The 141,961-nt window shown below is 46.9% G+C and overlaps 4 protein-coding genes and 1 non-coding gene across 15 annotated transcripts; 2 read left to right on the top strand and 3 right to left on the bottom strand.

Annotated features, from left to right (window-relative positions):
- Positions 1 to 41,908: 41,908 nt before the first annotated feature.
- Tcf7 (transcription factor 7) lies at positions 41,909 to 71,825 on the top strand. The gene is made up of 10 exons (NM_001427430.1): positions 41,909 to 42,351; positions 42,500 to 42,566; positions 43,015 to 43,139; positions 62,498 to 62,609; positions 63,622 to 63,712; positions 66,273 to 66,392; positions 67,136 to 67,298; positions 67,407 to 67,514; positions 67,936 to 67,984; positions 70,159 to 71,825. The coding sequence occupies exons 1-10, from the start codon at positions 42,100 to 42,102 to the stop codon at positions 70,236 to 70,238; spliced, it is 1,167 nt and encodes a 388-aa protein (NP_001414359.1). The 5' UTR covers positions 41,909 to 42,099; the 3' UTR covers positions 70,239 to 71,825.
- A 6,534-nt stretch (positions 71,826 to 78,359) lies between these two features.
- Positions 78,360 to 97,518, bottom strand: Skp1 (S-phase kinase-associated protein 1). Of its 7 annotated transcripts, XM_063268591.1 has the most exons (8): positions 96,808 to 96,901; positions 94,187 to 94,247; positions 93,198 to 93,632; positions 88,136 to 88,232; positions 82,241 to 82,314; positions 81,126 to 81,269; positions 79,897 to 80,037; positions 78,361 to 79,034 (listed from the first exon to the last, which is right to left on the bottom strand). In XM_063268591.1, the coding sequence occupies exons 4-8, from the start codon at positions 88,230 to 88,232 to the stop codon at positions 78,999 to 79,001; spliced, it is 492 nt and encodes a 163-aa protein (XP_063124661.1). In that variant the 5' UTR covers positions 93,198 to 93,632; positions 94,187 to 94,247; positions 96,808 to 96,901; the 3' UTR covers positions 78,361 to 78,998. The 7 variants fall into 7 exon arrangements, with proteins under 7 accessions (NP_001007609.1, XP_063124661.1, XP_063124660.1 ...); XM_063268590.1 differs by lacking the exon at positions 94,187 to 94,247 and having other exon boundaries at positions 96,808 to 96,916; NM_001007608.2 differs by lacking the exons at positions 94,187 to 94,247; positions 96,808 to 96,901 and having other exon boundaries at positions 78,360 to 79,034; positions 93,198 to 93,280.
- Positions 86,835 to 86,970, top strand: LOC120095419 (small nucleolar RNA SNORA42/SNORA80 family). Its single transcript, XR_005490891.1, has one exon. It is a non-coding gene; the product is annotated as a small nucleolar RNA SNORA42/SNORA80 family (small nucleolar RNA).
- Positions 97,066 to 108,126, bottom strand: LOC120095320 (protein FAM162A-like). Its single transcript, XM_063270098.1, has one exon. The coding sequence runs from the start codon at positions 105,150 to 105,152 to the stop codon at positions 104,652 to 104,654; it is 501 nt and encodes a 166-aa protein (XP_063126168.1). The 5' UTR covers positions 105,153 to 108,126; the 3' UTR covers positions 97,066 to 104,651.
- Positions 108,127 to 117,398: 9,272 nt separating this feature from the next.
- On the bottom strand, positions 117,399 to 139,654 carry Ppp2ca (protein phosphatase 2 catalytic subunit alpha). 5 transcript variants are annotated; one of them, XM_063268417.1, is made up of 8 exons: positions 136,853 to 139,654; positions 125,912 to 125,985; positions 124,677 to 124,886; positions 122,405 to 122,578; positions 121,799 to 121,888; positions 121,241 to 121,402; positions 119,717 to 119,835; positions 117,399 to 118,234 (listed from the first exon to the last, which is right to left on the bottom strand). In XM_063268417.1, the coding sequence occupies exons 2-8, from the start codon at positions 125,960 to 125,962 to the stop codon at positions 118,162 to 118,164; spliced, it is 879 nt and encodes a 292-aa protein (XP_063124487.1). In that variant the 5' UTR covers positions 125,963 to 125,985; positions 136,853 to 139,654; the 3' UTR covers positions 117,399 to 118,161. The 5 variants fall into 5 exon arrangements, with proteins under 5 accessions (XP_063124487.1, NP_058735.1, XP_063124488.1 ...); NM_017039.2 differs by lacking the exon at positions 125,912 to 125,985 and having other exon boundaries at positions 136,853 to 137,151; XM_063268418.1 differs by lacking the exons at positions 125,912 to 125,985; positions 136,853 to 139,654 and adding an exon at positions 136,229 to 136,628.
- Positions 139,655 to 141,961: the final 2,307 nt, after the last annotated feature.

Genomic DNA, 141,961 nt, shown 5'->3' with positions numbered 1-141,961 from the left:
TTAAATACAGGTTCTTGTGTACCCAAGGAATATCTTGGTCTATGTTAGCTTCTAAGCACTGGGTTACAGGTTTGTAACACCACACCTGCCCCGTGTGTGTGTGTGTGTGTGTGTGTGTGTGTGTGTGTGTGTGTGTGTGCCTGTGTGTGTGTGTGCCTGTGCATTTGTTTTTTGAGATAGGGTCTTATATTTTCTGGACTAACCTCATTCACACACTACACACTCATTCACACACACACTACACACTCATTCACACACACACTCATTCACACACAAACTCATTCACACACTACACACTCATTCACACACACTCATTCACACACTACAAACTCATTCACACACACTACACACTCATTCACACACAAACTATACACTCATTCACACACACTCATTCGCGCGCGCACACACACACACACACACACACACACACACACACACAGTCACATATACTAAACCTTAAGCCTCTATGCTTAATTGGTACATTCTTCTCAAATTCCAAAGCACATTTAGAAGAAAATAAACTTTCATGGGACGTGTATGGGAGGGGGAGAGAGAGAGAGAGACAGAGAGATTGATTTAGAGCAAATTTTAGTTAGTTCCTGTGCCCCTGGGAACCCCAAGTCTCCCCACATACAGCCTCCCCCACCACCAGGTTTCACTTGCTTTCAGATGAAAGTAAAAAAGTGAATGGTTAAAAAAAAATCAGAAATCTATAATGACTTACAGTAATAAACTGCCACGTTCAAACTTCAAAGGGTGACAAGGGCTTCGGAATGAAGGGGATTTTGTGTGTGTGTGTGTGTGTGTGTGTGTGTGTAGTGAGTGTTTGAAGTGTTTGAATGTAGGGGAGATGACCCATGCCTCATTACTTATCTCCCATTGGCCATCCCCTAAAAGCCAGGGTTAGTAATCATGGGAGTGACGGCACAGGGTGGAGGGTCCCTGCCACAGCCACGGCCTTTTCAGAGGAAGCTGCATTAAGACAGTGTTCTAACACCTGGAGTGTTAGAGTGTCCTGAGCAGCCAGGGCAAAGTGACAGACACAGGGGCTCTGGGTCTTGCTGGGGGTTGAGCTACTCGCTGTTCCCTAACACTTCTTTCAAAGCACCACCTCTGAAGACACAGGCTGGAGGGAAACCTTGGGACAGGAGAAGTGGGGGAGAGGGGAAAAACCCCCAAGTGCCGGGGGCACAAAGGTCCTGTGCCCACAGTTCAATAGGGAAACCAGGAATGTTAAAGGCACAGGGACCTCTTCACAGTGGAGGAGATAAAATACCTGTTGTCCCACCCAGAGGGTAGAGAGTAGATTTTGTTCATGACCTGGTAACCTTTTTTTTAACTATGTAGATCTTACCCACCTTTTGCTCTGCGGAGGCAGACCCTCCCCACCTTTTGCTATACAGGCAGACCTCACCCAATCCGCCAGAATGGTTATCCCAGACTCTTCCCTCCCTTGGACCATTACCTATCCTTAGGGGAGATGTCACGTGTACTCTATGGCCTACTGACCCCTATGTTTTCTTGGTCAGAGACCACCTTAGACTAGCCTTTTGGCTATAGAACCAACCTCGTGACTGCCTGTACTTAGCAAAGGAGTTTCTAAGCTGTGGCATCCTAAACTTAATTGTGTGCCTGGATTAGAAAGATTGCTGCATGGAAACCTTTTCCTAAGATGTGGTGTTTTAAGTTATGCCACCTGAACTTCGACTCCCTGAAGCACGATCCAGCTGGACAAAGTTTTCATTCTTCTCTCTCCTAGAAGCTCGCTTCCCCGTCTGACGCCTGCAGGGACCCCCTCATCTAAGCTGGAATCTGGTTGAAGCATTTGCTAGCAGAAGATCAAGAAATGCAGCCCAATTAACCATGGCCTGAGGTCTCCCTTCCCAGCCAGGAACCTGAAGTTTTCTAGGAATCTCACCAGAAACCCCATTATGGGAAAGGATCCGAACTGCCTTGCATGGCCCTAGTGATTCCTAGTTTTACCTTATCAGATGGGAAACACATCCAGGTACCTCCAGGGCCACCTCAGGTACCTCATATCAAAAAACAACGAGGAGGGTGGTGGTTCTTACCAGCATTTGAGATGTAACCCTGGAGCTACCAAAAGGGTACATAGGCCTCATGCTACAAAGAATGAACTTTTTATTTTCTCCTGGACTCATGCTGGGTATTTCTGATTTACTCCCTACTTCCTAAGAAGCGCGCACGCGCACACACACACACACACACACACACACATGGTATGTCTTAACTTTCTTCTTACTGCCCCTCCTCTTCAGGCTTAAGCCTATACTAAAATACCTCTAGGCCAGTGAGATAGCTCAGGGGTAGAGGCACTTGCCACCAAGCCTGTTAGCCTGAGTTCAAACCTCACTACCTACCTCATGGAAAGGGAGGACCAAGCCCAGCAGGCTGTCCTCTGCCCTCTGTACAGACGCTGTGGTACAAGTACCCACACGTCTGCATAGAATAAAATAAAAATTTTGTTTTGTTTGAAACAGGGTTTCTTTGTCTAGTCTTGGCTGCCCTGGAACTCACTCTGTAGACCAGACTGTCCTGGAACTTATACTGTAGACCAGGCTGGCCCAGAGTTAGAACTCACAAAGACCCACCTGCCTCTGCCTCCCGAGTGCTGGAATTAAAGGCATCACCACCGCCAGGCAAATACATGTTTTCTAAAAGTCATTAAAGATGTATTTAAGAAAGTTGCCAACTGTCCAGGCCTGTAAAGTTTTTTGGTTTTTTTTTTTTTTTGTTGTTGTTTTGTTTTGTTTTTTTCAGCATCAAAGGCACAAACCCAGGTTTGGCTTGTCTCAAGGTCCCTAAAAGTCCAGGGGAACTTTTCTGGCTACTGGGGGCAGCAGTGTGAAACTGTGTCGCTGCCCTCACACTAACAGGGCATCTGGGTGTGGTCAGTACCAGGGAAGCTAGGAATGCCTGGATGTGGTCATGCCCTACAGAGTGGCACAGACTTGTGGGCATAGCCTGAGAGAATCTGGTCAGGAGGCTCTACGGCATGCCCACTCCCTATTTTTTACTCTATGGCTCCCCCTATGTCCCTCAAACTGGAAGAACTCAGCCATGGAAGGATGGACTGTCAGGAGCCAACCTTCTACAGAATGCAGATCCTAGCTCATCGGACCTCTGACAGCCTAGGAGCCTGTTTCAAAGAATAGAATAGGAAAATATATTACAGTGTTCTGGGTACCATTCAAACTCAGAAGTAGTGTGGCTCTGCAGGGAAAGGTGCTGGTGGTTGCCCTGACCTGCATTTAGTTTTTAGGACCTACACAGTAGAGAGAGAGAAACAATTCCACACATTGTCCTCTGACCTACACACATATGCTATAGCATGTATGCAAGTGTCTTTGTTTCTTTCTTTTTTTAAGATTTATTTATTTAACATACATGAGTACGATGCAACTGTCTTCAGACACACCAGAAGAGGGCATTGGATCCCATTACAGATGGTTGTGAGCCACCATGTGGTTGCTGGGATTTGAACTCAGAACCTCTGGAAGAGCAGTCAGTGCTCTTAACCACTGAGCCATCTCTCCAGCCCCTCTATGTTTATTTCTTAGCAATGTGCTATTCATACATCAAAAGTCTGAGCAGGGATTTCACTGGAAACCGCTCCTTGCACCTCGACTTGCCAAGTTCCGGTCCATTTGAGGACTTTGGCCCTTCACAGACCTCCCCACTCCTTGAGAGGAGATCCTTGTGTGTTGGTATGGTCCCCCTTCTCAGTCCCCAGAAGGAAGCAAACATGCCTACCCCGTGACACTCAAAGCAGGAATCTGCAGGGAAGTCCCTAGCTCTCCTCCCTGGGGTTGGGTTCACAAAGAACAAAAAGCGCCTGGTGGGTGTCACCAACCCATTGCCCTGCAAGGAACTGTCTGCCACTCTCAAGGTGCCGGCTCTGGGGCGGGAGCTGGGAGGGGCTGGGGTGGGGGGAGCGATTGTAGAACGGAAGACAAATCAGAAGCTGCTGTACCTGGGGCAGGGGTCACTTCAAAGTTCCCTGTTGTAAATGAAGATGACCGGCTAGGACTCCGCGGAGGGGTGACCCTGTTCTACCCCACCCTACTCAGGCTCAGCCCCTTACGGGTCAGATCCGCAGACCCAGCGCTCCAACTAATGGGCACTTTCCGTCTGAGATTCTAGCAAGGAAGGCCGAGGCCCGTTCCACCCAGACCAAAAGTAACACCTGAAGCTTTTCCACCGAGCAGAATTCCCCTGAGCTCCGCAGTCCCCTATTGGGTTAGAGGAGAGTCTTGAAAGAAATGAGAAGTCAGGTTTTGAGTCACAAAGGATTAAAAACTTCTGCCATTCCCACCCCCACCCTAGTTACAGTATTACTGCAGAGTTGGAGGGGAGGCTGGGTGAGAGGTGTCTGGTGGGATCCTGGACACTGTCCCCTGCCTTCCCTCTGGTGTGTGTGAACAGGGCTCGGGCTCCAGCGGGCTCGGGCTCCAGCGGGCTCGTCAAATGCTCACAGATCCATGGCACCCTATCCCTCTCTGGAAGGGGAATCCCGGGCTCTTCTCCCTTGAGGCTAAACTGTCTCAAGTTAACTGCATACAGAAGTGTTTCTAGGGGTGGGACCCAGCCCTCTCTACTGTGGGGTAGAGAGGACCTCAGATACCTAAGTGGCTGGCCCTTGTAACCCCCCACTCCCAGGGGTCAGCTGCTGAGCCCATTTTGCAGACACCTTCTAAAATCTTTCTTCACTCACCCAGCAAGTGCTAGATGTCTGTAACATATGCTGGGATCACACACCCTCGGGATATCAGCCAGGACTGCAGACAGGAGTAGACAGGACTTCAGATGTCACCCAAGGCCAGCATACCACTGCCTCAGCAGCAGCATAGCATTGTAGCACCATGACTGGACCTGAGCTGTATCCCACAGATGCGGGGTCTTGAGCAGCTCTCTTCTCTTCTTATTTGTGTCAGCCTCCCATGGGATACTTGTGATAGAGAGAGAAGCCAGCAGTCCAGAGGGAGCCTCCTTCTGAAGATCAGGTCGCCTATGTTCATGGAGCAATGGGCAAGGGCTCAGGGGAGCAGTAGGCTGTCACGGCTCTTTGGCAAAGGTGTAAGGCAAATAAATGCACCCTAGGTCTGACTCTCAGCCCACAACTAGATCACCCTCAGGCTAGTGATAAGCAGTTTGCACTGGGGCAGATGTAACTTCTTTTTTTTTTTTTTTTTTTTTTTTTTTTGGTTCTTTTTTTCAGAGCTGGGGACCGAACCCAGGGCCTTGCGCTTCCTAGGTAAGCGCTCTACCACTGAGCTAAATCCCCAGCCCCGCAGACGTAACTTCTAAAAGTCACCAGGAAGACCTAGGAAGGCAAAGGTTCCTTTTGGATGGCCTTTAAATGCAAGGGTCCAGAATCCCAGGTCTTCTCATTCTGTGTGAGCTCTTTTTTTTTTTTTTTTTCTTTTCTTTTCTTTTTTTTCGGAGCTGGGGACCGAACCCAGGGCCTTGCGCTTGCTAGGCAAGTGCTCTACCACTTAGCTAAATCCCCAACCCCACTGTGTGAACTCTTGCAGCCATATGAAAAACAAAGAGGGCTTTCTAGCCCTGAAGCCCCAAATCCTAAGAAGACCCCCATGGGGAGGGAGGGAGTTGTTGCTGTTTTCTCATCCTCCTTCTCCTCCTTCCCTGCCTCCTGTCTCTCTGAGATGACATTTTTCAAAATGAACTCTCTCTCTCTGTCTCTCTCTCTGTCTTTCTCTCTGTCTCTCTCTCTGTCTCTCTCTCTCTGTCTCTGTCTCTGTCTCTCTCTCTCTCTCTCTCTCTCTCTCTCTCTCTGCCTGTCGGTGTGTCTCTCTGTCTCTGCCTCTCTCAGTATCTCTATCTTGTCTCTCTGTGTCTCTCTGTCTCTTTGTCTCCATGTTTCTCTGTCTGTCTCTGCTTCTCTCTGTCTCTTCCTTCCTTTCTTTCTTGTACTAGGGATTAAACTCAGGACGTTACCCGTGTTGGGTAAGCACTCTACCACTGAACGACATCACCTTCCTTTTGTTTTATATTGAGACAAGGTCTCAGTACTTTGCCCAGGTTAGCCTTGATCTCACGCTGTAGCCAGGCAGAACTCGATTGGGGAGTCCCGATTGGGGGAGTCAATCAAGACCAATCAGCCTGCTTGGCTGCAATCATTTATTTACTCGTTGCTGATGACTGTGCAGAATTCCAAGTGTGCACCCACTCCCTCACTGTTGAAAATGTACATGGCGTTTTGGATTACCACTAGCACAAACACTGTTCTACCCAAAGTTCTTGTACTTAACTCAGCCTACTTTACTAATGGTCGGCTGCTCTGTGGAGCAATGGACTCTCCATCAGAGAAGGCCTTCGAGTGAGAGACAAAATAATGTCTCTGGAGTTTGGGAATGCTCAAACTTTGCTGTGCATGAGAACCGCCTGGAGGGCTTTTAAAGCTGTAGATGCTGAACCAGACGTGACGTTTCTGGTTCAGGAGATGACGGTGGGATTAGGGTTTGCACTGAAGCTTGTTGCCGGGTAGTGATGCCGGCCTCACACTCACTCAGTAGCCAGGGATTCTCTTGAACTCCTTCCTCGTCCTGCTTCTACCTCCCAAGGGCTAGGATCACAGACCTGTGACACCAAACCTGATGCTAATTCAGTTTTATTCATTTGCTTATTTATTATCTGTCTTTCTATCCATCCATCTGTCTCTCTGTCTGTCTGTCTTCTATTTGAGACAGGGTCTCACTATGTAGCCCTGACTAGCCTGGAGCTCATTGTGCTGTACAGAGATTCACTGGCTTTTGCCTCCTGAGAGGTGGGTTTAAAGGCGTGCACCACCACATCTGGAGGATCAGGTTGTTTTGAATGAATGCTTGGATTCTACTCTGTAACTCAGTCTGACCTTAAACTTGTGATCCTCCTGCCTTAGTTTCCTGAGTGCTGAGATTACTGAAATGTGCTATCATGCCCTACTTTGCAGCTTGCTTTAGGAAAATTCTGTGATATTAAATTTAGGGAGCAAGGCCAAAGTCCCTTCTGGCCTTCTGGGGGAATTCCTCTGGGCATTCATTGAGAATCTTAATGTCCTTTCCTGGTATTAACTGGAGATCTGACTTCAGCCAAGTCTTGGGACATCTCCCCTCCCCCTCAGACCACCCACCTTCCATTGTCCCTTGGCTCTGAAGAAAGTACCACATACCCTACCATCACTGTGCCAGCATGAGGGCGTAAGGGGGAGGCCAAAGGGAGACCTAGTTTTTCTCTGTGCCTCAGTCCCCTCACACAATGAATGACTGCCATGTAGGGTTGTAATATTAACTGGGGGAATACATGCAAAACTCTGAACACAACGACTCGCAGCTGTTCTTTTCTTTTGGTACAGGGGTTTGCTATGTTGCTTAGGCTAGTCTTGAACCCCCAATCCTCTTGCCTCAGTCAGCCTCTTGGGAGTTGTGTTGACAACAGTGTGGCCAGACTGACTGTCGGTTCTGATGTCACAATGATGACCGCAGGTATAGTTCTGGGTATAGCACAGCACAGCAGAGAGTCCACAAGTCTCAGTGTAGAGAAGACAGGCCCCACGCCCACCCGAGGGACCAAGCAGTCTCTGTTCTCACGAGGAAGTGCCGTGAAGGCGGAGGCTATACGGGGTGAGCCCCCAATAAGTTGGTCGGGAAAGGAGATACATTTCAGTTGGCAGAGAGTTTGCTCACTAAGCACGAAAGCCATGGGTTAGGGCCCAAACCTACGCAATACCAAGCAGGGTAGAGTGTGCCTGCAGCCCCATAACTGGGGACGTGACACCAGGAACAGGAGGTCATCTTGACAAGGTAATGAGTTTGAGGCGGTTTGGGATACCCAGGACCCTGTCTGCAGAGGGAGGAGGAGTTTGTGGGTTTGAAGTCTCTGCTCTTCAGTCTCAGGCAGGGCGAGGTTTGCTTTTCACTCATTTTCCCCTTTGCCCAGGATGGAAGACTTTTCCATTAAGAAAATAAAGCTTTGGGGTTGGGGATTTAGCTCAGTGGTAGAGCGCTTGCCTAGCAAGCACAAGGCCCTGGGTTCGGTCCCCAGCTCCAGAAAAAAAAAAAAAAAAAGAAAAGAAAAGAAAGCTTTAAGGTGAATGTCTAGGGTCTTAAAAGAAAGGTTTCAAGTAATTTACAAGGCACTATAATACACAATAAATTCTACGAAACCATCCCTTCAGCCCTCCCTCAGGAACCCATGTTATGTTTCCACAGAGGCCCACATGTGGCTAAGAGCAGGCAGGCTGGGGTACGGAGAGACCTCGTTTTAGGGGAGCACACACTGGGTGTCTGTCTAGGCCCGGGAGCAGAGCAGGTCGTAACCCAGGAACATGCAAAGGGTTTGGTTTGTCTGAAGACACGCAACTTCAGTGTGGATGGATGGAACATGTATGTTTTACAGGGGCCACTATTGTACTTGGCCAGAGTCCGCCTTCACTGGCGAAGCAATTGATGATCTGGGCTACCCTCTGGGCCTTCGCCCAGCCTTCCCAGAAGAAGTGGTTCTGCTGAGGCATTTGCCAGAAAGACCCCAAAGCACGCCGATACCCTCAAACATTCACCCCCAGAAGCCCACGCCATCAGGGAGCCCCAAAGCTGAACAGAAAGAGAACACAAGCTGTCATCAACACAGGAAAAAACCAGGCTTCCTGTTTGAACTCGGGCAGGTACTGGAAGCTGTGAGTAATGCTGGGGCGGCTTGCGGTGGGGGCTTCTCACAGTGGCTGCGAAGCCTGACTTCCAATCGCTTGCAGGGGATGCGGGGCCCAGTGGGTGTGTAGCAGGATCGCTGCATCCACATAGGCAGGCCACGGGGCAGGCGACATCAAAGCCAGCTGAGCTGTGGTCTCTCAAAGGCTGTTCATTGTGGTCAGTCGCCCTCGATAAGAAGTAGCATCAGAGACGGAGGGCATCTGAAGTCACAGTCCCCACTGGCCTTCCTTCACATTAAAAAAAAAAAAAAAGCCATTGCTAGGTCCTTGGAAACTGGTGGTGTCCTCTTTTGCCCAACTTGAGGTCAAGGGTTCCACTTGCATGTTTGCATAGGCTTCCTGAGGGACCACGGGCAGGGACTCCTTCCTGTCCTCTCCTCTCCCAGTTTCAGACCCATGAATGAAAAGTGTCCCATAGAAACTTCTAGGCCTCAGGCCTCAGGAGAGGTTAGACTCCCCAGTGTCAGGCACCAGCAGCTGACACTTAACTGTGGCCCTAGCCTGTACACACAGGGTGAGCTAATGTCTTTACCCCCATTTATTTATATATATAATTTAAAGACGATGTTTATTTTCTTTTTTCTTTCTTTCTCGGTTTCCCTTTTTCTTTCTTCTTTTTTCTTTCTTTCTTTCTTTTTATTTATTTATTTATTTATTTATTTATTATTTATTTATTTTTGGTTTTGGTTTTGGTTTTTCAAGACAGGGTTTCTCTGTGTATTCCTGGCTATCCTGGAATTCACTCTGTAGACCAGGTTGGCCTTGGACTCAGAGATCCGCCTGCCTCTGCCTCCTGAGTGCTGGAATTGAAGGCGTGTGCCAGCACAGCCCCACAAAGACAAATTTTCCTTAAAAAGAAACACTTTTAAATTTCATTTCTATCACCCTTGTGTGTATGTATATATGCCATGTATGTGTGTATATGATGTATGTGTGTGTGTGTGTGTGTGTGTGTGTGTGTGTGTGTGTGTGTGTTGAGCATTTGCCATGTGTGTATGTATACGATGTGTATGTCGGGGAGGTTGAAGGCAAGCTCATGCCATGGTATATTTGTAGACATCAGAAGACAACTTTTTTTTTAATTTCCGGAGCTGGGGATCGAACCCAGGGCCTTGTGCTTGCTAGGCAAGCGCTCTACCGCTGGGCCAAATCCCCATCCTCCAGAGGACAACTTTTGGTCATCAGTTCTCTCGTTCCACCTTGTGGTTCCAGAACACTAACCCAGGTTATCAGGCGCAGTGACAAACTTTTTGACTCAAGAAGAGAAAAGGCCTCTTGTATCCCAGGATGCCCTTGAATTTGACTGTCAAGATTTCTCTTGAACTTCTGACCCTGCTGCCTCTGTAAAGCCTTGGGCTTTGAAAGTGAGATCATAGCCAGATGTGCTGGAACACGTCTGCAGTCTCAACACTCTGAGACAGAGGCAGGGGGATGCCAAAAGCTCCAGATCGTGTAGCCAGGCTCCAAAGGGAGAGACAGGTGTGTGTGTTCTGGGTGTGTTAAATCATAAAATTCGTAAGATTCAGATTCTGGGCTCCAGAGCTGGGGTGTGGCAGAGCTCTCCTTCTATGCAGCTCAAAGCCTGAAATTCTAATCCCAGCTCAGAAGGTTAAGTCAAATCTCTGGGGTCATGAAGTTGCCAGAGACCAAAGTAAGATTTTTTTTCCTTTGTGGTACTTTGTGTTTCCCACTTGTGAGACCACCCCATAAGATACGGGTCCATAGCTCCCTGTATATCTGCCCAGGCCTAGACACTGACCAGCTTATCACTTTTTGTTCCCCTGCTAGCCACTTGACCTCTCTGTGCCTCCATTTTTCCATCTGTGAAATGGGAGTATGAAAACTTGGCACAACTGCCTGCTTCCTCACAGCTCTGTGGCAGAGATCAAACCAGTTGCTGAAAGATGTAAAAAAAAAAAATTTAGAAACCTAAATGTTATATTTATGCAAATCCTGGCAATTCATAGAATCACAGACTTCATCACTTGGCAGTGCCACTCACATCTAAAGAGTTCTTACTATGAAACCTGCGTTTTCCTGATGAAGAACTCGTTGCCCAGAGAAGCAAAGTAACTCACCTAAAGTCATACAGTTGGAAAGAGACAGTTTAAGACTTGGTTTCTCTGATCCAAACTGGCTCTCACCCCTCAACCTCACAGAATCAGATCCTTGGGGTTCAGGGGCACAAGACAAAGCTAAAAATGAGGGCTGCTTAGGAGTTCGGCGTAGTGCTTGCCTATTGTGAACAACGCTCTGACTGGATTCCACTCCAGAACATCATAAAGCAGGCCCACACCTGTAATCCTAGCACTTGGGAAGTGGACCCAGGAGGATTAGGAATAAAAGATGACCCTAGCTATACAGGAAGTCCTAGGCTAGCCTGGGCTACATGAGACTCTAAAACAGGAATAAGGAAAGAAAATGGGGCTAGAGAGAGAGAGATGGCTCAATGGTTAAGAGTACTGGCTGCAGTCGACACCTCTGTCTCCTGCGCAGGATACGTGTCGGCCTGGAGATCTCCGTAATAGATCTCTGTAATAAACCTCGCCTTTGCTTATTTAAAAAAAAAAAAAAAAGAGTACTGGCTGCTCTTGCAGAGGATGGGGGTTCAGTTCCCTGCGCCCACATGATGGCTCACGATAGCCTATAACTCCAGTTCCAGGCGGTCCAATGCCCTCCTCTGGCCTCTGTGGGCACTGAACACACACGGTACATAGACATGCATGTAGTCGAAACGTCCATAACATAAAATAATACAATAAAGAAATTAAAGAAAAGCAAGCATAAACCATTATGACAAGAGCCAACAGAGTTTGTCTTAAGACACCGAGGAAGTCACTGGTCCCAGTGAAGAGCTCAGAAGTCTCTGCCTTGTCTCTGCAGACAGTAAGAATCATTGCCAAGAAACCCTCCCTTGGTCTCAGCATTCTCTCAGTGGTTGCAGCTTACGGTGGCCTGGAACTGAAGGTCTTCCTGCTCCAGCATCTAAATTTGGGGAGCCCAGAAGTGGCCCTCTATGCCTGGGCAGAATGCAAATACTTATGAGCCTGACCCACAGGAGCCAGTGAATCCAGAGCCAGCACCAACTCCTAAGACATTCAGATAGCCCAGTTCCTAAGGGACACTGGGCACCTCCTAACATAAGCCTCATAGGGTTTGCTTGCTTGCTTGTTTGTTTGTTTGTTTAAGATATTGGCCTGCAATGGTAGCCCAGGCTAACCCAGAACTCAAACCTTATCCCTCACCTGGTGGAGTGCTGGGATTACAAACCGCACGTGACTGTCAGTCTTTCTATTTAAGCAGAACAGACAGCTCTGACATTTTGTTGTTGTTGTTGCTGTTTTCTTCTCCTCCTTCTCCTTTGCCTTCTTCTTCTCCTTCTTCTTCTGGATCTTATGTAGACCAGGCTGGTTTCCAATTCTGTAGCCAAGGATGACCTTGAACTATTGATCTAGATTTTAAGCATACATTGCCAGTGTCCGGTTTGTGTAAATTTAAGATCCCAGCCCTCTCCACTTTCCTTTTCTCCTTCCTTCCTTCCTTCCTTCCTTCCTTCCTTCCTTCCTTCCTTCCTCTCATACACACCAGGCAAGCCTCTCACTCCCTATGAAGCCAAGGCTACTTTGAACCACTGATCCTTTGCCTCTCTATCCTCCAAGTACTGGGATTACAGGCATATGTCACTATTAATAATTTATGCAGTGCCCTGGGCTTTGTACATGCTAGGCAAACTTTCTGTCAACTAATCTAAGTTCCTCAATTCTCATTCTCTCATTCTCTCTCTCTCTCTCTCTCCCTCCCTCCCTCCCTCCCTCCCTCTCTGCAAATCTCCCAAGCGGGCAGCGAGCATTTCACAGACTCAGCACATTCTTCCCTCTCATGAGCTCAGGTGTCTGATTTTTTCCCTTGTGACGCTCCTAGTGGTGAGCCGGAGGTACAGTGAGCGGTTTTGAAGGCAGGTTCCTTATCTCTAAGCGTTATCTAAGCATCAAAGCCCACTTGAAGAAAAAAGCAGTTTCAACATCAAACTTGAAGGTTTGACTGTTAAAAGGAAGAGCCGGGACAAAGCGACCACAGCTTTTATCGCACGTTTATGAAGGTGGCGTGTGGTGGGAATACTACGCCTCAGGTCTGCTGCTGAGAATGCTCGGTGGCCTTTGAACAAAAAACAAAAACGGTGGATGGAAACTGCCGGTAATTGTCTTTACCTATGGTTTCAGAGGGCGCACACACCGGGCCTTGCGGTTGCGGGCGCTATTTCTTGCTGGGGTTCGCGTCCCCTGCCCTGCTTGGCACCCAGTGGAACAGATCAGGCCTCAGATCTGTGCACCTGTGGTTCCAGCAAGGAGGCAAGTGGATTACCACGAGATAGGGCAACAATGGAAAGTTTTCTCACCTGAAAGGTCTGGGGGAGCGGGAGGGGGAGTGCTGTGTGCCCCGGGGAGACTCGTATGCCCCAGAAAAATAAGAAGCCCGAGGAAGCCAGTCCCCTCCCACCCAGGAGCCCCCTTGGCCCACACTGTTGATTTTCTTTGTCATAGGTTTCTTCTATTGCAGGAGATGCCCTGGTTTCTGAAGAAAATAAAGAGAGCAAATGGAACTTTGAAGTTCAGAGATCCCCCCCCCAAAAAAAAAGTTCATGGGGTTCGGGATATACCTCAGTTGTAGAGTGCTTGCCTAGCATGCACAGAAGTCCTGGGTTCAATTCCCAGCACCATATAAACGGTGTGGTGGTTCATTCCTTTAATCCCAGCATTTGGGAGGTGGAGGCAGGAGGATCAGAACCTCAAGGTATCCTATTTAGTGATTTCAGCCTGGGCTACATGAGACCCCCCTCCCTTCCCATCTCAAAGAACATGTTTATGTTCTAGAGATAATGTTCTACATCACAGCAAAAGGCCTCTGTCGTGTCTCTAAGAGTCAGCTAACATTGCCCAGGCAGACCTACTACCAGAGGATGCCAGGTGGTGACACACAGGTTCATTTGCTCTCACTAGGGGCAGTGGCAGCTGGGAGAAACCTGTCAAAATGGCCAAAGAACTCCTGACTCCAGAGGAAAATCATGGAGTCTTTCTGAACAAGAGACTCAGCCCCCAAGTCTAGGAGGAGGCCTTCCCCAGGTCCCTGTGCCACACTAAGTCCGGAGTGTCAAGGACTACTGAAAAGGCCCCTAAACTTCAGGCCCTGTGACCTGATCAGCCTGAAGCCAAACTGCCTTAGTCCATCTTCTGTTGCTAAAACAAAATACCCAAGCTGGGATAATCGCTAAAGAATGAAGGTTTATCTGACTCAGGAGCATAGTGGCAGCCTCTGGTGAGGGTCTTCTGGTTGCTCTATAACCTGACTGACTGTGTAAGGCCATCAGAATGACCCTACTCTCACACTAAAACCTTTCTCACATTCCTGATCAGTTCCCAAAGTCCCCATAGCTAAATGCCATCCACGAGTGTCTGGGAGGACTGGGTTGGCAAGCTTTTGAGGAGTACACATTCAGACCTCAGCACAAGCCTAGACCTGAGCCGGCTGGGCAGAGGGCTGACCACAGGTGTGGAAGAAGGGACAAAGAAAACCTGGTAGAAGGACTAAGGGGACAAGAAGGAAGCCAGAAGAAAGCCAACAGGAGCCAGGCTGTTATTCAATGCCCATGTTGTAGGTTCCCAAATATTTTAAGTTTGATTTTTCTTTTTTGCAGTGTTAGAGTTGAAGGGCTTTATCTCTTCCGGATTCCAAATAAGAGCTCTGCCGCTAAGCTCCATCCGACTGTATTCTATCCATTTAGAGAATACATATGCTCACATAGAATCTATATCTATACATACTCATATAATCTCTAACTGTATTCTATATGCTTACAGAATATTTATACTCACATAGAATCTATATCTATAATCTCTAACTGTATTCTATCCATTTAGAGAATACATATACTCAAGGGGTTGGGGATTTAGCTCAGTGGTAGAGCGCTTGCCTAGCAAGCGCAAGGCCCTGGGTTCGGTTCTCAGCTCCAGACAGAGATGGTTTCAGAAGGCATCACCGGTCAAAATGCAGAGAGATCAACTGGCCATGAGGTACCTGACCCCTGTTGATACAGCACAACCCCTCCCCCTGAGGCTCAGGAGCCATGGAGGAAGAGGGGGAGGAGAGATTTTAAAAGCCAGGAGCCCAGGACTGTTGCTGTGAGACAGTCTGTTCTGCGTGGGATGGGGGGAGGGAGACAAAGCAGAGGGGTTATGGAGGAGGGGATCTGGGAAGAGCTGGGAGGAGGAAGGTGGCAAATTTAATCAAGCAACGTTGCATGAAATGTTCCACGAGTTAATAAAAACATTATATTATTTAAAAACAAGACCCTAGCAAACAAACAAATGAGCTAACAGAAAGCAAGATCATTCCTGGGAATGCCCAGTCCCACGGGTGACTCTCATTCAAGATCGCCGGTATGACCACATTCTTTTATTTGTAATTATTTAATTTTAATTTCTGTACATTGTGTTGCCCGCATGTGTGTCTGTGCCAGGGCTTCAGACTGTTGTGAGCTACCATGTGGTTGCTGGGAATTGAACTTGGGTCCTCTGGAAGAACTGCTAGTGCTCTTATCCACTGAGCCATCTCTCCAGCCCCCGTGACAACGTTCTTAAAAGTTATTTTATTTACACTAAAAGGTGAATGTGTGTGTGTGTGTGTGTGTGTGTGTGTGTGTGTGTGTGCGCGCATGCTGTCCCAACCATTGTACATTGGCTTACTTAGCGTTTTTTGTTTGTTTATTTTGTTGCAAGACAGTTTCACGTAGCTCAGGCTGACCTCATATATGGCCGAAGATTGCCCGGCCTCTCCTTCCTGAGTCCTCAGATTCCCAGTGCTGGGAACTCAAACCCAGGGATCCCAGCATTCTAGGCAAGCACTACTAACAGCGCTACATCCCTTGCCCTGGCATTGAACTTCGTGTTCCTACACTAGACTGACTTTAAATTCACTACGTAGCCCAGACTGGCCTCAACTCACTGCAATCCTCCTGCCTCAGCTCCCTTAATGCTAGGATTGCAGATCTGAGCCAGCAGACATAACTGACCTTAAGTCCCTTCATTTTCAGCACAGCTGGCTCCCTGGCCTACCTCAGTGTATCTATTCTTGGGTTTCAAGAGAACGGGGATATAGAGTCCTCTAGCCCTGCCCCCAGCCAGGGGCCCCAGGCCTCCCACAGACTTTAAGGTTTGACCACATTCTACTTTCTCTAGGAAGCTGCTCTGTGGAGACCGATGAGAACACAGAACAGAGTGCGCCCAACGACCTCTGCAGAGCTTTGAGCCTGGCATTCAGAGGTTTGCAAGTGGCTCACCCCAGCCTTAGTGCCGGTTGCTAGTCAAGGAGAACGCACAGAGCTGCTCTGCCATTTCCACAAACCACTAGGCACTGGGATGGGAGGACAAGGAACCAATGCATGTCCCAAACGAGAAACAGGTGGCTTCCTGGGAGCATATCCTAATGTGGTCTCCGCTTGGTCTCCCCCTCTCCAATGTGGTTCCCATTTGCATGAGGTTGAGTCCTAAGAGCCTGTAGCCCAGATGCAAAATGATATAAATTACAGTTGGCCACTCCAGCCTGCTTGCTTGGGATTGTGGCATAAACATTAAGGCAAAGAAAGGCATACTGATTATAAGGGAGAGACACTGAAGAGAGCTAGGAAGGGCTGGGTAGCATCCCCCCTCCCAGGTCCCACCCCCCCCAAACTGTCTTTGTCTCTGCTCCTTTTTGCATGAAGGGAGCGGGCAGCTCAATTCTCCGAGGTAGGCACTTTTAAGGACAAGGCATCTTAACGAACAAGGAGGATCTGAAGCATTCATCCTCAAAGCTCGCCCATTCTGTGAACATGAGCGCCGTTTTCCACCATTCCCGTCCTCCAGCCAAGCTGGGTCCTGCTCTGAGGTTTCTCAGACCCCAAGAGCTATTCTGATCCTTCATGGAATGAATATTCCTGGGCGTTTGGTTTAGCAACTCCTGGATCTTGGCATCTCTCCTCTTATAGACCACACCAATTAGCCCTGATTACAGAGTGAATGTATAGTTCTCCTTGGCCACTGCATGCAGATTCCGGTCTTCAGAAGGTGTGGATATGCACATGCCGAAGGTGTAGCAGAAGACGAAGGTGGAGGTCGGCCAAGCTTCTGATGCTCTCAGTAGGATTCGGTGGAGCACGGTGAGACCCCAGCCCTGCAGAGTTCGTCCTAAGAACAATCTCAAGACCAGCCTGGGCTACTCGATAGGGTGGGGCTTGAAGCCCCCATCCCTCAACCCAAAACAATACTGGCCTAAGTAGGTACTCTGACCTTTAGGGAAAGTGGATGCTTCTCCCACCCTCAGCCTCCCAGCTCCATCCAGCCTGTGTCAGGAAACCCTTTCCCAAGAACCCTCAGCTCAAGATGGCAGCCTTGGGGGTGGGGAGCACCTCCAGCCGCATCCCTTCACCAGCAGGCAGCCTGGGGCAAAACATCCTACACCACAGAGAATGTCTAAAAATATGATGTTTTTTGTCAGAGAACCACCTACTTCCTTCAGGCTTTGATCTTCACACAGGCCCTTTTACTGACAATAACAGTCTGAAGCTGCCATCTTCCTTTGGGGGTTTCATGTCCAAGAATTTGAATCCCTAGCAGGGCATGGCAGTCCCTGGACCTTTTGCACATGCTCAGTTGGTGACAGCTGAGTAAGGAGGTCTGGGGTCAGGGACAGAGGCTGACAGAGGCACAGGACTTTATGCAAGTTTACAGGATCCCACCATCTAAAAACCAGGACAGTGGGTTGGGGATTTAGCTCAGTGGTAGAGTGCTTGCCTAGCAAGCGCAAGGCCCTGGGTTTGGTCCCCCGCTCCAAAAAAAAAAAAAAAAAAAAAAAAAAAAACCAGGACAGTTAGTGATAGAAATGTCAGCACTCAAATAAGGAGGTCAAAAAATGGAAGATTGGGGGGCCTGGAGAGATTAAGCCCCCATTAATTAATTAATTGGTTAAGAGCACTGACTGCTCTTCCAGAGGTCCTGAGTTCAATTCCCAGCAACCACATGGTGGCTCACAACCATCTGTAATGGGATCTGATGCCCTCTTCTGGCATGCAGGTGTACATGCAGAGAGGGCACTCATAGGTTAAATAAATAAATAAATAAATAAATAAATAAATAAATAGTTTTTAAAATGGAGGATTAATTGCCACGAGTTCTGTCTCAATGTAGCCAGCTGGCTTCACACTTGCTGTGTAGCTGAGATCTGCCATTGCCCCTTGAACTCCTGATCCTTCTGCTTCTACCACCCAAATGCAGTAACAAAAGGATCCTAGCCACCTACTGACCAGCCAATCTGATGGTTCTCCAGGATTTGCCAAAAGTCCTGCAAACACCTGCAGCAAAAGCCCCCTTTAAGGTCGTGCATCGTCATCTTTGCAGGGGCACAGAGGTGAGTATGGGTTCATGACCCTGAGGCAGGAATGTACTAGCCACATGCTCCAGGCGGAACGTGCGTGGCTCCCTGGCTTGTAGTGAGCTGTAGGCACTGGGGTACACCTTGTGATCCTCTAGGGCTGGATACAAAAGGCACCCCACTGCAAATGTCCTGCAGGAAGCCCTCAGCCTTCTGGGGTGTGAGTCAAATCTATGTATGTAAGGCTCACATGTGAGTGGTACCCAAGGGATGTCAGCAATGGTAGTCCTGCAGGTGTGTTTAGCATGTCCACATTAAGATAGGCCTGCCAGGCATGGTACTGCACACCTTTAATCCCAACACTCAGGGGTTCCTGAATTTGAGACCAGGTTGGGATTGTATAATGAGAACCTGGAGAGGTTTGGAGGAGGAGAAGGAGGAGGAATTAAGAAAGGGGAAAGAGAAAGAGGGGATAGGGAGAGGAAGGAGGGGAGGAGGAAAAGGAGGAACAGACACAGACACACACGCGCGCACAGACACAGACACACACGCGCACACACACACACACACACACACACACACACACACACACACCATGAGCATTGTTGGCACAGTGGCACAGTAACGGCTTCACCCACTGAGCTATCTCTCAGCTTCTTGTTTCTATTTTGCTGGGGTATGGGGAGTGTTTGTTTTTGAGATTAGGTCTCTTGTAGCTCCCACCTGGCCTTGAACCCCTATTCCTCCTGCTCCAGCCCCACCAAGCTCTGGGATCACAGGCACATAATGCCCATGGTTAGTTCAGGCATGTTACCCCTAAAAACTCAGAAGTCTAACAACCCAAAGGAAAATGGGTGAGTGTCATAGAGAGCTAAGAGAAGAAGAATTAAAAATGAGCTCTTGGGGCTGGAGAGATGGCTCAGTGGTTAAGAGCACTGACTGCTCTTCCAGAGGTCCTGAGTTCAATTCCCAGCAACCACAGGGTGGCTCACAACCGTCCGTAATGGGATCTGATCTCCTCTTCTGGTGTGTCTGAAGACAGCTACAATGTACTCATATACATAAAATAATTCTTTTTTTTAAAAATGGCCTCTCAGTTCTCTGGTAGAACAGAAAGCAGATACAGTGGGATATGCCTCTCCTATCAGAAGGCCATCATCCCATTTGGTAACCTGTGGTGAACCACATGGCTGTGAGCTGGGAGCACCCCTTTGGAGGCAAAGTTCTTATCACAATGGCAGGCCAAACGCTCTTCCTGTTTAGGCAAGATTTTTACAGCTAGGGATTAGCCACAGATAGACTTGCCTACGTGTGAAGTACGCCCAGCACGGATTACTGCTACAAGTGTCAGAAATACCTGGATGGTGTTCAAAAGAGGGGCAACTCATTTAAACATAGTTCATCACACAAGGAATACTATGGCACCACTAAAGCAGGGCAGCGGGCTGCAGAGATGGCTCAGCGGTTAAGAGCGCTGACTGCTCCTCCAGAGGTCCTGAGTTCAATTCCCAGCAACCACATGGTGGCTCACAGCCATCTATAACGAGATCTGATGCCCTCTTCTGGTGTGTCTGAAGACAGCTCCAGTGTACTCAGATACATATAATAATAAATCTTAAAAACAAGAAAACAGAAAAACACCAAAAGGCGTTTTGAGGAGGTCTTGGTAGGAGGCAGGGAGGGTTAGGAGTGTGAGCAGAATGTAATATATATATATATATATATATAAAATTGTCAAGGCCAGGCATGGTGGTACATACCTTTCAGTCTAGCCAGCAGAGGAACATGGTGAGAAGTGAACCCCTGTCTCAAAATATAAATAAATAATTAATATAAATAAATAATTAATTAAGATAAAAACGAACTTGTCAACAACCTCTTTGAAAGGTGAGGTGGATGGCCATGGAGGACAACGCTCAGGGTTGACCTCTGACCACTACATGCATGTACATATGCACATGTTCATCCTTGCCCCACCCCCTCCATCTATAGGCACCTACCTACCCTCACCCCCATCCCCACCTGGTCCCAAAGATTCATAATGCCAAGACTGAGGCACTGTGACAAAAAATAGGAAGCCTCAGCTCTAACACAAACACTGCTGTTGTAGAATATTTGACCACATATCTGAACCCCAAGATTGTGTTCTTTACTGGAAAACCCTGTTTCTAGTTGTGGCGTGGCTCAGCCCTGGCACACACCTTTAATCCAAGAGTTTTCTGTTTATTGTCAACAGGATTCAATAAAGTCAACCACAGGCCAAAGAGGCAGAGCAAGCAACCAGATGACAGGAAGTGAACACAGGAAAAAAACCACAGAGAGTGAGAGGAAGTCAGGATACACAGGAAGCAGAAAGGAGAGACGTTCGGTTTGAGAGGTTTTTGAGTCTGTTTGGAGAAGGAGACCTTCCTTTCGAGACATCAGCTGTGGAGGAAGGTCAGCTGGGGGCTTTCTCTGCCTCTCTGAGCCAGCAGGCTTTTACCCCAGCATCTGGTTCCCGAGTCTTCAATGGCAAAATCGAATGTTTGATACTTTGTTAAAAAAACAACACCCAGGGATTCCAAGAGGTGGTTTGGTCTGGTCTGTGGCCTGATGGCTATCCTCTCTCCCCTCCACGTCTTCAGATAGACTGTGGGGGCTCCCTGCAGGGACACCAAAGACGTCCCAAGGCTGGCAGCCTTTTCCCAGTGAGCTGTAGGTTTTCAGGCTTTTGGCTCACAACAGAAGCTCCTGGACCAGACCAAATCCGCATTTCCAACAGCAACTCCAGCTTCTCTGCTTCTGCAAAACACATCACTGTGCAACAAGACAGCAGCGATACCTGAGAGTCCTGACCCAAGACCCTCAGGACCCTTCAGGTGAGGTCACTGAAGCCCCCAAGGCCTCAAACATCCCTATCCCCAGCCCAACATTTTGATCATGGCATCTTATTTTCTCTTGGAAACCCAGGCTGGATTGATTAACAAATACATCTTATTAGTTAACCTCAGAATTTGGTTTGGAAAAAACCTCACAATGAAAGAAAAAGTCCACACTAAATAACGGCTCTAATTAAAAGTACGACTAGAAAACAAAAAGTCCCAGCAGAGTTCATTAGCCTGAGACTCAGCCCTGTGGCAGCTCACCGTGGGTCCTGGGGAAAGAGGTTTTTCAGATCAAACCATCAGCAACTTCACCCAGGCCTGCAACATCCCAGGACTCTCTTAATGAACCCTCAGATTCTTGGCCTCTTCTTCATGGAATTGAAGTGAAGGCTCACACAGGTTTATAAAAGTAGCTTTATTCAAAGTACATTGCTGGTAGAGATCAGAGACACACCCGGGAGGATTGACAGCAAGCACCAGAGGAATGGATCAGGGGCTAAGAATGCACACAGCTCTTGTAGAGGACCCAAGTTCAGTTCCCAACAACTGGAAGCTCCAGCTCTAAGAAATCCAGTGTCTCCTCCGGCCTCTCAGACACCTGCATTCATGTGTAGAAACACACGCATAATTAAAAATAAAAATAAGGGCTGGAGAGGTGGCTCAGTGGTTAAGAGCACCGACTGCTCTTCCAAAGGTCCTGAGTTCAAATCCCAGCAACCACATGGTGGCTCACAACCACCCGTAATGGAATCCGATGCCCTCTTCTGGTGTGTCTGAAGACAGCTACAGTGTACTCATATACAAAATAAATAAATAAATCTTTTAAAAAAAATAAATAAATGTTTTTTTGTTTTTTTTAAAGATTTATTTATTTTATTTATATATTAGTACACTGTATAAGTGTACTAATATATATACGAAGAGACACTGTATAAGTGTCTCTTCAGACACTTCAGAAGAGAGCATCCCATTACAGATGGTTGTGAGCCACCATGTGGTTGCTGGGAATTGAACTCAGGACCTCTGGAAGAGCAGTCAGTGCTCTTAACCACTGAGCCATCTCTCCAGCCCAAAATAAATGTTTTTGAGAGTAAATTTTTTTTCTTTCATGAGTATTTTGTGTGTGGGGATGTATGTCACACGAGTGCCTGGTGCCCGTGGAGGGCAGAAAAGGACATCAGATCCCCCAGAACTAGAGCTACAGATGGTCATGAGCTGTGTGGGTGCTAGGAACGGAGCCTGGGTCCTCTGCAAGAGCAACCAGCGTTCTTAACTGCTAAGTCCTCTATTCGATGCCCCAAAATAGTTTTTAAAAGATTGACGCCAGGCCACAGGAGTGAGGATACTCGGGTTCTGATCATTGTTTGGGGTGGACTTCCTTTATGGGGTTCTAAAGAAGACTTTTGGTTGCTAGGGTCATAGTTTGGATGGGGTTCTATTTTGATTGACAGATTAACCATTTCTCTACTGTGCATTATCCTTCCCATAATGCATCTGACTTTTTTTTCTTTCTCTTTTCTTTCTTTTTCCTTCCCCCGGGGGGGGTATTATTTGAGACAGGGGTCTCACTATGTAGCCCTGGCCTCACTATGTAGGCCTTACTGTCCTGGAACTTACTGTGTAGACCAGGCTGGCCTTGAACTCACAGAGATCTGCCTGTCTTCGCCTCCTTCATGCTGGGACTAAAGGTGTGCACCACCACCACCCAGCTAATGCATCTGATTTTAATCACATGCACACTCAGTTCTGCATATGTGTAAGAGGATAATAGGGAATTCTCCCCTAAAAGTTTGCTTTGAGGAGAATTTGCACACACACTCAAAACCAACCTGTGGGTGAATAGAATCTGAGTCTGAAAATTGTTAAGACAGAGCTTGACTGAGGTGGAACAAGAGAGGCTCCAGTTTTTCTCTATCTTTCCTAGGGCAGCTTTATATAAAATTGTTACAGTTTTATTGCAAAGATTAAAAACAAATCCAGGAGCTGTGAGGATCAGAACTGTGAAATTTCTTCTTGCAAGGCAGCTCCTCCTATTGTCAGGCACTGGCCTTCACCAGACTGAGAATCCTAGAGAAATGTTAATTCTTCGAGGCCTATTGCTTCAATGGTCTGACAGCCAAAAGGAGGGAAGGACACAAGTCTCCCTCCTCCCTTCCTCCCCCTTGCTCACAATCCCTCCTGCTCCCTCTCTGCTCCTCTATCATCAGGGTCCCATGTAGCCCAGGCTGGCCTTGAACTCACTATACAACAAAAGACAACTTTGTACTTCCAGTCCTCGATAGAGGAATCAAGCCCAGGTCCTCTATAGAGCACTCAGTGCTCTTAACTCCTGAGCCATCTCTCCAGTCCCCAGAAAATACTCTTTATTCTGTTTTTGTTTGTTTCATGGTGTGTGTGTGTGTGTGTGTGTGTGTGTGTGTGTGTGTGTGTGAGAGAGAGAGAGAGAGAGAGAGAGAGAACAACCTTTGAGAGCCAATTCCTTCTACGCAGGTTCTCAGGCTCCATGGCAGGTGAGTTGTTTTCACCCCGAGCCATCTCATTGGCTTGAGAGGGAGATAGTCTAATGGGTATCACAGCCATCCTCCTGCCTTTGTTTCCCTGAGTGCTGGGATCACAGACATGAGCCAGCAGGCCTCACTGTTTGCTTTTGATAAGGGCTGGGGGTGAGGATAGTATATCAGCTCATGTAGACTGATCCCCATGTCTGGGCCCAACCTCCTGAAGGCTGAGACTGTTCCAGGCATTTGGGTCACAGAAATGTGTCACACAGTGGGGCACATGCCTGTAATGCATTTATTACATACACATTACATACACATACACATTACACATACATACACATTACATATGCACATGCATATGCATTTGCATATATATTACATATACATACACATTATACAATACACACATGTACATTACATATACATACACATACACACTACATACACATGCACATATACATATTACTACTAGGGCTTCAGAATGGGTCTCTGCCATAAGACCACAAACACATATTACCATTGGTCATGGTGGCAGGGACGAGGGCAGGGGACACAGCTCATGTTATCATTCACAGTCCTTAACCATCTGTAGACCTAACTCAGTACAGCTGGATGCTGACAACACAGGAAAGAATTTCAGGATAGCCAGTATGAGAGCAGGAGCTGATTACAATAGAAAGAGTCCTCCAAGAAAACAAAACAAGGGCTGGAGAGATGGCTTAGCGGTTAAGAGCTCCGACTGCTCTTCCAGAGGTCCTGAGTTCAAATCCCAGCAACCCCATGGTGGCTCACAGCCATCTGTAATGAGGTCTGGTGTGCCTGAAGACAGCTATAGTGTATTCGTATACATTAAATAAATAAATAAATCTTTAAAAAAAAAAAAGATTTAGCTCAGTGGTAGAGCGCTTACCTAGCAAGCGCAAGGCCCTGGGTTTGGTCCCAGCTTGGGGGGGGGGGGGGAGAAAACAAAACAAACAAAAAAGAAAACGCCCCCAAGGATGGGTGTGGGCTTCTCCTGGGAGTCACAAGGAGGTAACTCGGCATTAATAAATTAAATTAATTTGCCTTTTGTGTGGGTGTATGTGGGGGGGTTACATATTACGTCTCAAAGGATTGCTAAGAAATTTAGCTTTTTATTTTCTCCCTTCTCTCTTTTTGATTAAGTGAGATTGCAGGGTAGCTCTGGAGCCGGGAAGACAATCTGATAAAATAAAACCAGGAGCCAGTAGGGTTACACTAGGGGGTCAGTTCCTGTCTCTTTATGTTAAGGGTGTTCCTGGTCAGAGTCCTGGAAAACCAGATCCCAGCTGGGCAGGGAGAAGAGCCGCAAGCCAAGGCTGCTGTGCTAAGACATAAATAAATAAAGAAAAGAAAAGAAAAAGAAAAAGAAAAAGAAAAAGAAAAAGAAAAAAGAAAAAGAAAAAGAAAAAGAAAAAGAAAAAAATTAAAGACCCAGGATCCTTAATAACGAGAGGCTTCAACAGGACCCTGAGAGGCAGAACCCCTTTCTTCCCCGTGTTCCCAGACTTTTCCTTGTCTTTCAAGCTTGCTCACCATGACCAAGCCAGCTGGGAAAATTTTTAAATTATTAATTATTTTTTCACAATTTCATATATGCGTACAATGAACTTCCTGTATTTCTTTTGTTTACCTAACCTTCACACGGAGGCCCTCAGGGTGTACTAAGGGTGCCGGCTCAGCAGTGACCAGAGCCAGGTCTCCAGGAGACTCTTAGGTGCCCCCCAAGCCAGAGAGGCACCTCATTCTCCCAAGTCCTCTAGGGCAGGCACCCTTTCTTCCCCAACATTTGCATCCGATTTGCATGTGACCCAAAGGCTGGAAAATTCCCCCTGCCACTGGCTTTGCCCTCAAAACGACAGCACCGCGGAGTAGACAGGGCATCCTGCCCTTTATCTAGAAGCAGGCTCTGTGCAGCCTGGGACCCAGCCTCCTCCTACCTCGAGGTGGCAGCTGCGGCGAAGGTGGCAGCAGCAGTAGTCACAGGCAGAGCAAAACAAGATACTTTTATGCGTGACTCACACCAGAGGACCAGAAGCAAAACTACAGTATGAAAACCAGAGCTAGCTGAGTCCGGGGCGGGTGGGGAGGAAAGTGATGGGGAATCCCCTCCAACTCAAGCTACTTCACTCCCCGATGAAACACCCGAGCCATGGCCCGAGTGCTCTAGAACCTTCCAAGAATGTGCGGGCCTCCAGTCTTCTGTGATGGGCAGGCACTATATTTCTTCACGGCTACTTCCTGGCCTGGCCCTTTGAGTCTCTGAACCTAAGTCTTAGAAAGCACACCCAAACAGGGAACCAGGCAGCTGGAGATTCACGCCAAGGGTAGGGCCCGGATGGACAAGCTGCTAACTCCAGGCTCAAGGGCTGTACCACACTCCCGTTTTTCTCAGCCTGGTTTCCTCTTCCTAATCCATCCCGTGAGCAATCCCACATGCTTCCAATGAAGTCCTATTTTGCCCAGGACCACCAGAGCTGACATCTCCAGCCTTGAAGCAATAATTTCAGAAACACGCACCCCAGGGTGGCAGGCTGCCCCGAAGCTCTTGATGAAGGCTGTTTTTGGCTCCTGACACGCCCTTGGGTTTTCTGCCCTGACAGGCGTGGCTTCAAAAGCTACTCTAGCCAGCCTCCACCTTGACCCTGAGCACTTCCTCCCTCTGAGCCCCTTAGTCCCCTCACCTGTAAAAAGAAACTGTTAATTATGCTCGAACGGCTGAGGTAAAGCATACATGAGATAAGGAGAGACCTACTGTATGGGGGCGGGCCCAGCACACCTGGGTTCCCTTAGCTGTCGTATTTCTTCTCAATTATACGTATTTTCTGTGAACTCTGCCCTTGGCTTGTCCTGTCCCGTTGTTCTTACCTGGCTACTGGAAGCGAGAGGAGCGTGGTACACCATTGCTGTCCCGGAAGGCAGCGAATCACTGTCACCTCCTCTTCAAATTGAGAAACTAAGGCCCAGAGATGGGCTTCCAAACCAACTCCCTGGGTTCAAATCCCACCACCAGAATTTAGAAGCTGTGTGACTTTGGGCATAATTATCTGTTTCAGATCTGTTTCACATCAAGTCTGTTGATCTGAAAGAGACTCCTGCCTTAAGCTGATTTCGAAGAATGTGATCATGGCTTTGTGGCCATACAAGAAAAAATGTTTTAATTACATTAGTGTGGTGTGGTGTGGTGTGTTCTCTCTCTACCAGGGATCAAATCCAGGCCATCAGTTTTAGTACCAAGAATCTTTATCAGCTAAGTCATCTCGATGGGCCAAGAAATTATCTATATTCTTTTCTCTCTCTCTCTCTCTCTCCCTCTCTCTCTCTCTCTCTCTCTCTCTCACATTCTTTCTTTTAAGATTTATTTATTTTATATATGTGAGTGCACAGACACACCAAAAGAGGACATCAGATCCCATGACAGATGGTTGTAAGCTACCATGTGGTTGCTGGGAATTGAACTCAGGACCTCTGGAAGAGCAGTCAGTGCTCTTAACTGCAGAGCCATCTCTCCAGCCCCCCCCCCCTTTTTTGGTTTTTCTTTTTTTTTTTCTTTTTTCTTTCTTTCTTTCTTTTTTTTTTTTTTTTTTTTTTTCCGGAGCTGGGGACCGAACCCAGGGCCTTGCGCTTGCTAGGCAAGTGCTCTACTGCTGAGCTAAATCCCCAACCCCTTTTTTTGGTTTTTCAAGACAGGGATTTTCTGTGTAACAGCCTTAGCTGTCCTAGAACTTGCTGTAGACTGTGGACCTTGAACTCACAGAAATTCACCTGCCTCTGCCTCACGAGTGGCAGGATTAAAGGCATGAGCCACTGCCAGCTGAAAATACCTACATTCTTTTTTTTTTAAGATTTATTTATTTTTATCTGAGTACACTGTAGCTGTCAGACACACAAGAAGAGGACATCGTATCCCATGTGGTTGCTGGGAATTGAACTCAGGACCTCTCGAAGAGCAGTCAGTGCTCTTAACCTCTGAGCCATCTCTCCAGCCCAATACCTATATTCTTAGGTCAGGCCACTGCCTGTGATCTCAGCACTCAAGAGCTATGTAGAGGTAGGAAGATCAGAAGTTCAAGGTCATTCTCAGCTGCACAGCCAGTTCAAGGCTAATCTGGGCCAGATGAGACTGTTTTAAAGAAAAAAAAAAAAAACCAAAATAATAAAAGTTCAGGGAAGGCCCTGGGTTCGGTCCCCAGCTCCGAAAAAAAAAAGAACCAAAATAAATAAATAAATAAATAAATAAATAAAAGTTCAGGGATACATATTTCAACAACTGAGAGTGAAATGACCTAGCCAGGGTAGTGGCCCACACCTGGAATCCCAGCACTTGTAGGAAGAGGAAGAGTTCAAGGTTGTCCTTAATTACACTATGAATTTGAGGCTAGCCTGAGCTACATACGATCCTGTCTCAAAACATGAAAATCGGAGTTCCTTCCTGAGGGAGGAATTTCACTGAGTGTCAAAGGGTATTGGTGTTCAGTAAATTGGTGTGAACTCTGTCACTGTCGAGGCTGGCATTGTCCTACCAACCCAAGAAGCTGAGTCAGGGCAGAACCAGGGCTACTCTCAGAGACACCTGCACCAAGCCTTGCTGGAGTTCTTGTCAGCTGTGTTACCGACAGTTGAGAAACCGCCAGAGCTCTGACGTAGCCTATAACTTGTCTTGGGCCCTGTGATAACAATTCCATTACAAAAGATTCTTGTGGAATCTGATAGGTCTGACCACTAGGCCTGCTTCAGAGCCCCAATGAACACAATTGCCACAGCCCCTGATACCCTGTATGAGACAGAGTTCCTCAGAATGCAGAGGGAGCCACTATTGGAAAGGAAAGGGGAATGGGTTCTCCTTGGAGGGACCCAGCTTTCGAACAGCAGGATTTGTTTCAAGCTACTGCAGGGCAGAGATCGGCCTCTTCCGGAGCCAACCACCAGGGGGCGCCTATGCACAGCCCCTGCTGCCCGCGTTGAATCACCGCCTCCACATGCAGAGAGCAGGGGGCTATTGAACAGCCACTGGGTAAGGCTAGCCCAGGGCAGTGAATAAGTGGACTGCTTCGTAATGCAAGCGGCTCAGCCCCACTACCCACGGCTGAAGGTTTGATTTTCACCTGCATTTGAGTTTTTTTGATGTATGATGTGCATATGTCAAATGTGCCTGTGCCTGTGTAGGACAGAAGTGGGTGTCCCATCTACTGGAACAGAAGTTATAGGCAAGTGCCTTTACACACTGAAACAAAACCCTAGTTCATGCAATTTTTATTTTAGATTTGTATTATATTATTATTATCATTATGATTATTAATTTGTTTTTCAAGACAGGGTTTCTCTGTGTAGTCCTGGAACTCACTTTGTAGACCAGGCTACTCTTACTCACAGAGATCCACCTGCCTCTGCCTCCCAAGTGCTAGGATTAAAACCATGTGCCACCACTGCCTGGCTCATGCATTTTTTAAAAAAATAATAGCGTTAAATCGCTTCGGGATTTTTTTGTTCCAAAAGCAATGATGCTTTTTACATGAAATGATGTTTTTCATTTGCTTGTATTATATTCAAATTTATATAAGACTTCCTTAGAGCTAGGCATAGTAGCTAACATCTACAATCCCACTTTTAGGGGGGGCAGAGGCAGAAGTATTGTTGAGCGTTTGAGGCCAGTCTGGACGACATATCTATCAAGTTACAGTCAGTTTAGGCTAAAGAGTGAGACCCTGTCTGTCTTTTCTTCTTTCTTTCTTTTTTTAAAGAATTTATTTATTTTATGTGAGTACACTATTACTCTCTCCAGACACACCAGAAGAGGGCATTGTATCCCATTACTGATGGCTGTGAGCCACCATGTGGTTGCTGGGAATTGAATTCAGGACCTCTGGAAGAGCAGTCTGTGCTCTTAACCACTGAGCAATCTCTCCAGCCCCGAGACACTGTCTTAACATGTATCTTAGTCAGGGTTTCTATTCCTGCACAAAACATCATGACCAAGAAGCAAGTTGGGGAGGAAAGGGTTTATTCAGCTTACACTTCCACATTGCTGTTCATCACCAAAGGAAGTCAGGACTGGAACTCAAGCAGGCCAGGAAGCAAGAGCTGATGCAGAGGCCATGGAGGGATGTTACTTACTGACTTGCTCCCCCTGGCTTACTCAGCTTGCTCTCTTCTAGAGCCCAGGAATACAAGCTCAGGGGATGCCACTGCCCACAATGGTCTGGGTCCTACCCTCTTGATCACTAATTGAGAAGATGCCTTACAGCTGGGTCTCATGGAGGCATCTCCTCAACTGAGGCTCCTTTCTCTGTGATAACTTCAGCTTGTGTCAAGTTGACACACAAAGCCAGCCAGTACAGCATGGTATCTATATTCATGGGTAACAGGATAGAAGAAATCTCAATATCTATGGGCCTCAGTTTCTTCTGGACACACACATGTTCACCAAGTCTGCTCTCTGTCTCAGCTTCTCTTAGGTCTAGCAGTCTTTCTCTTCTGTGTTCAGAGTGTCCCTTCAACATGTACTCCGCAGAACCCCTTACTCCCTGTCCCCACACGTTCCCTGGTCACACTGGTCCTGGCTGTTCTCAAACCCCTTTGAGACCCGCCTGGCATCTCTCACATCCATACAGTGATGCCCCCTAGCTTCCTGTTCTGTGTGTCTGGGAAGCCTGGGGGACAAGTAGGCCCTGCTAACCCTTCCACTGAGCTCCCAACCAGCCTGAAAGCTTGTGCCTGGGGCAACTTTGGGACTTTCTGTGGGTGCAAAGGAAAGGTCTTGTGGGGAACGCAGAGGCTCTGTGGGTTAGCCTCACGTAAGAGTCTCAGCAGCCAAAGGGGCTGAGGGCTCCCCACCCCCACCCCCCGTAGCCTGCACCTCTTCCTTAAAGCCCACAGGGGCGGAGCCACTCACCCAGGCAGGGGTACTTGGGGGTCCTCAGAACAGGCCCAGCAAAGAGCAGGCAGCATTTCTCTGACTGCAGGGCAGATGAAAGAGTTGGGGTTACTCTCTGGATGGTCTTCAATCCTGGTTCTGCCTTCCCAAAATCCAACTGCCAACTATGAGGGCCAGGGTCAGGACTGAGGGCCGTTCTGAATCCAAACGGACAATCACAACCCCGCTGGAGCCCCATGGGCTGCAGATCTCAGAAAGCAGGGTTTCAGCCACAAAGCCAGTACCACAATGAATCAGGAGTTACAGAGGGGATCATCTCTCATTTCTTCTCTGCCATGTACCCAAGAAGGAAAGAGACTTGTCTGTAGTCAACGGGCTTCTGAGCCAGATGCTTCCCAGTCATGGCAGCAGCCTTAGGTGGGCGGAAAGTTGGAGGGAAGGAGAATGAGTGAGAATGAGTGGGTCACTCTACAAGGAGTTTATAGCTGGCAAAGGAATCCCCGGGGACTGGGGCTGTGGCTCAGCTGGCTGAGCAGTTGTCTGGCATGCACAGAACCCTGGGTTTGCTCTGTAGCACCACATAGACAGAATGATATCCCAGTGCTTGGGGGAGGGGGAGGCAGGAGGATCTGAAGTTCAAAGTCATCCTTAGCTAGGAAGTTCCAAGCTAGCCTGGGCTACATGAGACCCTATCTCAATAAAACAAAAACAAAAACAAACAAACCTTCCACCCCTCAGATCAGAAAGGCATCATCTTTCCCAGAGGCTCTCAGAGCTGAAGATATTGTGGGGACCCCCTCAGGCCAACTGGAATGAAGGACAGGAAGACGGGGGTCCAAATGGGGCTACTTTTAAACCAGCCCCTACTACCTTTTGCTTCACAAGAGTGAATAGGAAAAGTCATAAGGAGAGGACAGAGACTCCAAAGCCATAAAAAAAAAAAGAGACAAGCTTGACCCTGAGGGGAATCCCTTTGTCACTAATAACAGAGTAGTGAACAAGAGCTTCAATGACGCTGAGGAAAACCGCAGTGTCAGCAGAGGCCACCAGTGACCCCAGGTAGAGGAGTTACTTTCACCGTGAGAGCTGCCGGCACCCTGAGCACCCAGCCACCACCCTGCTTCCAGACAGATCCACCCAGAGATCGGTAGCACGAGCAGGGGACCCCCAACTATGTGAGGGAGAGGTTGGATGACTTTGGGGGACAATGGTTGGACCTGTCAAACCCACATCCCTTGTGAGAACTAGGAAGGAACTAGACCAGTCTAGTCCTGGTATCTGGAGGAAGCTATAGAGAGCTGGTCTGGTTAACAAGTGGCCATGGGCCCACCGAGGCACCCTGTCCCACCAGATAACCTAGGGGCTACGGCTCGGCATCCATCACTTTCTCCACAGCATCTGGGAGAAACATCTGGGAGCCCCTGATGTGTTGAAGGAGACCAGGGAGCCTTTACCTGGAGGCTTCTGTTACCCTCTAGCCTTCTTATACTAGGAAAGAAAGCTGTCTTCGGGCTGCAGAGTTAGAATCAACTCGGAGCACAAGGACCTCGGTTGAGCTGCGTGGCTTGGGTGACTCACTTCCGTCTTCTGAGCAACCAATTTCCTCAGTCTGTAAAATGGGCTGAGACCTCTCAGGTTGCAGTACACCGGAGATAACAGACAGGAAGGCACTGGTAAACAGTGAAGTGCTGGCCATGTGTCTGGCGGCATCCTTGGGCCCAGCTAGTACACACTGTGCAACCATCCTCTGCCAGTGAAGGAGCTCGAAACGGTTTGAGCAGTCCAGTGTTGGGAGACACTAAGTAGGAGACCAGGGTTTCTAGCTCTCAGGGCTTCTCTTTCCAGATTGTTTATGGTGGCCCAGCTCCTTGTGCAAACGTCACCTCCCAGGGACACACAGTCAGCTCCTCCTCTGACCTTGGGACTGTCCAGCCCAGAAACCCCCTACTTTCTGGTCCCTAAGGGGAGATTGCTCAGCAGGAGTGAAATTTGTAATCCAGTCTCCAGCCAGCAAGTTCTCCAACCCAAGGGGATGACTGGCATATTGTCACCCATTATGGGGGGACAGCTCCACTCTTTTGAAGGGCAGCAAAGCCAACAGTTTTAGAACTGAACACTTTCACCTTGGACAAGGCACTGGATCCTGATCTTCCTAGATCCAGTTTTTTTCTAAGAATGGTCCTTCCACCTTAAGGTTGTCGTGAAGACTAAACGAGATAATTGGTGTAAGACCCCCTCATATAGTCCTGGGTAGAGGTGAGCTGTCTAGTTAATTTTTATCTGTTTATTTAATGTGACACTATGCTTAAAAAAACAATAACTTTAACAAATTTATTTGCTTATTCATTTTTTATTACCTTTTTTTTTTTGGAGTGCACGCTGAAGATCAGACTATACGGGAGTTGTCATGTCTCTCCTTCGACCGTGATCTCCTTCGACCCTGAGTCCTAGGGATTAAATTAGTGGCAAGCGCCTTAAACCAATCTGTTGGCCCTTTACTGTTATTATTATTGGTGGTGGTGATGTGTGTGTGTGAGAGAGAGGGAGAGGGAGAGGGAGAGGGAGAGGGAGAGGGAGAGGGAGAGGGAGAGGGAGAGGGAGAGAGAGAGAGAGAGAGAGAGAGAGAGAGAGAGAGAGAGATGCTTCAGGACAGTTTTATGGCCTTAGTTCTCTCGTTCCTTTATGTGGGTTCTGGGGATCCAACTCAGGTTGCCAGGTTTGCAGGACAAATCCTTTTACCCACCAAGCTATCGCACCAGCTGTGCTAACTCCTTTAATCCCCACAAGAACGCTTGTAAGAGACAGGCAGTGTGATCACACCATCCACAAGCCCAGAGTAGTTAAGGGCCTCTCCCAAGGCAATGGCAAAGCCAGAGTTAAGACAGTGGCTCTCTCTTCTGCTTCTCAGCTTTCTCCCTCCCATCCCCGGCTTCGGCTTCGGCTTCGGCTTCGGAACAAACTGAAGTGGAAGAGGGGGATTCTACCTCGACATCTTTGCTCTCTCTCACCCTGGTAGGGTACTGGGGCACAAAGCTGGCAGCCTCCAACGCTACACCAGACCAAACTGCCTCTCCCCCAAAGATGCCATTGTTGGCTAAGACCCCTTGAGATGGATCAATTGTAGGACCCATCCAGAAAGCAACCCCAAACACCCATTTGGAACCAGTAACCCTTATATCTGGCCAGGTGTCTGCCCAGGCTCCTGGGATGAAAGCAGAGCGGAGTTACCTGGGAAATAGAGGGGACTGCCCTTGGGGAGGGGCAGGAGGAGATTGGGGGAGGGCAAAGCTTCCGGGGCTGCAGAGCCCTGCTACTGCTCCCACGCCTCTGCAGACAGAGAACTCAGCTGAGCTGGGCTGCCATGGTCCATCAGCTCTGACTGGTTGGTATGCTTCCTTGGGTCCAGATGAAATCTCTTGAGTAATTTCCTCCCATTAGTCCCGTCTGTGCCCTCGGGGCCAGCGCTCCTGCAGCCTGCAGACATCTGGAGACCGGACTTTTGGCTGGAGGAAGCTCCAGGCACTCAGAATGTTCTGGATGCTTCTGTTACCCCTCTAACCTCGTCTCCACCCACTGCGGCTACTTGCCCAGTCAGTGCCGCCACCTCAAGGGACTCTCCCCCAACCCCCGCCTCAGTTTATCCCTGATGGCTCTGACCGCTGAGAGTGATTGCCAATGGCCACTACTTATGCAAGCACCTGCCCTGAACCAGGCACCAGAGCAATGCCTCCATGGCGAACCCACCCTATCCCCTCAGCTCTGAGAGACAAGCATAATTCCTCATCCCCACTTAAGAAGGTTCCAGAAGATCTTGCCCACAATGCACACAAATCAGAGCTCTTACAGAAAACAGCTAGGGGTTTTGAAGTTTATTAGGGTTGTTTTGTTTTGTTTTTAAGCATTTTTGATGATTTTATAGTGTGTGTGTGTGTGTGTGTGTGTGTGTGTGTGTGCGCGCGTGCGCGCGCGCGCGCCTGGGAAAACAAGAGGATATTGAACACCCTGTGGATGTTGGGAATCAAATTCAGATCCTCTGCAAGAGCAATAAATGCTCTTAATCACTGGGCTGTCTCTTCAATTTTGTTTTGTTTGTTTGTTTGTTTGTTTTTGTTTGTTTGGTTTTTTTTTTGAGACAGGAGCTCATGTGCTTCCAGGCTGACCTCAAAATATATAGTAGAGGAGGACCTTAAATGATCATCCCGTCTCCACCTCTCAAGTAATAAGACTACAGACATGTACCGCCATGGGGATCAAATCTGAGCTTTCTGCATGCCAGGTGAACACCCACTCTACCAACTGAGCTACGTCTTCAACACTTTTCAGTCTTTTCCCCCTTTCTCTTTTGAGACAGGGTCTTGCTCTAAAGCCTAAAACTGTCCTTGGGCTTCCTGTATAGACCAGACTGGCCTTAAACTCAACACTTTCCCACTCCCACCTTCTCTGTAATGAGTCACAGACCTGTGTCTCCACTGGGCCAGGCCAGTGTCCAGCTCTTGATCACCAAGAGGCGGACAGGGGACTCACAGGGACCCAACCAAGAGCCTGGGATGACCTGCCTGGCTTCAGCGCTCAGGGTCATGGGAGCCCTGAAGAGAGGAAGGAGTTCTCTGGACCTGCAAAGGTAGGAGGAATAGGGAAAGACTGTCTGTGGCCTTAAAAATACAAAGGCCTCTCAGACACCATAGAGATCGATACGAACTACCAACTGGAGTGCTAGCACAGCACACCAGGAGCTCGGGAACGATGCCAGACCTTTGTGCAACGGCTACATCCTCTGGTGGCGAGCATGTATTAACCACCAAACTATTCAGGGTCCTGTTTACACTCAGAAAAGGAACAGATGAGAGTCCACTAGAGGCAGTGAGGTGGCCCAGCCAGCAAAGACGCTTACTCTCCATACCTGGTGATTGGAATTCAACCCCGGAGACCCAGAGAATGTGAAAGAATCAATTCCACAGAGTTGTTCTCTGACCCCTGAGTATGCGTCATAGCATGCACATGTGCACACGAAATGTCGATGACGACGACGATGATGGTGATGACGATGGTGGTGGTGATGATGATGATGGTGATGATGGTGGTGATGGTGGTGGTGATGATGATGGTGGTGGTGATGATGGTGGTGGTGGTGATGATGGTGGTGATGATGGTGGTGATGGTGGTGGTGATGATGATGGTGGTGGTGATGATGGTGGTGGTGGTGATGATGATGGTGGTGATGATGGTGGTGGTGGTAATGATGGTGGTGGTGGAATTTATGCATAGGTCTCCATATTTGAACAGTAGCACCTTCTCTCTTTGGAATTTAGACTCTCTCTCTCTCTCTCTCTCTCTCTCTCTCTCTCTCTCTCTCTCACACACACACACACACACACAATAACTAAACAAATGCAGCAATAATATTAAACAAAAAGCAAGCAAGCAAATGAAAACCAGCCACAGAAGCCAGGGAGATGGCTCAGTGGGCAAAAGTGCTTACCAGGCATGCCAGATGACCTGAGTTCAAATCCTGGGACACATGTAAAGAAGCCAGACATGGTGGCACACATCTTTAATTCCAGGACTCCTATGGGGCAATAGGGAGAGAGACAGGAGAATAAGTGGAAAGTTCCAAGGCTAGCCACCCTGGAGTATAGCACAATGCCAGAAATGACAAATTCTACCTTGATAAACAGAATGGAAGGAGAAAACCAAAAGATGAACAATTGTCCTATCACTGCACAGCGTGGTACCTCCCCTGGTATAAATAATAAAAGAATAATGATCTAGGGGGTGGGGTGCTGGCTAGTTTTATGACAACTCGACACAGGCTACAGTTATCTGAAAGGAGAGAGACTCAGTTGAGAAAAGTCCTCCGTAATGTCTGGCTGTAGTTAATTGGTGATTGATGGGGGTTGGGGGACAGCCCACTGTGGGCAGCGCCATCCCTAGGCTTGTGGTCCTGGATTCTATAAGAAAGCAGGCTGAGCAGGCCATGGGAAACAAGCCAGTAAGCTGCATCCCTCTGTGGCCTCTGCATCAGTTCCCGCTCCAGGTTCCAGACCTTCTTGAGTTCCTGTGCTGACTTCCTTTGATGATGGACTATAATATGGTCTGATGTGTAAGCTGAATAAACCTTTTCCTCTCTAACTTGCATTTGGTTATGGTGTTTCATTGCAGCAATAGAAACCCTAACCATGACTGGTGGGACTTCAGAACAATCCATAGAGTGCTTGTCCAGTGAGCATGAAGTCCTGAGCTCGCTCACAGCACCACATAAATGAGTTGTGCTGGTGCAGGTCTATAATCCTGTATTCAGGAAGAGTGGGGATGAAGATCTTCTTTCTTTGGCCACCTAGGAAGAAGAAGAAGAGGAAGAAGAAGAAGAGGAAGAGGAAGAGGAAGAGGGAGGAGGAGGGGGGGGAGAGAGAGAGAGAGAGAGAGAGAGAGAGAGAGAGAGAAAGATAGATAGATCTAAATCTGGAATGATGGGTTGGGGATTTAGCTCAGTGGTAGAGCACTTGCCTACCAAGCGCAAGGCCCTGGGTTCGGTCCCCAGCTCCGAAAAAAAAAAAAAAAAAAAAAAGGAAAAAAAATCTGGAATGATGGTTCACACCTACAACCTAGCCTTTGGGAGGCTAAAGTAGGAAGGATTCAAGCTTCTGGTCAGCCTGGGCTTTATTGTAAGTTCCAAGTCAGTGTCAGTTCAAAAGGAGAGCACTGTCCACATCAAACAGACAGACCAACTGACAAATGTCTAATGATTTCTCTTGCCTCATGAGACATTCCCAACTCCAGGGACTTGGGCAGCCCAAACCAGTATTGAGATGGATACGTATGTCTTGAAGTTGCTGGCAGCTCTGACACCCAGGCAGGAGCTTGGATAATTCTGGGTCTGGAGAACACAGAGGAATTACTGGACTTTGCTTGTCAAGTCCCCAATACAGTGGGGACCCAGGCACAGGGCTGGTCCTATTCAGTTCTGGGGTGACCAGTGTACATCCCAGACCATTCCTTTTGGTAAGTGAATTTCAGGTTCATCCATGAGGAATCCAGTATGGGATTTGGCCTGTGGGAAGTAGTGGTAAGAGGACCTCGGAACCTGTAGGACAAACTCCTTAATTCCCCTATAGTAGGTAAAGTTCCTGAGGGTTTCATTAGTACAAATTACATAGCCAAAATAGCTTTATTGTTTAGGTTTTTGTTTTGTCTTGTTTTTCAAGATAGGGTTTCTCTGTTAGCCCTGGCTGTCCTGAAACTGGCTCTGTAGACCAGGCTGGCATCAAACTCCCAGAAATCTACTTGCCTCTGTCCCCCGAGTGCTGGAATTAAAAGTGTATGCCACTACCACCCGGCTGCTTTTTGAGCTTTTTACAAACAGGGCCTTGTCAGGTTTCCTGTCCTATACTTAAACTTGCTATGAAGCTCATGCTAGTACTGAACTAGCCATCCTCCTGCCTCAGCCTCTCAAGTGCAGGGGTTATAGCATGTTTTATCAAGCCAGCTTTCTTCTTCTTCCATTGTTTAAGGCAAAATCTCTCATGTCCCACACCAATCGCCTAGCCAAAGATGACCCTAAATGTAAACACACACACACACACACACACACACACACACACACACACACTCACAGAGAGAGAGAGAGAGAGAGAGAGAGAGAGAGAGAGAGAGAGAGCGCACATAGCTTCCAGAGAGTTTCTAGGAATAAACCTCAGTCTGCCTCGGGGATTGTGTCCAGCTTTGTGTGCGGAGAGAGTTCATTCACAGAGAGGAAACCTGCCCAGAGCCTGCAGCCACCCTTCAGGCAGGCCTGGCAAGTCTTGACAGGATGGCAAGTGGGCTGGCAGGCCAAAAGAGGGCTGCTCTCTGCTTGCTCCTGAATCTCTCTCTGCTGTAATTTACTCAATCCATCTGGGGCTCCTTTGAGCCATTTTCTGGAAATGCCACATTTCAAGGATCTCCCTGTTAGAAAAGGTCAGAGAGTTCACGAGGGCCTTTCATGTTAAAGGAACTTGAAAGGGAAGGAGAGGAAATGTGTATTTTCAGCCTTAGCTATGATTAAGTGGGCTCAGGCCATGAGAACAGTCAGATGATTTACATGGCATTACATGAAGAGCCAATTAGCCTAACAACTTCCGAAAAATACGGAGCTCAAGAGTACCCATTTATTAGGGTGCTGGAATGTGCCAGGATTTGTGCTGGGTTCTTTACTGGGAGACAGTGACTCACCCAGTCTTACGCTGGCATAAGGGAGAAGCAGGCCCAGATCGACAGCCATTCCACCCAAGAGGATGCTGAAGGTGAGGCCAGTGACCTGCCCTCGCTCCCACAGGGGGAAACCTCTGGAGCTTCCTTTCTCTAAGGGCAAAGCCTAGAGGGCTCTGTTTACCGCAGCCTGTCGAGGGGCGTCAAGTTCACCTGGCTCATTTGCATAATAATGCACCTACCACCCGTGGCGGAAGACCGGATCTCCCCTAAGTCTGGCCTGGTCCTCCAACTCTCTGGGAACTTCCAGGGGAGTAGCCACCAAAAGGACTTGGCCACTGGAATACATCATTCTGAAAGATCTTACCCCTTTGAGACGGGATCCTATGTAGTGAGCCCTTCCTGTCGGTGACTGTGATCCTCCTGTCTATATGCAGAGAGCTATGAGCTGCCACCCTCAGTTTACGTGGGATCAAGCCCAGTGCTTTGCGCATGCCAGACAGGCATTCTGTCAACTGAGCTACACCCCCAGCCCTCCAGTCCTCCATAACCCCTCCATGAAAGAAGAATCACACACCCCCCCATCAGGTTTAGTAATGTTTACTACTGATAGCTGGTTCCTCAGTACTTTGTCAAGTCCCTTCCCAGCACTCAGCAAGCAGAGGCAGGCGGATCTCTGAGTTTGAGGCCAGCATGGTCTACAGAAAAAGTTCCAGGGCAGCCAGGCTTGCACAGAAGAAACCCTGTCTTGATGGCGTGGGTCGGGGTTGGGGGAAGCCTCTCAGGCGTCTGACTGGGATGTGAGTGTGGCAGTTAGGTATTGGGTCTGGGGATGGACCAAGAGAAGTTGGAAGCTCAGCTCTGCACCCTCATTTTGAAGCTGTGACACCTTGGGTGATTCACACAACCTCTCTGAGCTTTAGTTTCCTCATTAGTAAAGTGGGGACAATTGTCCCCATATCGCGGAGTTTAGTAACAATTAAATGAGATGATGTGTGAAGCTCCTAAGGATGCTGACATGCTGTGAAGTCATCTGTCCAGTGATGGTCACAGAATTGGTGCTGTCTGGGCTTCTGCTGGGAAATACCTGCCCATTCATTTACTTGTTTATTTATTTATTTTTATTTTTCTTCAGATAGAATCTCACAATGTAGCCCAAGCTAGGTTAGCTCTCCAAATCCCGGGGACTTTTTTTTTTTTTATACCTCCGGATAAAATCCATCCCCACCTCTCTCCTACTCCCCACCCCTAAACCTTGATGACCACTCCAGGTCTCTCGACTCCCCCGTATGCCTGCACTCCTGCCCACCATTTTGTGTTGAGTGCACAGCAGCCGCTACCCAGTGAGTCTTTATACTCAGTGTGGATGTGGAGGCGGAGACTCAGCCCTTCTACCCCTGCCCTCCCCTTCCTCAAGCTCCTTTTCTCCCCTCTTGCCTCCCCCTCACTGCTCATCCCAATGGGGTGAGGCCTGGAGCCAGGATGCCTGGGGCAGTGGTTCCCAGGAGTGGAGGATTTCACAGCTCATCCAAAGAAACTGGAGGGTGGGAGAGCGAACAAATCAGGAAAATGTAAATTTCTTTTTGCCAAATAAGGGCATATAGAAAATCTCTTTTCACTATCGTTTGAGGATAGGCTATTTCTACACCAATAAAGCAGAAAGGCCTGGTTCTTTGATAAAAGGGCAATAGCAAGCTGGGGAAAAAAAATTACCCCCGAGGGCGCAATCACACCTCCCTTGCTCTGACTTTCCTTTATGGATAGAGAGAAATTCGACCCCCAATGGCCTGTGTCAGTTGGAACCTCATGGTCTGCCAACCATAGTGGAAGTGACCTTGGCAAAGTTGGAGCCGTTTATCCGTAGCGCTTTGGCTTAGGATGATCTCAATTTCCATGCAACGTTCTCAGAGAGGTGCTCACCCCAAAACTAGCCGGGACAACCTCGGAGGTGGTTGGAGAGGCCTCACCCCTGGGCTCTTCCTCTCCCGTAGTTTTCTTTTGGAGCCCCTGCCCTGCCCCCAATCTAGAGATGATGGGGTCAAACTCAGCAGCAAACTGGCACCTGTGGAAGGAGGACTTTAGAGGCGCCAAGGGCGGGGTCTGCATGGCATCTCTGTTGCCAAGCTGAGCATTAATGGCCAAGTCCCCCATCGCTGAGAAGGAGGTGAAATGGGCATCCCGGCTGGGAGCTGGAGGACCCAGAAGCCCTGCTGGCAGGGCGCTGATAGGATCTGAGCTCTGAGAAGCAAGGCCGGGTCTCTTTGATCTTCCGCCAGGCAGGCTGGGCCTGGACCGGGAGGGGCGGTGCGGCTGTCTTCCGGCCGGCTTTGCACCGCTGCCAGGGGTCCTGTGGGGCCCGGAGTCGGAGAGGCGGCCAGTGTCCTCCTTCACAAATTACCTACTGTTGTTCCAACTGCTTTCCCAAGAGGTGGAAGAGGTCCACATTGACTCCAACACTGAAACGTGCTTGGGGCGGAGGTGTGCCGCCTTAGTTTTCTGCAACGCTATTCAAAGGGCCTAGTGTCTTACAGAAACAGTGACCTGTCGGCGTGGATACGACTCTGGGTGCTAAGGAGATGCCAGTGGATACGACTCTGGGTGCTAAGGAGATGCCACTGAAGAGCCGGCCTTAACTAGGGTCAGGTCAATGGGCTCCGGGTGCAACTTCCCAGACGGAACAGCTGCCTAAGGACCCCAAGACAGAATCCCGTGGCCCACGTGGCCGCCGGAAGTCTCAGTTCCCGGACAGTAGGTTCTAGGCGTCGATCTTAGTTGGGAAAGTCATAGCGGGCTGCAGAACCCACGTGAGTGGCCATGATCCTTCCTCGCCTCGGGCCACCACATGTCATATATTTAAGGTGTTTGATTTGCACATGCAACAGGTAGGCGCTCAATAAATGCGTGAGGCGCGAATGCTTGTGCCTATGTGGGCAGGCGGTCTGGAAAAAGGTCCCTAGTCGGCACAGGGATGGTGAAAGGAGCAGGTGTGCGTGTGTGTCAGGGTCCATCTTCTAGCATCCTCCAGGTTAAGCAAAGGACGCTGTTCACACCAAGGTTCCAAGCCACCCATAGGCTCTACGGGTCTAAGGAACCCCGTTCTCCGCAACTTGGGCGCAAGTTGTGGCTGTCTTGTAGTTAAGGAAGTTGAGTTCCACAGTTTAGTAATGGATTTCAGGTTAGAGAATAGCTCGAGGAGAGCGAGCCCTTTAAGATTATGCCCAGTGAGCCTGTCCTGGTCTTTAGGGAGAGGAGGGCGGGGCCTGAGACGTTAGTCCCACCCACCGCGGCCCCGCCCCGGCGCCCGCTCCGCCCCCGGCTCGCTGCCCGCGGTGCCTTTGATGTTCCGACCCGCCAGCTCCCAAAGCGGCTGTGCCCCGCGCCCTCGCCCCGCGCCCACTGGCCGCTCAGGCGGAGTCAGCGTGCGCTCCGCCCGCCGCGTTCCGGGCTCGGAGCTCCGCACCCTGGGCTCGCTGCCTCCCGGGCCGGCTCCGCGCCCCGCACCCGGCGCCCCAGCGGGCGCAGCGCACCATGCCGCAGCTGGACTCGGGCGGGGGCGGCACGGGAGCAGGAGACGACCTCGGCGCGCCGGACGAGCTCTTGGCCTTCCAAGACGAAGGCGAGGAACAGGACGATAAGAATCGCGACAGCGCCGCGGGCCCCGAGCGGGACCTGGCGGAGCTCAAGTCCTCACTGGTGAATGAGTCTGAAGGCGCGGCCGCAGGCGCCGGGGTCCCGAGTCCCGGCGTCCGAGTCCATGGAGAAGCCGAAGGAGCGCCCGAGGTGAGCCCAACCCGCTCCTCCCCGGAGGACCTCGTCCGTAGTTGGTATCCTGCGGACCCGCCCCCCGCGCCACGGCCCTCGTGGGTCCCATCTCTGGAGCCCCTCCTGTTCCCTCCGCTCCTCATGGCCCCTCTGCTTCGCTCTGCAGGCCCTGGGACGAGAGCACACTTCGCAGAGACTTTTCTCGGACAAACTTCCAGAGTCCCTAGAGGACGGTGAGTTTTGCGCGGCTGGGGATGGCGCTAGAACCCGGGGTGGGGGGAGTGGGGGGCGGGTTTCCCGGGCGTCGCTGAGCTGGAGTCACTTCCGGTGCCCTGACCTTTATAGGAGTAAACAGACCCCCGCCATCTCCGCCTCCCCTCCAGCCCAGGTGACTGACTAATCCTTTGCCTTGAGGAGCAAGCCTTGGCTAAAGTTCCCAAGCAGAAGAGTGGGGTGGGGAGTCAAGTCCCAGCCGCTAAGTGGAGGTCTGGACTCGGGTTCTTTCCTCAAAAACTTGGCATTGCAGATATTCCCACCCGTTTGGAGGTGCTCGGTCCCTGTCAAGTCAAGATCTTGAAGAAGGGGACCCCTTGGCAGTCCCTCCCCCTCTGGAGAAGACAGCCTTCAGCCCTTAGGAGCAGCTGGCTGGGCTGGTGTCTGACCCAGCTGTGGTTTTTCCAGGCCTGAAGGCCCCGGAGTGTGCCAGTGGCATGTACAAAGAGACTGTCTACTCTGCCTTCAATCTGCTCATGCACTACCCACCGGCCTCGGGAACGGGGCAGCATCCGCAGCCTCAGCCCCCGCTGGTAAGTGACCGCGGCAGTCAGGCCCTGTAGTGGAGCTGGCTACCTACTTGCCTCTCTGCAGGTGAAGCTTGGACAAAAAGACTTCTCTGCCCAGATTTGAATTCCTAGGTGCTCTCACCCAGTTCACACCCAGAGGAGTCTGGCCCAAAAGGAGATCTCTGAAGGGGTCGCCGGGGCTCCACTCTTTCTCACTTACTGTTGGCCTTTGTCTTCCCGATTTGCTCGAGCAGGTGCCTGTGTTGGACCATGCTGGGGTTGTGGGGGGGGGGTCTTCTGAAATCTTTTGAGCTAAGCCTGCTCGTTGCCCTTCCCTAGCATGATGTGCATGCTCTGAGCAAGGGCCTTGCGGTTTGCTTTTTCCAGAGAAGCAAGGGAGCTCCGGTGTGAGAAGAACGGGTAGGAGACCTGATCTTTTCTGTTTCCCAGTTTCACTGTGCCCTTACTGGTGGCGTAGAAGCGGTGGCTGAGGATCCTTGCCACACGGTGTGGGTTTTGAGCGGGCTGGTCTCACACACACCGGGAAGGGTTTGCTGAATGCTACAGGTCAGGGTGTTGGTTAGGGGTCAGCTACAGGAATTAGTGTTAGGCTTGGTGACATGGCTGCATTCATCGTGAGCCAGGCCTTTGGCCCTTCGAGGCAGGGGAAGCGTGAAGGGCTGGTTCTGAGCTGGGTAGCAGCCAAATACTGCTTCTGAAAAGTTCTGGGAATCCTGAAAACCCCTGGGATTGCAGACTGTCCTCTGTTGGGAGTTAAGGTGTACCGAAGGCACAGAGGTCTGTTGGATTTAGCCGTGAGCCCAGTGTAGGTTGGAGTCTCAGGCTAGAGGCTTGGATGGCTAGTGGCAGGCCCATGCAGAAGACTTCGGATGACTACAGGAATGGTGGTAGGTGAGAAGACAGACTCATGCTGTTCTCTGAACAAGCTTTGGCTAAGGGAGTCTAGGCCACTTAGCAGAGGGAAACCTGGAACCTGGTAGACTTTAGAAATGGGCCCCGTTCTTCAACTGTAAGCTGTGCACGTTGACCATGCGGTCCGCCTGCCTGTCTTTGTGCTCTGGGATGGCTCGGCAGATGAGGTGCTTCTCGTGGATGTGAAGAGGTGGCTGGGTCCCAACACTGCCACTTAACAGTGCCACTTGCTCCAAATAAAGACTTGGGTCCTGTACAAACAATGTTTAACAAAGATAACCTTTCAAAATCCCCTAATGGGTGTAAATCCATCCGAGGGCCAGTTGACATAACCTACCACTTTGAAGTCACTGGCAGGCATTGTTTGGGCTGGGACTAGGCTCACTGCGGTATCCATGACTAGACAAAAGGCAGAGCCCCCAGAACCTTGCTGGCAAGGCAGACGTCCAGGACTGCACGGCAGCAAAGGGAAAGGGCAGTGTGGTTTGGAGATTTGCTCACAGATTTGACCAGAGCTGCCCGGGGGTGGGAGGGGGTAGTGGTGTGACTATTCAGCTTAAGGGTAAGGGCGATGGGGCTGAGAGGTCCAAGAGCAGGAGAACGGTGGGTTCCCACAGTCAGAACTGCTCACCTGGCTTAGGGCTGTGCGTATTTTGCTTTGGGGTCCTTCTCAAGCTGCAACAGATGGATAACTAATGAGATGCCACCGTCCCCTGCCCGCACCCTTCTCAGCCACTGTCCCCACCTCTGCCTTCTGGTGACACGGGAGTGGGAGAGCAGGCTCTGGTACTGACTTTCCTGGCCATGGCATCAGCTGCTGAGCAGGGCAAGAAACAAAGCAGCAGTGGCTTGTGCTAGAGGGTTAGGGTTAGGGACATAGATGTGCGGGGAATGTAGGGAGACTGTGTGTGTGTGTGTGTGTGTGTGTGTGTGTGTGTGTGTGTGTGTGTGTGTGTGTACACAAGCTCACCCAGAGGATAACTGAGGTTGCCACTCCCCACTGTGACCTGAGTTCTGAGGTGGAACTTGGACCATCAGGTTTGCACAAGTGGGTTTAGCTGCTAAGCCATCTTCCTGCCCCCCAGGGAGTCTCTTCAGCAAACCTGAGAGAAGGCACAGGGAATAAGTCAAAAAAAAAAAAAAAAAAAAAAAAAGCAAACGTAGCAAACTCATGAAGAACTGTGGTGTGGGTGGTTCCAAGTATAGTTTGGTTTTACAAAGCAAAGCTAGCCATCCCGTGTTTGGGGGAAACACATTTGTCACTGACTTGAGGGCTTATGCGTGGTCCTAGGAAAGACACCCTCAGGGATTGGGGATTTAGCTCAGTGGTAGAGCGCTTGCCTAGCAAGCGCAAGGCCCTGGGTTCGGTCCCCAGCTCCGGAAAAAAAAAAAAAAAAAAAAGGAAAGACACCCTCATTTGCTTAACAGGTGAGGAGCACCTTGCGAGGACCTTGGGGGCAAGGAGTCTTTTGTCACAGCTGACCCTTTCCCATACTCCTCTGTAGGAAGACAGACAGTATGCTGCTCCTTCCCTGCCAACTGGCCTTGGATATAGGTCTCCTCTCTCTTTGCCCAGCCTTGCCTGAGGGCATACAGGAGATCAGCAGTTTGCTGAGGTGCCTAAGATCAGTGGTTAGGCCTTCCTAGGTACCAGGGAAAGTCTGCTCCAAGGTCCTCCTTTTCTGTCCTGTAAGTGGAGCAGTGATACAAATGACCCACCATAGCCAACTGCCACAGAACACAGACTTACCCCCAATAGCTTTTTTGGTATTTGGTTTCCTTTATACCTTCTCTGGGAATGGAGGATTGGGGTATCTCCTGTAGGTTTGTAGGCAATTAGTGGCCTAGGCCAATAGCCATGGATGTGGGAGGGTATTTTTGTTGTTTTGTTTTTTCATTCATGTCCGTGCGTGCACTCGTGCATGCAGCTGCATGGGGTAGGGACGTCAGAGAACAACTTGGGGGAGCTGCTTTCCTCCCTCCAGCACGAGTGTCCCAGGGATCAAACTCGGGCTGTCTCATCACGAATGGCAGGAGTTCCCTGTTTGCTTTTTATCTTGTTTCCTCTGATTTGAGACTCAGAGCGGAGCTGGGTAGGGAAGGAGGGGGCTGAGCTGGTGCGCTAGGCTGGGTTCTGGGGGCAGGTGCCGGCGTGAGTGAGCTATTCTTCCGGAAAACTCAGGCAAGTGGCTTTGCATGACAGTGATATCCCACACAGGACTGAGGCAACATGAGTCTTTGGCCTCTACTGTGAGCTCTTGTTGGAGCCTATGACCTGGAAGGCTTAAGAGGCTTTTACCATCTGGATGAATGTCAGATCATCCAGGTGGTAATATCCAGACCAGATAGACAGGACAGCTTAGGGGTTGCAGGTAGTTGAGAATGGGGGAAGGGGGGTGATTGCTGGTGGCTGTGGGGTTTCTTCTGGGGTGATGAGTATGTTTTAAAATGAAATTGGAGTGACTGTTGCACTAATTTACATAGCTACTAAAAGCCATGGATTTAGACACTTTAAAGTGGTGTATTTTGGGTTGGGGATTTAGCTCAGTGGTAGAGCGCTTGCCTAGCAAGCGCAAGGCCCTGGGTTCAGTCCCCAGCTCCGAAAAAAAAAAAAAAGTGGTGTATTTTATGGTATGAGAGTTAGGTCTCAACTTTTTTTTAAGCTGAGGCTTTTGACTGTGGCAGAGACCACATTTCCCTGTCCCTAGTCTCCATAGCGCTCTGGTACTTGGATATGTGTTCCAGTTTGGAGATTGAAGGGAGACACAGGGCTCAAGCTTGGGCACCTTGCTGTTACATTCCCTTCTGTGTTCCTGGGTTGAGGTCCAGGCTGAAAGCCACACAGTGAACCCTTAAGGGAGCAGGAGAGAGGGGTTAAGCAGAACTCCTGGGAGCCAAGGAGGAGACTGTTGCTGCCTTCCCCCACAGAGAGGGTTTGCTACAAGTCTTAATGGTAGCTGGCACCAGTCTAGCATAGTGAAGCTTCTGAGAGGGAGTTTGGCTCCAGGGTGCTATGTGACTATAAGCAGGGTTATCCCTGGAAATGCCCATCTAGTTTAGAAGGCCCATCTATGGGTGTGCTAGACAGGGCCCCAGCATGGGCCATGAGGGATTCCAGTGAGCTGCTGGTTTCAACTGATGAAGACAAAGACAGGCCCAGCCTCCACCGGGGCCTCCCTCTGGACAGCGATGTGTCCAGATACTTCGCAGACCTTCCGACTCTTCACTTTGTCATGCCACCCTCCCAAGATCCACATAGCTGCTGTCTTCCGGATGGCAGCAGATGCCTTCCTCTCCCTCCCCGACCCACCCCTTAACCCACAGGCACAAAGTAGTGAAAGAGTTCCTTAGAAACTTGAGTCAGGGTCGGATGATGTCTCTTGCCTCAAAACACGAGGGCTGCCACTGCTCTTGGAGGAAAGTCAAAGCTGTCGGCCACAGCTTTAGTGCTGGGGCTCCCCATCTTCTCCCTACCCCTCAAAGCAGCCAGCACCATGTGTTGAATGTAATTTAAAAAACATGGAGCTCCTTCTCAAGAGCTCTGCCGGAGCTCCCTCAGCCTCTCTCGGCTAGCTCCACCAAGCCGTCATCGACCGCCCTGGCTGTGCCCTTTCTCCTGCCCAACTTAGTTGCCGTGGATGGAAAACACCAGACAGCCTTAATATTTTAAAACTAGCCAGATAACTCAGTGGCTGGGTAAAGGATACCCTGCCCCATCCTCTCTCCTTGGCCTCCGCCCATGATGGAGGCTACAAACTATCAGTGCCCCCAAGACCTACATGTCTGCTGCTTCCTCTGCTCCACCACCACCTGCGCTGACTCTCTCTCATCCCCTTCCCTTCCTCCCGGGACCCAGAAGTCCCACCTTTTCCCCTTTGCCCAGGGATTGGCTTCTGCCTCCTTTATTGACACAATCAAGAACCACTTAGGGAACCAATACCTCCCCCTACAACCATGTCCTTGTGGGATTTACCCCTAGGAGACCCCCCCCCCCATCCCCTTACTTCAGACTTCTACACCAGTGTCCTCAGCTCTTCACACGAATACCACCTCATTCCTCAGTCAGGACTTATTTGCACTCTAGGAGTCTGGTCTTCCAGACTGACTGGTCTTCCTCAGGCCTTGGAGGCCATGCTCGCCCTGACGGCTCATTAGACCAGGGCAGGGGGTGCCACTGTCCAGGGCACTTACTGTACCCTTCTTTTAATGTCTCCTGATTTCCCCTCTGGACTATGGACTGGCAAGCACCCTTCTAGAAGTAGAGTGTGGGCTTGCAACTTTGCCAGAGAGGTGCCAGGGAGGTTGGCAGTTAGTAGGGGCCTGCATTGGCTGTGGTTGGTCTTGGCTCTCCTGAGGCCAGGAGTGGCTCATGGGCCCTCAGATGGTTTCCCGTCTAAATGGCTTTGCTTTGGGCCAGAGTGATCTGAATATCTGAACGCTGCAGGTCTAGGGCTCAGGCTGCCAGGCTCCTACCTGACTTCCGCCCTGTCCCCAGGGGTCTTTGGGTAAGGTGTGTTATTCCTAAAAGTCACCCCCACCCAATGCCCACAACCATAAAGGTTATATGAAGCCCTTATACCGAGTGTGAGGAAATCAGGTTTTGTAAGGAAAACGGAGATCTGGAGTGTTTGGCTGCCGAGCCATCCGCAGACCTTTCCCGGCACTGCATCTAGAGGCTCCCAGTTTGTAGGACTCTGACTAAGCACAGCCCAGGCATGGATCTCCTTCTGGTTCTTTACCTCGGTGACCATTCGAATGGTTGTCTTGGATACAACATCCAGAGTAATTCTGGGACCCGGAAGTGGTGCAGCCCCCGGTCACTCACTAGGTTTTGAGCCTATGACTGTTCCCCAGCTGGTACAAAGCTGCCTCCTGGACTGAAGGGATATTTGTCTGCGTTGCTCTGCACTCAGAGGGTGAGCAGCGGGGCTTGAAGTTCCTGGGAACTGCGTTTCCCTGAAGCTTTGGAGGGCTGTGAGGGATTGGTGTAGCATTTGGACTATGCTGCCTCTCCTCTGTTCCCAGCTAGGAATCTCTAAGGGTGGCTTTCCCTTCACTGCCTTTCACTGTTGGCAGGGTCAGGGAGCCTGCCTTTCAGACGCCTGCTTAGAGCTGGGCCTTCCAGCGTCACCCTGCCCAGGGAGGCGCTACAGCTGCAGGTCTGCTTCTGACTCCTTTGGAAGGACAGGATGAGCTAGCTCGCTAGGGGAGAGACTATCCTCAGGCTCCAAGGTCAGCACAAAGCCACTAGGACCCGGTGTTCTGTCCCAGCTCTGCCAGTTGCTCTGAGCATGGGTTTGGGCAGTCACAGGAGGGCGTATGGCGGGGGTGGGGTGGGAAGGCGGGGGAGGTGCACTCTGTAGAGACCACAACCCTCCCCTGCCCCTGAAAGCAGCAGGGTTGAGCTGACTGTAAAGTATCCTAGGGCTGCCAGTTCAAAGTCTTCTAACTGCTGGGGTTAGATTAGGTCAGGGTGGGCCCAGAGCCTGCGGGGCAGAGGTAGGGGAGCAGCTACAGTTCCTCTGAACCTCCTCAGGTCTGCTGTGGTCCCAGCGATACAGAGTCACACCCCCTCACACCTTGTGACTGGTGTTTCCTGCCACTGTGTACAAACAAGGCTGTGTTGGAGGAAACAGGTGTCTTATCAGGTCACAGGAGTGTCACCATCCCCCAACTGTACAGTGCTCAGATTCTTGAGGAACACCCTTCTGCATCTGCAGGTGGGGAGGGTCCTGCCTCCGCATGAGGAGGAAAAGCATTTAGTCTGGAAGGTCCAGCCTCTGCTATAGATACAGATGGACAGCCCTGGGACCCTCTGAAGCAAGGATAGGAGGGTTCTGCTCTCGGGGCGTAAGATATCACATGTGAAGTCTGAAGCTGAGCAGAAGCTACACTGGAGGCCTGGGACTGGGACAGGGCAACTGTACCTCAGGCTGGGCCAGGGTCCCCTAGTAGCAGTGCCTGCTAGAACCTTGGCTCCACACTCTATTTTTGAGCCACATGGACGGGAGGTTACTACTGCCCACTGGAACTCTGTCCTTGGAAAGACAAAGAACTGTTCCCCGAGAGCCCCAGCTCCTCACCAACATGCCGCTCAGCTGGACAAAATGCATACGAGTGAAGAGGCTGTGGGGGCAGCTGGTGAGGCTTCCTGAGAGAAGCCTCTACAGGGGCGAGTGGGAGGACGTCCTGGGTGGGGCGCAGTAAAACCGAGGAGAGAGGCCAAGATGGTCTTGTTTCACATTACCTGCACAGACCCAACCCTAAGGTCCCTGAGGAATGTGAGATGAGGCAGGGGCAGTGCTGCCAGGAAGGGTCTGTTGTGTGACCTTGGAGCCCAGGCCTCACTAATTCCAGAGCTGGGGAAGGTGGTGGGCATATGCATTGGTTGGCAGTCTTGGCAGGCAGGGCGGTGCCCACCACAGATGGTTTGGGTTGGACATGGAGGCGGAGGACCATGGCAGACAGAGCTGGCAGCTGGGCAGGGTGGACACCGTGGGAGTGGCAGGGTGATTGGAGGAATGTGAAGAGACCATGGGAGGGGTGAGCTCTGGGTGGGAAGAAGTGAGGGGCCGACATAAGGCTGGAGGACCTCCAAGGTGAGCACTGCTGTCATTCACACCATCGGTGAGCCGGTCAAGGTGGAGAAGGACCTCTGATCCGTCCATCTAGCAAGGCTCAGAGGGCCCAGGGACTTAAGGTCTCTGAACCTGGAACATTCTCTGCTGCCTCTTTCAGGCAGTTTGTGGCCTCTCCTCACGTACTGGCTCTGGTGGTGCACACTTTTATCACAGGGCTTGGGAGGCAGAGGCAGGTGGATGGATATGAGTTGAAGGCCAGCCTGGTCTACATAGTTCTAGGTCAGCCAGGACTAAATAATGCAACCTCAGAAAATCCAAAGCAAAACAAAACAAAAAACAGAGACCAAAACCCACAACTACAAACCACCTCAAAACAAAACAAAACAAAACAAAACAAAAGTCTCTAAAGAGACGATGCAGGGCTGGGGGTGCGGCCCAGTTGCCAGAACCTAGTCAGCAAGCACAAAGCCCTGGAGTTGATCTCTGAGTTCAAGACCAGCCTAGACCCTGTCTAAAAAACAATTACAAACGTGGCTTGAGCAGGACTGTCTCGGACTGAAAGCTTTCTTTAGCCGGGGTGGGCTCATCTTCTGCTCTATTGTACTTTCTGTTTGGTCGGTTTTGGTGGTACTGGGGGTTGAACTGTGCCGGTGGGCACTCCTTTTCTCTCCCACTCACTTGGTGAAGTCCTGTGGAAGAGCAGTCAGTGCTCTAACTGCTGCACCATCTTTCCAGCCCTCCTGCTTGTACTTTCTGAGGTAAGATCTCAAGTTGTTCCCAAGCTGGCCTTGAACCCACCCTGCGGCACTTGCAGCTCTTGAGCGCCTCTTGTTTCAGCCTCCTAGGCAGGAGGGATTTCAGGCTTGTGCCACCCAAGCTTGGCAGGGTTTGCTCTTGTCAGAGGTTTTGCACCCATCCACTGCCATGGCTCCATTTGGTACCCAGGCCCTCGGGATGGAGGGCGTATGTCACTTGCTGGGGGCCTTTGCCTCAGCAGAGCTGGGAAGGGTGTGAGCTTGGGTCTCTCCTGCCAGGAGGCTGCTCTTGTGGCCTGTCCCACCCATGGAGACTGCCTCCCTGGACTGTACCCAGATTCTGCCTTAGAGCCAGAGCCAACCGGGTGACACAGCCTTCCCTCGAGGCCCTGACTCTACAGCCAGAACTCCCTGGAGATCAGAAGAAGCAGACGCGCTGTCAAATAAATACGCTTCCTCCTCAACCCCTCACCCCCCATTAAAACAGCCACCTCCCTCTCCCAGGACAGGGAAGCTGTCTGGGCCCCACACTGTCTGCTTCCAGATGACGTGTATATAGCAGAGACTCCAGGCCCGGGTGGGCAGGTCCAGGCCCTAGGGAACAATGAGTGTGGGCTCAGGATGTACATGGTTGGTGCTGCCCAAACCCCACTGAGTGTAAGCAGGCCTACCTGGGGGCCAGTGGTGGTGGATCACTCCTGGAAAGGCAGGGGGTTGTGGTGGCCTGTTGACCTCTCTGGGTCTCAGTGTCCTCTCCTCAATGGGTGGGAATCCTGACCCCAGCAGGATTCTTGAGGTTCAGATAGGTATAAACTGGAAAGGTCTGCTAATCTCGTGGGACCTTAGGTAGTAGGGGTCATGGAGAGGGAAGGACAGGTGATGGGAACCCAAAATGGAGACGCTGAGTAACTCTGACTTGTCTCTGGTGTCAGGGGCCCAGCCTCCTGGCCTGCTGGGCCGCCATCTGAAACGCATTACTGATGCTTTGTAAACTCCAGTCATTCAGCCACATGAAAGCCTCAGACCTAAAAATAGCTGCTCCCAGAGGACGCCCCGCACTGGTGGGGCTCAGCTGACCTCTGCGCACAAACCCTCCTCCATGCCACCTCCTTTGCCCAGCAGACCCGAAGGGCAGGGCCGCGCATACCCACCCGCCCGCCCACTGTGGGCAGCACTGCCTGAGGCTGCTCTATCTAGACATGGCTCTTACTCTACTGGCCAAGGCTTCATGCCCCAGGGCCTTACCTGAGGCGGACTGTCTGGAACAGGAGAAAGACTGCTGGAGGGTGTGGTGCTGACCCTTCCCTAGGCTTGTCCTGGCCCAGAATCTGTGGGAGGCCCCATGAGCAGCAAGTGGAACCGTCAAAAGGGCACCGAGGCTCAGCCGAGCACTGACCTGGTCACTGTCTAGTGTGGGGCAGGAGGGTCACTGGCTGAGGTGCTGGGGAGGAAGGGTGGTCCTGTCTGATGATGGGCTGGCTGGGTGGAGAGCTAGAAGGGCCTCCAGGTTGCCAGTGCTGACTCCTTGCCCTGCTTTCTGTGGGTTCCCTCTCCCTATGGTCTCTGTGACCAACTGCAAACCACTCTTTTCTCTAAAAATAAACATGCTTATGGGATTGGGGGAAGCTTTGTAGCTATCAAAGGAAATAATAGGGTGTTTAAGAAAATTACATTGCGTTTTAAATAACAAGCATGAAAGTCATTAAGTTTGAAGTTTCACTCAGATCAGATGGCTCTGTGGCCTCCTGGTGGCCAGGCAGGCAGAGGGTGGGTGGGCCTCTGATGCTTCGATGGCCTGTGGGAAGCAGTGGGGTCCCTGCCAGGCATGGCTGGACACTTGGAGTGTGCTGGTTGCGGTAGCCACCCTAGAGCGTGATGGTAGGCTTTGAAGCAGTGTACGGCCCTGGGAGCTGCCTGCTGTGGTGGGCAGCCCTGTGGGTGGGGATGTAGGGAACAGATGAAGCAGGGAGAGCCAAGACCAAAAGGTTGGTGGCTACATCAAGTGAAAAGTGCAGGGACATTAGGTAGATCTGATCAGAAACGGATGGGAGAAGAGAGTTGGCTGTACCCCTCCCTTTTAGTACGGGATTCTCCGGATTGACACCCACTAGGTGCTCAGAAAACAGAACATCTCTGTATCTAGATGTATCTTCTTTATGCTACAGAACTTTAAAAACAAAAAACAAAACCCTGTACGTTCCAAGTGCTTGCCTGGCACACTGGAAACCCTCCTTAGGTTCAGTTCCTAGCACCACATGACCTGGACAGAGTGGTAGATACCTATGACCCTAGACAGGAGGATCAGACATTCAGGGTCACCCTCTACTGTGTAGGGAGTTCAAGGCCAAGGCTACACAAGGCCCTGTTTTATTTTGTTGGTGGTGTGCATTTGTAACCACAGTGCCAGGGAGGGAGGCACAGGCTGAGTCTGAGCTCCCTAGCCAGTCAGCCCGGCTGGGAAGCTCTGGCTTTATTGAGACCCTGTTTCAGAAAACAGAAAACAAGGAAATCTTTGACCTCTGGCTACCATATACCCGCATACCTTTATACACATGGTCCTCTGTGTACACAGGCGCATATACATAAACCACACATACAGAGAAACTGAGGCTCAGAGAGGTACTTGGTGGGCAGGATTTGGAGGTGGCTCATCCCCTGCTGTCCGCTCCTTGCTGCGTGCCTCCCTTTGTTCTAGAATGTAGGGGACAGGAACAGTGCTGGCTGTGGGACCTCATGGCTTTCCCCTGACCCCAAGAAGAGACTTGGGCTCTCCCTGCCCCTCCAGGCTCTGGGGCAGAGCTAGCTTTCTCCTTGCATATCTGGCAAGGTCAGTCCTCCCAGCATGGTGAGGTGGACTGCATTTCTTGAGAGACACGAGTCCAGGACTTCCTCCCCTCCGACCCTGCAAGAAAATGTCACACAAAATACAGCTTGCAAATGACCTGTGAGGTTGAGCCAGGTGTGGCGTGAGGCAGAAGACAGTTAGAAATTAATGTGTTGTGGAGTTTCCTTTGCCAGCTTGGTCCTCACTTAGCCCAAAGCCTGTTGCTAGGCCTCTCTGGTACCTCTTTCTGGGATATCCAGGGTCAGGTTGAAGAGTTTCCTAGGCTCCGCATCCTTAGGGCAAACGAGGCTTAAGGAGATGTTGGGCAATCCAAGGCCTGGGTATGATACCCATGAACAAACTTCTTGGGAGCCAGAGCCTCCTGCCAGGCTCATGGGGGGCATTTTGAGGATAGTGTCTTTTAACTGTCCCTTGTGGTTGCTGCAGGCCAGAGAGGAGTTCAGAAGCCTGTCCTGATTATGACCAGGCAGTGATCCAAAGGACTTTGAGGGCCAGCAGTCCCAACTTGGCACCGAGCTAGCTTTCCTGAAAAGCCATTGTCTAGGGACAGGGCTCGCTTGTGTCGTTTCTTTCTCCTTTTGATCTTAAGCACAAGAAGAATATTAGCAAACACATATAAGAACTCACCTAGGCCTCGCTCAACATTCCACTAGCTCGTGGACATTTTGTAGACAGGAAGTGTGGACACCAGGAGACTTGCCCTGCGCAAGTGTTGGAGGAGTGACTTGAACCCAGCTCCTCCACAGTGCCCTGTCTCTCTGTAGGCAGTGTTCATGGTACAGACAGCAGGGGGCTTTTGGCTCGCCCGTGCATCTGCCCTCATGCCCATGGGAGTTGGTGCTCCCTGCCCTGTGGAGAATCTAGTGCAATTTTACACGAGCACCTACCTCAGCTCCCCTAGGGGCTTCAGTTCAGGACCCTGTGGTGGTTGGAATGGCACAGCCCTACCTCTGCTTATACTGGGTGTAGGGGTTATGGCAGCACCCCAGGGCTGGGAGCCCATCTCTAGCAACTTCTTTCTGCACTTTGTCTCGTGACCTTGTGGATGAATGGCTAGATTGAGTCTACACAGAACTCCTGGAGCTTAACTCAAAGGGGCTTCAAGAGTCAGGCCAGAATGAGCATCTTTGTGTGGCTCCAGGCAAAACCACCTTCTCAAGGCGGTCTAGGCTGTCCAGGTGATGTGGAGGGTCCCATGTGGTCTCTCGTGGATTAAATTGGGGCAAGAGGTCTCCAGGTCTCTTCTCTCCCACATTCAAACTCCTGCTGGCCATCTTCCCATCAGCCTCACCTGAGCTACACAGTCAAGACCCTGTCTGAAAACAACCAGCCCAGATGTACTTGGCAGAGAGCTGCCAGCGTAAGTGCTGCCCATGAGCTCTGGCCCGGTAACAGAGCTCATATCCAGGCTGGCCACTGCTGCCCGGGAGACTCGAGCAGCTCACCGGACTGTTCTTTGCTTCACCATCCCCATCTGTAGACTCTTCACGCACAGCACAGTGGCTTGGGTAGACTGGTAGGAGTTTGGCACAAGGCGGAACTCTGTAGACTGCTAGACCCTTGGCCAGCGATTGCTGGACTGGCAGGGACCACAGCTCCAAGTCTGGCCTTGCTTTCCTATTCTGGGCCCTTCCTTTCTACAAAGCCTCCAGCTGTGCGCCCAGGTCATAGAGCCTCTATATTGCTAAAGTGCCTCCCGCTCCCTGTTGCTAAGCCCAGACAGGGCTGAAGCCACATTCATGGTGGGCTTGACATTAGGCTTTGGAGGAACAAAGCAACTGCCTGTGCTTGGGTCTGCCCAGCCCTACGCTGCTTGCAGAATCCCCAGGCAGGGTGTGTGTGGTGTTAGCTAGCAGCTCAGCTGCTGCAGCTCCCGGAAGCTTGTATTTTCCTCTAAAAACATCCTGTCCTGAGGGGCGTTTACCTCAAAGAGGAGGAAGGAAAACACAAGCAGACAAATGCATAGAAACCACGAGAGGCCATGGGCAAGGCCACTCAGCTTCTGAGGTGAGTTCAGCTCAGTCTAATGGTGCTGCTGGGCTGGGTAGAGAAACCACAGGTTTGCCAAGGCTGCGTGCAGGGACTCTGGTCCTCACCTCTGGTGAGGCAGGTCCGTTATCTGATGTCAGGGCCCGGAGACTGGTGGACTAGCCACATGCAATTGGCAGAGCTCTGCAGCCGTGGCAACCTTGCTGCTGACAGGTGGATCGAAAGCCTCCTCTTGGTCTAGGGTGTGGCCCAGCTGTCCCCAAGCCCTTTCAGCTCTGCTGGCCCTAAGGCCATGGCCCTGGTTCTGTAGTAGGCATCTGGCACAGAGTGTTGGCGAGAAGCTTATAGGTCGTTGTTCTTTGGAGAGCACTGTGCCTTGGGCAGTAGAATCTATGGCCAGAGCTAAGGACAAGAGGAGCAAGGCCTGTTCCTCTCAGCCAGTCTGAAGTATGCCTGCAGAAGAGGGTCTGTGGAAACCTGCAGGGCCAGCCCTGGTTGACTTCATTTGGAAAGTATAGGAGCCCTGCATGCTGGGACGTTCATTCTCTTGGGTTCTGGCTCTGTGAGCACTCCGCTCAAGAGTTAGTCAGACTTCTAAGCATACACTGCAGGACAGTGACTAAGTGTAAAGACAAGAATTGGAAGGGACTGTCTCAGTGGCCACCACTGACTGTTTAGGGAGCTTAGCTGAGGGTGAAGTCAGCCTGCAGTGTGTCCCAGGATGAGGCCTGGACTTCTGTACACATGCACCTCTTCTAATTCGAACAAAAACACCCTCTGAACTAGTGGCAGCTTTGATTGTGACTGTGGTCATTGTCATTCTCAGAGTGCCTCAGGTGTATAGGGTGTAGAAAGGAGAAAAGGGAGGGGCTCGGATGCCAGATGGACCCCTGACCCTAAAATGGTCCCAGTTTCTGTGTCCTGTAACCCTCCATGAAGCCCCAGACCTCTCCAGGTGACAAGTCTCTTTGAACGTGTACTCATCTGCACCCACTGTTAGAGAACCAACCTGAATACCAGCTTTAGTTCAGTGACAAAAATTAAAGGCATAATCCCAGAACCTAGGGAGGAGAGAAGGCAGGTAAGGACACAAGAAAGAACCAGTGTGGTTGGAGGGTTGGAAATGTCTCCCAGAAGCAGTCTCCTCTATACAGGGCAGGGGAAGAGCACTCCAGTCTTCTGTAGCTGGTGCAAAGAGTGAGGAAAGGAAAGTTTAGAGGGGTGTAACTAGCCAACATCCTTGATGACAAGAATCCTTGAAGAGGTCCAGCAGGTTCTGTGCTGTAGATATCATCCTCTCTTCGCAGACCCTCGCTTCTGATCAATGCCTGCCCCAGACATTCCCTAGGGGCCTCTCCTAGCTCTGTCATAGTAGCTGGAGGCAGCCCCCTGCCCTGAGGGACTAGAAGTCCCAGCCACAATGGCAAGTGTGGTGGAATGTGCAGAAATTCCAGGTCTTTGTTCTAGGTCTTCAAGAAATGATGTGCGTGCAAAGCCTGGAGAGCCAGAGACGTCCAGCTGTCTAGGATGCTCAGGGGCTTGCTATGCTGGTCAACCCTTATCCAGATTCTCATGGGGATGGGAAGAGGCTCTGAGACAGAGATCTGGGACTTTAGGTAGAACAGGAGCATGTCCAGGGAGGGCACAGGACACAACAAGGGCCTCAGGGGGCATGTGCACTGTCAGGTTGGTTTGGTGACTCCTTTTACAGCCAAACATGGGCTCAGCACAGTGTAAAGTAGCCTGGCTGGGGGGAGAGATTGGTACAACCTCCGCTGTACCCCAAACCCCTGTTCTGTCCATACTAATCTCAGGTGTCTTCACTGTGGCTGTTGGCGGCTGAGCTCTGGTGTGAGCTGATGCTTCAGTTTCCCTACCTGCCGTCGGTGATAGTCACCGTGCGTGCAAATGGTCGGTCTGTGTGAAGAGGCGTGTTGTGTTTGGTGCTCAGAGCTCTGCCTGCCCGGAGGTCAGCACTCAGTCATTAGCAGATGGTGTTTGCAGCCTCAGACATTCTTTGCCTGACCCAAGCTAGGAGCTCAGGAACACATCCTGATACTTGTTTGAGCCTATGGGTCCTAGGTGTTCAGGGATGCTTCTTTTGGCTCAGACTCTGCCACAGGGCTTTCTTGAGAGGACATGTTCTTCCACCCCCATCAAGCTTGAGGCCAGAGGAAATGGCAACTTTCTTCGCTGGGAAAGTGTTGTGGGGCTTAAGAGCTTGGGGGTTTTTAGAGTCAACCGTCAGAGGCAAGGGAGTTTCTCTGCTGGTGGTGACAGGGGCTCTCAGAGAGCTCTCAGCGATGTTAGCAGACCGCTGCGGTCTGCAGGGAAAATGCCGACCGTGTTTATTTTTTACCTGAACCTGCAGGAAGTGGGGGGCTTGGGACAGCCTAGCTGGGCCCAAGCTCAACTCTGAAGCAGAGACTTGCGCAGGAGTCCTCATTTCTCCTTTGCACTGCCTTACCCTGAGGTGGTAGCCAGTCTAGGGCACTGGAGTTGGGAACTTCCCAGAAGATACCTTTGGGATAGTAGCTGAGGGTGGGTGTGGGAGAGTCCGAACAGTAGATTATGCCAGTAGCAGGAAGGACCTCCTCTGTTGGGAGGGGAGCTGGTCACCAGGTAGCCAGCAGGCCAGATGGGCCCTGGCAGGAATAGCAGGGTAGCTGGGGCCCGAGTTCTTGACCTGCCTTGGAGTGCCAGGGAGCAGCTGCCAGGGCTCCAGCTAAGCCAGGGAGTGGGGATGAGAAGTGTCTTATGTGGGGGAGCACTAGTGCAGTTGAGTCTCTGACTGCTGTTCGCTTCTTTGTGTCCCACTGTGTCCTTTCCCATAGTAAGGGATGAGGGACTCTGCTGTTGAGATGCTCAGTGCCTGGTGGGGACATTAACCCAGACATACCTCCTTCTCTTGGAAGGGACAGTCACCTTGAGGCAGATGAGGGAGGAGAGCTCAAGTCCCCAAACTTGCCATGCACACACCAAGCCCTAGGCAACCCCACCCTGTTGTCTGGGAAGTCTGGCACTGAGACAGCCTTGTACTGGAGCCCTGGAGCGGGACGTTCTACTGACTGAAGGGGGCAGGGAGCCTGTGCCAGACGGTTCCCCCTGGCTAGAAACACCAAGCATTAAATGGGCTGAGGAGTAGGGTGACAAGGCAGACTGGACAAGTGCGGGAAGAACTGTCCAGGCCCTTAGTGCTTGCCTGGAGCCCTGGCCTCTCAGGACCTCTAGCTGTTGGTGGGTTCTTTGCCCCACCCTGCCCACCCAGTACTTCCGTGGTTTGTCTGCAGACTTCTAATTAATGAGGCTTTTCTCCCAAATACCAGGAAGCACAAGTAGGAAGGGCAGGCCCAACTCTTCACAACCCCCAAGTGCTGCTCGCATACATGCTGCACATGGTAGGCAGGAGTTGTAAGCTAAGCTGGATTTCTGAGGCTTCTTCAGCCTAAGCAAAACTGGGTTTTAGGCAGTGTGAAGGGGATAATGCCATGAGGTCTAAATCCTATAGGAGTGGGGTTGCCACAGGGTGCTAGCTGGCTGGCTGCTGCTGCCTTGAAATCTATGAGATGAGAAAGACCTTAAGGATTGTCAGGGGGCTTCCTGCCATAAAGGGCCTCAGCAGCTGCTCCTCAAAATTAGGACAAAGCATGGTTTGTTTTAAGACTGATGAGGTGGGCGGGGACTGATTGTTTCTCCTGTCCAGGAAGCGAGAGAGGCTCCCCAGGATCCTGGAGTGCCAGGACCAAGAAATGGTCAGCAAGCCTAGAGCTTCCAAGCTTCCTTCCAAGCTTCCTTCACACCACAGTATACCTCAGAACATAGCCAATGGAACGCCTTGACACCGTAGGTCATGCTGCTGTGAGGGAGCTGGGAGAGGTCACCCAGAGCTATCACTAGGTCACGTCAGGGAGGCCTCAGCAGTGACACGATCTCTGTCTGCTGGAACCTGGCTAAGGGGCAGAGAGGCTCAGTGGTCCAGGTGAGAATGGTGGCTCAGACTGGTGGAGGAGATAAGAAGTGGTTGGAGTCTAGATTTTGAAGGTAGAACATTATAACCCGCTAAGTGGAGGGTCAGTGTCAAGACACTACAAGGTTGTCTGGTCTGAACAGCCGCTCCATGGAAGAATGGAGCTGCCAGTAACTGAGGAGGTCAACTCACAGAGTCAGAGGTTCTATGTGGGGGCTGAGGATACAGCTCAGTACTAGAGTGCTTATGTGAGAGTGGAGTTTGGAGACATTTTAGGCCTAGAGTTGGAGTGTAGAGTTCCTAGCAAAATCGGGAGTCAGGTAGACATTGTAACACACACCTTTAATCCCAGCACGCAAGGGGCAGAGAGGGGAGATCTCTGTGGGAGACTAACCCTGACTTTGATCTACAGAGTGACTTTCAGGACAGCCTGGGTTACATAGTAAGAAGTGGTCTCAGGGGATAAAAGGAAAGGTGGAGTCGTCAGGTAGATGCTGCTCCATTGTCCAGATTTTATGTGTGTGTGTGTGTGTGTGTGTGTGTGTGTGTGTGTGTGTGTGTGTGCACGTGCACGTGCTGTGGGAGGCTGTCACATTCCCTGCAGCTCTAGTTATAGGCTCACCAAGAGCAGCATTTGCTCCTAACCGCTGAGCCATCTCACCAGCCCCCAGCCTGAAGATGTGTAAAGCCATACCAATGTGGATGGGAGAATCAACTCCAGGACTGAAAGGAAGAGTCGCCTCCAAGGCTGGAGGGAAATGAAGCAATGAGTATTCTGAAAGTCAAGTGATGGAACCTGGTTTAAAGGAAGAGGAGGGATCAGTCTCTCATGAGGGCAAAGGATTGGGGAAATGGTGATGGTCCTCAGCATTTTGGAGGTCATTGCGGATGCTGACAGGTCTCGGGGCAAGAGACAGGCTAGGCTGAGGGGAGACTGAGAGCAGAGATCTGGGGTCACTGAATGAGGCTGGACCTAATAAGGGGTTCTGAGAGAGAAGAGTGAGGTGGTAGATGGGAGACGGTTCACAGACAGGAAACAGCAGCCTGTTTGTCCCCTAGTGGCATGTGCCTGACGTGTCCATGCAGCTCACTGCTAGTCTCTCCTCCCTTAATAGACAGACATGCTATGTAGCTCTGGATGCTGCGGGCTTGGAACTATGCAGACCAGGCTGGCCTTGAATTCAGAGATCCACTTGCCTCTGCCTCCTGAGTCTGGGATGTAAGGACTGAGCACCAACGCGCACAGCTTCAGACATCAACTCTCGTTTATCTAAGACAGGGAGGTCTGAAGTAGGCCAAGACTTGAGGGAGAGGTGCAGCTGCTGCTGGAGGCAGGATTGCCGGGAGAGAGGGTAGGCCAGGATGTCTGTGATCTCTGGAGCCGTGCCCAGCCAGAGGCCTCGTGCCAGCTTTGCCTCTGGCTTTGCCCTAGAGTTGCAATAGCCCAGTAACAAGCAAGGGACCTGTGCTAGGCCATTGACTTCCAGGAGAAGACACCCAAGGACTGAGGATTGTCCCACTGACAAGCCTGTGACTAACTTCATCTGCTTTACTTCTCCCAGGTGTTCTTTACAGTCTTGTTCCGAGATGTCTCATTTCTTCTTTTGTGCCACAGTGAGCAGTCACTCCCATGTGCTCTCAGCCAACAGCATTTCAACAGACACGTTTGTCTGGGTGGAAGCTGGCCTACCTCAGTTGTAGATATCCACAGAGCTCTGGCCTGCAAGGGCATGCACACCAAGCCTGGCAGCGACTCCTTGTGGCTGGGCCGAGTTCTCTCTCGACCTGCTGAGTCATCTTTTGACATAGAACCATTTGACTGAAAAGTAATAGTCCTGCAGTGCTAAGGAAACCAGAAAAATGAAGTCTGGACAGACTGTCTCTGGAGGGAGCCAGGTCCCACCTGACCTCACCCCAATCAAGGGCCAAAGGAGATTCCTTCCCTGTGCCAACACATGCCGTTAGAGCTCAGGTGGAAGAGTCTGGGAGATGTAGAAGGGACGGCTGCAGACAGCCATTGAGCTTCATAGACCCAGGAGGTCAGGAAGGACTTCTGGGCAGGAGAAACACTGAGTGTCCTAGAAGAGGCTCACTAGGAGGTGGGACTGCATAGTCAGTCTGCAAGACTGGGAGGCAGGGAAACAGTACCACAGGACACAAGGAGTGTAGAGTGCCCTCTTCCCATAAGCTTGTGATTTTTGACTGCCAGGATGAGATGACTACAGAGCTCACTGAAGTTCTGCATGCCCCGACCCTCACATCCCCCTGCCCCAGAACGCTCCATGTTCACCAGCCTCCTGGTCATTTTCCAGCATAACAAGCCCGGCCAGCCCCCACATGGCGTCCCCCAACTTTCTCCACTCTACGAACATTTCAGCAGTCCACACCCTACCCCTGCACCAGCGGACATCAGCCAGAAGCAAGGTATGGGCCAGGGATGGGAGGTGACCATTGAGGTGGGAACTTAGGGTCCAAGCTCCTGGCTTCTGAAGCCACAAAGGCTGGCCCACATTTCATAACAGAAAAGGCTGGGACTTTGCAAACCCTGGCCCCAAAGGTCAGAAAGGAACCTGGAGTGGAAGGCAGGATGATTGAAAGTTTGAAGCCAGCCTAGGCTATGAGTCCAGACAATCCTGGGCTGCAGAACAAGATCCTGCCTTGGAGGGTTTTTGGGGTTTTTTTTGGGGGGGAGAGGAAGAGGGGTTGTTTTCTTTTTAAAGTCAAAAAGGGTCTGAGTCTGAGGGTATGAGGAGGAGGAACCAATTCTGATTGGCTGTGAGGCTGAGGGCATAGGAGGAGCAACCAATCAGAATGTGAGGCTGCTGGCATGGGGAGGAGGACCCAATCCTGATTGGCTGTGAGACTGTTGGCTCTCCATTTCGGTGTGAGAGCAGCATCTATCTGTGCATTGGTGCAGCTGTAAAACTCACGGCCTTTCCCCACAGTGAGAAAATGGAAAGTGGTGGTTGTGATGGCTGATTCACTTCAGCCTCAGCCAAAGTCATTCTGAAATCCACCATTGTCAGCTGTGGGAAACCTGCTGACTCAACCCTGGGCTGAGTGGAACCCTGCCTCTTCAGGCCAGGTTCTTCTAGGCTAAGGGCTGCCTTCTACTCAAAGAGCCAGGCAAGAGTCTTAAGCAGAGGCTTCAAAGGCAGAGCACCAGGAACTGGTGAGAGCTGGCCTCTCATTCCCCAGGACTCCAAGCTTTGCCTGTGTCCAACAGTGTTCTAAGGCAAGCCACTCAGCACCTCAGTTCTTGCTCCTTTGGTTTATCCAAAGGGCACTGTTATTACTCCAGGGTAGTTCTCTCTGGGCTTCTAGTAAAAGGAAGCAGGGGGATCTTAGAGGCCTCTAGAGAAGGCTCTAAGGTATAGTAACTGTCCCCACCTCCCAGGTCAGGGTGATGTGCTAACTTGACCTCTTTCCATTACAGGAGTTCACAGACCGCTGCAGACCCCTGATCTCTCTGGATTTTATTCTCTGACCTCAGGCAGCATGGGACAGCTCCCCCATACTGTGAGCTGGTAAGTGTGGGCACAGAGAAAAAGGGACACTATCTGCCCTCCCATGCTCCTTCTCTACCCAGCTTGTTGAGACCCAAGCTGCCAGCTCTGTAGCCAGTAGCTTAAGCCTAACCAAGCTCTGAGCTAGCAATCCATGTAACTGTGAGCATTCCCCAGGGAGCCTGACACACTTCCCTTAGGGAGGTAGGAATGCTGGCTACTGTCTCAACCCTATTGCAATTTATTCTCCAGAAGGTGAGGAAATTGGACCTGAGCAAGGTGGTGGTATAAACCACCAAAGGAGAGGCTACTGCTTCTCATAGCTGCCTGATAGGCAGGCAGCTTTCTGGTGGCCTGTGTGCTGCCAGTCTGTCCCAACCTTGGTGGAGCTGTATGAAGAATGGGGTCCTTCCTGGTCTCTGGTGCTTGCTTGAGCCACACTTGTGACCATCCTACTGGAAGGGTCTACTACGCCTGGACCAGGCCTGACTGTTGGCCAGAGTCTGTTCTCAGCTGGAATTGGGTCTTAACAGACCACTGGCCTGCCTTTTACTCATTAATCACAGTGTGGCCTGAGTAGGTCTCTAACCAGCAGCAGGAAAGACTGTCTTCCCAAGAAGGCAGCGACGGGCAAACCTTCAGCCTGGGCCTGCCTGCCCTGTTCCACTTGCTACTTCTCTGTGATCGGCACACTCCTCCATTTCAGATTGTTTGGGACAAAGTTCCATTCTAAATACAAGTCAGCCTACCCCAGGAAAAAGGTGGGACTCGAGTTCAGCCTGATAGTACCAGGCCAGTGCTCTGAACTGGCAGCTCTTTGGACAGCCTCTTAGGCCTGCAGCTCTACCTGTGTCCTTAGGGCTGAGACATGGAGCACTCTCTGCACTGAGCCCCAGAGAAACTCTGCTGGAGGTGACTGTGACCTTAGGTCCCTGCCCTTTCAAATAAAGTCTGCCCAGTGGACAAACAGGCAAGAAGCCAGTGCAGTTATGGTGCACTGTTAACACTGTCTTGATTTGGTACTGTAGGAGCTCAGAGAGATACCTCATTCTCCTTGGGGCCCCTAGGCTTTTGAGTTGAAGCAAGGGGTTGTGAAGAGATGGCTCAGAAGTTAAGAGAACTGGCTGTTCTTCCAGAGGACCTAGGGTTTGGTTCCTAGCACCTACATGGTGAAGCCAACCCCTTCTTTGGAGCTCCTAGAGTACCAGGCATGCATGTGGTGCACAGACATACATGCAGGCAAAAAAAAAAAAATCATACACGTTAGAAAATAATAATAATAAAACTTAAGAATCAAAGCAGGCAAACTGGGACAGGAGAGCAATCCAGACAGTGTCAGTAGAAAGCATACGATAGCAGGCTGCCAGATACATGGAGAACTATGTATGAGTCCCACCACACAAGGCACATAAGTCCTTCCTCATGTCTGGCTAGCAGTCAGACGGCTAACAGCTGTCTCTCCCAACCACAGGCCCAGCCCTCCTCTCTACCCCCTGTCCCCTTCCTGCGGATATAGACAGCACTTCCCTGCCCCCACTGCAGCCCCTGGCGCCCCCTATCCCAGGTGAGTCCCCTACCCCTGCAGCCAGGCTCCTGCTTCCTGTTGCCCAGGCTTCAATGGCCACACAGGGCTGTGTTCAGGCCAGTGCTTACCCTGTGTTAGTTGTTTGTCCATCTGTCTGTCTATAACTTTGGAGTCTCATGCTGTTCTGTGCCTGAAGATTCAACCAGAAGTCTCAGCCTAAGACACACTGGACAGAGCACCCCCACTTCCCCCCCAGAGCAGCCAAGACAGCTCTACTGGTCACCCTTGCTGAGGTATCCTTTGAGCTCTCCCCAATCCAAGGCAGTACCTGTTAGATAGTGCTGTCTGGTAGAGCCTGCCTGCTTAGACCTCTGTAAGCAACAAACTAGAGTAGTCTGTACATCAAAGCAGGAAAGGGGGTGTGCGGGTGGGGGGTGATGGCGATATATGCGCCCCTTCATGTAGCGCATTCTAGTGACAGACCTAGCACTAGACATGCCATGAGTAGGAGGTAGAGATACAGCACCAACAGCAGAATGGGTCAGCTGGGCTCAAGACAAGCCTTAAGGGGGCCCCAACCAGGCATGATGGCTCAGAGAGCTAACTAGAGGATGGGGTGATGACTGTGACAGGGAAATAGGAAGATGAGGAAATGTAGTAGGGGTGCCGAGGTGGGGCTGTAAAGGCCCAAAGAAGCAGGCTTGAGGTTTTTTTCTCTTGTATATAGCAGGATACCTTGAGCTGAAGGGAGCCAGAAGTGTTCTTTTAAAAAGTCAGTCTGTTGTGAAGAGGGGAGCCTGGAGGATGAAGTGGAGAGCAAAGGCCCAAAGGTAGTGAGCGATAGGCTGCCACACTTATCCATAGGGGCAGGGTTAATAACCACCTGAATAGCACATGCGAGTCTTTTGCAGTGTCTGTGCATACATATGTGTATACCTGTGTCCAGACCAGTGAGTATAAAGTATCTGTCAGTTGTGTTCTCTGTGCACGGATTTCCATGTGTGTTCAAAGCTGAGACCAAATTTCTAGTTTAGTGTTGTTTTCTTCTGCCTTCAGGTTCACCCACCCGTCCTTGATGCTGGGATCTGGTGTACCTGGACACCCAGCAGCCATCCCTCACCCGGCCATTGTGCCCTCCTCAGGGAAGCAGGAGCTGCAGCCATATGACAGAAACCTGTGAGTTAATATACAGGCTGGGAGAAGGGGACAAGAAGGTGCGAGCCAGGCAGATGAACAGAGTGGTTTGGTCAGCCAGGACATGCATGCCTCCACCAGGTCCAAGACCCTCTTCCTGGCACCTCAAAGGACAGCCTGGAGAGCCCTGCCCAGCTGTTCTGTGGCTCTGGCATCGTCCATTATTACTGTGTTTTGTAATCTTCAAAAGCAAGTGTGGGTGGGGAAGGATAAGGAACAATTTTTTTTTTTTTTTTTTTTTTTTTTGAGAAAGGGGGTTAGTCTATGTGCTTTTCCCACTTGGCTACAGCATTCTTTTTTTTTTTTTTTTTTTTTTTTTTGGTTCTTTTTTTCGGAGCTGGGGACCGAACCCAGGGCCTTGCGCTTCCTAGGTAAGCGCTCTACCACTGAGCTAAATCCCCAGCCCCGGCTACAGTATTCTTGAAAGGAACAGTTGCTCTCTGCTCGCACATGGGAGGCAATTAGAAAATTCTACATAAAGAGTAAAGAGTGGTGGAGCTGGCCTCGTCCCGGCACTTGGGAGGCAGAGGCAGGGGGATCTTTGGGTTCGATGCTAGCCTGTTTTACATAGTGAGTTCCAGGACGGCCAGAGATACACAGAGAAGCCCTGAACAAAAAGAACTAAAGGTGGTGGGCTTAGGATATGTCCACTGCTAGGCGGGGGCGTGGTGGGGTGAAAGGGGGAGGCTACTTTCTAAGCAATGTAATCTGGTTGTGTACCTTAGGAAAACACAGGCAGAACCCAAGGCAGAGAAGGAGGCGAAGAAGCCAATCATCAAAAAGCCCCTCAATGCTTTCATGCTTTACATGAAGGAGATGAGAGCCAAGGTCATTGCAGAGTGCACACTCAAGGAGAGCGCTGCCATCAACCAGATCCTGGGTCGCAGGGTGAGGCCATTGGCAGGTGGGCTGGCAGGGATTGCCTCCAACCCTTTTCACTGTGGTATGGTGTCCTAATTTCCCGATGTACCCCATCCGCCCACTTCCCTGTTGCAGTGGCATGCATTATCTCGAGAAGAGCAAGCCAAGTACTATGAGCTGGCCCGCAAGGAAAGGCAGCTGCACATGCAGTTATACCCAGGCTGGTCAGCACGGGATAACTACGTAAGTAGCTAGCAATACATCATGGGGGTGGTATGGGAGCCCTTGAGATATTATACCCAAGACAGCAGCCTCAACATAGGAAGGGGAATCGGTCTTGACTATCAGAAGAAAGCTTAAACAACTTCCCTTAAAGATGGTTCTCCACTCCAGAATGCATTCACTCATGGAACTGTTGCTGAGTATTTAGTATGGCCACATGAGAAGGGGAAGGAAGGGGCCTGGAAATCCCTCCTGTACTCAAAGGGGAGATAAGATTGAGAGGGAGAGGGACCCCCTAATCGTACCCTGCCTTCTGTAGCCTTGTAAGAACTAAAGGCAAGAAAGAGGAGTCCCCAAGTAGGAGAGGTCTATGTCCTAGAGGCAGTAGGCTGCAGATAGCCCATTGTCTACCTCCCAGAACCAACCACTTCTTGTTCTGCAGGGAAAGAAGAAGAGGCGGTCAAGGGAAAAGCATCAAGAATCCACCACAGGTGAGGCCTTGCTTCAGTAGTATAGAGGTTCCTCTCCACATTCCCATTTCAAGAGCAGCCCTGCTCTGGCCCAGAGGGTGGGGTGGAATCCTCAGCCACAAACCTTCAGTGCCTGAAGGGCTCTGGAAACAAATCTGCATCTCTTAAGTCTAATTCCATGCAAGTAGCAGCTTAATATAGGAACAGACAGCAGAAGCACGTGATACACCTCTATGCCACCTTTGCCAGCCCTGCTCAGTTAGGTTCCACCAGAAAAGCTAATGAGGAACTGATCATAAAGTTCTATGTCTAAACCAAAAATGTTAGCCAGGACCCAATAGTAATCACACAGCCTGCTGACAGGTACCAGACAATTTCTCCACCACTCGTTCCCATTTCTCATGGCAGTACATAGGACTGCAGAGAGCCCAGTGAACTCAACCTGCTATAGGCCTTATTCTTGTCCCAACACTGATGATTTAGACGACAGACTATGATGTACATTCTCAGCTGTGTTGCTCCCATACAGAAAAGCTGGAGCCCAGGATTGGAACAGGACAGGAAAAAAATTCCTACCCCTTTCTATGTAAGTGAGGAACATTAGGTATAATTATGCTGTATATTCCTTTAGCCTTACTAGGAACATGGGCCAGAGATGGGACATTTTTATTTAGAAAAACTGCATAAAATAGGCAGGTAGTTGGGGGAAGAGCACAGCCCCAAGATAGAAAACGTAGAAGCCCTAAAGGCCCCTGTGCAGTTCTAGAGCCTCCATGTTCGGATGCTCGGCCAAGGGAAAGGGAGGACAGCATGAAGACCACCTCCACATTCCATCATTCTTCCCACTGACTCTTTTGCCCACCTGGGTGACTGCCTTTCCTTACACCTTGCTCTGGGTCCTAAGGCTTCCCCTGGGTCTAGCTATGCCATGGGAAGGTCCATTCTGCCTGTGGGGGCTATGGGGTGTCTGTAACTGGCTAACACTGATGTTACCTCTTCTTTCTGGGCCCTGTTCTGCCCTGCTGCCTGCCTGCTCGCCCTCTGCCCTGTTCTGCCCCTCTGGCATGGGTGTGAGCAGACCCTGGCTCGCCTAAGAAATGTCGTGCTCGCTTTGGCCTCAACCAGCAGACGGATTGGTGTGGTCCGTGCAGGTGGGTTTGTCCCCACCATCATTCTCCCTTTGCTTCAAGCTGCTTCCCTTATTGCACATGTTCTGCCGGGTCTGCAGCCCTTCCTTTGGTCCCTCAGTCCCCTAGCAAGCCCTGGAGAGAAGGGAACCCTTGTCTCTTAATACAAGTGAATGTTGAGTACTGCTTGTGGAAATGTCTGGTCTAGGCGAGACAAGTAGAAAAGGAGACACACACATAACCAAAGGTGGGTCTGGTATCAGTCAGATTTACCAAATCCTTAAGAAACAAACCTGTCATACATTTAGGTGACTGAAGCCCCTACTCCCAGCTCCAAAGTGATTAAGTTCCACAAATTCTCTCACATTTTTAAAATAGAATGCCTGCTTAAGAAATACAAGGTGATAGTATCAGACTCCTAGAAATAGTCTGATCACCAGGTGTGACTGCCATCTTAGATCCGCTAACACCAAAAAGAGGAGACACAGGATACAGGGAGAGAAGCATCCAAGAACAAAGAGGAAGTGTATGTGTGTCGTGCTCACAATAGGAAATAGAGACTCCATCCCTAGAAGAAGTCCTATTCTATCCACGTGTGCTATTTGAGACAGATTGTGGCTGGGGACAAGTGTACACCTGGAACCCTAGCACTCAGGAGGCTAAGGCAGGCCAGCCAGCACCACTGGAAGACCGTCTAAAGCAAAGAACAAAAGACAAACTGCCCCCAACGTGCTAGATTACTCACAAGCATCACAGTCAACCTTGCCTTAATAATGCCCATAGAATCTCTACAAATAGACCCAAACTAAGAGTTGGTTCCCCTGGAAAAGAGGAAGCACCCCACAGGCCTACAACTCAAGATTCCTCTTGCCACCTTGTGGCTGTTCTGTGTAATTGCACTTATCCTGGGTCTGGGCCAGGTGGGGCTGAAAGATGGGCATAGTTTCCTTGGCCATGGAGAGAGGACAGAGTGGTTAGCAGGCCTGTTCAAGGACAGCCATTTTCTGGTGTGATGTGTGACTATGGATTCACCCTCTGTTTACAGATAACTCTCTTCACTATTCCTAGGAGGAAAAAGAAATGCATTCGGTACTTACCCGGAGAAGGCCGCTGCCCCAGCCCCGTTCCTTCCGATGACAGTGCTCTAGGCTGTCCCCGGTCCCCAGCTCCCCAGGACTCACCCTCGTACCTTCTGCTGCCCACCTTCCCCACAGAACTGCTTGCCTGCCCAGTGGAACCAGCACCAACATTCTCAGGTCGCTCTGCAGCTCTCACTCTTCCAGCCCCTAAGTCTCCAAAGACCCCCCACAGCACCCTCCAGAATGCACAAATACAGCAACAAGAATCTCAGAGACAGGCAGCCTAACAGCTTTGCGTGCTAGGCACAGAGCACCTGGCTTCCCACCCCTAACTCAGAAGGAGGCAACAAGACCAGCTCACGTGGAACCAGATAGGGGCCCTCTTAAGGTGGTGAAGATTTCAAAGGCTATACAACTCCCTGAACCAGGGGCCATCAATTCAAGAGGTGGGGGATCAGATCTATGTAGCTGTATCATCTAAAGGGGATCCTGCTGCCTGTGACAGCCATATTTCTTATTGCTGGCTGGACATCCCTATTGTCCCTAGTAGGTTTTGTTTTGGCTGTAGGTCAGATGGGCAGACTGACCTCGTCAGCTGCCTACTCTACAAGTGCCTCTCTGCCTTCTGCCATACCTTCTCCATGCCAGTACTTCTTGGACCAAGAATACCTGGTCTGTCACACAAAATAACTCTGTGGTTGACCAGCCACACAAACAATGCTTCTCTCTTAAGGAAACTGAGAAGCTCTGTTTACAAAAAACAGCTGCTGTTCCCAAGCTGGGCCAGAGGAAGTGTCTTACTGTGTTCTCAGGAGTTTGCAAGAGGAGGGAATAGGATACTTTAGGCCTTTCAACCTTGGCAACAACACTGACCTACCTACTGGTGGGCAGTAGTCAGCTTTCATTTCAGTCTTTCCTGACAAGCTCACTAGCATTAGAAACTACAGGCAATAAGTTAAAGTTGGCCTAAATTCAGTGTGCACCCTTCTCTACCAGCCTCTTCCCAGTTCCTTTCCAGCTCAGCTGAGTCAGCTCCTGGGCAGCTGTGAGAGGGCAAATCCCAACAGCCAGAACTCATCCTTCAGCATTTAGAACCCGCCAGCTTCAGTTTCTCTGTGGGGCTGAAGGTAGAGATCTGTTCCAATTAAAGCAAGGAGCCCATAAAACCTCTTTGTGGTGGACATGGTTCCTTGCCACATTCTAGAAACTCTTTGAGCCAAACTTAACCTTGAGCCTTGAAAAACAAGTTTTGTTTTAACTTAACTTTTTTTTTTTTTTTTGCATTTTCACTGTATATAGCCTGAATCCAAAGAAAAGGGGTTATCCAAGTATTCCACAAAAAAAAAAAAAAAACAAAAAAACAAAGCCCTTTAGTTCCTACTTTAGTCGCTCACTTCTCAATCCAAAGATCATGTTTCTAGTGTAGTGTTAGAAGTCTTGAAGAAGTCTGACCAAGTGTGACAGTGTACCTATAACCCCAGCACTTGGAAGACAGAGGCAGGCAGACCTCTGAATTCCAGGGCAACCAGGGCTACATAGACCTTTTCTCAAAAAGAAAAACTGTTGTATTCAAATATTTTTGTATTGTTAATGCATTACCATAGAAAAGCTTTTTTAAACAGGAGAATAAAGATTCTTTTTACTTGGTTTTTCAAAGCCTGACTGAATAATAAGCTGTTTCAATTAACAGCAAGGTGGCTTAGCACTGCTGCTCTTGCAGAGAATCCAGGTTAATTCCCAGCACCGGCACGGCAGCTCTCAGTTAACAGTACCTACGAATGTTCCTCCTCTTTGGTCACAAAACCTGGAGTGTATCTCTTAGTATGAACAAAGATTCCAAGACTGCCAAACTGAAAAAACAAAAATCACAACATCTCTTGACAGGGCTTGCTTGGTCCTGATTACCACAGCTGAGCTCAACTTTTCAACTCTGCTTTTAATCCTGACACTACAATCAAGGCAGGCTGGCCTACTCCCCAGTAACCTTGTGCACCAATGCGCTAACTGGCAATCGCTGTCCAGACATTGGACAGTCCATCCTGAAGTGTACTTAGATCTACTTTCCTAAAGGACAGAAGAAAAGGCACTTCAAACTAACTTGGAGAAAAACACACAGTCCAATCTTAAAGTTTAATGTTATTAAGTCCTACACAAAGACTGCTCCATTCTTAAAAAGACTGACTGCCTTTTTAGGCACTTAAGTATAAGACCTGTGAAGTCTGAATAGTAGCTACATTTTTACATGCAGGTACAGCATGATAAAGTACACTGTGCTGCTAACTTCTAGAGCTCCATCATGAATGTAAATGGTACAAACACCACCTCAGTAGGTCAACCATTAGATAATTAATGTTTAAGGATAGTCACCAGACCATTATTCTGCATTGCAACTTTTAGTTCCCTAAGTACTTACGTAGGACACTGGAAGTTGTGTGTAACCTGGGACTTTAACCTTTTTCTGGGTAGATGCTAAAGATGATCAGGTAATCTTTGGACATCTGCATTTGTCCAGTTTTAAAGAATTCTGCTCTGGCTGTGTGCCTACATGTTTTGTTTTTTAAAACCTTACCAGGTGCAAGTTGGGTTTTTTTTGTATCTGATCTGGTGTATCCTTTAGAGTACACTTGGTACATGAACAATACACTCTTTGTGGAGGGCAGAGCTGGGTGTGTGTGTGTGTGTGTGTGTGTGTGTGTGTGTGTGTGTGTGGTGGAGAGAAGACATTGGCAACTTTGTTAGAATTAAAGCAACTCTTCAGAAAAACAGACTCTGAAAACAAAATTTGAAGCCTCCCAATTCACAGTACTACATTCCTGAGGCCTGAGGAGGTCTTAAGGACTAGAGAATGGAAACCTAATTCAACTTCAAATATCACACCATTTCATCCTGCAAGCAACCAAGAACCCAACTTTCTAAGTCATTAGAGAACAAGATTTCCTCCCTAGCCTTTGTGACCCATCCCAAGACAATTAGGACTTCCCTGCAAAATACATTAATTGCTCCCTTCTGCTACAACCGCTTCACATTCCGTGCTGAATGGTCACAGTGAGAGCTGGGCCATGCAAGCTATCAAAGCTGCAACTGACGCTGTGCCTCCCAATGTGAAGGCAGAAGTTTCCCTCTTTTCCAAGCCCAGTTGACTGAACTCTTCTGAGATACAACTATATCTCAAGTTCTTTTGTGTGTGGAAGCCCAAGGGAAATCTCTGCCTATCCCTGTTCAGAAAACAAAGGGCAGGGATAGGAAGGCCTGGCTTTGTAGAGATGGGGTGGCACTTTACATTCTGCTCTTTCCTGCCTCTGATCAGCAGAAAACGGAAGGGGCAAGAATTACAAGACCATGTCAAATCTGACTTACCAGGCCTATGTAAAGAACTTAAGACCCCAAATTAACTACATAAAGCTGAGGTGGCATTCTCTGTGGTTAGGAAGACTAGGGTCTCTTCAGAGCTTTCTTAAAGTTCTTCAGTGCTTCCAGTCCTATAATCCCAGAACTTGAGATGGAACACACAAAACAAGGATATCCACTGAGCTAGAAGCTAGGACAGGGGGAAGCTCTTCAAGCTTTAGGAATTTAAAGTCAGTAATACCAACAACACTGCATAGGATTCGAGGTTCAAGGCCTTCTTCAAGTACATAATGAGACCCTACCTCAATAATGTCCTGTTGACTCAATAGGTAAAGAATTTGCTGCCAAGCATGATCTGGTGAGAAAGGACTAAGTTGTTCTCTGATCTTCATATGAGCTCCTTAATGTACATGTTTTTACACACAAGTATAAAAATTTTAAAAATAAAAGATCTGTGAAGTAGGTACTACGGTATTTCCAAGGTACTTCTAGGACATAAGAATTATGAGAAGGGGGGTTGGGGATTTAGCTCAGTGGTAGAGCGCTTGCCTAGCAAGCGCAAGGCCCTGGGTTCGGTCCCCAGCTCCGAAAAAAAAAAAAAAGAAAGAATTATGAGAAGGGCTAAGGATGTAGTTCATTAGCAGAGCTAATATACACAAGGCCTTGGGATCAAATCCTCAGAGGGGGTTTGAGGGAAGCTGTATGCATAAAATTAAAGCTGACAGGCCAAACAGCCAGAGTTTGAAGCACTGAAAAGCACTGCACTGCAGGTGGCAGCTATGCACTTTTTATGGGTACAGGCAAAATCTGACATCCCTCAATTCTAGCTGGCAATCACCAATCTGATACAATAAAATATATTTCCTTAATTAAGCCTAAAGGTTGATCAAGAACAAGTCCCCTGTCTGGGGATGTAGCTCCATTGTCAGAGTACTCGCCTATCATATACAAAAGCCTGGGTTCAAATACAAGGCTATGAGTTTCCCCTCATTCTCATCCAGCACCTAACTTGTATACTTTTCCTCACTTCTGATCCTTGTAGAGGAATGCATGAACAGTGGTAAGTAACAGTAAGCCCTGCCATCATCAAGTGGCCTCCAAGTCCTGGATTGACTATCATAAAAAGACTGAAAAGCTAAAACCATAGCAGACACCGTTCTCAACTTCCTCAGGGCCATGCAGGATTCAAGCAGTGGAGCAAGACTCCAGGCTCAAGTCAGCCTTCATGTTAATGTTTAAATAGGGGAGGGAGCAGTGCAGTGGAGGCCCACATTTCAGGACAGTCAAGGCTGTCTTCAAACCAATGAAAGAGTAAATGCACCCCTGGAGAGTAAGGTCTAGCTGCTATGGATAATGGGTGAGAGCCTGGAAAATACTTGGTGGAAGAAATGAGGGGGCTGGAGAGATGGCTTAGTGGTTAAGAGCACTGACTGCTCTTTTAGAGGTCCTGAGTTCAATTCCCAGCAACCACATGGTGGCTCACAACCATCTATAATGGGTGGGATCTGATGAGTTCTGAAGATACCTACAGTGTACTTATATAATTTTTTTTTTTTTTAAAGAAATGAGGGCTGGCAAGGTAGCTCAGCTAGTAAAAGTGCTTGTTGCAAAGTATGCCAGATTGAGTTCAAGCCCCACCATAGTGTAAGGAGAGAACCAATTCCTCAAAGTTGTCCTTTGAGTTCAACATATGAATATTTATGAACATATGAACACACAAACAAGTGAGTACCTGACAGGAAGTAAATGGGGAGGCACAGATCCCACTGCCAGCATGGAAAAGGGCTCAACACCAGACCTAGAACCTGTTTGCAGAACACTAGACCCAAATTGCCAGTTTTCCCTTACATAAACTATCAGATCTATTAATCTGAATCCTATGATTATTTTTCATTTGTCTAAAGTAGGAATCATGTTGAGACTATGGAGCAGAATTCAGCTTCTTGACAAATAGAAGCTTGACAGGAGCCAATATAGCAGTATCTTATATAGTGAGATGTCTATGACAGCCATCAGGAAAGACCAGGCTATAGCTTTCAAAGTTAAGGAGAAAACACAAACACAGCATATCTTCTGTCCACTTCATCTTTTAAATACAGATAGTGATGTCCCTAAATCTCAAAGCAGCATGAGATCAATGCTAACACTCCTCCCACCCCACAGACCCCAATTCCAGTCCTTAAGAGATGCTATGTCCGGGGCTGGAGAGATGGCTCAGCGGTTAAGAGCACTGACTGCTCTTCCAGAGGTCCTGAGTTCAATTCCCAGCAACCACATGGTGGCTCACAACCATCTGTAATAGGATCTGGTGCCCTCTTCTGGTGCATCTCAAAACAGCTACACTCTACTCATAAATAAAATAAAATAAAAAAATAAATAAAAAATAAAAAAAGTTGGGGCTGGGGATTTAGCTCAGTGGTAGAGCGCTTACCTAGGAAGCGCAAGGCCCTGGGTTCGGTCCCCAGCTCCGAAAAAAAGAACCAAAAAAAAAAATAAAAAAAATAAAAATAAAAAAGAGAGAGAGAGATGCTATGTCCATAAGTTGAGATTAGCCTGGGCCATAACAAGACTTGGCATTTCCCCACCTTTTGGCTCTTTTTTCCTGGAAGTTGACACTTACTTTATAAACACAATATGTAACAGTAATCCTAGAGCTTTAGTAAAGACTTGGGTTTGTCCTGACACAAGCAGGGTTACTAAGCTGGGTAAATATACTGTTTATTATAGCAGTAACTGGCAAGTGAAACACTCCAGCTAACACTATACTATTATACTTCCCTTTTCTTCCTAAACCAACACAATGGGGGCCAGACCCTTAAATTTCTTCAGAATCACAAGGGACAATGCTCTTTAAAAAAAAAGGGGGGGGGGGGCTGGAGAGATGGCTCACCGGTTAAGAGCACTGACTGCTCTTCCAGAGGACCTGAGTTCAATTCCCAGCAACCACATGGTGGCTCACAACCATCTGTCATGGGATCTGATGCCCTCTTCTGGTGTGTCTGAAGACAGTGACAGTGTACTCATATAAATAAATAAAATAAAATCTTTATTTATAAAAAAAAAAGCCAGATAATATTTTATACTTTCTTAGCCTATTTTATTTCCATTTATCTCTCTCTCTGTGGCTCCCTGTGTGTGTGTGTGTGTGTGTGTGTGTGTGTGTGTGTGTGTTTTGTTTTTCTAGACTAGCTTGCTGTCCTAGTTCTACAGACCAGGCTGTCCACAAACTCAGAGATCCCCACTGTCTCTGCCTCCTGAGTGTGCCACCATCTGGCTATTAGTGTGCGTGCTTTTGTGTCAGGCATGCAAGTGGCAGAGCACCCACAGGAGTTAGTTCCTCCTTCCATTCTGTGGGCTCGTGGATCAAATTCAGTTCATTAGCCTTGGGGCAAGTACTTTTATCTACTCAACCACCTTATAGGTCCTATTCCTATCTTCTTTCTTTTTCACAACATGGTTTCTCTGTGTAGCTGTGGCTATCCTAGAACTAACTCCTTTTGTAAATCAGGCTGGCCTTGAACCTGCAAGAGATCTGCCTGCCTCTACCTTCTGAGTGCTGGGATTAAAGGCATCTGCCACCACCACTTAGCTGTATTTTTAATATTTTAACCAAGGTTTCAAATTCAAATGTAAAGACTTCTTACACTCAAAGATGGCAGAACCAGACTAAACAAGATGACATGTATGTTATAGTATTGTACTTCTGTGTAGAAAACAAAAGGGAACCAAACATGGTGGTGTGCATCTAAAATTCCAAGTGCTCTCGAGGCTGAGGCAAGAGGACCCTATCCTGAGTCAATGCCAGCCTAGACATATATAGCTAAGCCTTGTATCTGAGAATAAAGAAAATAAATAGGAATTAAAAGGCAACATTTTGACTATGCTAGGTAGGGTGTGTTTTCGAAAAATGAAAAGTGAAGGGAAGAACCAAATTGCTGTATAAAGTGATAATCTAGTCCAGCGTGTTTCACAGCAACTGTGACAAGAATGTAAAGTAACGTGATTATGTGTTATTATGTCATTAGCTAGCAAAAAAAACAAAATGAGAGCCTGAACAGGAAAAGAAAATGTCTAGCAATGTAGCTCTAAGAGAACATTTAACATGTTTAAAGCCATAGGTTCAATATTCAGCATTATAGAATAAGTAAGGAAAAAACCTTCCTACGATAAAGGAAGCTAAAAACAGTGGCTGAGCAGTTATGTATTAAGAAGGGTAGGGGTTGGGGGTTTCAAAGGGAGGTGTAAGGCAACAAAATGGCTAAGTAAAAGTGGCCAACCTGAGCTTGATTCCTGGGACACACGGGTGGTAGGAGACAGCTGACAAATTGTCAGCGCACGCACACACACAGTGAAAAATTTAATGTAATTAAGTATTTTAATATAAAAATAAAAAAAGGACTAAGTATTGGCTTCACAAGTAGCATAAATGTTAACAGCCTCCAGTGAAAGACAAACTGCTTAAGAATCTCTTGGATTTTTTTTCTTTTGCTTTTTGAGACAGGGCTTCTTTTTGTAGCCCAGGCTATCCTAGAACTTCCTCTACAAACCAGGCTGACCTTCCAAGTGCTGGGATTGAAGGTGTGGGCACCACCATTCCAGCAAGATTCTCTTCAATTAAAAAATAACCAAACTTAATTCATTACGTGAGAAAACACATTTACATCCACAAAATCAACTGTTTACTACCTCTATTGTACTACTTTTTATTGAAAAGCATCTTTGTACTTAGGATGGCTGTGTTCTGAGTTTTACCATACACTTTAATGTTAAAGGTTAAATTAATTTTTACATGCAAATAGTGTTTCCCTGTATGGGAACAATGATAAAAAGATGACATACCACATGAAGTAAGTGTCTTTTTTAATTGAAAAGCTAACAAATTGTTGAGTTACAGTCCCCCCTCCCAAACCACAAACTGGGTAGTAAACTAAGTCTCTAGGCAACGTATTCAAAGCTGAGAAGATTAAAAAACCAAAAAGACAAAACAAGGCCTCAGATCCAATTAAGAGAGCCCAGCTGCACACGAGCTTACCAGCAGCATAGAGGTCGGAAGACATCCGCACCGTTAACTTCAAGTTGCCTTGTTCCAGTTTCCGATTCATGAACAAATGTTTTGTTAATTTTATTTCTGCATACTTCTCTCCTAAGTTGTTTTATTTACAATGCCAACCTTGAAAGGCTCACTGAAGTTAACTGGACAATGAACTAGAGGGAGAAATCACTTTACAGAAAGAGGGAAAGCCCAAAATGCCACTTTCCACAGAGAACCCATAGTTCGGTTTTATTCGGAGTAATGGGGGGAAAAAGGAAACTTCTGCTCATAGAAGAAACTCAGCCACAGGTCTGATCTGTACTGGAACTACACATGCAGTGAGGACAAGGCTGTGTTTGTCTACTGATCTCTAATATTAACAATTATAAACAGAGCAGTGCAACTAGCATTTGGAACAACCCTTCTAGTGTTACAGTGACAGGCACAGTTCACTTCTCTTCACACCACTGGTTCTCTTTGCGTACCTAGAAGAGACAGACAAGGCAATACCTTGAGTGGTCTTTTCTGAGATGGCGAAGCACTACCTATACTGTCTTTATCATCAGTAGCCTGTGTCATGTGAGAGAGGAACATGGAAAACTGGGGAAATACTAGGCTAAGTAAAAACAGACTTGATGACTAACTTTAACAGTGAACAGCAGATGCAACTGAGAGCTCTAGCCCTACTTCTAAGCTGGCAAGCAAACCCAACCCATCCACTCTTGTACTATCAGGCCCTGAGCTCTAAAACCAACAGTTTATGTCCTATAAAAATATCACAGGTTAAAAAAAAAAGAATCTGATAATGAAGAACCCCTTCAGTTCAAAATTTTTCTTATGTTTAAAAAAAGAACAGCATCACACTGTTAAGGCTGTTATCTTCGAAGGCTTAATTCCTATCCCACCCCCACCCACAGCTCACAACCACCTATAACTCCAATTTCTAGGCACCATGCTCACACTCATGAATTAAAATTAAAGTCTTCAAGATCTCTCTCACCTAAGGGCTTAGATCTAGAGATAGACCACAGGAGACAGAGATGACCATGATGCCTCTGTGTCAAGACTTTTGTTGTTACTGGTTCTTTTGCTCTCTGAGATAGGTTTCTCTGTGTAGCCTTGGATGCCCTTGGAACTCAGTCTATCTCGGCTTCCCAAGTACTGGGATAAAAGGCATTTGCCATCATGCCCCCCTGTTATCATGGAACTTCAAAGGCATTCTCGGTAAGTGCCCCAATAACTGCAGAACTAGCCCAAGACTTTATGATGGTCTTTTTTTTCTTGTCTTGGTATTGCATTCCAGTTTCTTTTTAAAAAGTAATCAAAGACAGGCTGTGTGCTACCTACCTGGGCCTCCTCCTCTTCAGTAAAGTCATTTTTGATATTGAAGGTTTTACGAATCTCCTCAGGCGTTTTCCCCTTAATCATATTAGCCACAGTCTTGCAGGTGACATCAAGCAAACCTTTGATGTCTAAGTAGTTTGCAGCCTGTAAATGATAGCTGGCTTTTAGTCATATATACTGAATATTTGAGATTAACAATTTACATCAAATGGAGCTTAAAATGATACCTCACTTAATGAACTCTGAAATTCTCTGCCCTTTAATGCTATTTTCAATGTAACTTCACCTTTCACTGGCTTTCTTCTGATACACTGCTTTACCTTTATCTTGGATTTTAAGTTTATTTAAATTCAATTAAAGATACTAATTTAAAATTTTCCTTTGGCTTACAAATTACTAAGTAAGAAATTACTGAATATTCAAATATTCACAATTTTCCCCCAGGTTTTACTTTGAGACAAGGCCTTACTATGTAGCCCTGAATATCCTAAAACATGCTATGTAGACCAGGCTGGCCTCAAACTCAACCCTGCCCCCTATTCTATATTCAAGGTATGCAACACTGCACCCAGCTTCAAACATTTTTCACGCTTCTACCACTGAGGTCAGAGAACACACTTTGTATAACTTGAATACTTTTACATCTGGGATTTGTATGGCCCAGAACTTAGTCTATCCCGGCAAGAATTTATATGGCCATAATTAAATATAACATCCTGCATATAAATTGAGACAAGCTGTTCAGCAGTGTTCCTGACCTGGTTTTCTGTCCACTTGTTACAATTACTGAGAAGCAAGATTGGAATTTCTATACCTGCACGACTATGTATTGACTTTTGTGTTTCATTCTTTTTTCACTTTTTGAAGTTCTGCTTCTAGGTGTCTATGACTATTACTCTTAAAGAATCAATCCCCTTTATCATTATGAAAATAGCCCTCTTAACTTCAAAATATTACCACTCCAGCTTTCTTCTGGTTTGTGTTAACATATTCTTTTACATTTTAATTGTGCCTGTAATGTTTGTTTCACAAAGGCAGCAAAATAGTTTTGCTTTATCTGACCTGATATTTCTAACTCTCAAAAGTGCTTGAACCATTACATTTAATGTAACTACTAATGTATATTACATTGCACATGAGAGTATCCACAGCTGACGATCAATGGACCTAGTCAATTCAATCCTTCAATAGGCGAAGACTCTGCAATAGAACTACTTTATACATTAACATACCAGAATAAGTTCAAAAAGTGTTCCTTGGTCAACTTTCAGGAATTCTTGGTCCCAAACAGGAATATCATCTGTCCGCTTCTCTTTGTTCTCATCATCCTCAGGAGGAGGAGGGTCATCCTTGTGGTGGGTGCACCACTGAATGACCTACAACAACAAATTCTTCTGGCATTCTATTACAAGACTTTCAGTTCAATTGGGGGGGAGGGGGCGCAGACATCACTACACTGTGATGAGAACTAGCTAAAGGTGACCCAAAAAAAAGTTAAGAGTCAATTAAAAAAAAAAAAAAAAAAAAAACAAAAACTTAATTATCGTGTACACACATACAGACTGGTACACATGTTCTCATTCTCCTCCACCCACCCCTCTGGTTAAGATAGCACAGTCAGTAAGAGTACTTGCTGAAGAAGCACAAGGACCCCATTTTGAATCCTCAGTATGTACATAAAAACACTGAGACAGTGCACTTGCAACTCCTAGTGTTGGTAATATTGGAGAGCTTGCTGGTTAACAGTCTCCCTCTAGATTCAGAAAATAGAGAAGGAACGTTCAGGATATCTGTCTTCCTCTGTCTTCAGGTACACAGCCAAAACACATATGCACATATATCACAAACCAAATTACTCATTCATACAAAGAAACAATGGAATGACTATAACCTAAGTCCATTAAGAAGTCTAGAAAGGTATGTTGGCACAAGCCTGCAATTCTAGCATCCACAGGCAGCAGTAGGATTTCTCCAAGTTCAAAGCCAGCCTGAGCTATCAAAGAAGACCTCCATCTTAAAAAGAACAAACCAAGCTAGGAGGTGGTGCCTCACGTCTTTAATATCACCACAAGAGGCAAAGGCAGGTCAATCTCTGAATTCAAGGCCAGCCTGGTCTTCAGAGTAAGTTCCAGGACAGCCAGGGCTACACAGAGAAACCCTGTCTAGAAAACACAAATGAATAAATAAACAAATAAAAAAAAAAACCAAAGAAATAAAACAAACTCCACCCCCCAAAAAAATCTTACCTGGGCTGGGGCTTAGTTTACTAATAGATCATGTTAGGCATGTTTGAGACCCTAAATTCAATCCCCAGTACCAAAATAAGAAAAACAAGATAATCACTTACCTTTTTTAGAATTGCTGCATTAACATTTGGTAAAGGAACAGGATCATCATCTCCCTCATCATCCATTCCCAAATCTAAGAAAATCAGGAGAGCGAAACCATTATCTCTCAATTCTGTAACAACATACTACTGTCTTAGTTAGGACTTCTATTGCTGTGATAAAACACCAAAAGCAAGTTGGAGAGAAAAGAATTTATTTCACCTTATACTTCCAGGTAAGAGCCTGCCAGGACAAGAACTGAACCAGGTCAGGAACTTAAAGGCAAGAACTAAAATAGAAGCCCCTGCTTACTGACTGTCTGCCTGTTCAGCCAGCTTTCTCAGGACTACCTACCTACAAATGAGACCACCCACAATGGGCTAAGCCTTCCCACAATCATTAATCAAGAAAATGCCCATAGGCCAAGCTAATGAAGACATTTTTTCAATTGAAGTTCCTTTTTTACAAATGACTCTAGTCTGTGTCAAGCTGACATAAAACTAGCTAGTATGGATGGGCATGGGAGCATATTCTTGTTGGTAATTTAAAGAAGTATGGATAACTGAGCAACAATCTGGAAAACCTGAATCTTCCCCCACCTCAAATGAGCCAAAATATTTTAATGGTTCATTTCTTATATTTGAAGTACTCTTTGGAGATATCCTTGGTCTGAGATTCTTTGTCATAGACCTTAGCCACTACACAACTATGATTAATCACTTTATGGGGATTCTCCTCTACATCAACTTGCAAAACAGTCTCTAATACCAGTTCAAGGAGAAACCAATGTTCTTTCCTCCATAGAGACTGCACACACAGGGTGCACATAAATACACGCAGGCAAAACATTTATACATAAAAAAGTAAATATATTTTAAAAGTCAAATGAAAAGTAAAAGGTCAACCCTTAGTCTAGATGAGAACCAAAAAGGACACTGCACTTGAGCACAAAGCATTCACTGAGGTCCTTTTACAACAAGTTTCAGCAGAGATCATCTCCCCCCGCCCCTTTTCGGAGCTGGGGACCGAACCCAGGGCCTTGCGTTTGCTAGGCAAGCGCTCTACCACTGAGCTAAATCCCCAACACGATCATCTCTCATCATAATTCCAACACTTGTCCTAGACTTCTTCCCAGCTTAGAGTAAGCAAAAGACAAAACAAAAAGCAAAGCCTCAAGTTTCATATATAAAAGTCACCCCTTTTCCCAAACAAATGATGTTAAAATATCTATACTGTAAAGTATCTCTTTAGGTGAGATACTGGTATTCAAAGACAACATAAAATATTACCTTTGTTTAAATATAAAGCTATTTGGAAGAGGGCTTGAGTAATATTAAGGTCCTTTGACTATTAAGAATTGCATCTTGGGGGGGTTGGGGATTTAGCTCAGTGGTAGAGCACTTGCCTAGCAAGCGCAAGGCCCTGGGTTCGGTCCCCAGCTCCAGAAAAAAAAAAAAAAAAAGAATTGCATCTTGGGCTGGAGAGATGGCTCAGCGGTTAAGAGCATTGACTGCTCTTTCAGAGGTCCTGAGTTCAATTCCCAGCAACCACATGGTGGTTCACAACCATCTGTAATGGGATCTGATGCCCTCTTCTGGTGTGTCTGAGTACAGTGTACTCATATACATGAAATAAATAAATAAATAATTGCATCTCTATGGGCTGGAGAGATGGCTCAATGGTTAAGAGCACTGACTGCTCTTCCAGAGGTCCTGGGTTCAAATCCCAGCAACCACATGGTGGCTCACAACCATCTGTAATGGGATCCCATGCACTCTTCTGGTGTGTCTGAACACAGTTGCAATGTATTCATATAAATGAAAAAAAATCTTAAAAAAAATTGCTTCTCTAGTATTCAGATATGCTGCAGTTTTTATCTTTAGGACCATATATGAGAGGAAAAACACACTCCTTTAAGCTATTTAGTTTCAGGGTCTTCTGACAGATACCTGTATCTGATACCACTTCCTGACTTCAACAAATAAGCCAATCCACACGCACATTTATCAAGATTTTCACTTCTGATTATCCTCAGTTTAAAAAAGTTTAATTTTGTCTTTTAAAGTCACATGAAACTCTAATCAGGGACACTGCCGATACAAAACAAAGAAAGCAGTAAGATGCCAAACTCAAAGAACTCCAGATCTCGATAGGCTAGAATCCTATAAGCTACAGGTACTTCAGATGAAATCATTCTGCTTAAAGTCCACAAAGGATACAAAGAAAAGAAATCCTTTAACTACTGCTATCTATCAATCTACTTACTTCTGAGATCAAAGCCAGTCTGCACAAGTTTCTAGGCAACTAATGCTCTTAAAAATGGCAAATACTTCTTTGAAGCAACACAGGTCAAATCAGCACATCAACCACTAAGATACTTCCATTGCCAAAACAAGTATTGAGGGAGCAAATCTGCTGTTACTTAGCTATCTTTACAGAGATACTTGAACCACTTTCTCTTTATTGTGACCATTCTATACTACTACATTCAACAGGCACTTGACTACAGACTTAATTGAAGGGATCTACAATGTTCATTACCAGAATATAGGACTTTAAGCACCATATGACATGTACCAATTACCAAAAAGCATGTCCAGCTTTTATTTTAAAGTCACATAGAAGACATATCCTGTGCATTACAAGTCCTCTACCTAAAGGTGAGGAGCACTTGTCTAATAACGGGTTCAGTCCCGACACTTCAAGAGGGGAAAAAAGGCCCTACATTAGTTATGCAATTTGCAAGCACTCCAGGCACCTAGAAATGTTCCCTCTTCTCTCAAAGGCATCTTCAACACAATTCAAGTTAAGTCAATATTCCTCTCAAATTCATTTACATCTTTACCAATTACTGTATTATAATTCTATTCCATCTAGACAAATAGCTACTAAAAATATTAATTTCTCCTTTTAAAAAAACTATGCATTCCATGTGGATGATTATTTGTCTGTTATGTCCATGTACCACTTGCACACCTGGTGCCTGTAGAGGCCAGAAGAGGGTGCTGGATGGCCTAGGGAATACAGCTGCAGAGAGTAGGGAGCTGCGGTATGTATGAGATGTGTGGCTGCTGAGAATCGAACATCAGTCTTCTGGAGGGGCAGCCAGTACTCAACCTTTCTAGCCCCCTCAATTCTCCTTTTTGGAGAGGACAGTTCAGGATGGACTTAAACTTTCTATGTAGAAGCTGGCTTTGATCTTCCTGTGTGCTGTAATTACTGGCATGCACCACTATAGCTTAATTTTCCTTAATAATCCTAACTACTTTTTTCTCAAAATTATGGAACTTAAAATCTGTCTCACTATAGTCTTTCTAAAACATGGACTGACACCACTCAAGATACTACTACAATATCATTTGGCATAAAACTTGACAGTTTTGTTTAGTATCTGGTACTCTTCCTAGTTTGTAAAGTCTTTAAGAGCAAACATTATGTTTCACATTCTTTTCACCATCTTATAGCTAAGGTTTATATATAACTCCCAAACCTGTTCTAGGGCCTCAACCTCCCAAGTGCTAAAATTATAGACACTGGCCACTAGACCTGTATTACTCTCTGCCTCCTTCAAGAATTTATAAGCTGCAGACCTTTCCTATGTAAAACTTTGTAACAGAGAATATTCTAAGTTATTTCACCCATCAACTTTAAACACTGGTGTGTAGATTTTCTATATCTACTATTAATATTAATTAGTAAGCTTTCAAAATTTCAGGACCCATTCCTTTTGTTAAGATTTATTTATTTAATGTATCTGTCTTCAGACAATCAGAAGAGGGGTTGGGGGTTTAGCTCAGTGGTAGAACGCTTGCCTAGCAAGCGCAAGGCCCTGGGTTTGGTCCTCAGCTCCGGAAAAAAAAAGACAAAATAACAGACAATCAGAAGAGGGCATCAGATCTCATTATAGATGGTTGTGAGCCACCATGTGGTTGCTGGGAATTGAACTCATGACCTCTGAAAGAGAAACCAGTGTTCTTAGCCACTGAGCCACCTCCCCACCCCTCAGGACCCATTCTTATCCTTCTTTATTCGATCACACAAATGTGTTACAGAAGTTTCATCATGTTAACAAGTAGACAACAAGAAAGTCCTGTTTAAAAAATACATTTTGGGTAAAAAAGTGCTTACCATGGAAGCCTGACTAACTGATCAGAGATCTTCAGAACTCACAACAGAAGGAAAGAACCAACTCCTAAAAGTTGTCCTGAGGTATGCATATATACACACCACACAGAGAGACACATAATAAAAACTAAATGCAGAGACAATTCAGTAGTTATGAGCACTTGTTACTCTTGCAGAGGACCTGGATTTGGTTCCCAGCCCCCACATCCAGAGCTGTAGTTCCAAGGAATCACATGCCCTCTTCTTACCTCTGCATGAACATGGTACACAATACACATGCAAAGCAAAACAGCCATACACAGAAAATAATTTTTAAAAAATGAAATGCAGATAGTCTTCAGGTGTGGACTTTTTAAGTCTTCAACAGCACCCAATCCACACAGCTAATGTCTACAGCTAAACAGCAAGCATTCTGTTTGGCTGTTGTGAAGACAACCCCCTTCCAAATGCTTTGATTTTAATCATTAGAAACACAAAAGTAAAACAAGTGCATGGGTTTGGATTTATGGCAGGCCCGTTCCTCTGGGCCTCTCAACAGTGTCCCGTGCTAGATCAACCTGTAGCCCCGAACCATGGCCTGGCCTCTCTGTCTTAGGCTGCTGGCACTGAAGTGGGTCGCACAGTAACAAGGATAAAAAAAAAAGTAAAACAAAACTTTTAAATCCAATTTACTTGAAATAGAAATGAATTATTGTAGTCAGGCATGGTGCTTTGTGCCTTTACTCAGTCCAACACTCAGGACTCAGAGGCAAGCACCCTGGTCTACAGAGGTAGTTTCAAGATAGACTGCAGAGAAATTCTGTCTCAAAAAACTAAAAACCAAACAAACAAAAAGGAAACATTGTCTGATATGTAAAGTCACATTAGGGTCAGCAAGATGAGCCGAATTTGATCCTCAGAATCAACATAAGAAGCTGGATGTGGTAACTTGTATTTGTAATCTAAGCATTCTTTGTGGCAAAGAGGTAAGGATTTGTAGCAGAAACAAGAGAGACCCAGTCTCAAAAGGGAGTGGGAGGGGTAAGCAACAGGGATTGGAAAAATGGTTTAGTGGTCAAAAGGGTGTATGTACTGCTCTTAGAGCAGACCCAGTTCAGTTTCTGGCATCCATATTGGGCAGCTTACAACCACCTGTTAACTCCTTCACAGGCAATTGAAAACATGTGCATATATATATACCTATATGCCTAAATACACACATAATTAACAAAAACTTAGAAAACAACAAAGTAGCCAGGTATAGTGAGTACACCTTTAATCCCACCACTTAGAAGGCAGAGACAGGTGAATTTTCTTGAATAAAAGGCCAACCTGGTCTACAAGGAGTTCCAGGACATCATGGGCTATAAAGAGAGACTTGTCTCAAAACAAAAAGTTAAAACACACCAAAAGCCAATAAGGTAGGACAGGAGAGGTGAAAGTAGAAAACTTACTCCTGAAATATACTATCTGGCATGACATGGCTTGCCTGCACACACAATAATCTTTTTTTGGTTGTTTGTAAGACAGTTGTCTCAACTATGTAGTCTTGGCTGGTCTAGAACTCAGAGATCCCCAATCTCTCATCTAAGTGCTGGAATTTAAGGTATGAGCCACTTGCCTAGTAAACCTTAAAAACAAAAATGACAACAACAAAACCCCAACACTGTAATAGTTTATGGTTTTATTCACACAAAGCAGAAAGGAAATTACCTTCTCAAGCTTATAATAGTCTAGCTCAAGTAAATACTTCTAAGTTACATCTTAAGTTGTATACCCTCTTCCTTCACACCAAGGTTTCATAAACTTACCTTCCAGCATGGTCTTAATGGTCACAGATTGTTTGGCAATTTCTACATCAACTTCAAATATCTCTCCATCAGAACTCTGCAACTTTATCGTAGGCATCTAAAAATAGAATTTTTTTTAATAGAAATTGAACAGAAATTTAAGTGCTATTAATTCCATTCCACAAGACATTTATTTCATCAACTAGTCAGAAAGCAGTAACTTACAATTACTGTACACATCTAAATTCTTCACAAACAAGCCTGTAATTGTTGAAATATATATATATTTTTTTTAAAAAATTTATTCATTTATTATAACATATAAGTACACTGTAGTCGTCTTCAGATACACCAGAAGAGGGCATCGGCATCGGATCTCTTTACAGATGGTTGTGAGCCACCATGTGGTTGCTGGGAATTGAACTCAGGACCTCTGGAAGAGCAGTCGGTGCTCTTAACTGCTGAGCCATCTCTCCAGCCCCCTATATATGGTTTTTTGAGACAGGGTTTCTTTGTGTTAACAGTCGGCTGTCCTGGAACTCTGTAGACCAGGCTGGCCTCAAACTCAGAGATTTGTCTGCATCTGCCTCACAAGTGCTAGGATTAGAGGTGTGCACCACCAACTACTGGCTCTGCTTTTATTTAAAGAGAGAGAAAGAAAGGGGGGAGAGGGAGAAATTCAAGGGAAAGGGAGAGAGGGTCGAGGAAAAGAGAAGAGTGAGAGGGAGAGAGGGAGGGAGGATTATTTCCCAGCCTTTAAGGTCTACTTAAAGGCAGTACTGAATTTACAACTGGTTTTAAGAGCTGTGTTTTTGACATTTACTTTTAGAATGTGTGGGTGTGCATATACCTCAGCACACATGTGGAGGTCAGAGAACGAGCTGCAGGAGGATGGATCTCTCTTTCCCCTGTGTGGGTTCTAGGGATCAAGCTTAGGTCATCAGGTTTGATAGCCAACCATTTGCTAGTCCTTTAAAAATGTTAAGATACATTGTTGGGGTGACTTTTGTACGTTTGAAGGTTGTCTTTTATACTATTCAGATGTTAATTCTGTACTGACTGAGAGCCGAAAAAGGCTGGGATTTGGGTATTGTTAATCTTATGGTTCCTCACCTTTCTTGCTGGATGTTAAGAGCTGATCCACCAATAGCTAGGCAGAAAAGAGAGGGCGGGACTTCTGGGCTCAGAGAGGGTCTCTAGGAGAAGAAATCCATGGGGACAGGGAGGCAGTTGGAGTGAGAGAGGGGTTAATGGGGGTTATTTAAGTTGGATGAGCAAGCGAGGAGGTAGCCTAAGCTATAATAAAATTATTAAGTCTCTGTGTCACTGTTCATCTGCTGGCAGGTCCAAGAAATCCAGATATTATACATGCTTTCCATATTCCTTTATGCTCTCATGGAGTAATAACTACTCAATCTGAAAAATTAATTGCCACAATTAATTATTAACAAACCGAGCAAAGTCAGTCTAAAATAAATAAAGCTATCAAATAAAAGTAAATATCCTACAATGAAATCTATCAGTAAAAAGCAAGTAAACTACTCCAAAGAGTAGACTAGGATATGCTCACTTCTAAACAAGTGCAAGACCACATACAAGAAAATAAAGGTCATACAGGCAGCTGTCAGTAAGATCCCTAAAACCCGTAAGGAGCTTAAATTTAGAGTCTTTTTTTTTTTTCTGTTTTGGTTTTTCAAGGTTTCCTTGTGTATCTCTGACTGTCCTAGAATTCACTCTGTAGACCAGGCTGGCCTCAACTCACAGAGAGATCTGCCTGCCTCTGCCTCCCAGTGCTGGGGTTAGGGTAAAGGTGTGAACCCAGCTCCTTTTAAATTTTTTTATTACCTATTGTTCAGATGTCCAAGTTTGAAATCGTCTGGCTAAGTACCTACCAAATTAAAAAAAAAGACCTGCTTCAGCCAGGCAGTGGCGAAGCATGCCTTTTAATCTGGGCACTTGGGAGACAGAGGCGGATCTAGAGTTCAAGACCAGCCTGGTCTACAGAGAAAGTCCCAGGGGAGCCAAAAGCTGCACAGAGAAACTCAAAACAAACAAACAAAGCTGGAGAGATGGCTGAGTGGTTAAAAGAGCACTGACTGCTCTTCCAGAGGTCCTGAGTTCAAATCCCAGCCACCACACGGTGGCTCACAACCATCTGTAATGAGATCTGATGCTCTCTTTCTGGTGTGTCTGAAGACAGCTACAATGTACTTACATGTAATAAATAGGGCAGCCAGGACTACACCTAAAGACCTTGTCTCAAAAAAGCAAACAAAACAACAAAATACATTTAAGTCATAGTGGCAGGTACTATAAACCCAGTACTTGAGATGCAGGAATTCAGACATTGGGCACACAGCCAAGTTCAAGTCCAGTCTGGGTTACATAAGAATCTGTCTCAAACAAATATAAATTTAAAATAGCATGGTAATACTGTATGCCTTTAATTCCAGCACGTGGGAGTCAAGGTACAGGTGCATCTTTGTGAGTTCAAGGCCAGTGTACACAGTGAGTTCCAGAACTGTCAGGGATATACAGAGGAACCAGTCCTGTGAAGTCCAGTTTTTGGAAAGATGAGGATCATAATTTCAAGGACTGACTAGGTTACATAATGAGGTCAAGCCAGCCTTGGTGGAACTCATTAAGAGCCTGCTTAAAATGAAATATAAAAGAGGCTGGGGATACAGCTCCTGAGTGTAATGCCTAACATGTATAAAGCTCTAGTTCAATCTGCAATATTGCCCTCTCCCTCTGCCCAAAAGGTGAGACAGAGTATAAGTATTTCCACAATCCCAGCATTTTGGCAAACAGAAGCATTAGGAGTTCATGGCCATCTTCTTGATACATACAAAATAAATTTAAGGCTAGCCTAGTTTTCTTGCCCCTGTCTCAAAAACTGATCTCAACAACCCCCCCATCCAAAAATGCATCAACTGAGATAAAATATAAGTCATTAGGAAAAATATAATTTCATATATTAAAAAAATTAAGCAACTAGCTCCTAACATGACTTGAGTTTTAGGAAAAACCAAAACCAAACAAAAGCAAACCAGTATTAATACTAAAAGCTCTAAACCAGCAATTTATCATCTTCAGATTTCCCCCTCATTACTCCAAAAGAGTAATTCAAGACCTCTTTAAAATTTCATGGGGTTGGGGATTTAGCTCAGTGGTAGAGCGCTTGCCTAGCAACCGCAAGGCCCTGGGTTCGGTCCCCAGCTCCAAAAAAAAAAAAGAAAAAAAAAATTTCATAAGCAACTTTTTTTAGTAGTTTGTTTTTGAGACAGGGTTCCTCTGTGTTGCCCTAGCTGTCCTGCAACTTGCTCTGTAGCAAGGACTGGTTTTGAACTCAGCCATCAACCTGCCTCTGCCTCCAGTGCTGGGATTAAAGGTGGGCACCTGGGGTTGGGGATTTAGCTCAGCGGTAGAGCGCTTGCCTATCGAGTGCAAGGCCCTGGGTTCGGTCCCCAGCTCCGAAAAAAAGAAAAAAGAAAAAAGAAAAAAAAAAGGTGGGCACCAAAATCCCCAACTCACATGTAACTCTGCAGGTCTTATGCTTCTGAGGAATACCTGGGTGTTATAGGGTTAGCACTTAAAATAACTATTGTACCTATTTAAGGGTCAAACACTTAAGACTCGGCGTATCTCCTAAAATATTCATTCAGCTTTCTGAGACACTTGTCCCCATTCCTCAAGTAAACAATAATTGGGGGGGGGGGGGGGATAAAGCTTGTTTCACAATCATCCATGGTTGAAAAGACTCAAGAGTTCACTTTTCAACTCACAAATATGCTGCAGAACAGAGAAGCCCAGAGCAGCAGACCCTCCTTATAAGGCAACAATAAAAGTTAAAGAGACCAGCTTTTAATAGCAAAACACTATGTTCTCTTTATGGTCCCCAGCACTGTAATGATCACTCAGGAACAAGTCTATGTGGCTAATAAAGTTATTTTAAAAGACAATTCCATATTTCCTTGAAATAATTCACAATAAAGACATGCTTAGTCATAGTCAAATTTAGGTATCAGGTTACTTGCAAGAGAGCCAGGGAGGCAATCAGTTAATCTGTAATTCAATGCACTCTGTAATCCTAGACTTCACTTTTGTTGTGGTGGAATTAAGTGCAAAATTTTTAAGTAATAATGTATGAGATTTCGATTTGATATGCTTTCAAAAAACCCTTCTTTAGTTCTCTAAGCTCCTGGACTTGGAAACTAAACCACCATCCAAGTCTAGCATGAGAATTCTAGTACACTTAAAACAGACTTTAAAAACAAACCTGTTTTAAGTGACTCGAAATTCTGCCACTTGTTACTGGACTGCAGGGCAGAAGGGAGTGCATTGTTCTTTGCCACAACACAGTCTACTGTAACATTCTGATGAAAAACTGAGTCTCCAAACCTGAGGACTCCATGAAAAAGTGAGCCAAGAGGCATGTTTTAACACTATCCCTTAAAAACCCAACACCTTGGGTTTTAGCGTCAAGGGCTCCTAAAAGTCACACACCTCAGACGACAAGGTCTATTACAATAAGTTCAGAGACTGCAGGACGTGACAAAAAAAAAAAAAAAAGCGAAGAAATATCGGGAACCTGTTACCTGCATATTCGGTGGTTAAATAGGTAAGACCAGTAAGGAGCAAATGTCGCCAGATACAGGAGGAAGGGAGAGAGCTAAGTATCGAGTGGCAACGACCGCCACCACCCGGAAGGCCCGGGACCCCTACTCAAAGCCTTGCGGCCAACCCGCCCTGGAGCGCGGAGCAACAAGCCTGTCGCTAAGGCAGGCCCGGGACGAAGCCTAGGCCTTGCAGCCGCGTTCGGGGCCGACTGACGTCGCCCGCAAAAGAGCAGGCCTGCCACAGAGCTGGATACAGCAGCGAGCGAGCGCCGAAAGGATGGGCGGCCCTAGAAGGCCTGACTCGGCCGCCTCGCGCCTCCCGCGGTCCGGGGTCGGCAACGGGCCGCACAGCGCCTCAGGACACGCCAGGCCGACTCGCCGCCTCGTGCACGCCACAGCCAACCCGGGGCTCCCACCCAGCCCCTCCCTCCAGGACCTGGTCCGGCTCGCGGGCTGCTACTCACCGTGCTCGGTCTCAAGACCGCAGGCCTGAGGCTGCCGAACAGAGTTCACAACCGAATAGAAGTCTCGAGAACAAGGCCACTACAGCAGCGCCGCGCGGCGTCAGCTTTTATAGGAGCGGGAAGAGGGCACCGAGGACCCCGAGTTCGTGACGTCACACAGCCGGCCGGGCTGGCCGTTGAGAGTGCCTGACGGCATGCGGAAGGCGGGTGGCAGGTTCTGGGCGCCGCAGAGGTCTCCTGGAGAGGTGCTGAGCGGCGATGGGTGGAAGGGTGGCTGAGCAGGAGGGGGACTTCCACTTTACTCCGCCGTCCTGAACAACGCCGTGCTCTCCTTCCGTGCGGACGCCGGCACCGGCTGGGGAACCATCGCGACCCGAAGGGTCTTTCAGGCAGAGGCTGTCTTAAACTGCTTGAAAGACCCCAGTCCTGAAAAGCCTGGAAAGAACAAACCGCAAAACCGGTTGTGGGTGGGTGTGCTTTAAAGGAGTCACCTCAGCCTGACCACTGTTACTCTCCTAATAACCCAAGGAAATAAGGGTTTTTGGTTTGTTTGGTTTTTTTTTTTTTTTTCCGACCTGGAATTAAGGACTTGAACCTTACTCCACTGATAACTGAGCTTTAAAAAATTACGGATGTTGAGTCAAGGTGTCTCTAAATACTCCTGACTTGGTGCACCTGCTTAGTTTTTATTTTCTTTGCATTTTAAGACGGGGTCTCGTTTGGCACAGAGTGACTGCAAATTCATTGCGTAGACCAGGTTGGTCTAAAACTCGTGAGATTACCGGCTTTTTTTTTTCACCACATATACTCGCCTTATACTCTTTTTGTTTTGTTTTGTTTTGTTTTGAAACAGGGTCTTACTAGATAAACCAGGTTTGGAACTCGCTATTTAGACCAGGCTGGCTTTAAATTCAGATCTGTGTTTCCAATAGCTCAGCGCTGGGAGGCAGGCACCACCTTGTTGGATAATCTTAACCTTTATTTCCTACCTTTGAACTTTGAAGAGGCTTTCACACCCCAAATAGCCATTGTTGGAGTGAAGCGCCAAGCCTGGAGAGAGAAAACAGGGATGTGGAATGGAGGGTATATTCTTCGGGTAATCATGCTCTCTGCCTGTGTGTGAGGCCTGTGAGGCCCGCGCTGGGAATCCATCCAGTAGTGAACCAGGACAGTCAGCCCAACCTGAACAGACTATGCTGTATGGGCAGCTCACAGAAGGCTGTGATAAGGTCGCTAGAATGAAACAACTTTGAAGTAAAGGGAGAGGTCTGAAAGGACCCATCTGGCCTCAGCCCAGCCAGGAACTGGGCACTTGCCTGCCCTGCCCCGCTGTGTCTAGGGAGCATCACTATCCCCACCAAGGCGCCAGGCTCACCTAGCCAATGAGCACATGATGGTATTCCTGGCACCACAAAGACAAAAGACGTTTCCACACAGGGCCTCCTAAAGAAACCAGAGCCTACAGTTTCTCCAGGACAAGTCTGGGCAGAGAGGCCAAGCAATGGCTTGAATGACCAGGTCTTTGTCTGATGGCTGTGGTATCCAATGTCTGCCAGGTGCCACAGCTGATGACAGAAGATGAAAGGCCCACAGTTCTCAGGCTCTTTATCTGCAGCACTGCCTGCCCTTCGCAGCTCCTACTTAGGGCCTGCCAGGAAAGGCCCACTTGGAGAGCCTTTTCCTCTCACATGGCATAAACTTGGTGGGCTCCTTAAACAGTCCTGGGTCATACAGCTAGTCTAAGAAGCCAGTACACTGCCTGTCACAAGATAGGTGTATGTTTCTCCAGAGGGATGAAAGCCTCGGTACAGGAATTAACCAATGCTTGGAGGAGAAAATGGAGGTTTTAGTGCTGGGACAAAGCTTAGCATGCCCAGGACCCTGGGTTCAATCCTTGCGGTGCCCAGACTATTTAAGGTACAAATTAGTTCACAAAAGATGCACAAGAAATTGTTTGCCTCAAAGAAATGGAGCTAGCAGGTGGGGCAAATGTTGGGTGATTTGTATATTTTCCTGCCATTTGCCTATGGGTTCATAGGCATGTTTTACATAGTAATTTTTTTCCCTGAAGTGAGTTAGGCACAGCACTACAACTTTTTTTTGCAAGTCTGTTTTCTGGTTCTGGGGATGTGGTTCAATTGGTGGTGTGCCTGCCTTGCATGTGTGAGGCCATGGGTTTGGTTCCCAACACCCCCATAAACTGTACAAGTCTGTAACCTCAGGAGACAAAAACGGGAGACTCAGAAGTTCATGACCATCCTCTGCACTTAGTGAGTTCAAGAATAGTCTGGTCTACATAATTTTGGATCAGCTGAGGCTATAGAGTAAGAACCTAAATCAAAAAAGAATGTTTAAGTGAATAATGCACTTATAATTGGCCCCACTCAAGGAAAGGCAGCTGGGTCAGTTTCCAGTGTAATGAATCTAACGTGGGGCAGGCTTTTCTGCCTTTTTTTTCTTTTTTTTTGGAGCTGGGGACCAAACCCAGGGTTCTCTGCCCTTTAAACCATCCAAGGTGATTTTTTTTTTTTGTTCTTTTTTTTCGGAGCTGGGAACCGAACCCAGGGTTTTCTGCCTTTTAAACCATCCAAGGTGATTTTTTTCTTGTTGTTGTTCTTTTTTTTTCCCCGGAGCTGGGGACTGAACCCAGGGCCTTGCGCTTCCTAGGCAAGGGCTCTACCACTGAGCTAAATCCCCAACCCCCATCCAAGGTGATTCTTAAGCTTAGGGTAAGTGGAGAAACCTCTGTAATAGGGCCTCAGTGATAACGAGCTGCCAGGGAGGAGCCAGCAGTATTTATCAGGAAAGACTTTTTGAATCAACTCTACTTTCTCTGGAAACCTCCGCTTAAGGAGCCAGGATGGCTGCAGGATTGCAGACTATAAGCTGGGAGCAATGCATCTCCATCCAGTTTATAGTAATTGTCAGTCTAGATCTGAAAGAATTGACTCGTCAGGATTCCCGTGTGCGTGCGCGCGCGTGTGCATGTGCGCGTGTGCTCCAAAGCTGCGCCACCCTTCATTCTCTCTGCATACGTGAAATCAAAACCCCTTTGTTTAGGCAGGCCTGATGATGCACACATGGAACCCTAGCACTCAGGAAGAGAGGCAAGAGAAGCACAAATCTGAGGCCAAGTCTGGATTACATAATGAGTTTTAGAGCAACCTGAGTAGTCTCAGACACTCCTCCTTGAAAATAACAAACTGGAGCTAACAAGACTGACGGCTCAGAGCACTGGCTGCTTCTCCTAGAGGACTCGGTCAGTCTCCAGTACCCACATGGCAGCTCACAACTGTTTGTACCTCCAGTCCTAGGTGATCTGACACCCTCACACCAATGGACATAAAGCAAAAATAAGTTACTTAAAAACAAAACAAAACCAAACCAAGGGCTGGAGAGATGGCTCAGCGGTTAACTGACTGCTCTTCCAGAGGTCCTGAGTTCAATTCCCAGCAACCACATGGTGGCTCACAACCATCTGTAATGGGATCCGATGCCCTCTTCTGGTGTGTCTGAAGACGGCTACAGTGTACTCATATATAATAAATACATCTTTAAAAATAAAATAAACACAATCTGAAAAGCAGAGCTGTGGCCCCAACATACATACCATGACCCGGAACTGAGCCCTGCCTCTCTCCCCATCTCCTCCTGTGCTCCAGAGTTCTGATGTATACCCGTTTCCCAGGATACAGCCTCTAGGCAAAGTGAAAGCCTGGGAGTCAGGCAGGGCCCTTGGGAAAAGGCAGTTGTTTTGATAAGTTATTTCTGGAGATGATTAGCCTTAGTGAGTGTCCACTGCTGTCAAATGTCTCCAGAAAGATTCCTCTGAAGACGAGCCGCCTCAGCGGGTTTAAAACAGGAATGGGGGGCTTTTTGGACGAGCGCGAATATGGAGGAGCAATCTCTTCAGAAACCAGCTACTCCAGAAACCCCTCCTCCTGCAAAAGCTCCTGGTCCTCTGCCTTTATTACCCACTCCTTCTGATGAGCAGCCAGTATTCTCCTTCTCAGACCCCTACCTTACTTACCGGATAAACCGCCTTCTCAGACAAATGCAAGATGTAAGAATTCTCCTTGGTCATCTGGTCATGGAACTGAGGAACTTGTCTGCCCACCGGAAGCCTGCCACTACAAAGGTTGCTGACAAATGAAAGCAAGCTATTCATCCATGATATTTAACCACCACAATCATTCCAGCTCTTTCTGTACCACACATACTCAGTTATTGTTTTGCAAGCTGGTTTGATACTTTCTTAGAATAATGAAACTGAGTGTGAATAAATGTGTACAGGGTTACACCCAGAAAAAAAAAAAAAAAAAAAAACAGGAATGGGGGGGTGGGGTGGGCAGAGATGCAGCATTTAAGAGCACTTGCTGCTGTAGCATGGACCGGAGTCCAGGTCTCTGCACCCATGTTAGGTATCTCATGGGGATCTGGTGAGCTCTTCCGGCCTCTGCAGGTGGCACTGTAGTGACGTGGTGTGCTTGCTTAGATGTAGGCAAACATTCTGTACTAACGACACAAGCTAAAGTCATCGGAGAAGAGAGACCCCTCGGGTGAGAAAATGCCTCCATGAGATCTGACCGTAACAGGAACTGAATCCTGAGCTGCTCTGGGTCACATGGCTGATTTATTGTTTGGCTGAGACAGGGTCCCATCACGTATCTCAGGGTCACGTATCTCCAACTTGCTATGTGGCTGAGGGTGACCTTGAACTTCTGGTCCTTCTGTCTTTACCTCTCAAGTACTGAGATCAAAAATGTGCACACCATGTCTCGTCTGTATACTTGGGGGGGGGGTGGAGCTCAGGGCTTTGTGCTTCTTGATGAGCACTCTACCAGTTGAGCTACATTCCCAACCCCAACGTCCTGGTGTGTTTGTTCTTGTTTTGTTTTAAATGTGATTTGTTTGTGTGTTATTTATGAGTGTGTCTTAGGGTTACTATTGCTACGATGAAAAACCATGGCCGAAAGCAACTGCGGGAGGAAAGGGTTTATTTTGCTCATGGGTCTATATAACAGGTCATCATCAAAAGCAGGGAAAGCAGGGACCTAGAGAGAGGAGCTGATGAAGGGGCCATGGAGGGGTGCTGCTTACAGGCTTGCTGTCTTACTGACTCAGGACCACTTGTCTGGGAACAGCATTGCCTGTAATGGGCAGGGTCCTCCCCCATCAATCTCTAGACGGGACCCTGTCTCAGCCAAACAATAAATCAGCCATGTGACCCAGAGCAGCTCAGGATTCAGTTCCTGTTACCTTAGGCATCCACCCATAGGGAAGACTCTTGGTGTGCATGGGAGGCCAGAGGATCGCATCTAAATTAAGTAGCTTTCCTTCTCAAAGGGAAGCTCCTGATAACCCTGCAAGGGAAGGTATAGAATTCTGTAAATGACTCAATAGCTTCAGAAAGTACCTGAGACTGGCCGGGTTCACTAGGCTCTGCCCTTCCATGAGCATACAGAGGCAGTGAAGAACACACAGACTTTATCAGAGAAGTGTCAGCAACTAGAAGAGGCAAAGACCAGGGAAGTGACTCTTAAGCTGTTGAGCTAGCTGCCTGCACAGTGTGCAGTGTGCTCCTGGTTTCTAGCTTTCACGAGCAGTCACCCATGCTGGGGTGGGCTTTTCGGGACACAGCTGTGTTTGAGATATTTCTGCTCCTATAAGTAACCCCTCAACTACACTCAATCCTCGTAAAACTCACTGGCCCACTAGGTTGAACTCGGTGGTTGCTTGCTTCTGTCTGCCTTCTGTTCCCTGTGCCAGGTGATTAGACAGTGTTAGCATCGCCCCAGGAACACTGTCATACAACAGCAGTAATTCAGTGTGCTTGTTCTGAGATCTCCTGACTGCAGACTGCTACTGTGTTGCCTCTTTCTGGGGCCGCCACTCTAGAGCTCACCACCCGCCTCTGTTATATAATCCTGAGTGAACTACTTTTTCTCTGAGACCTGCTCTCCTGTGTTGGAAGAATTCAAGAATTGAAAAGGAGGAGGCCTGACAGTGACCCTTTGCCAAAACGCTGGGATTGGAGGAATTAAGGCCCAAAAGAGAGCAGTTACTGCCAGTGTGAATCTGAGAAGAGGCTCTCCCATACTCACTCCCCCATGCTCCAACCCAACAACAGGGGCAGATCAAAACCTCCAGATTAATTTGGGGAGTCTGAAAGTGGGGAAAACTGTCCCTGGGTCCTGCCACCAAGTTTCTTGCTAAGAATGCTAACACATCTACAATCCCAGGAGTTAGGAGACTGAGGCAAAAGGATTGCAAGTTTGAGGACAGCCTGACTATATAGGGAAACCATATCTTAAACTAAAAAGCTCGTTGGTAGAATCTTTACCTAGTGTATTAGGTACCTCTGTTGCTGTGCTAAAATACCCTGTGTTGTAGTCTGACCCCCTCCCCCAGCATAGCTGCAGCCATTTTGTCCCATGCCAGCCAGCTATTTCATATTGCTGCTGTAATATGCCTGCCAGTCATTGACACACAAAAATAATGACTCAGAGCAGGGTCAAGCTGACCACATCCCTGCTATGTTCTGTATGAGGTTTAATTTTAAGAAATTCCACAAAGCTTTATACATACGACCCATCAACTTAAAGGTCAATATGAATCTTTAAATATACCTCTAAAAAAGTTCTAATATGAACCTCTAAAATATCCCGAGTCAGAGCTGACCACCAGGAAACACTTCCTGAATCTGTGTATGAGCTCATTGTGGCTCCTTTTTTTTTTCTCTTCTTTTTTTTCTTTTATCTTTTTTTTTTTTCTGGAGCTGAGGATGGAATCCAGGGCTTTGTGCTTGCTAGGCAAGTGCTCTACCACAGAGCTAAATCCTCAACGCCTTTTGTTCTTTCTTTCTTTCTTTTAAAGATTTATTTATTTATTATACATAAGTACACTGTAGCTGTCTTCAGACACACCAGAAGAGGGCATCTGATCTCATTACAGATGGCTGTGAGCCACCATGTGGTTGCTGGGAATTGAACTCAGGACCTCTAGAAGAATAGTCAGTCCTCTCAACCTCTGAGTCATCTCTTCAACCCAGTTTTGTCATTTATAAGCCTGTCTGAGAGATGTTTGTTGTCACATGCTCGAATAATTCTGAACCTCATCCCTGATTTGATCAGTACTAGGATATGTGTTCAATGAACCATCCCTGTCTGACTGACATCGATGTTCATATAGTTGTGGGGTGACTTTCAGACCCCAACACTCTGAAAAAAGCAACTTAAGGGAGAAAGGATTTATCTTGGCTCACAGTAGGTGCAGTGGTAGGAGACTGAGGCAGCTGGTCACGTTGTATCCCTAGTCAGGAGGAGCAGAGAACAATGAGCATTTAAGTTCGGTTAACTTACGACAGGTTTTTGTTTTTTTTTTTTTAATTTATGAGCCATGCCATGATAGTGCATGTCTTTAATACCAGCACTCAGGAGGCAGAAGACAGGTGGATCTGTAAGAGTTTGAAGCCAATCTGGTCTACAGAATGAGTTCCAAGACAGTCCTAGACAGCCTGGACTATCTAGAAAAAAAAAACAACATTTATTTTTAAAAATAAATGTGTGTTTGTCTCTCTCTGTGTGTGTGTGTGTGTGTGTGTGTGTGTGTGTGTGTGTGAGAGAGAGAGAGAGAGAGAGAGAGAGAGAGAGAGAGAGAGAATAACCAGGTGCTGGGACCCAAATTCAAGTCTTTTGCAAGAGCAGAAAACACTCTTAACCACTGAGCCATCTTTCCATCCCCAGCTTTTTCCTCTTTCCATAGTCTAAGCCTCAAGCCCAGAATAAATGGTGTGGCCCTCCATTAGAGTGGTCTCATCTCATTAACCTAATCTGAATAAACCCTCACAGGTGTCTAGAGCAGTGACTCTCCGCCTTCCTAAAGCTGTGAACTTTAATACAGTTCTCTCACATTGGGTTGACCCCCAGCCATAAAATTATTTTTGTTGCTACTTCATAACTGTAATATTGCTACTGTTATGAATCACAATGTAAACATCTGTTTCCCCATGGTCTTAGGTGACCCCTGTGAAAGGGTCATACTAAACCCACAGGTTTATTCTAGATCTTGTCAAGTTGACATTAACCATCACACTCTGGTTTCAACTGTTGGGGGAGCAGTAGTAAATGGAGAGCTGCCATTTTGATAGACGCAAGTCCGAGGTGTTTCAAGTTCATATGGCTACAGGTGTGCTGTTTGCTGGCTCCGTGGAGGGGGAAGGGGAGTCAGGACTTTCACCGAGCTCCGGTACAGCGGGAATGCGGAAGTGTTACAGCTCTTAGAGGAGAAGCGAGGAGGTTTGGACAGCCTGTGCTGGGCAGGTAGCCAAGGTCCCAAGTCTCTCATCAGCTACCGCAGCATTGACAGCAACAGCTATAGGCGTGGCAGCGGTTTGAGCCTGTCCCCCAGGCAGGTCCAAGGTCCATCAATGAACGCTTCTGGAGAGAGAATGCTTCCCCAAGTGTTACAGCTCAGTAAAGACAGCACTCTCAGGTGACCTCAATCCTCAGTGAAGTAACTTGTGAGCTTTATTCCACATGGACAGGGACAGATGAACCTTAAGTAGTGGGGTGGGATTTAGGGGGTAGATGTTTCCTATTGGCTGAGCTTGCGACGCTGGTGATGCTCTATTTGCATAGGGAAGTACTCCAGGTGCTACAGTACAAGACTGTCCACCCATGGTCTTCTCAGTGGGGTGTTGTGGTTACACGTGTTCCAGAGCAGGTAAGAAGAAGATTAACTCCTACCGCTCTCAGATTTCAGATTCCTGGGTCTGAGCTCACTCAGAAATTCTGCAGACCTGCGACCACCCACCTGCTTTAAATGTCTCATGAGATAGGGGAAAGGTGCCTTCCAGCCTGTCACTCTCCTCATTTGTAAGTCAGACCTTGATGACAGTAATGAGAAATGTCATCGTTTTTGGCAAATTTATTTATGTCTCTGGAATGGCTAAACTTAAAAGACTGACAGTATCAAGTGTTGACAAGGCCATGGAAGAACCGACACTCTCAAACGCGTTGGTGGACTCCACTAATTGGAAATACCTACCAAAGATAAACATCCATGAACTTGGGGTCTCAGCAACTCCAGTACTGAATTTATGTCCAATAGAAGTAAGTGCATGGGCTGGAGAGATGGCTCAGCGGTTAAGAGCACTATCTACTCTTCCAGAAGTCCTGAGTTCAACTCCCACCAACCACATGGTGGCTCACAACCATCTGTGATGGGATCCGATGCCCTCTTCTGGTGTGTCTGAAGAGAGTGACAGTTATATTATATACATAACATAAATAAATCATTAAAAATATGGCTTCCATAGGTTATGTTTCAATATTCATAAGAACTGTCTTAAGCGCCAAGCACATAGGATGAGGACACTTTTGAACGAATACTTTCTGTCAAGAACTAATTCACTCCACAAGAACAGTGTTAGCCCCATTCAAAGGGAGAGCCCCATGACCCACTTACCTCTAAGTAGGTACTTTAAGAGTTAAGAGTCAGGGGGTTGGGGATTTAGCTCAGTGGTAGAGCGCTTGCCTAGCAAGCACAAAGCCCTGGGTTCGGTCCCCAGCTCGGAAAAAAAGAAAAAAGAAAGAAAGAAAAAAAAAAAGAGTCACTTAGGTTCCACCGCCTCATCACCACTTGAGACTGAGCTTTCAGGATGGGGATCCTCAGAGTGGTCACGCTCAGACCACGCCCGAGCCATGACAGCAGCTTTATTCATGAATCAAAAGTTAGAAATAGGACCGGAGAGATGGCTCAGAGGTTGAGAGCACTGACTGCTCTTCCAGAGGTCCTGAGTTCAATTTCCCAAGCAACCACATGGTGGCTCACAACCGTCTGCAACGGGATATGGCGCCCTCTTCTGTTAGTCGGGCGTATATGCAGGCAGAACATCGCATACATTAAAAAAAAAGTTAGAAATTGTTGCGCGCCCAATGTCCCGCCAGCACGCAGCAACAGGATTCTTCTGTGAACAAGCCTTTACTGTGTTACAGCTCTTCTTAGTGTTACAGCTCTTCTCAGTGTTACAGCTCTTCTTAGTGTTACAGCTCTCTTGAACAGGGACCCGGAGCAGCAAAGTCACTGGCCTTATATACACAACAGTATGCTAATTATCTCTCAGGGATTGGTGGGGCATGGATCACCCCACTATCACCCCACTACTTGTCCTCCAGGGATTGGCGGAGAATGAATCACCCCATTAGCGTGGTACCGCCCCTCATTAGCATATTAACGGTCAACTGACACCTGGCACAAAAACCGCACATGTGCCGTACTGTTGTTCACCACTGGAGGGCGCCCTATATCTCATTATCGTATGGCCGCCCTAGCAAGGGGACAAGCCTGCACATGCGCAGTAAGTTGTCGACATCCAGACAAGGCTGGATGTCGGTGCCATCTTTGTTTCGCCCTGCTGCTCTCTACAAGAAATAACAACACTGTCTGCGGTACAAATAACCTGCAGGACATTCATGCCATAAACTTTTTTTTTTTGGTTCTTTTTTTCGGAGCTGGGGACCGAACCCAGGGCCTTGCGCCTCCTAGGCAAGCGCTCTACCACTGAGCTAAATCCCCAACCCCCATAAACTTTTTTAAAAAAAATTTATTTATTTATTATATATGAGTACACTGTAGCTGTCTTCAGACACACCAGAAGAGGTCATCAGACCTCATCATAGATGGTTGTGAGTCACCATGTGGTTGCTGGGATTTGAACTCAGGACCTCAGGAAGAGCAGTCAGTGCTCTTAGACGCTGAGCCATCTCTCCAGTCTGCTATAAACTTTTAAACTGAAAGAGAAAACCAACAGAGCATAGATGTACGTCAATGTTGAACGAAAGTCACTAGGTGCAAAATGACTTACTGTGTGAATCCTTTTCAACAAAGACCACAAAGGGAGGTGAAGAAAACTAGCAATGGCTGCTGAGCAGCTGACGGGTGTTGGGGGATCTCTGGAGCCTTAGGCTCTTTCTATCTTGATCCAGGAGGTGGTTTCATGAATCAATTCAGCAAAAAGAAAAGTTATGTATGTAGCCAGGCATATTGGCAGCACAACCTCCCCCTTTTTTTTTTCATTCTTTTTTTTTTTTTTTTTTCTTTTTTTCGGAGCTGGGGACCGAACCTAGGGCCTTGTGGTTGCTAGGCAAGCGCTCTACCACTGAGCTAAATCCCTAACCCCCCCCCCCTTTTTTTTTTTCATTCTTTAAGAAAATGTACTTGTTTCTCTACAGCAGAAATAGGGAAGTGGAATACGTCTGTGGAAAGCACATGTCTGCAAAGTGGGTCTCAGATCACATCCTTTCTTCTTTTTTTTTTTTTTTTTAGTTCTTTTTTTTCGGAGCTGGGAACCGAACCCAGGGCCTTATGCTTCCTAGGTAAGCGCTCTACCACTGAGCTAAATCCCCAGCCCCTAGATCACATCCTTTCTAAAGCAGGCTTCTTGTTGCAATCTTACTCCTGGCTTTCCCAAAGCCGGCACAAATACTTCTCGTCTGTTTTGGCCTTCATAGCTGCCTCCTCTCTCAGACAGGCTTTCCTTTCTAGGTTCAAGCTTGTAAAGACTCGTCTTTTCACAGCCTTCTTGCCCTCAATAACCATATAGAATAAACTGCCACTGTCGGGGGCCCTCATTAAATAGCTGACCTTCACCCAGAACTTGTTCTTTGCAGCACCAAGCATCTCAAACCGGATCGTCTCTGGGCTCTCTTCCTCCTTCTTGAAGCGGCCTGACCACAGCAGGATCTTCTTCTCTAAGTCTGTGGGCTTGTGCGGCGGCACCCCGTGTCTGTAAGACTGGGTTGGAGCTTTGGGACTTTCCTGTGGCTTGGTCCAGAATCCACTGATCATCTTCAAGTCGGTGTTTCTGGTTAACCTTGGAGTTGAGGAAGCATTTCTTTCATATAACCTAAAATAATGCCCAGCCTCCAGGCGCAGGCCGCGGAGGCTCCACATGGCCGCTGCTCCACCGACAACGGCAGCGACTACCTTTAATCCCAGCACTTGGGAGGCAGAGGCAGGTGCACCTCTGTGAGGTTGAAGCCAGCCTGGTCTACAGAGTGAGTTCCAGGACGGCCAGAGCTTTTACACAGAGAAATTCCGTCTTGGAAAAAAAAAAAAGCAAAACAAAACAACAAAAAACCTGACTAAACAAACAAAAGACAGTAGCATGTGGACTGGAGAGATGGCTCAGTGCCTCAAAACCTGTCAACCCAAATTCAAACCCAGGTATCCACATGGTGTAAGAGAGCTAACTCCCGGGGTTGGGGATTTAGCTCAGTGGTAGAGCGCTTGCCTAGCGAGTGCAAGGCCCTGGGTTTGGTCCCCAGCTCCGGAAAAAAAAAAAAAAAAAAAAAAAGAGAGAGAGAGCTGACTCCCAGATGTTGTCTTTTGGTCTCCAAAAACATATGTGTCACGCACGCACACACCATACACACAAAATAAATTTTAAATAGGGCCAGCAAGATGACTCAGCAGCCTTCTGATATCCACATGCATGGCATAACATACAGAACACACAGGCGCACGCGTGTGCAGCATACACACACACACACACACACACACATACACACACACATGCACATAGATTAAATTTTAAGATTTCTCTGTGTGTAGCTCTGTCCTGGAACTCACTCTGCAGACAAGACTGGCCTTAACTCACAGAGATCCACCTGCCTCTGCCTTGCAAGTGCTGGGATCAAAGGTGTGCACCACCACTGCCCAGCAGAAAGAGAAAATTTTTAAAAAATAAATATTAAAATTCAATTCCCAGCAACCACATGGTGGCTCACAATAATCTGTAAAGAGATCTGATGCCCTCTTCTGGTGTATCTGAAGACAGCTACAGTGTACTTATATATAATAAATGAATAAATTTTTAAAAAAAGAAAAAGAAAAAAATATTAATGTATGATTTGTTTTATATTTATGCGTATGTACCTAAATGCATGCATGTGCACCATATCCATGCAAATGCCCTCCGAGGCCAGAAGAGGGTGTTGGATCCCCTGGAACCAGAGCTATTGGTGTTTGAGGCCAGGGTTGTGAATTCCCGATGTAGGTGCTGGAAGTGGAACCCAGATCTTTCAGAAGTACTCTGAACAGCCAGGCCATTCCTCCAGACCCTGAAAGATTGTTTTTAGGACCCAGCAATGTGGTAATACATTCTGTGTGCTTTACATCGTGTCGGTGTCACCTTAGAGCTTCAGTGGCCGCTCATTCACATGGCTGCCCAACCACTCTCTGCCAAAGCTGGAGGAGCAACAAAAGGTGTTGGGAGCAGCGCAGTGGGAAGGTCCCTAGGACAGCTTAGTGCCCAGAGTCTAGCCTTGGCCCTTGACCTTGGACAAAGCTCCAGAAAAGTCTGTCCTTGCCTCTCCGTGGGCCATCCCACGCAGAGCCTTTGCTCACCTCAGGATGCTTCGTCAGAAACTCAAGGCAAGAGTGGTGTCCACAACTAAGTGACAGAGGAGAGAGTTGGTTGACACACATTTATACCCTATACCACCAGAGGCCCAGGTTGTGGGCCTCCCTCCAAGGCAGGAGCTGAGGAATGGCACTGTGTAAACTAGTGTGCCAGGCAGGAGCTCAACTCTGTAACACCAGGGAAAGATGGTGTGGCTACATAAATGGTGCCAGATTACACATCAGAGAAGTGAGGACATAGGCTTTGGGCCTGGCTGTGGCTATCCCAACACAGGAGGCCAAAGCTTATCAGAACAGAATGCCCTGTGCTTTGCTCCACTCCACCTCAGAATGGAGAACCTACTAGAACAGATGGGTGCCCCCAAGGGCTCAGAGAAGGCAAAGACAGGGGACTGTCGCTGCACAGCTTCATCCTAGCTAATGCCCTAAACCATCATCACCCAGTAGTCTGCCCAGCAGATGGTGCCAGAGTGCCAGAGGGCCACTTGTCTGTCACAGAGCAACTCTGCCCCCGCCCCCACCTTTGCTCCTCCTACCTAGAATTCAGTGGGGTCCTGTCCAGAAGCCTTGTCTGACCTAGTCTGACCCTGTCGGGCCAACAGAGGCCTCAAAAAACCAGTGCAGCTCTGTCCAGTCCTCCAGCACTGGGCCAGTGCCCCTCTGTGAAATGGGTTCACATTAGGTTGGGCAGCAGGGGCAGGAGAGCTTTCTTAGGAGGCTTGAGCTAGGACAGGTAATAAGGAGAAAGACAGTTTTAGAAGTCTCCCTACTGGACCTCTGGGACCAGGAATTTGCACTCGAGACAAGGATGTCATTTTCTTTTTATTTCTTATTTACTTTTTGAAGAGGGATGAGACTCAGCTTGTGGCAGAGGTCAGAAGACAGATGTGGGAATCAATTCTTGCTTTCCACGTCATGGATTCAGGGAACCAAACTCAAGTCATCAGGCTTGACAGCAAGCTCCTTTACCCACTGAACCAGCTCGTTGGCCCCAGGAACTCATTTTGAGATGCTGGTCAAAGGAAGCACATCAAGTGGGCAGTTGGTTATGTAGCTCAGAAGCTCACAGTAGAAGTTGAGGCTACAAGCTGGGATTTTTTTTTTTTGCCATCTCTTCACAGATTTGCAGGGCAGAGTCTGAGGTAGCAGCAGTGCTGGCAGTGCAGACCTTTTAATCCCAAAACCTGGGAGGCAGAGGTAGACAGATCTCTGAGTTTGAGGCTAGCCTAGTCATTAGAGCTAGTTCCAGGATAGCCAGGGCTATACAAAGAAAAAAAAAAAAAAACCTGTCTTGGGCTGGAGATAGCTCAGCGGTTAAGAGCACCCAACTGCTCTTCCAGAGGTCATGAGTTCAATTCCCAGCAACCACATGGTGGCTCACAACCATCTGTAAAGAGAACCGATGCCCTCTTCTGGTGTATCTGAAGACAGCTACAGTGTACTTATATATAATAAATGAATGAATGAATCTTTAAAAAAAAAAACAAACAAAAAAAAACCTGTCTCAAAGAGAGGAGGGGGAGGGAGGGGGAGTAGGAGGGGGAGGGAGGAGGAGGGAGTGGGAGGAGGGGGAGGGGGAGGAGGGGGAGGGGGAGGGAGAAGGAGGGGGAGGGGGAGGGAGGGGGAGGGGGAGAGAGGAAGAGGGGGAGGGAGAAGGAGGGGGAGGGGGAGGGAGGGGGAGGGAGGGGGAGGGAGGGGGAAAGAGATAGAGAGAGAGATAGGGTACTGGCTGTTATTCCAGAGTTATTCACAGTTATCTGCTTCTCCAGTTCCAGGGAATCTGATACCCTCTTTTGGCCTCCCTGGGCAATTTGAATGTATGTACACATACTCACACACACAAATCTATATCACCATAAACACTAACATAAATTTAAAAGTAAAAATAAATCGGAAAGGACCAACAGAAGACAACGAGGTGATCTGACATTTGCTTTCCACAGACCTGGGAATGAAACCAAGGCCTTGGCACACACTGGGCATGCACTGTGCCACCAAGCCCCAGTTCCAGTCCCCAAGATGTTCTTTAAGTTTTGCTTGTGGGAGCACAGGAAGGGGCAAGTGCTTAAGGAGTTTGTTTCCGGGAGTTCAGAGAGCTGTGTCTGCATACTGATAGGATAGTCTCATGCAGGCCAAAGTTAGAGGTGCTGCTGCTGCAGACTGATAGCTGTGATGGCAGGAGACAGAGGTGTTTGACTATGTTTTGCAATATTAACCAAGGACCAGACCCAAAGTCAAGAGTACACACTGTTCTTGTAGAGGATCCAACGTCAGTTCCCAGCATTCATATGGAGCAACTCACAATTAGTCGCTCTAGTTCCAGGGGATCTGACACCCTCTTGTGGATTCCTCAGGCACCTACATGCCCATGTGCACATATGTGCATGTGCTGTGTGTGCATATGTGCACAAACACACATATTAGAGACAGGGGCTGGAGAGATGGCTCAGTGGGTAAGAGCACTTGCTGTCCTTGTAGAGGACCTGAAATCAGTTTCAGAATTCACATTAGGTGCCTCCAGGGAATTCAACATTGTCTTCTAGCATTTCTGGGTACTGCAAGCATATGGTGTACATAGAGACAAGCAAGCAGGAACACGTATACACATAAGATAAAAATTAATTTAAAACTGTTTCAAAGGCCAGTAAAAGATGGCTCAGTGGGTAAGGGTGTTTATCTCAAAGCCTGATGCCCTGAACTCCTTCTCTCAAACTCACATGGTGGAAGGGACTACTACAGGTTGTCCCTGACCTCCATGCATGTGTACCACAAGTAAGTATAAATAAAACCTGGTTCAAATAAATGCCATGGAGAGAGGGAGTTCAGTGCACGAACTCTGAGGACATGATCTGTGACCTGTGCCAATACTTAACAGCCTGCCTGCAAGCGTCCTTCGTGTCTCCCTCAGGTCTCAGCACATAGTTGCCTTGCAAAAGCCACCAGTCACACAGGTCACTTTCTCTAAACTCCAAAGCTATGTGCCTGCCCTTCAAAGCCTACTGAAGGATTCCAGCAAAGATCGGGGCTTTTCAAAGCCAGGGTCCCCCTGAGAATGTTCTAGTAGCAGGCCATTCGTTGCTCTAACCTGAGCTGATTCACAATTGAAGCATGCTGCACAAGATGTCTGCAACAGCGGAAGCTCAGGCTATGCAGTCTTCTCTCTCAGCTGCAGTTTCAGGACCCAACATGTATCACTGTTCCTGACTGCCCTGCATTCACTTCAGCCGTCTTCAGGGATTCTTCCTTCTGCATGGAGCACTGCTATGCACGCCTCATTATGCCAGCTGTGTCCCAGGATTGCACAACACCAAATTGAGGAATTGGTAGAAATGGCAAATCACTTAATGTTGTACTTCTGACGCACAAAATGGTGCAGGGCCATCTGCCAGTCAGGCTGAAGACAAAAATGTTCTAGTGTGTCTAGGTGGCTTAAGTAAATAATCTCATTTCAAAAAACTCACATACCCCCAGCCCTATTTTTAAAGTGCTGGCTTATTTCTAGTCCTCTGCATCCCTTCTACCCTTAGGATCTAAGATTAGGATCTACAAAGACAATCGATCCTTAAGATTCTGCTTTAAGGAGACCTCTGAGACAGGCTGGAAAGATGATGGCTCGGTGGTTAAGAGTGCTGACTGAGGGGTTGGGGATTTAGCTCAGTGGTAGAGCGCTTGCCTAGCAAGCACAAGGCCCTGGGTTCGGTCCCCAGCTCCGAAAAAAAGAAAAGAAAAAAAATTAAAAAAAAAAAAAAAAAAAAAAGAGTGCTGACTGACTGTTCTTGCAGAGTCCTCTGGTTCATTTCCCAGAACCCATGCCTGGAAGCTCACAATTAACTACCTGTAACCCTATCTCCAAGGAGATCCAGCGGCCCCTTCTGGCCGCTACAGGTACTGGCTTTCAGGGATGCATTGTAAACCCTCCCCCACCCCACCCCCAAACAGGGAAAAAAGGTGAGAAAAAAGGTGCATGCTTTTAATTGGAAGGCAGAAGCAGATCTCTGTGTGTTCAAGGCCAGCCTGTACTAATACCAATTTACACACACACCAGGAACACCTATCTATACATCAACATATGTAAGAGAGGCCAGTTGTAGTGTGCATGCTGGCTGGTTGGTGGTGGAGGCAGGATTGGGAATTCAAAGCTTACCTCTGCCACATAGTGAGTCTCAGCATAGCTTTTGACCATTCAAAAAGAACAGATGGGCGAATCAAACAATCTTCCAGCTTCCAGCAGCTCAGACTTGAGACTCAGAACTGCTGCTTAGTGAGATTGGTGATGGGGAAACACACATTCATAACTGTGCATGAGGAGACACCAGAGGCTGGCTGTCTTATGAAAGGTGAGGAAAGGTACATCAAGGATGGCCCTACAAAGCCCACAGTCAGGGAGACACACAATGGAGAAGAAATGAGTAGAGGTGGCAGGCAACAGCAGCAGCAACAGCCTTCCATTTGGCTACACTGGGAGCTGTGGACACAGCTACTTCTTGGTGTAAACACACAATGCAGTGATGAGAATCTTGAGGTCCATTCACGATTGCCGTAAAGGGATAGGACAGAGACACACAAGACTACAGTGGTAGGGATGCAGAGATGGCTGAGTGGTTAAGAGTAACTGCTGCTCTTATAGAAGAGCTGAATTTGACTCTCATGGTGGCTCAATTCAGTAAAAAAAAAAAAAAAACAAAAAAACCAAACTTATTTTATGTATTTGAGTACACTGTAGCTGTCTTCAGACAGACCAGAAGAGGGCATCAGATCCCACTGCAGATGGTTGTGAGTTACCATGTGGTTGCTGGGAATTGAACTCAGGACCTCTGGAAGAATTGACAGTGCTCTTAACCGCTGAGCCATCTCTCCAGCCTGGCTCCACGAGATACACCACCTACTTTGGACCTCTGTGGTCACCACACTCCTGTGCCAAACACACACACTGACACATACAGGTAACTTAAAAACCGCCTACAGTTGTGGGTAATGGCAAGCACAAGGCCTACTATGGTACCTTCAGTCCTTTATCCCCCTTAACATGTGCTTCTCTGAGGACATCTGCCACTTGACTCAAGCTTCAAGGAACTTCAGTTCCACCAAGGGCTGGGATACAGCCCTGGTCCCACTGCTTGCACTGACCAATGTGACAATAGTAGGGTGAGCATTACCTGGCCTTTACTCTTACCAGTAGCCAAGGATCATCAAGACAAGACTGGCAGGAGTAAGTCACCCTTGTTTGACCACCACAGAAGGGACTATGGGACACATTAGGAGGTGGTATTTTTGTGTTTACAGGAAGCATATGGAGTACAGTATAGGAGTGCAACATGCTGGGCAGTAGTAACTGAGTACTACCTGCAGTATAGGCCTGGGCAATTTTTACTAAGAATTTCATACCTGACTGCAATGCACTGGCATCATATATCCCCACCCCACCCTGTCTTGTTTTTAATTTAAATTCATTTCTCTCTTCTCACTTTGAATATTATTTCCTTTTGCTTTCCATCTCTCATCTTCATGTGTAGTTCCATGGCCATCTTCCTTCTGCTCCCATCATTCCTGCTGTGTTTGGTGGTCTCGTGGTGGATGCCTTTCCACTTCATCCGCTTGATTTTCATGTTATCTTGGTGGTTTTCCCCTTCCCTCCTGTAACACTTTTTGAAGCAACGTTGCCACTTAGCCGTGCTCCCAGTGCCCACCTTATTCTACATACCAGCGTCCATTATGGACGTTATCCCAGTTCATGGCTCAACAGGCGGTCCTAACATGTGGTGTTCTGAGAAGTTATGAGATGTGGCTGGCAGAGGTGAGTTGCAGGGGCAGGCCTTCGCTGCTTCTACCTTCTCTGCTCCTGTGCCTTTCTCTGCTCCTCCTCTGAGGCCACAACCTGATTAACTCCCCCTCTTGCTGCCACAAAGCCAGCAAGCAGTCCTCACCTCTGTTCCTTTCTCACTGTAACCCCAAAACTGGGCCAAAATAAACCTCTCCTCTCCTAAGATGCCTGTGTCAGGCATCTGTGAACAGTTACATAAAACATACACGCAACTCCACTACAACATCAAGTATTTTTAAAGACGGGGATTGGAGATTTAGCTCAGTGATAGAGCGCTTGCCTAGCAAGCGCAAGGCCCTGGGTTCGGTCCCCATCTCTGAAAAAGTATCTTTAAAGACTAGAAGACATAAAACCCCAACTCTATGACTAGGATTCAAGTAGAAATAGCTAGGAAGTAGGAAGGGGGCTCAAGACCCGCTGCACTGCTAGATATCCATCCTGGAGCAACGGCACCCGCTGCACTGCTAGATATCCATCCTGGAGCAACGGCACCCGCTGCACTGCTAGATATCCATCCTGGAGCAACGGCACCCGCTGCACTGCTAGATATCCATCCTACGGCAACAGCACCCGCTGCACTGCTAGATATCCATCCTACGGCAACAGCACCCGCTGCACTGCTAGATATCCATCCTGGAGCAACGGCACCCGCTGCGCTGCTAGATATCCATCCTACGGCAACAGCACCCACTGCACTGTTAGATATCCATCCTACGGCAACAGCACCCGCTGCACTGCTAGATATCCATCCTACGGCAACAGCACCCATTACACTGCTAGATATCCATCCTACGGCAACAGCACCCATTGCACTGCTAGATATCCATCCTACGGCAACAGCACCCATTGCACTGCTAGATATCCATCCTACGGCAACAGCACCCATTGCACTGCTAGATATCCATCCTGGAGCAACAGCAGAGAGAAGCAGTAGGACTGGATGCCACCTGTCTGTGTACAACTTCAGGACAGGCTGCTTCCATGCCCTTTCACACAGTACTTCTTCACAAAATCAGCAGCAATTCCACAGACATCACTGTCTAAACTTACCTGCTTGATCTACCAAAGTACCAATTTGGGAAACCAACAGAGAAAGACCAATACAATACACAATGTATCAAGGTACACTCATCACTGAAGCAGCAAAGACGGATCTAGGTACAAGATCCCTCAACTACTCAACATTCCATGACAACCTCGAGGTACATCCTAAAAAGGCTGCACCTTGAACACGTGACTGACCTATATACACCCCATAAGTATAAGACAGAAGACAAAAATATGAAAGTAAGCAAATGAATTCTTTAAAAGTTCTACTCCAGACATTTTGTTGGGTGAAATTCAGGAATTCCAGAGAGGTCTGTCAAAAGATTGCCGTAGCTAGATGGTGGCGGCCCATGTCTTTAATCCCAGCACTTGGGGAGACAGAGGCAGGCAGATCTATGTTGAGTTCAAGGGCAGCGTGGTCTACAGAGTTCTAAGATAGCCAGGGATTCACAGAGAAACCCAGAAAAATAAAAAGTTAAAAAAAAAAAAAAAAAGGTCACTAGGTCACTCGTGGTGACCCATGTCTTTAATTCCAGTACTTAGAGAAGCAAAAGCAGGTGGATCAATTTTCATTCTCCCTCTCTCTGTCCCTCCCCTCAAGATTTCAAACCATCCAAGGCTACATAAGAAGATCCTGTCTTGGGGTTGGGGATTTAGCTCAGTGGTAGAGCGCTTGCCTAGGAAGCGCAAGGCCCTGGGTTCGGTCCCCAGCTCAAAAAAAAAAAAAAGAAAAAAGAAAAAAAAAAAAAAGAAAAAAAAAGAAGATCCTGTCTCAAAACAAAAACAAGAGGCATATTACTAACCCATACAATCCAGGTATCGAATGAAAATGAGAAAAATGGAGATCACACACATGTATGAAAACATCACAATGAAACACTATCTTCACAGTTCTATTAGAGACTGACAGAGGCATGGCCATCAATCACCAGGCGAGCGTGAACATTTACAGCCTTACAAAGGTTATTCTTAACATAAGCACAATTGCGGAAAAAAAAAAAACCAAAAAGACTTAAATTTATAAAAGGTAAAAATAGTCAAAAGAATTGTTAGATTAAGGGGCTGATTAAAAAAAAAAAAAAACAAAACAGGTTTAGGTCAGAACAAAACCACTTCAAAACTAAGCCTATAAACTATTGGCCCTTTCTAGGATCACAGTAAAAACCAGTTATCCCATAAGAGAACCACCAGCACTGCAAAACCCACTTGTAGTTAGAAAATGAACGACTATTCATTTCTAAGACAGGTTTATGGTGGTAATATATACCTTTAATTTCAGCAAGTGGGGAGAAGTTCAAGGCCTGCCTGGTCTTTATATTATTTCAGGACAGCCAGAGCTACATAGTGAGACTATCTCAAACAAACAAACAAACAAACAAACAAACAAAGACCGCTTCACCACGTATGCCCGGTTGGCCTGGAACTCAGAGATCCACCTACCTGCTTCTGCCTCCCAAGTGCTGAGATCATAGATGTGAATCACCACGCCCCCGCCAAGCTGTGGATCTTAACCCTAGGCCTATGCCCAGGATTGCCTCCAAATAATCAACTGTTGCTCTTCCAGGCGTTAAACTTGGTTTTTAGCACTCACACCAGCAGCTCACAACTCTGATGCTCCAGAGGATCTAGAGGCCTCTGTGGGAACCACACACATAAATAAGCCAAGAAAAAGGGAAGAAACCTTTTACATTTGCAATGAAGGCAAGCAAACTGTCACTGAACGTTTCAAGAGGCTCTGATGTGCCATTACACAGGCAGGCAGCCACTATGCTACCATATTGTACATTTCATTTCAAACAGCTAGAATGATCACAGTGATCATTCTAATGTCTGAGGGATACGTAGCTTGATTTAAACATCACACAACATACAAATCTCAACATTACCTGGTACCCTTTCAGTAGTACATTGTTTTACTAAAAACATTATGCGTATTTTTCAAGTACTCAAACCCAACAATAAGCTTTATAAATTGTTTCAAGGCAAACTTTTAAAAAAATAATTTGTGTTCGGATCCATGTGTTTATACGCACAGGAATGCAGATGTCCAGGGGCTGGAGGCACCAAATCCCCTAGAGCTGTAGTCACAGGGAACTGCAAGGCTTCAGAGGTGGGTGTGAGTCCTCTTGAAGAGCAGTGTGTACTCTCAACTATGGCTCCACTTTCCAGCCCCCAAATTATGTCTTTTGAACATCTGTGTGTGTGGGTACATACACCACCATTTCTATCTGGAATCCAGAGGACAACTTGCAGAGATCGGTTCTCTCCTTCCACCATGCAGATCCCACAGACCAAGCTTCAGCCTTCGGGTCTAGGAGAGTGCTCTACCAATGAACTACATCTGTAGCCATTAGCACGTCTTTAAAGACTCATGTTTATTTTACACGAGTGGTTTGCCTGCAGGCATGTATACCATGTGTATGCCTGATGCTGTGGAGGCCAGAAGAGGGCGTCAGGGCCTCTGAGGCTGGAGTTATAGGCAGCTGGGAGGTAAAAGGTTCACCTGTCCAGACTCCTTGGCAACATTCCTGATAATTCTTTGTTCTTAAATCTTAAAAGGCTTAAAAAAATCATGGCAATCTCACTATAGTACCCATTAAAAAAATTCTCTCATTTGAGTGATTCTCTTCCAACTATAATTTGATTTTTAGAATTATTAAACTCACACATTTTTACTGATTTTACAATTAGTTAAAGTATTAACATTTTCAAACTTAGGAAGCCTAGTAACTGCCTCTGAATGATTTTAAAACCAATCAATCTTTGCCACAAGCCCCATTCTGAGAATCTATATGCACATGACAAGTGTCAACTAAGACTCCATTAGAGCCCTCATTTTTCTTATCAGGATCCTCAAAACAGCTGCCTGATATCCATCTTCTTTGAGTGTTGGATCAGAAGTGTTGTTCATTCTTAATTCAGGCATGGTGGCATGTGCAGGCAGAATCACACATGAGTTCCAGGACAGGTTGGCCTATAACAAGTTCCAAACCACACCAAGACCCTGCCCCCTGCCCTTCCCACAACCCACCATAGTTTAAAAAAAAAAAAAAAATCGTTGTCCATAGATTTTGCTTGTTTGGCCAGGAAGAAAATAACAGGCTGGAGAATGTGTTTCTTCTAACTCAGCAAAGAATAAAAATGAGACACCTGGAAAAACTAAGGGCCTTTTGATTTGAAAAATGAACCCATAAACCAGCTTCTTTATACAGGGCAGTGTTGTAACTTCACTGTTGGTTCCAAATTCAACACAGTACAAAGCAAGGAAACATTTATTTACTACACTCACACAGTAATCATCAAGCATCCTGATGTTTGCCCAGGTAGCTTAAAATAGCAAATATTCAGTCCCCGCAGAAGAACTGTCTTCGGTTTTAAGCCAAGTCAAAGAACAGAAAGGAAAACTCATCACTGCTGAGCACTGGCGCTCAGGCTCCACTCTCGGATCTGGGACGAAGAAACACAATCCCAAGTCAGCTTCCTTTCTACTCGGCGTCACTCAGTTACCAGTCACGGAACACAAGCTAAGGTCCTAGCAGCTTATCTGAGACAAGTTTAACTAACTCTAAGATCACATGACTTGACAAGAAATGTACAAATGTTTGCTAAGAACTTACCGTTCTGTCAATCATTTTAAAGAGTCCATGAAATATACATAGCAGTATTTTTGTAACCAGAAACTACACTAATTAGACACATCATTTAGTTTGTTAAGTTCTACCTGAAAACATGCCATTTTAAGTAAAATCCTAAACACATAACTCTCAAGTTCTATGGTTTAACAATCAAGTCCTACTGAAGCAGCACAGATTTCCTTTCACAAGCGCAGGCCAGCAACAAGACAAGCTGCAGTCTGTCAAACAAGTCCCCAAGTTCTTCTCAAGAACACCAAGGAGTTGCCAGAGAGGTTACACAGTGGCCTTGATCTTTATTTTTCTTTACCTGGAATTCTACAAATTCTGAAATTGATCAATAGATTTATCTTGTTTAATAAACAGCACCAGTCGTGCCCACTGATACAATTCAAACCTGACTTTCTCAGTTCTCAAGTTTATTATGAAAACACTGCGGTGACTTGTGCAGTACATCATCTTACAGGAGGGAGACAGTTCTGTTCAAAACAACTCACCAGGTTTTCTGACAGTAACAAAGAACAACGCGGGGCCGAGATTTGAGAAGGGAGAAACTGAGTGCAGAGAAATCATACAATTAAATTAATAGTATCCCTGAAAGAACACAACAAGAGGGGAGGCCTTGGTACTCATTTAAAAATGTTCATTAAGCTCCAATGATTGTTTGCTATCCTCATCTACAGTCATGCTGAGTAAGCTACAGCTAAGTGGAAGTCAACTGGACTCACAGGTGTTAATGTTACATCCTAGATCTGCAGTCTCTCAAGAAAGCAAAAGTAACTACAAATAGCGCTATGCCAGAAACTGGATTCTTGACCAACAATGTCGCGTCAGCATGCAATGAACTGGTTCATTCTAAAGTGGTCACGGCTGTTGATGACAAGAGGCTTTGTATTTTATATGGCACATCTTTTGGTCCGTGTGGAAACAAGTTTGAATGTTAACTATTTCTGACACTTTGGAGTTACTGCTGCTCTTCCCGATTCCATTAGGTCAACAGACGGTGTTCATGGCAATACTGTACAAGGTTAAACTTTCATTACAGGAAGTAGTCTGGGGTACGACGAGTGACATGTGGCTCGCCTCTACGAGGTGCTGGATCGAACTGCAAGCTGAAAAGCAAAATACGATTTCACTGTTTTTATGAAGACACTCATGTATTTATTAAAATTAAGATCTTCTGTTTTTCAATTTTTATGGTCTATTCCCTATCCAGTTTCAATATATTTTAAAAGAATAGAATCCAACTTTAATAGAGCTAGGTATACTGGGGCACAGCTCTAACATCAGCACTTGGCAGGCAGAGGCCCCAGTGGATCGATAGAGCTCTGGGCTGACTAAAACCATATAGCAAAATCTGTTTCAAGTTGCTGGTTTATTTTGGGGTCAGGGACTGCTGCTCACACATGGTTAGTTTTAATTTTTTTTTTTTTGGTTCTTTTTTTTCGGAGCTGGGGACCGAACCCAGGGCCTTGCGCTTCCTAGGTAAGCGCTCTACCACTGAGCTAAATCCCCAGCCCCGGTTAGTTTTAATTGTTAATCTGACACAGAGAATCATCATCTGGGAACAGTTCCAACTGAGGACTAGACTTATCTAAATCAGGTTAACCTGTGAGCATGTGTGTGGAAGACTGTCTTACCAGGTTCGGGAACACCAAGCCCGCTGTGGCTGTTACCATTCCCTAGGCGGGGAGCCCTGACCTGTTTACCTGTTTAAGAATGAAGAAGGCTAAGGGAACAGCAGCAGCAGCAGCAGCATGCAAGGGCGCACACACACACCAGCTTTGCCTTTTGGTTTTGAGTCATGGCTTCTTTTTTTTTTTTTCGGAGCTGGGGACCGAACCCAGGGCCTTGCGCTTACTAGGCAAGCGCTCTACCACTGAGCTAAATCCCCAACCCGAGTCATGGCTTCTTGATAAAGCCACTGGAACTCTATAGAAACCCCCCTGTCTCAGGTGGAATGTAGTATTACATCTAGGCTGTGGATGTTATTTGAGGAGCACTTTTAGTTCCAGCCTCAACCTCCCTCAAGGGTGGACTATAAACTAGGACTATAGGCTGAACAACTGTTCCCCTATTCCTACATTGTTTTCAGACACAAGGATGTCCTTAACTTTGCAACCCTCTTGCCTTTGCCTCAGTCTCCCAAACGCTAAGATTATAGCTTTGAACATGGGTTATAACTGTACTTCAAAAAGAGCCAACTTTAGTCTGCAAGGTTACTTTTTCACACATTGGGGCCCCTTCTATAGTAAGATCACTTAAAGTAAAAATATGTGTTTAAAAGTTGGAAGATCGATGAGTGTAGTAGCATAGGTCTTTTGTACTAGCAACTGGGAGGCAGATGGATCTCTGTGAGTTCAAGGCCAGCCTGGTCTACACATTGAATTCCAGGACAATCAGAGCTATATAGAGACCCTGTTACAAACAAACAAAAAATTGAAGACCTGGTAATTCATACCAGGCTCCAATCAAGAGAAACTAGTTTCTGTTATGTGTAGATCCATTCCCACAAAAATTTAGTCAAAAGTCAACCAGTGCTCTGGTTTAAGCAGAGTTGGACAACACAGAGCTAGCTCAGAGCAGATACTTACAAAGAATACTTAAGAGTGTCATCAAGTTCCATGATTGCAGCTTGGTTACCACAACGATAGCAATAGTTTGGAGCACTGAAAATTGTTACTACATTCCGGTCATGGCACCAGTTATATCCCTATAAAAAAAGAGACAGAAAAAAAATTACCTACTTACCCACATAGGTGTTGCTAAAAATAAATTTTTTTTGTTTTATGTAAGTACACTGTTACCGTCTTCAGATACACCAGAAGAGGGCATCGGATCCCATTACAGATGGTTGTGAGCCACCATGTGGTTGCTGAGAATTGAACTCAGGACCTCTGGAAGAGCAGCCAGTGCTAAGCCATCTTTCCAGCTCCATTTTTGTTTTGTCTTGTCTTGTTTTAAGCATTTAAAAACAAACCAGGAATGGTGGCAAACACCTTCAATCTCAGAAGGCAGGTGAATCTCTAGTTTGAGGCCAGCTTAGTTTACATGGAGACCAACCAAATCATCTTAAATATTATCCATCAAATGCAACTATAAATAAACTCGTCTCTCACTGACATGACCTTGTGATGGTTTGCATATGCTTGGCCCAAAGAGTGGCATTAGTAGAAGGTGTGGACTGGTTCAAGTAGGGGTGCCACTCACTGTGGCTTTAAGACCCTCATCCTAGCTACCTAGAAGCCAGTATTCTAGAAGCAGCCTTCAGATGAAGGTATAGAATTCTCAGCTCCTCCTGCAACATGCCTGCCTAGATGCTGTCATGTTCCTGTCTTGATGATAATGGACTGAACCTCTGGACCTATAAACCAGCCTCAATGAAATGTTGTCCTTGTAAAAGTTGCCTTGGCCATGGTGTCTGCAGAGCAGTAAAACCCTAGCTAAGACAGACCTTAAACTTGGTTTTAAAATGAACTGTTCTTGGAGATAGGGTCTCACTTTGCAGTCTAGGCTGGTCTGGATTACAAGGCAGTTTGGCTGCAGCCTTACCAACCAACCAACCAACCAGCAAACTAGCTAACTAATGAACCAACAAGGCATTCACCACTGTGCTTGGCTGACCACCAGTACTGGCAACAAACTCTAGCACAAGAGATTGCCCACCGCCATAGTTTGAATGTTCCATTTCCTCATTCTCAAAGTATGGTAGCCAATGTTTCAAGGTAAGAACCCTACCAGAGCAAAGGCTTCTTTTAAATCACATACAAGCCAGTTATCCAAAGAACATCAACATTTTAATCTTTCTTTTCCTACACAGAGACATACTAGATAAATGTGGAACAAGCCACCACAATATACTATACCCTTCTCCATGGCTCCACATCTTCACCCTCTCATCATCACATCATTAAGTCCCCTGAGTTATTAAGAACCTGAAGAAACAGTAAGTGGATGCCCACTATCAACCACAGACCTGACTTTCATTTGACTTAAGAGGGTTTAGCTCAGTGGCTGACTCTTCAGGAATAAAGAATATCTCACTGACGGTAACAGAAAGGAACTCCTTTCCTTCAGGTACCACAAGTAATTTGACAGGTTTCAAGAAAAGAACATACCTCCATCACCAGCTGGTGAGCTCTGGACACCAACGTGAGGCCATTGGCATGATTAAATGTCTCAGAAATATCTTGGCCAAAGGTATAACCAGCTCCCCGAGGAGATATCCCCCAGCCACCACGGTCATCTGGATCTGACCACAGCAAGTCACACATTGGACCCTAAAAGGCAGGTACACGTTATAAACTGACTTCCAAATGTGGAAATCTTCATTTGATAATTCACCAGAAGCAACAACACTCTACAAAATCACATTCTGAGTATGCCTGCTGAACACAGCTTGAATTTTGCAGTTAGGGCATCTCTGAAATGAAAAGCAATTCCCACAAGGCACAGCGCGCTCAACAGCTTGTCTCATCTGCCTGTGTATCCAAATTTCATTACTAGACAGATGGGTAGTGGTGATGACAAGGAAATCTTCTTAATTTTAATGAGCAATGGTAAGGGGCTGATGTAATTTCATTTTGAAAACACTAGTCAACATATGATAAATTATGCTATAACTAAATAATTTTTGTTCTTCCTAAAGAGTTTCTGAGAATTTATCAAAGTCATACCTCATGAGGAACTTCTTGTAGGCGATCAAGTGCTCGGATGTGATCCAGTGTGTCTATGGATGGTGAAAGACCACCATGTAGACAGAAGATCTAAAAAGATTGATTACAAATGGTGACAATACCGAAAATCTTTGGACTACACTTTAGCAGGAACCCCCAAATTTTAGCTACATCAGTTCTAAGCTCTCCGCTTCACTGAGGATGGAACTCTGAAGAACTGGCTGTTGTTCTGTCCCAATCCCAACTACCAATTGTGTCTTCTTGTTCCTGACCAACCATCATCACTTGAGGTTCCTTCGACAAAGTGTTTCTCTAGCTACCCAGTCCCTCCAGAGACTGACAGTCATCCGCATACTCAGGGCTGGCAAACAATCCCTTATATCTCCCAGATCCCTCTGCAAACGCCCCCAAGGCTGAACGGACTACATTTTCCACCCCCATGATCCTATCCTGACAGTTCAGCACATAGAAAAAAGATTATCAGTTTTACTAAAAAGTATCCCAAAGGGATACAGATGTCACTATGGAAAACTGGTGCCTGCTAAACGCCAAGAGAGCAGATGACTGGAGAAAGGACACCAGCAGTGAGTTTTATGGTACACACACCTGCCCATCCACCAAGGCAGTGAGAGGAAGGTAGTCAAAAAGGTCTGTGAAGTATTTCCAAACATTTGCATTTCCGTATTTCCTTAAACACTCATCGTAGAAACCATAAACTTGTGTGATCTGTCTGCTCTCGTGATTCCCTCGGAGTATGGTGATACGCTCTCGGTAACGAACCTAAGGAAAACGAACCACAGATGCTAGTTCTTGAAGGAAAAAAAAAAGGCAATAGACATTTCATAAAACTATAGGGGAATCCAGAGTTCCAATTGAGAGGAAAAGGAGGGATTAAGAAGTACATATCTCTAAACTTCGATGAACTGAAATTAGATTATAAGCTTTTTTAAAATTAATTAAAGCCAAGGATCTGTTTTGATGCATTTGTTCAGACACCACTTAAGATCGGACAACCGTTCCCAGTGTTCATTTGCTAAGGCTGCCATTAGTCTTAGAGCGGGCTCATACACTACAGGGGTGCTTGTCCTCCATGGTGTCAGCAGAGCTGGGATCTTCTTCATTTATAGACAGCTGCTTTCTCCATGTAGTCTCCCATCTTCTTCCCTATGTTCATGCACACCTGGAGGCCAGAGGACAAACTTGGGTGCCATCCTCAGAAATGGCCACCTACCTCCTTAGAGACAGTGTCTCACTGGCCTGGAGCTCATTAGACTAAGCTAGCTGATCAGTGAGTGTCAGGATTCCTGTCTCTGCCTCCTTAGGGCTAGAATTATAGATGGACAGTCACACTCTGGTGTACAGGGAATTAGGATTTGGGGTTATGACATTTAGGAAGACAACCATGCATGCATTCTTAGTCCTTGGCACATAGAGTATGTTGTTGTTGTTTGTTTTTTGAGACAGGGTCTCACCATAGAGTCTTGGCTGATGAGTGCTTTCTACGTTGGATCAGACTACCACTGAACTAAGAGATCAGCTAGGTATATGAAGTAGTATTATGACCTCTTAAAGGGAGCCCTTTCCTTCCACCGAGTGGATGACGCTGAGCTTCTTTCAGGGTATCTGGAGTCATTGCACAAACTGCCCACCATCTACTCAGAACTCTCCACTTAATAATTCGATGCAACTCAGATACTAATCAAAGACAGTTCTGGCTGAAACTGCTTCTCTAATATTAATCACTGACAGCAAGTTTCTTGTTCAGAATATTCTGTGATAAAAATGAGAATGTTGCCTAGAAAAGGGTATAGAGGGGGTTGGGGGTTTAGCTCAGTGGTAGAGCGCTTGCCTAGCAGACGCAAGGCCCTGGGTTCGGTCCCCAGCTCCGGAAAAAAAAAAAGGGTATAGCTTTTCCCTCCTGAGGTAAAGCCAAGTAACACTTTAAGGCAGATGCTATTAGGTGATGTGTAATGCCTGCAAATTACTCCATGAGAACAAACTATTTAGTTTTTTGCTCACTCTGGACATTTAAATCAAATTCTTTTTCTAATATTAAAGGCAATATATTTTCTTCACAGAAATGTGATCCTTTCCTCTTAATTCTTCCTCAGTAGAATTCTCACAGGACTGTCAAATGATACAACCAGCATGGCTGGTTACACCCTCCTAATACGTCAAGGCAGCTGCTACAGCACTTCCATAGCCAATGTACCAAACTAAAACTTCTATTTGGTCGGGCTGCTAACACTTAAAAAAACCCAGGTTGGGGCTGGAGAGGTGGTTCAGTGGTTAAGAGCACTGACTGCTCTTCCAGAGGTCATGAGTGCAATTCCCAGCAACCACATGGTGGCTCACAACCATCTGTAATGGGATCTGGTGCCCTCTTCTGGCCTGCAGTAACATATGCAGGCAGAATGCTGTACATAAAATAAATAAATAAATCTTAAAAAAAAAACAACAACAACAACAACAAAAAAAAACAAAAAAAAAACAAAAAACAAAAAACAAAAACAACCCAGGTGGACATAGTAGTGCACACTTTTAATCACAGCACTTGTAAGACAGAGGCAAGCTATGAACCCTGAGTTTGAGACTAGCTTGGTCTACATAGTGAGTTTCAGGACAGCCAGAGCTATGCATTGAGGTTGTTTCAAACAAACAAACAAACTAACTAACTCACTCCTGTGGTATCCCATTGCACTGTGTTCTGAACCATCTTCCTAGCTCCAAATGCAGACGTGGACACATTATTTTGCATTCCTAAATGTGGAAATTTGTTCTAAAATTAAGATTCAGATGAATCTATAAATCATGGTAGGAGAAGAACATCTCAGCTCTTACCCAGTTCAAAAGGCCCAAACAAAAAAAGTAAACTTACCTTAAGAGCTACAAGCAGTGTAACTGTTTCAACTGAGTAATATCCTCTGTCCACATAGTCTCCCATAAACAAGTAATTTGTATCTGGTGATTTACCACCAATTCTAAAGAGTTCCATGAGGTCATGAAATTGCCCATGCACATCTCCACACACAGTGACTGGACATCGAACCTCCTGAACATTAGATTCTTTTGTCAGGATTTCTTTAGCCTGCAGATGAAGAAAAAATAAAGCAATACATTAAATGGCACAAACAAAGATGTTTCTGTTCAAGAAACAGAACCTGTAAAATATGCAACACAAGAATGATATCAACATTTTTAATTAAATTATATTTATTTTTAAAAGGTTTATTTATGTTATCATGAGTACACTTGTTTTCAAACACACCAGAAGAGGGCAGCAGATCCCATTACAGATGGTTGTGAGCCACCATATGGTTGGTTGCTAGGAATTGAACTCAGGACCTCTGGAAGAATAGTTAGTGCTCTTAACTGTTAAGCTATCTCTCCAGCCCCATCATTTTTAATTTTAAAAATTACACTTTGTGCGCACTATGTGGGTTCTAGTAATCAAATCCAGGTTCTCAGGTTTGCTGGCAAGGGACTTAGTCATCTCACTAGCCAACTGGCTATATATGGTTACACTCTATCCATTAGCTACCTTATAGTGGACATCTAGAGACTATGTACCAAGATTACATTCAGCGATCATCATCAATTTGTAAAGGCTATCAAATTTCCATCTCAATAGAATAATGAAGACATCAGTAGCATCCACACAAGATCAAGGAAAATGAACAAGACCTGGGCTGAGATGACTCACTGGCTGCGATTTCAAAGTCAATTCTCAGCACCTATATGGTTGCTCACACCTATCTGTAGTTCTAGGTGATCCAATAGCTACTCTGGCCTTTAAGAGCACTGCACAGAAGTGGCACAGAGAAATACATACAGGTAAGTAAATTAATTTAAAGGAGGGGGAGAAAAAGAGCACCTAATGCTAGCTGCTCAGGCTTTCAGGGTTCCTGGTCTTGGATTTTTTTGGAGGTTAAGACATTTAATCCCTCCCCCCATTTCATTCTATTTCTTTATAAAGAAATATAAAGTTCTCATCTTAAAATATCCAATGTAGCATACATACATTCTAGGCTGCTACATTTAGAAACTATCGTTCAGTCAACAGACAACTATGTATGCTAAAAATGTATGCTAGAAGACAATTCTATTTTATACCATCTGAGTGATTCCACCCCGTGCTAGACACTGGTGTGCCAAACGGGTCATTCCCACGGCAAAGAAGATAAAGGCTGTAGTTGGGAGAAAAAAGAGAACAGACTGAACAAACAAGACCGAGTATGAGGAAGGAAAGGCAGACCATTTTAATTAGATATGCAACCAATTGCCCATACTGAACTTTAGCTATCCTATACATAATTCCAGCAGTGAGGGCCGGCCTGGACGATTACTTATGGAGATCCTCTGTCAAAAGTAACATCCAAACCCCACTTAGAGAAAAAAGATGCCTACTGGTAACAATTTAACATTAGCACAGTTTAAGATGAAGGAAACCTGAGTTACACGTTTGAGACACAGGTCTCTCTGCTTTATTCCCTAAAGCTGCAATCTTTGAAAATGGAGTCTGTCAGTAATACTGAAGGGCTCCCCCACCCCCAATCTACCCATACTATCCTAAATACAATCATGTTGAAGAGTTACTATTTTTTACTCTCCAAAGATTTTGGGGAGCCTATTTCTAGATATCCTCCAAGATTAGAAGACTATTTTCAATTTAAAAGAAATACTTCTTAGCCAAAAAGGATGTATTTGTTTTTAAAAGGCACACACAACACTAAATATCCCTATAAATCACAACCATTTTCGAGGTGAAATAACCACCAGTGGCATTTTGTGGTGTTTTCTCCAACTTTAAACCTGTCACACATGTTGCTTACAGAAACTAGTAGTTTCCTTTGCCTCTAGAACTAACGTCTTTGGCAGCCTACTTTTTAAACAAACATGCCTCTCCCAGTTCTTTTTTTTTTTTCCGGAGCTGGGGACCGAACCCAGGGCCTTGCACTTCCTAGGCAAGCGCTCTACCACTGAGCTAAATCCCCAACCCCACCTCTCCCAGTTCTTAATGCAGATTCAGACCCCATTGAATTCTTGGTGAATATAGAGATTCCCTAACTACAGTCAAAGGAGGTGTACAATGAGGTCACAGCAATATGTCTCCTAGGATTTGTTCCTACACGTACCATCTAGAGCTCTATTCTCAGGAGCAGATACTTACTCATGTTGTCCAGTAAATTGCATGTTTAACGTCAGCACTATCATAGTGAAAATGAAAAGAATGAGCATTATGGGAAAGTCTTTAACTTCTAAATCCGGGAAAGTTAAGACCAGCAAGATGGCTTAGAGGATAAAAGTGCTTACCACTAACTCCAATAATCTGAATTTGATCAAAACAGCAAATTAAGGGGTTGGGGATTTAGCTCAGTGGTAGAGTGCTTGCCTAGGAAGCACAAGGCCCTGGGTTTGGTCCCCAGCTCCGAAAAAAAAAAAAAGAACAAAAAAAAAAAAAAACAAAAAAAAAACAAAAAAACAAAACAAAAAAAAACCCAGCAAATTAAAAAAAAAATTTAAACAGTAAGTAAATTTGAGAAAGTCAGTTAGGTCTTTCTCTTCCTGCCCTGGCCAAATTTCAGAAAACAGTAATGATTTAACATAGGAAAAAGTAGTGGTATATATCAGATGTAATCAAGCCATCTATTAAAAAAGTTTTAACAGGGGCTGGAGAGCTGGCTTAGCAGTAAAGGAGTTTTGCTACCAAACCTGATGATGTACTTGCACACTTTAATAACATATGGCTTTAAAAAAAAAAAAAAAAGGAGATTTTTATGTGGCCGGAGAGATCATTTCAGTAATGGTTAAAGAGCGTCAGCTGCTCTTCTAGGATCCAGGTTCAATTCCCAGAACCCCACACGGCAGCTTTCAACTGTTTCTAACTCCAGTTCCAAGTGACCCAATACCTCATACAGACATACATGCAGGCAAAATGCCAATGCGCATTAAAAAGAAAAAAAAACTTTGTGTATTTTTATGTGTTTGTATGCCACATATGTATAAATATCCACAGAAACCAAAAGAGGGCATCAAATCTACTGAAATTAAAGTCACATCACAGGTGGCTGTGAGCCACCAGACATAGACAATGAGAGCTGAATCAGAGCCTCTGGAAGAGCAACAAGTGTTCTTAATTGCTGAGCCATCTCTTTAGTGCTAGATACACAAAAACAAAAGAGCAAACTTACAAAGAATTGGCTTTATATGTGATTTTTATATCTTGTCAATTTGTCAACACTAAGATCACTTTAAATGTCAAGACAATAAAGGCTATAGAGATACTACTGTGCACTGAAAACTAAGAGACATGAGTCCGAGGGCTGGACTGAAGAACCTTCATGATCTTTCAAACCTTTACACTATGTATGTATGTATGTATGTATGTATGTATGTATGTATGTATGTTTGTTTGTTTGTTTGTTTGTTTGTTTGTTTTTTAGAGACAGGGTTTCTGTGTAGCCTTGGCTGTCCTGAAACTCCCTTGGTAGACTAACCAGGCTTGCCTTAAACTCAAGATATCTGCCTGCCTCTACCTCCTGAGTGGTGCCCAGCAGTTTTATTTATTTTGTTAAGTCAAGGTCTCTCTATGTATACCAGGCTGGCCTCCAATTCAGCCTTTGCTCAGTACTGAGATTAAGAGTAAGAACTACCCCACCCAGCCTCTACAGACCTTAATGGAACCAACCACAGACAGACTGTAGGCCTTCATCAATCTGCTTTCAAAGTTGGATATAATACAACTTTTAATTTGGTAGAACTTTTCAAAATAATTTGATTAGTGTTATAACACTGGAGTGTTTAAAATGGTCCATTTTCACACTACCATTTTTACTCTTGTACCTAAAGCAAAAGAAAGCATTTTTAAAAAAATTATCACATTTACGTAGTAGAAGCAGAGGGGGGAGACACACTTGTGAGTCATGGTAAGCATGCATTCAACACTCAATGTATGGAAGTCTCTCTTCCCATCATGTGTTGCCTGGGATCAAAGTAGGCAGCCAGGCTTCGTAACTGACACCTTAAACCTCTGAGCCACCTCACTGAACCCCCTTTTGCTTCCACCAAAACATTTTGCCCAGGCTGGTGTGGTGATGCAGACACTGAGGGGGAGGCAGATGGATCTCTGTGATTCTGGTCTATTTAACTATTCCAAGGCAGTCAGAGCTACATAGTAGAGACCCTGTGTGGAAAAACAAAACCCCAGCCTTCAAATTTCTCTGCTGATAACACTTACAATAACAAACAGAGAAATGAACACAACAAACCCCTTTAATCCTAACATTTGGGAGGCAGAGGCAGGTGAACTTCTGAGTTTGAGGACAGTTTCAGAACAGCTGGGGCTACACAGAGAAACCTTAACAAACAAACAAACAAACACAAAAATAAAACAAAACCCATAAAGTTTAAAAAAATAATGTAATTTAGTACCATAACAATTGAGTCATCAGAACCCTTCTGAAATTCAAATAACAAAGATTGAACATTCAATTCCAAGAAAAAAAATTAATAGAACTCCCTATAATAAGGTTAAAACTAGAAACAGTCTATTAAACAAGACCTTATTGTCAGCCTGCTATACGTTACCTATAGACTGGATATTCTTAAATATGGGCCACTCCAACCATCAAATAAGATGACAGAAAAGCAGGCTTGTTTGTGTGAAGTAGACCTTGTAACCCATCCAGGGCAGATTGTTCAAAGACAATAATTTAAAAACAAAACAAAGCAAACAAATAAAATAAAACCCCGACCACATACTCATCATTTCTTTGATAGGCAGATAGTTTTGTCATTTCTAGTTAACTTATACTATAGAAAAGGTCACCCTCTTTCCTAAATACTTAGCCGAGGACTGAAAAGATGGCTCAGTGGTTAAGACTGCTCTTCCCGAAGTTCTGAGTTAATTCCCAGCAACCATATGGTAGCCACAACCATCTGTAATGGGATCTGAGGCCCTCTGTTGGTGTGTCTGAAGACAGTGACAGTGTATTCACATAAAATAAATAAATCTTTAAGACTGGCTGACTTAGAAGCACATGACCCCAACTCCAGCTATTCATCAAAATGACAAGGAAAGCAACAGAACTTGTTCTTGCCATCCCAGAAACCAAATCCAGGGCTTTGAAAACAAAAAGGCAGTGCTGAGATATCCACAACCATGTGGATCTCTCACCTTCCCCTACCTTCCAGCAGCCCACGAAGATATAGTTTTTATAGGTAGCCAAACACCCTCAGAACAGCCCCAAAGAAGGAGCAAGCATGCACACAGTAGACCACCATTATCAAGCTCTCCTTAACACACTTGTGCTCCTTATGGACACCAAGGCCCAACTAAGCAGTAAATCCGAAACTGGGCCAAACCCCCACCAAGGGAAAGCTATGCTCGGCTGCCTCATAACCAAGATATGCTCTGGAGGGAAATTCAATACAGCTCACTGGACGGTCAATAATATGCTTTATTATAGACATTCTGTATTTCTCAGATTCTGCCCTTGGGCAGTCTCTAGAAGGAGACATTAACCATCAATCACGTAAAAAAGCTAACATTAGTTTTAATGTTTGTCAGGGCAAGATAACTCAGCAGGTAAGGGTTTTTGTTGCCAAGCCTGGGAAAACCCAATTCAACCTCTGGGCCCCATTTGGCAGAGGTAGAGAACCAACTTCTACCTTCAATGCCCTATAAACAAAACTTTCTTTCTTGGTTCCAAAAGCTGTGCTGGGAATTAAAGGTAAGCATCACCACACAGCTGAAACTTTACTATTATTTAGAGTGAAAAGTTAAACTAGTAAGTCTGTGTAGAGGTATGCCATGAAGACAAAATTCAGCAGTGAAGGCCTAAGGTGCTGACCAACTAACTGAACACAAAACAGAAGTACAACCAGATCTGCAGAGCCTTTGTGAACTCAACTTCCCAAGTACCCCTATCCAGGTAAACTACTGGGGCAGTCTGGAGCCAAAGCTGCAGCCTTTTGCTCTGTCCCGACACAAGGGTAAGATATCTGCAAGATAATCATTAACCAGAAAACATAAAATATGGACTTAAAAAACCTCCACCTATAAACAGGAAGGAGAGAGGATGGAGGAGCAACCAGCTAACTGGTCAACTAGTTCAAATATCCAGGACTCAGACACATACTCTCTCCACTGTGTTCACCCTTCCAATATAGAACCCAACTTTATAAATAAGTAAAAAACCTGGCTGAAGAGATAGCTCAGCAGTTAAGAGGGATGACTGCTCTTCCAGAGGTCCTGAGTTCAATTCCCAGCAACCACATGGTGGCTCACAACCATCTGTAATGGGGTCTGATGTCCTGTTCCAATGTGTCTGAAGACAGCTACAGTGTATTCATATATGTAAAATAAACAAATTAAAAAAATAAATACATAGGGGTGGAGAGATGGCTCAGTGGTCAAGAACACTGACTACTTTTCCAGAGGTTCTGAGTTCAATCCCCAGCAACTCCATGGTGTCTCACATCTATAATGGGATCCAATGCCCTCTTCTGGTGTGTCTGAAGACATAGACAGTATACTCACATACATAAAATTAAAAGGGGCTGGAGAGATGGCTCAGCAGTTAAGAGCACTGAATGCTCTTCCAGAGGTCCTGAGTTCAAATCCCAGCAACCACATGGTGGCTCACAACCATCTATAATGGGATCTGATGCCCTCTTCTGGCGTGTCTGAAGACAGCTACAGTGTACTTAATAAATAAATATATCTTTTAAAAAATTTCAAAAATACATAAAAATAAATAGGTAAAACCACTGTACTGTGAAGAAATGAAGCAGTTGATCCCAGATTGTTGAAGTCACCTCTCACCCCCATAACTGGCAGTTTTCTAGCTCTCTCTTCTTCCCCCTACCCCACTCCTATAAAGAAAGCTATTTAAACAATGACACCACCAACAAAACATTCCCCCTCCTAAACCCAGTTCAGCCCACAGCAAAGGAATAAGAGGATGGCTTTTCCAAAGACGATTTCTTATTTTTTTTAAAGGAAATAAGAACGAACGAACGAAAGAGAATGAACATCATAGTAGCAACAAAGTGCTGCTGGTCCCCTCACAAGACTCAACGTGCAATTCTGTGCTTACTTCTACACACTAAAAGGATACTTCACTGTTAACTGACATGACACAAATGTTGATTTATCAGACAATATAGAAATGAATGTTGTCACACTTATTCCTATAGGATGGGTCACTCCCTCTTTCTGCGGCTGGGTTTTGTGAGGGCCAGGCAGGTGCTATATGGCTGAACTATACATCCCTAGCTTTCTCTTCATTTGAGACAGGGTCTCAGGCTGGTATTGAACATGCAAATCCTTCTGCCTCACCTCTGAATAGTTGGGACTCTAAAGGGCCCATTATTCTTGCTACCACACAAGATCCACCTTCATGGTAAGTAGTTAGACAGAATTATGAACTTTCAGCAGAGAGCAGGGAGGACGTAAGAACCAGCATGTGAACATAGTTCTCATTCAGTTAATCCTAGATGCCACATCACTCTGTCAGCAGCACACGGAACACACTCACAGGTATGTGGAGGTTTTGGAGATTAAAAGAATAGCATTTTATAAATGCCTATGGTAAAAAAAAAATCAACAAAACACCTACCTTTATTAGAATGTTTTATAATTTATATTATGTGACAAATAAAATGCCCTATGATTTTCATCACACCTAATCTTATCTGAGGGACAAATGAAGCTAGCCACATGAAAATGAAAGAATCACTGTTTTCAGGAGAGGTGGGACAACACTATATGACATGAATGGAGCCCGGCAGCAGCAGGAACACAATGCTTCAGTTTACAGAATCACCAAGTATGCGGTTTATGCCGGACCAATCTACATGCAATCTACATGCACCTTTCTCCCTTACTACCTCAACAGGGCTCTGAAAGCAAGACGGGGGCGTTGGGATTAGAAGTCATTACCCCAAGGAACCTAACTCCAGACACTTAACCTTTCCAAGTCCTTGTTTTGTATCTACAAACAACAGTAACCATGCCCAAGTATAAGGAAAACAATCTAGCATGCCTCTCCCGCATGTCCTTAATATTTTAACTACTGCTATGGAAACAGCCAAACAGCCTTTTAAATTAATAAATATATTACTTTATATAAGAACTTAATCTTGGTAGTGGGAGAGATGGCTCAGCAGTTTAGAGCACTTGTTCTTGCAAAGGACCTGAGTTTTATTTCAAGTACCCACTTGGTGGCTTACAACCATCCATAATTCCTATCAACCTCCAAGAGGACCAGGCATGCACATGGTGCACATACATAGACACAGGCAAAATAAATCTTAAAAAGAAAAGAGAGAATGCAAACTTGGTCAAAAGTTTAGCTTAACAATGAGTGGTGATGACACATGTCCTTAATCCCAGCACTTAGGAAACAGGCAGGTAGATCTTTGAGTTCAAGGCCAGCCTGGTCTATAGAGTGAGTTCCAGGACAGTCAGGGAAAAACCCTGTCTCATTAATAAACAAACAAACAAACAAACAAACCAACCAACCAACCAACCAGCTTATCAAATCAATAACAAGAAGTTTCCTTTTTCCATTCTCAAGTAACAAATGTTTAAACTAAATGACCTCATAGTGTCTGTCTATATTTGAGGCAGGACCTCTCTAATGTAACCCTGGCTATCCTCTAGCACAAAGATCTGCCTACCTGTTTCCCAAGTCCTGGCCGACCTAGAGCTTACTATATAGATTAGATTGGCCTTGAACTCACGGAAGTTCATCTGCCTCTTGGCCATCCTCCTGCATCAGCTTCTAGAGTGCTGGGAATTATAAGCACACATGACCATACTCAGCAAGTTGGTAGATTTACTCGTCTCAATCTGTCAATGGAACTGTGCCTAAGATGGAACTGCATGGGCTCACCCAAAACCCCAGCAAGGTGCACACACAGTAGGCCATCTTTATTTCTAATGAGTCAGCAACATGAAAACCACGCTCACCACTGTTATGATGCAGTTTGGACCCCCCCCCCCCCAGCTGAGGACCGAACCCAGGGCCTTGCACTCGCTAGGCAAGCGCTCTACCACTGAGCTAAATCCCCAAACCCCAGTTTGGATCTTTTCTGCTTGGAAGCAACACTGCTACTGTTGACATGCATACATTAAAATCCTAACATGTATACATATTGAGAAAAAGAGATCTAAGCTGACTAGCCTCACATCTGAGTTTCAGGAAGATGTGAAAATGCTGTTAAACTTCAGCCCTCACCCCATCTCAGAATGTAGTGTCTTAGAGTTCTCCCAAAGCAAACCTACTTGAGGGTCAGTGTCCTACTCATTTCCATAGTTTAGTTTCCTGTTGGGAATAAAGACACTCCAGCAAAAATAACTTTCAGCAGCTAGTTTAGTCTTGTTTTTTCCATCCTGAGACAGGGTTCTCTGTTTAGCCCTTGCTATCCCTGAACTTGGTCTGTAGATTAGAGATTCCCCTGAATGCTGGAATTAAAGGGGCACACCACTATGCCTGGCTTCAAGAGACAGGTTTTAGTTCACAGCCCTAGTTCATCACAGCAGGGAATTTGAGGGAGGTGCTCACATCACCTCATCAGAAACACAGCAATGAAGGCATGCATGCTTACACTGTTACATTTACTTGTGTGTATGCCTCAGAGGACAACCTGAAGTACATTCTTTCCACCATGTAGGTTCTATAAGGAAAGGGTCAAACTCAGGGCACTGGAGACTTTTCCCATAGGGATATTCCTTCACCCTCCACCCTTACACGGTTGAATACCCCTCCCTCCCATCTAGGGAATGGTGCCATCTACAGTGGGTGTATCTTCCCATCTCAACATAAATGAAGATGCTCCTAAAACATGCTCAGAGGCCAACCTGACTTAGATGAACATTCCTGAGACTTCCTATCCAGGTGACTCTAGAGCAGGTCTCTGGGGAGCCTGAACGACCTTTTCACACGGGCCACATACTGGATATACTGCACACTAGATATCCACAATTCAGAACAGCAGCAAAATTACAGTTATGAGGTAGCAACAAAATAGTTTTACGGATGGGGGTCACCGTAACACAACATGAGGAACTGTATTAAAGGGTCACAGCATTAGGAAGGCTGAGAACCACTGTTCTTTGAGTATCAATTTGACAATGCCAGCCTAGTCTTTCCAACTATGTTAAAAAGTTCCCTGAGAAAATGTACCAGGTATTCTTCATTGTTTTCTGGGTGCCTTCATAAGAGCATACAATCTTGGAGTATGTGTTTTAACTATCTTTAAGTACAGAAACGAGGACTACTCAGTTGGGAAAGGAAAAGTAATGGTGTCTGGGTCTAACAGTCCAATGAGTGGTCACACAAATGACTAGTCATCCAAGGTTCACATAAAGCCCTACACTCCGAGTCAGCAATTAGAGACTAAGACCTGGCAATATTTACTAAGTAATTTTTTAAAAAGCCTTATTTCTAAACCTTAAAAATACCAACCTTGGGGCTGGGGATTTAGCTCAGTGGTAGAGCGCTTACCTAGGAAGCGCAAGGCCCTGGGTTCGGTCCCCAGCTCCGAGAAAAAAAAAAAAAAAAAAAAAAAAACCAACCTTGTTTGATGTGTGAGAAACAAAGATCAAAACACTAGAGATTCAAGTGGGACATTTGAATGGTATAGCGCACACACGTAATCCCAGCACTTGGGAAGCAGGGATAAAAGGAATGTCACAAGTTCAAAGCTACCCTGGCTACATAACCAGTACCAGGGCAGCCAGATACTTGGGAGAGAAGGAGGGAAGGGATAAACCTACATTTGGCTTAAACCTCAATCGTTCTCAGCATTTTCTGAAAAACTGTGTCATCAGAAAATATTCAAACTCAAGAATCTCCTTTTTACACCAAACCACAAAGAAATGAGCATTCTTTGTGCTCCAAAAATTCTTCCTGCTAACACAAATTACTAACATAATCCTTAATTCTCCACTAAAATTAGATGTTAAATTAACTCTGAAAAGAGAAGCTAAAATGGAGACGAACATTTTTCTAGTAGAAAACTGCACTAATTAAGACTTCAAAAATACAACATGACCCGGCAGCTGAACAACTCGCTTCCCCAATTCTTGGGGGAAACCAAAGGAATGAGATAACCTGAGATACTATCACTTCCAGGAGTGGACTAAACATCATGTCTGAAATAGAAAAATCGGCCAATATGGGGATTTCTACTACTGCTTGTAGTCACAAAAATACAATCCAAGAAACTTTTGCAACCAGAGAGGATAAAAAATTTGACTCTCTTCCCGTTTGTGTTGCTCATTCTAAAAATAAATGGCTCCATGCCAAGTACTTACACACAGAAGGGTTTCACACTACCCAATTTGAGTCAGCATATACATCATAAATTAAAGTGACACTGGATTTCCAATCCCAAAGCTCTTCATGTAGTATGACTCACCAAATCCTCCATTTGTCCAACTATGAAAACTTTATATTCCTCTCTTCACTACCACTATGACCTTCGTAGAAACTGGGTTACTGACTACCTTCATAATCGTTAAACACACACTTTAAACAGGGCTCTGAGGAAGCCGACGTGTGGAAAACCACACGAAAGCGATGTGACCTTTTTCCACAGGCGCTGGGGTCTGGCCTACAAGCCCGCCTGTGGGGGACCCTCAGGGCAGCGCCCGCTCCATGAAGCAAGCCGGAGTGCAAGCGCAATGCCTTTATTCCAGGAGTCCGGAACCCGTTCCCGGGCGCAAAGTACTGCCAGTCCTTGGCCGGGCCACGAAGGGTCCGGACCGCCCCGCTTCCCAGTGCCGGGCCGGGCCCGGCCCGGCGGCTCCGAAGCCCGGAGTCCGGCGCGCGGCGCCATTTTAGGCCGCGGTGGCGGCGCCATCCAATCAGCGCGCGGGAGGCGGGGGGCGCCGGGTCCCTTGCGAGTCGCCGCAGGCAGCGCCGGGCGCCGGTCTGCTAGATTCGAGGGGTCTGGTCTCCGTGCCGCCATGTTGCACCGTCCCCGCGGCCTCCTAATAGGAAGGCCCGGGCAGAGGCCGCACCTGGGCCTAGAGCAGCTCACCTTCTCGCAGAGGCTCTTGACCTGGGACTCGGAGAGCTGCTTGCACTCGTTCAGCTGCTCGATCCACTGGTCCAGCTCCTTGGTGAACAACTTCTCGTCCATGATGCCGCCCGCCCGAACCGGCTGCCGCTCTGCGCTGCTCCCGCGCCGCCGCCCGCACCCGGGCCACACGCACACGCCGCCGCCGCTCCCCGGGGTGCTTCCTGCGGCCCCAGGCGGCTGCTGGGCGCTGGCGCCGGCCCGCTGGCTCGCTCCGCAGTGCTCGGCCGCCGGCCGCTGTGCCTCCTCCTCCGCTCGCCCTAGCTCGGGACTCGGCTTTCTGTAATGGCGGCCGCCCGGCGTGGTGACGTCACGCCGGCGTCAGGGAGCCGCGGGGAGGGCGACGGAGTGGGGCCGGGACCCAGAGCTGCGCACTGTGGAGCCCAGGCGCAGGCGCAGCGAAGCTGACTGCCAAAGGAAGTGGCTTCGCTTTTGGGGCGTGGTCCTCCCGCGGGGAGGGTGGCGGGGGGGAAGGGAAGAAGCGAGTCGGAGCAAGCGCAGTGCTGGAAGCGGCGTACCCCGGTATTCCTGGAGCCCCAGGCTCAGCAGGGCGCCTGCGCAGACTTGGCGCATGAGCAGTCCGTGTAGGTGAGGTCTGGCTCCCTTTGACCTGTTGTTTCTGGAAGGCCGCTGGATGATACTTCTCAGATGTGGCCCGGGGTCTGGCAGCCTGATGACTAAAAGCAACCTTAAGGCGCTTTGTCCAGCAGCCATGGGAACCGCAAGGGAGCCCCACATCTTTGGGGACAAGAACCGACTCTTAGTGGCAGGCTGCCTGGAGTGACCTTCTCCACCTCTGGCCATTGCAGGCTCCTATAATTAGGTCATTCGTAGGCGAAGGAAGGTTTACCTGCTGGGATGTGTCGCCCGTGCACCTGACACCCCCAGCACACACCTGTCCCTGCACGATGGCGGGGCCGAAGTAGGCCTTCGATCCTGGCCTCATCCCAAGCCTAGCTTCCTCTCATGTGGCCTTCTGCACCCCTAGTGTGCACTTTCCTCCGAGTCCTGTGCCCACTGGAAACAATCTTGTCCTGCTTTCTAGAAGAACAAGCCAGGGCTGTGTTCTGATGCTGGTAGAAGCAACTACTGCGTGGTCTGTAAAGGAAGCTGATATTCTTAAGGATCGGCCTTTGACCTGGTTATAAATCTCTTCTGGGGCTTGTGAAACGTGTTCACACTGCACTGTCTGCATTTGAAGAGATACTTAGCTGTACAGAGCGTCAACTCTTGACCAGATTGGATGCTTAGGGGATAGAGGGGTTATGCAGCAAAAAGGGGCTGCTGCCCAGGTGGAGCTTGAACTTTCCTGGCTGGAAATGGAATGGATGGAATACACTGGTTTCCTCCATAGTTTGAGAGGTATAGAAGCCAAAGGATAGTTATCCATGAAGGTCAAGGCAAGAGCTGATCTAGCTCTACTGTGGGAAAGTCAAGCCTGTCACACACTGGAGAAGACACAGCTCAGAGGGTTCAGAAGACACCCTGACCCACAAGCTTTAGATGGCCTCAGTGGCCCCATCCACAAATGGCACTGATGAGAATCCTCTTTTATCCAGGACAACCTGCTTGGCCAGAAGAACTGGCTTGACCAATTCTGCTGTCTCTAGTGGGTACCTCCCACTAGTGTTCCGGAAGAAAGTACCTGAGATCTACTCTTCCAGAAGCCTCCTTACATACTTGTTCAGCCAGTCCTTTCAGCTCAAATTCTGACTCTGGTTTGCATCGAACAACTCCAAATAAAAAACAGGAGTAAGAGTTGAGACTGTGCGAGATGAATAAAGAAATGACTGTTTGGTGCCCATAGTTAAAGCCATGTTCACTGTGCTGCCTTGCCTTATTCTTCTCCATTGCCCTGTACTCAGCAAGAACTGGTCCTGTCTGGAAGGGAAGGAAGAAGGCAGGCTCACACAAAAGGGGAGAGGCTTCTTCAAGATACTGGTCAGGACGGAGAACTTCATACTGCCAAGGTCTCAACCAGAGTCACACAGCTACTAAAATACAGAAGAGGATCAGTAGTCATCCCTCTGCCTGCATTTTTTCACCTGCAAAGACAGGGCTGATGCTATTTTGGCAGATTGAAAAGTACTAACCGCCCACTGTATATGCTAAGGTTCTATAATGAAGGTTCTTCTAAAGTGCTAGCTCTCGGCAGGCTCTCCTTGCTGGTGGCATTAATTTCTCCTGATGCAGGTTACTTGGCTCATCACCCTCACAAAATGGAGGGAAGATATAATTATATGTACTTAGATATCCTGCCAAACAATTAAATGCTGCAACTTCTTAAGGAATGACTTCTAGGAAGCTCTTATTAGCATTCGGGCAGTAGAGTGAGGCATACCGGATCATAAACAATACAGAACTATGCTAATCAGGATGTCTTTTCCCTTATCAGAAACCCCAAATGCTCTCACACTGTGTAGAACTTCAATATAATAAATGGATCTGAAAGTTGGGTCTTAACCAATTTGACCCAACTGACTCAATTTGAGAGCTGATGAATACTTGGAACAAAAGTTTTAAAATGGCCTGGAGTGTTACCTCATGTCTGTAATATCAGCACAAAGGAAGATAAGGCAGGAGGATTGCTTCCATCTCAAGAGCAGCATGGGCCACACAATGAGTCTAAGGCAAGTGGGGTTAGTGTTTAAAACCCTGTCTTGAGGGGTTGGAAATTTGGCTCAGTGGTAGAGCGCTTGCCTAGCAAGTGCAATGCCCTGGGTTCGGTCCCCAGCTCCGAAAAAAAGAAAAGGAAAAAAAAAAAAAAACCCTGTCTTGAAAGCCAAAAGATAACTTAAAAAGAAAAAGAATTATCCTTTTAACTTCTACACAAAACCAAAAGAGTTCTTAAGACAACGTTGAGGACCATTGCTCAGATGACAAATCTGGGTACAGTGAGTCTGTTGCCCAGGATGTTTAAACATAGCTATAAATAAAAGACATCTGACAATGGGGCGGGGTAGGAGGAGGATAACCTGGAGCAAATAGCTTTATAATAGGCACTCTTAACCAAGATATTACATCGACATTAAACATGGAGGACTGAGCTGTACTTTGCCAGCATTCTAACTAAAATTAGTTTTGTTGTTGATCCCTCTCGTTCTCTGACTGAAGCCAATGGTCACAGAAAGCAGAGGAATGTGAGAAATGTCGATGGGCTTGGGTTTGAATCCCTGTTTTGTAGATGCCAAGCCAGGGAGGACATCCTTCCCTCCCTCCCAACCCCCGCTCTCTCTTTCCCTTCCTTCATTCCTTTTTCTTTCTTTCAATAAGATCTCACTGTGTAGACTAGGCTGGCCCACAACTCACAGAGCTGTGCCTGCCTCTGCTTCTGAGGGCTGGGATTAGAGGCATAGCCACCACACCCAGTATCATATATATAAATATGCCACATGTAAGTATATAAAAATGCATGTAATAATATATAAAACAGATTAAAATATATTATAATTAAACAAACATTAGATAGTATATAAAATAATACATCATTAAAACATTGTTAATAATATATAAATATATGATTATATGTATTTGGGTTTTTCAAGACAGGGTTTCTCAGTGTAGCCCTGGCTTTCCAGAATTAGCTCTGCCTATTGCCCATTAAAGTCCCTCAGGTATATAAAAACATCATGTATGATCAAATCATAGAAGGAAATGAAGATGGCAGAGGAAATTCAAGCAAAGAGAAGTAGAAATAGAACAAAAGAGACTCCCTCTCTTCCCTCATCACCAGGAGACCTGTTGTATGGTGACAGTTACTTAGGAATAAATCCAAGAATTAATACATTTTGTCAGGCTCATGTTCCTGTTAGCTCTGAATCCTGTATCTAAAAAGAGCAGCACACCTAAAAAGGATAATATGTTCTTTGCACCTACGTCTCCTATGCCTCAGAAACTCCAGCCAACAACCTGACTGGGCCTGCTCAGGAGAAAAAGCCTGCAGTGCTCTGGCCAACTGGGCCTGCCCAGCCACCCACCAGCTTTCTGCATTCCACATATCCAAGGCTACCTCTACCCTTGATGTCTAGCTCTTCCTTTTTGTACTTTTCGGGTGATGGGGAGTTCATGTGCCTTTTCACTAGGCTTAGAGCTTCATGGATATGGCCGAAGTCTTGTGGCCAGGAACTTTGTCACAGATACACTATTGACTGACCTTCCTCCCAGCTTCTGTCATTTGACTAAAGAGAGGAAGGATCACGTCCCTGCCTGATGCCCATGACGTCCAGGCTGTTCTCAGTTACAGAGGGAAACTGCACAGGAAAAGAAAGGCAAAGTTCACCATCCAGAAGGCAGGACAAACCTCCAACACTGCCACCAGTTCTGCAGTTCCTGAGTACTGTCCTAAGTCTATTTATGACACACATGGCTATTTATAGTGCAGAAATACATTATAAAACAATACGTATATCTGGGTGTGGTGGAACACACCTGTTTACCAAGCACTCAGGAAGCTAAGGCAGTGGGATTGAGAGCTTGAAGCCAACCTGGGCTGCATAGTGAGACTCTGTCTCAAAGCAAACAAACAAAACAACCACCACTTTATGATAGCTTTATAGAGCATCTTTATAAATACCTGCTCCCAAGAGACACCAGCAAGCTACAGAAGAGGGGGCAATAGTTGAGTGACATTTTTTTTTTTTTGCTTCTTTTTTTCGGAGCTGGGGACCGAACCCAGGGCCTTGCGCTTCCTAGGCAAGCGCTCTACCACTGAGCTAAATCCCCAACCCCTGTTGAGTGACATTTTTAAGTCTGTACTAATTTGTGTAATTCGGTAGTGAATATATATTGCCTCTAGGATTGGGAAAAGAAAGCATCCAGGAGATCTGAGTAAATGGAGCATTTCTTAGGAGAGTCATAGGTTCAAAGAACTCATAGCTAGGGGCCAGAGAGATGGCTCAGTGAGTTAAGGCACTGGCCACCAAGCCTGATAACCTGAATTTGATCCTGGTGTCCAATGACAAAAGGAGAGAACTGATTTCCTGAAGGTTGTCCTCTGAACACGTGTGATGAGACGTGTGCATATACACACATGTAGTAAAAGTAAAATGTAAAGAAGAAACAAAACCCCAT

This window comes from Rattus norvegicus, chromosome 10 (genome assembly GCF_036323735.1).
Source record: "Rattus norvegicus strain BN/NHsdMcwi chromosome 10, GRCr8, whole genome shotgun sequence".
In the NCBI taxonomy this organism is placed as follows: Eukaryota; Metazoa; Chordata; class Mammalia; order Rodentia; family Muridae; genus Rattus; species Rattus norvegicus.
The sequence above is the reverse complement of the archived record's forward strand: the minus strand, read 5'-3'. Positions and strand labels throughout refer to the sequence as shown.

What these genes read in the sequence shown, in the direction of transcription:
- LOC120095320 (XM_063270098.1), bottom strand. Translation starts at nt 105,152, where the DNA reads ATGTGGAGCCTCCGCGGCCTGCGCCTGGAGGCTGGGCATTATTTTAGG.
- Skp1 (XM_063268587.1), bottom strand. An exon ending in ATGCAGCAATTCTAAAAAAG is followed by an intron (nt 81,270 to 82,240) that starts GTAAGTGATTAT and finishes TTGTTGTTGTAG; the next exon opens with GTCATTCAGTGGTGCACCCA. An exon ending in CACTTTTTGAACTTATTCTG is followed by an intron (nt 80,038 to 81,125) that starts GTATGTTAATGT and finishes TATCATTTACAG; the next exon opens with GCTGCAAACTACTTAGACAT.
- Tcf7 (NM_001427430.1), top strand. Translation starts at nt 42,100, where the DNA reads ATGCCGCAGCTGGACTCGGGCGGGGGCGGCACGGGAGCAGGAGACGAC. An exon ending in AAGCCGAAGGAGCGCCCGAG is followed by an intron (nt 42,352 to 42,499) that starts GTGAGCCCAACC and finishes TTCGCTCTGCAG; the next exon opens with GCCCTGGGACGAGAGCACAC. An exon ending in CGCAGCCTCAGCCCCCGCTG is followed by an intron (nt 43,140 to 62,497) that starts GTAAGTGACCGC and finishes GTCATTTTCCAG; the next exon opens with CATAACAAGCCCGGCCAGCC.
- Ppp2ca (NM_017039.2), bottom strand. Translation starts at nt 136,954, where the DNA reads ATGGACGAGAAGTTGTTCACCAAGGAGCTGGACCAGTGGATCGAGCAG. An exon ending in CTGCCTTGGTGGATGGGCAG is followed by an intron (nt 121,889 to 122,404) that starts GTGTGTGTACCA and finishes CAATCTTTTTAG; the next exon opens with ATCTTCTGTCTACATGGTGG. An exon ending in TACAAGAAGTTCCTCATGAG is followed by an intron (nt 121,403 to 121,798) that starts GTATGACTTTGA and finishes CCTGCCTTTTAG; the next exon opens with GGTCCAATGTGTGACTTGCT.